Source organism: Leiobunum rupestre, chromosome 2 (assembly GCF_980474605.1).
Source record: "Leiobunum rupestre chromosome 2, qqLeiRupe1.1.hap1, whole genome shotgun sequence".
Taxonomy (NCBI): Eukaryota; Metazoa; Arthropoda; class Arachnida; order Opiliones; family Sclerosomatidae; genus Leiobunum; species Leiobunum rupestre.
This window is the reverse complement of record NC_143385.1, coordinates 35,019,533-35,163,711: the sequence shown is the minus strand read 5'-3', so window position 1 is coordinate 35,163,711 and position 144,179 is coordinate 35,019,533. Positions and strand designations below refer to the sequence as shown.

The window sequence follows — 144,179 nt, the reverse complement described above, 5'->3', positions numbered from 1 at the left end:
GAAAATGAAACCACGAACGTTTTGCGAAACAAAATGTCATCCATAAGGCTTTCTAATTTGGTGATTGTCAAAACCGGAGTCGTCGAAAGAGAGATTTGAATATCTCCGTAGTCATTATCACACCTAAACCGGTCATTCTTATTTAAGAGGAACAATTACTCTAGACGTAATTCCTTTTCATCGTCGACAGCCGCCATCCTGATTAAAATGAAATTGAGCCCCTCACGCGTATCTTCGGCGCCGACGGCCACGAATCCCTCAGAATTGAAACCGACTCATCACCTGCAATTTGCGCTTCGATATTAAATAATGGCCGGTTTCAATCAAAGCGCCCCGAAGTCTTTTTAAACAAACGCATACATTATTCTTCGCTTTCTTAATAACGTGTCATTAGGTTCCCTTGAAATTTGTTTCATCTTTTTAAAATGTATATTTTTGGAATCCGGGTCGATTTCGTGCGACAAATTTCGATTTAGAAATGTTCTTTTTTCGACCTGTTGTCACCTGATGTATCTATTATTGGCAACATTACAAACGCGTCACCTTGCGATTGATTTACCCCCGAGATCGGGTTAATCCATGAACTTTTATTTCTAACAATTACGCGATTGGAGTCGATTAGAGTTCCCGAAATTTAAATATGTGGTTTCCTTAAGTCACCAACAAAATTCTGTTTTCGTTTTTAGTCTTTTTTTAATTGTTTATCAATGGTGTCCAAATTTATAGTATATTCACTCAAGTTCTTGAAAAAAATTACAAAATAGTGAAATTTATATAAAAAATTATTAATTTTAGTGAAAATACAAAAATTCATCATATTCAGTGAAATTGACATACAAAATTAATCCTATTTACATTGTTAGTGAAATTGACATAAAAAATCTATCCTGTTCAGTGAAATTCACATAAAAATTAATCCCGTTCAGTGAAATTTAAATGAAAAATTTATTTTGTTCAGTGAAATTCACATAAAAAAATCCTATTCATTTAAATTGGCATAAAAATTTATCCTATTCAGTGAAATTGTCATAAAAAATTTATCATATATCCAGTTAATGTTATGCTTTTACTTTTTATGTCATATATTAAAAACTTTATATTACTCACGGTTAAAAATACTTATTGCAGCATTTAAATGTTTTAAATAATTGATCAAGTATTAATACTCTATAAATGAATGACTAAATGTCTCTATTAAAATAGCATTCATATGATAATTTTGTTTACTCTTCGTAATGGAACAACCCAAATAACCCTGGTAGCTAGCGCCAGTTCAAAGGTGAAGATTTATCCTTCGAAGAGACCTAATCCAAACATACTACACATACGTGCCTCTTAAGTGTGTTAAGGAAACAAAACCACCAGCATCATTTGAATATTAAAACAACGGGAGATACGAGATTCTTTTCCTCTTTAGCTAGTCTTCCAGCCACATTAAAACCAAAGATGAAGGTGTAGCCGACCTAAAGCGAAAATGTCACAAGAACAAAATACGGTGTTTTTCGGCAATTCGCGATTTTAGTATAATAAGTTTATAGCTATTAAATAAAATATCATTTTAAAAATAACTTGATATCCATTAAACCGACTTCAGTTTAAAATTAACTTGATATTTAGTGCCGTATGATCCATAAGGCAGACCCGACTGAAACATAGGGGCCCACTAACAATTGTAAGAGTAGGGGCCACAACGACTGAAAGACTACCTAGGGGCCTTTTCATGAGTTAATATGGCACTGTTGATATCCAGTAAAGAACAAATTTCCCAATTAGATATATCTTGTATCTACTCTTACAAGTTAAAGCTGTAAAAATGCTGAATTTGTACTGATCAGATGTGATATTTGTTTTCCAGAATTCAGCCCATACTGTGACCCCCATATATATATATATATATATATATATATGAGTATATGTATATTCGGTGCATTTGTTTAATAGGATTAATTCATTTTGAAATAGTTTTCGGCTAACTTAACGTTTATTTCATATTGATTTTAGGATTAGATTAGATCTAAAATTTTAATTCTAAACATTATTAGATCTAGAATTGCAGATTTAATTTAATCCGAAAATCAAACTGAATTAATTAAGCGATAATTCGTCTTAACCTTGAACCGAGAGCAAAAAAATATATTGTCTTGTGCTGACGAATATCAGTTTACTAATTTTTGAAAAGATATTTCTTTAAAAAGATTAATTGTATAGATATAGTTAAAATCTGTACTTAAAGGGTTTTGGCTGTAAGCAAATGTAATTCTTTTGAAAATGAAGAATGGAGTCGAAACAAGCGAGCTACTGTCCCTGATCCTGTCCACCCACGTTGCTCCCACTTAAGCCCCTCTCTGGCAAGCAGAAACTAACGGAGTCTACAGTCGATGCAATCATTTTATCTTATAAATATTCGGCGAATTTAACATTTGTGGCATACCTTTCATCATCATTGATAACTATTTTTATAACTGATTTTTTGAGTGAGTTTTATCTCTAAAATAAATATTTTAAAGGCCAATAAACATGTAAGAATGAAGTCATAAATAAACAGGATATTTTCTCTCAACTTCTATTTAGTTTGCTTCTTATTTGGATTCTGATAAAGATGACGGCAATTTTTAGAATATTTCAGGAGAATTGAAGGATTACAACGTGCTGGTTTTAATAGAAATGTAAAGGTATTCGCTTTTAAAGTGTGTATTAAAAGCTGTTTTATTTAATAAATATTTTTTATAAGAAATGTTACGTTGCTTAAAATAATTTTTTGTTTAATTTTATTTAGGAATAATCCAAATTATAATAAAATAGATTAGATTTGGGGGGAAATGAAGACTCATATTTGCCAACTTGACCTCGGTTTGTCAAATAAGCCAAGTTTTATAAAAATATATATTTTTGGTTTTAACTTAAATTTGTTACGAATAATTCACTTTGGCCAACTTCGCGTCGTTTTTACAAATTAATTTTCGTGGTTTAAAATAATTTTTCGTTAACTTTATTTATGAATAATGGACTATATTAACAGCTCCTACCTTCTTAACGGTAGAAGATTCGATATGCCAACTCTATTGTAATATTTTTCAGATAAAATTTTATTTTTGCCAACTATACATCTCATTTTGCCGACATTTATTTACGGCTAAGGCATCCCAAACTACTTGGTGTTTTACTTGGTATAAAATATTTCTTTGAAATTTAAAAATAAGCATTTTCTTCGCTTGTCCAAGATTAAAGGGTAATATTTTTGTGGCATCCACTGTTAAATATCCTAAAAGCGAGTATGATGCGAGAAACGTTACCACGAATCAACGTTGCGAAATGATTCCGAGGTTGAACTCGTTCGTGGCTTCTGGTTCGTGGCTGATGGGCGCTCCGACCTCTGAAGAGTTATTGGTTTTACGGCCTTCGTCACGATAACGTTGATGACTCCTTTCGCTTCTCGCCAAAGATGAAAATCCGGTTGAGCTGTGTTGACTCGGACGTTGTGGGTGTATTCCCGAATAGCCGCTGCCGCCGGCCGTTGCGCAAACCCCCTATTCTTAGGGTCAATCACGTGCGATATTCCTTTGCTCAGAAGTAACTTATATATCTCCTAAGACAGTAGTATCCAAATGAGATATGAAAATAAACATGATATTGTTGTGGGCAATAGTCTGGATTTTCATCTGAAAAATCTCGGATTTTTACACCGCATAATAATAATAATTATTATTATTATTATTATAGATTAATTTGCCGGATTGTTACATCGCCGTGGCTTGCAGGGCTTGCCACCACCCTCCGACGCATTGTAACCCCGCCACCTTAATTAAAGGCTTTAAAAGTCGCTCGATGACTTAGGCCTAAGGTGGTGCCTTGGGTATTAGCCTAGCTGATTAATATTATATTATATTAATATTATTAGATTATTTGCTATATTTGGTTCATAATTTAAAAAAATTGACAGTTAAATCATTACCACATTATGAACCTAAAGCTCTGAATGTGTTTGCTTGGCTTAAACAGTCGCTAGATGACTTGGGCCCAACTTGGTGCAATGGGTATAAGCCTAGCTGGTTAATATTATTATATATTGTTAATATTATTAGTTCTATCTTAAGAGTTACAAAAGGAAATTAAGAACACGTAAAATTAAAGTTAATCAGGTCGTGTGAAAGTTTACACTTTAGTTTTTATTAAACATAGTAGTGTTGTAAGTCGGAAAAATTTCCGGGAAATGACCGAGGCCTTATTTCCGGAATATTTTCCGTATTTTTCCGAAATTGTTTTTTAAAAATTTCATTCCATTATTAGTCGAGTACATGGTTTGCAAATTTAAATAAAGCGGCATTTTCGCCTAATTTTTTCGAATCTGAAAGTAAACCTAAACTTCAACCTCTAGACTATAGTTTAAACGGATTAACAATGTAACACTATTAATGTTTTGTAGTATGTTTACTGATATTAAACATTTTACATCGATAAAATGTTAAAAACATTAAAAATCCTTAAAAAGTAAATTTTTGTTTCAATTTTTTATATTTCCGATTTGCGGAAAATTTTCTGGAAATTTTTCCGCATTTTATTTTTTCTGTAAAATTAACAACACTGGTAAAGTATTTTTTAAACTTTAGTAAGAAAATTGTGGACAGTAACCATATCAGATTTAGACATAAGGGTGTCCGAAAACTATATTAAGAAGGAGCTGGTAAAGGGTTGGCACGTACAAAGGGATACCAGGGAGTATCGATTCCGCTCTTCCCCAAGAGACACCAGTTCCTTCAGGAAGTAACGAGTACGACAATAAAAATACCAAATATACTAATTAACAATAGGTTACCAACATGCAATTCGTGCTTAGCAATACATAGTTCCAATGAAAAAGCTAACTACTTAGGTAGCCCAAAATGTAACAATGAGTACCAAAATTAAACGATATGTTAAAAACAATAGGTTAAGTCATTGAAAAAACCAACCAAAAACATAACAGATGTCAAAAAAGCAGAGTATATGCACAATATTCCAGAATCAAAATACAAGCAAAAATTAAAGCGAATAAATGAAAGAAAATAATAAACATGCGAGAAATTAATATAGAAACATTATTTAACACATACCCCCACAAAACCCATTATTTCAATGAATAACGCACAGCAATGACTAGTAATATCTTTCTCCAAAAGATCGAAACACCTTGTAATATTTGAATGTCTTCCACAGGAGTACCATCGTCTCTGCGCAGTTTGGGGATTTCGCAACTCAGTACGTATTCAAGTTGAAGTTTTTCTCTGCACTTCAAATGTACAGTACTTAATTGACAAAACATCTTTATCCAGGGACAGTACTGGTTATGCAGTCACCTACTTTCTGGATTTGTTTAATGCGGTGGCCAATGATATAAGTTGCCAATCCGGGTCCAGTGAGGTAGTTCATTCTGCTGACACGACTTTGAATGAACAAGGGGAAGGAAGTCATCTGAGCTCCAGTGCATCTGCTGTCTTTGAGCACGATGGAGAGATGATTTCAACCAACAAAGTAGCAGCATCCACTGGTAAGTTAAAATACATTAGTAACAAATATCTATTGCCATTTGTTCAAGAGAATTACCTGCTGAGATGAAACGATATTGATATCCACTACAAGACTGATTTGAGAACACTTTCCTCAAATCAGTTTCGGGCTGCTTGGCCTTCATCAGTTGTAGGTAGGGAAACTTCCGCTTGAAGCTTAACCCTTTCCTACTTCCAGAGTCAAAGAAACGTACCCTAAAACAAATGCTGGGTAGTGCGATGGACGACTTCGTGGAAGCTGAGAAGCAGATTTGTAGAGATGTTGGCGATATCAAGGATTCGCTTGCTACGCTGGCATCCAACTCGAGCCAGGATTCACCTCAACCTGCTCGCATTTCACAGCAGTTGAAGGAAACTAATGCGCACCTCAAAACACTGGCTGACTGCTCCACGGAAAGAGGTGAAGATTTCAAGAAATTTCTTGAAAATGACACTAGGAAGACAGATGCCTTCTGTCAACTAGTTGCCTCAATTACTGGTGTTCCGGTGCAGCCTCCTCAGCAACCTGCTCCATAAACATTTTTCTGGTTATAAACGCCCGGTGACTTAGGCCTGAACCCAATTGTGTCACTTCACGCAATTGGTGGGATGGGATACCCCGTTATCAAAAACGCGCCATTATTTCTACCTCCGGGGTGGTGTGGAAATGAAGTAACTCAAATGGATTGGACTTTGAAAGGCGGTAAGTTACCCTTGGTCTTGTAATGCACAATTCCACCAGTTGCTGTCTAAGTAGTCTCCCCTGATCCAGGTAGTGATTGCCTTCTTCTGCTCTTTCAACCAATTCTCGTGGCATTACATGTGCAGTCGCAATCCTTCGAACATCAGCATTGACATCGGCTACAGGCGGATAAATTTATTTAACTTAATTGTCTTTGATATCGATTGTGTTTTTTTACCAGGTGCGACTGGATGTTGAACGTTGTTGCTTATGCAATAATTATGTAAATAGCAGCAGGCTGTAATGATACGGCAGGCTTTTTCAGGCTCATAGCACAGATACCCACCGCTCTCATCTAGGCACCTAAATCTGGATTTCAGGACACCATTCAACCGTTCAATGACGTTCCTCCCTTTGAAAAAATGTTATGTAATACCTCGCTTGTGGCGTTTGTTAAATTCAACCTCTTTTGGAGTGTTAGGGTTTAGAAATGGAGTCATAACACAGGGTTGCAAGCCATACCCATTATCACCAAGCAGATATCCCACAGGCATTCTATTATGCACGAAATCACTGAACATACCCGAGTGACGCCAAATAAATGAGTCATGGATGCAGCCTAGCCAACCAGGATTGGTAATTTTCAGATGATTATCGCAGACTATTTGTACATTGATGGAATAATTGTTCTTGTGGTCAAGGTACTCAACAGCATTTTCCTTTGGTGCTTTTATATTGACATGTGTACAGTCCAACGCTCCAAGAACGTGTGGTAACACGCACCTACTCAAGAATGACCTCTGAAAAGGAAACCTTGAAATTTGTGTATTATATGTTCAATAAAATCATTTGCACGTACCTTGGTTTCTTCAGCGTACTCTGGTTGTGTGGGAAATGTACACATGTTCGTCATTTTAGCTATAATGGCTTCAGATACTCTTCCTATTGCCCTACTGACAGATGGTTGGCTCATCCCATTTTCGTAGCTACTTGCTACTACTCGTTGAAACGAACCAGAGCCATAAAACATTAGAGGAGCTAGGACTTCCTGTTCTACAGTTATCACTAACGCGCCTACATACTGCTTGTCCAATTCTAAATGAATCCTTAATATTTCGCACAAGTTATGTACATCGTCTTAGGACATCCGATATTGCGCTAAAAACTCTCTATTCGGCAGTTCGAAAGGATTTCGTCGCTGCCTCCTATAAATTTCATTATCAGCTAAGCCTAATTCCGCAACAGCAGCTATAACAGCAACAGCTCCAGCCAGAGGCATTTTGGGAAATAATTGGAAAAATGGCGGAAAATAGCAAAGACTAAATAAATTTCAAACTTTTGAGTACTGTTGAGAGTCTATGGAAAACATGACGGAAGTTGAGATTTACGTCACTCGACTCTCTCTGATCCCGCTAATCAGGTCTCTTAGTCAAGAGGGGTGAAACGCGGGGGCACGTCACTCGACTTTGGGACGTACAAACATTTTGAATAAAGTAAAACAATGGTAATAAGACCGTTAATTTTGACAAGAAAAGTTTTGACGTGCATAAAGAAAAATGCATTATGAAGCGTGCTAGTTTAACCGTAGAATTAGGCCCAACGAAGATTGTTTTCGTCAAAAACTCGCAAAAACCAACGATAAGGCGCTTATAAAGTGAATGATGAACCTTGTTAACTTTCAGAGAAAGGATTATACTTGGCTTCTTTGGCTAGCCTGGTTAATTTGGTAACCAACCAACCGAAAACATTTTATTCGGCGATACAAAATTCGCAACGAAAGTGCGAGGGAGTAAAAAGATATGATCTTCTGATTGTGGCGGCAATAATCGATTTATAAATGTAAAAGTAAACTGTGTCTGCGAAGCTACATATTTCAAACCAAAAACATTATCAGTACAGCCATAAGTAACATAATAACGATATGTATGACCAGTGGCGTAGCTAGGATTTTGGTTCTGGGGCCTCACCATTGAAAAAAAGTAAAAAATAAAATAATTTGTACGTTCGACCCCCCCCCCCCTTAACTATGCCACTGTGTATGACACTTTATGTTGGTTTAATACTAATTTCCTGTTCGAACCTTTTTTCGACTCTGACTTTATCCCGACTTGGTCCACTTGGACTTGCACTCGAGTTGAGTAGCACGTTATCGTCCTTGGTAATAGCATATGTAACATAGTTACTCATAAGGGTGCCAGAAATAACTTTCCGTCAATGAGACTTTGTTGCAAGGTTATGACGTAATTGACGTCACTTCCCAGTTGATGACGGTTTTATCGTCATCAAAACTAGTTCTGGCGGGGAGGGAAGGAAGTTAAAACCAGTTTTACGCGACGTTAGTCCGTATTTTCTTTGGTGGCTGTGAAACAAGGTGTTTTTTAAATTTTGATTACAGAGATGTTAAACAGAGGTACACTTATGAGTAATTATGTTACCTATGGTAGTCGTATATATCACCTAGATTGCGCAATTGACCGATTTCAAAATTACGTTTTTGCGCGTGACAGTACCTTTACAAAGTGAGGTATAGCAGGAGTATTTACCTGTTTTTATACCCAAACATGACGGCGTATTTTCACGCGCAAAATGAATTTTAGGATACCCCAATAGCTCTGAAAATCATTTCGGTGATAATTTTTCCTAATTGACATACTTATTTTTATTACGTTACTTATGTTACATGTACAGCTAAGTAAATGATCACAGATTAAATAAAAAGCTAAGCCAACGAAATCTTCTAGAATATTCCATGGAGAAAACGGAGTACACTTTTAGAAAATGATCAAAGCAGAAGCTCTTATTAAAAAACCCGAAAGAAAATCCCTTTTACGCGGAAAAGATGAGTCTCTTGGCTTCCAGCAGCCGGACCTCGCTCTGTCTGGTTGAGCGGCGAAACGGATCTCTATTTGTTACTTGTTTTTGGATGCCGTCATTTTACCGAATATTTCAGTGAATCAACGATATTTGCTCACGTTTCCATAAATGTTTAAATAACTCTTTCAAAATAAGATTTTTTTCGCTTGGTGCATTATTAAAACTATTTGGCGACTGAAGTTGTCTTTCTGTAGTCTTTGAATGACCACTTTAATTCTAAATTTCCAGACCAGGAGGAACATTTTTACACTAGAGGGCTTTCGTGCTTTTACATAACAAGTGACACTGAGCGTTCGTCGCGCGCCGTTATTAAATAGAAGTAGAATAGCCCCCTGCAGGAATCCATATCTCTACTTGGAATGCTTAAAGCGGCAGATTTTCGTCTCGATGTGGCTGACGATTTTTTTCACATCACCATATTAACTTAACTAACAACAACGTGAGAGGGAAGCGCGCGCAAAGTAGATTTTTTCTCTCGTGAGCGGGGCTAAAGCCGTCAGAGTTATCTTACCATACGCAATACGGCAAGATAAGCAATCCAAGTAGAGTGATGGATTCCTGCCCCCTAGTATAGTGTGGCACCATCTTCGGCAACAAAAATCTTCTTCATTGGTTACACTTTATATATTTATTTCCAAGAAATAATTAACGATAGGTGATAATATGCAAGAGGAACTATTCGTAGCTAGCTCGTGTATGTGGCCTGTGTTCGTTGTCATGCTAAAGAGTTTAGGTCGGCCATGACATAAAGACGCCCATGGTGGTCACATGATTATTCGCGTCTGCTTTCGTGATTTACCGAGCTATGTCTCGCCCCCCTCAGCTGTCTTCCCCCTAATCTGTCTTCCCCTCAGCTGTCTTCCCCCTCAGCTGTCTCGTCCCCCTCAGCTGTCTTTCCCCTCAGCTGTCTTCCCCCTCAGCTGTCTCATCCCCCTCAGCTGTCTTCCCCAAAATAAAAGGCGTAGTTATCTTTCGTAAAATATGCAGTGTACATATTATCAGTTTAACTTATTTAAAAGAACCTATTTAGAATACCGAGAACGTTCTCGTTGACCATTTCACAGAAGCTACAAGTAGTACCGAGGTCAAATTGAAAAGCGCAATTATAATTGTAACAGTAACGCCACCTGTCGAGGTCTTGTTTCTAAAATAATTCTTGATGCCCTAATTTTTAATCTAGCGATGATATTTCGGTTTATGTTTAATTAAATTAATTAAATTGTTAAATTTAGATTTTATTAAAAGTTAATTATACACATTTTCTCGAAATATAGCATACCGTACAGTCAGAAATACATGAACCGAAATTATCAGCGTCCTATTCCTCTAACACGGGAGGCAAGTTCCCCGTTTTCCCCCACCTTATTGGCCGCGTGCTACCTTCCCCTCCTCGAAAAGAGAACCTCCCCACCTCCGCGGCGAAGGTTTGAATACGCTACCTGGCGACGGCCGAGCGAAACTTTCTCGAAAAACAAATAAATAAATAAAATATGCTGCTGGGGAAAAATTACAAGTGCATCATGTGTCTGTGGATGATAAAATACGCGAAAAAGAAGATTAGTCCATAATTAAAAGGGATAATATAGCTAAATCCTAAACAAATTTGAAGAAATTAAAAAACTTGCTACTAACTCGTACCCAATAGGTCTTCGAGCAAAAATCGCCAAACTCGGATCAAATAGATCTTCGAGTAATAAACTAAATTAAAATTAAGTAAAATAGCCAGAAATTCCAACGGTAGACCGGTTTCGTTCTATTTGGAACTCATCAGTACCGTGCGGGAAATCTGGCTGGCGACTGTCTGTGGAAGAAAGGCTGTCACTATTAGAAGAAACGTCCAAGGAAAGAATAGCTCAAACAAATATCATCGTAATCAGTTTTTATTAATTACGTTAAGAATTATAAACAATAAATATTTGTATTATTTTGTTAAAATAATTGTGCTTGTTTTATTTGAAATATAAAACTGAATAGCAACTTAATCATTATTTTTAATTCTTATTTCTACTAGCTCTTTTATCGTGGTTTATTTCAGTTTCTTCTTCTTCCGTAGCCTTCGGTTACTTTGGTCTTCCCATATTCTTTGCTACTGCAGGCCTAAATATTTTTATCTGGGTTTCATATATCTTAAGTGGCTCCGTTAAGTAATTTGTATATTTTCTATTTCTAATAAAACTAAGTATTTCTCTGTTCTTTCATACATAAATGGTCTGGTAAGAATAGTTAAAAAGGTTTTAATTTATCTACTTTTAGCTGCAGCTACCGCGTTGAACCGCGTTCCACAGTTCCACACGGCTAAGCCTAGGTTTGCAGACCACGTTTCTCACGATTTTCTTCGATGAAATAATTTCTCTTAGCCTCACTAGATGGCGGTCTAGTTACCCGTGGTGCATTCGAAATTGTCTCTGGAGTCGCGGGAGGGGGAAAATTAACAAGGACTCCCTATTTAACCCTCCCCTGTCGCACGGGGAAATTGCCGCCCGAGAAAATTTTGTTCGCTGATAATTTCGGTTCATGTATTTCTGGTACAGTTGAAAACTTTCCATTAATTCAACAAACACTATATAAACAGTGACTTGCAGGTCCTGGATCTCGGAAACGTGCGAGGAATTTTGAGCTTTTTTAAAAATCCTCTTCATTAAGTTGAAGAAGCGTTTTTCGTCATGGAGTTGGAAGTGACGTAAATTGCGTCATATCCCCTGAACAAGGTTTCAAAAAAGAAAATACCTTTATGGCGCACTCATGAGTGTTACGGTGGAGAAGGGGTTAGCACTTTCGCTTCGCAAAAGAAGAAGCCTAGTTCGTTCCCAGCTTGTGGCACTGTGTGAAAACTCGGAACATTTCCTTCTGCTTGGAGTTTGTAAGTTATCTCCCCACTGGCTAAAGGATAACGGTAATAGTTAGTGTAGGTAGCTGTTGGCTCGCGTGGCATGAAGGGCTTCCCACCACCCTCCAAGGCAATTAAACCCGGCCATCTGAATTAATGGCATAAAAAGTTGCTCGATGACTTCGGCCTAGAGTGGTGCCTTGGGTATTAGCCTAGCTGATTATTAATTTATTTTTACGTCACCAGTTCGCCTCTGGTCCTATGCCCGTTCTCGTAGTGAAATTCCGTTTAAAACTACGAATCGAATCTTTTCATATTGGCGGGAGCTTATGCTCCATTCGTCCCCTACTTTTCCATGATTCATTACGCGCGCTATTATTTTGGCAGTCATTTCCCAAACGCGTAGGAGTAAATGATGTTAGCCTAAGCCGTAAATAATAGCCTCATGTGTATAATACAACAGGCCGTTCTAAAGAAACAACTCTAGAGTCGGGTTGCGGGTTTTTCCCTCCCATGTCATCTTGCCAGTAATCCCGTTGGTTCTTAGGCCTTGTCTGTCGAGTCACCTCAAACACGAACGGCGTTGTACGCATGACTGACTTAACCTTCCGCTTTTTATTGTAAATTTGCGCGCATCCTCCAGTTTAAAGTGCAGTTTCCTTTAGAAATATTCGCTGGGAAAATCAGATTTCGTGATTTCCTCCGCGAAGACCGTTATCCCTGTGAAAGACAAATTAATAATTGCCCCATTCTAAAGTATTAACTATTTTGACCTTCCTTGTATGAAATTCACAATGAATTTGGGGTCTCTTCAAATGTACTTTCATTCTCAAATAAAGTAAAATTTATTTATTTATTTCAATTCTTTATGAGAACGAGGGACGTTGGTGAGAATATTCTTTGCAATTCTCTAGTAGTCAATTTCTAATGAGGGGTCCGACATTCGTACCAATCCCATACACTCTAGAGAAAAATGATTTTAGAAATCAGTTCCAAAATCTCAAGATGCATCTAAAAGAAATCAACACGAAAATCGTGCTCAAAATTTGCAAATGAATACCGGACTCCTGGGGTTAATACGTTAGGGTTTAGGGAGCGTGGAGGAGATGGGGGTCATTTGTTTCCGCAAGAAACAGTGTAAAATTGCGATAAAACTGGGTTAAATTTTAGTAGTTCCTTAATACTTAAAATATTTTTACTGTCCGATTTTCTCACTGTGATTCTAGACTACGTTTTGTCTAAAATACTAGTCTTAACTAGTCTTAAATATAAATAATTAAGCAAATTATGTTTTTTTTTTTAAATAACTCCAACGCAATCCAGCACAGATTAACGTATTTACACTAAAAATACGCATTTTGAAAAATCTCACGTGATATTAGGAGGGGAGGGGTGTCGAGCCAAATATCACGACATCTCACGAAGGGGGAGGGGGGTCGAAAAATCGCCTAAACCGCCTCACGTAATTAATGGACGCTCCCTTAATTTAAAAGACAAACCAGTAATATGATCGTTATCATAAGTAACAATGAAATTATTACAACCAGAGATAATTTTCAGAGTTATTACGCAATCGCGGCTTAGCATTAAAAAAAGCTATATATGTATACAATTGGAACTAGGAGCAACAAACACAGCAACTCATCGAAGAAGAACGCAACCCGTCAAAAGTCGTACCTTTTCTTATGTGCAATATTCATTGGCTAAACGCTGTAGTGCCTGCTGCCGTCGGAAGTGGAAAATTCGGAAATTGTCTTCCCCCCCTTTCCGTAAAACGTTCAGCGTAAAGGCTCGTCCAAGGAAATTTGTACACGACAATGTGTTAGCGTGTTTAAAGGCTAGCTGCGTTCTTCTTGCGTGGGGTGCCGTGTTTGTGGCTCCTAGCTTAGAATATCTAAGGAACCATGGCCACTGTGCTGAGACAACGACTCAAGAATCGGGCCTAAGCCACGTCGAATTTCAGACGCAACTCGGCTATTTCAGATTCATTGGCTGGCTGCCGTTGCTAAGAAACCGTACAACGGGAATAAAATGAATATACGAAACATCAATTAGTTCTCACGCATAATGTACTGTACAATTTAACATGTTAAGCCCCATTTTCATGCTCGCTGGTAGCGGGTAAAAATCGTCAAAATCCGCTTCAGCTATACACTTTTTCACTTTCCGCGTCGATCTGTTTCAAACAGATATTTTAGCTTTATTTTCACGCTTGCGAGTGGCGGAAGCGAATTTTGACGATTTTTATCCGCTACCAGCGAGCATGAAAATGGGGCTTTAGTCAAGAAACTGATCTCATTCCGCGTAAAGTCACGGTTTTAGTTGGTTTAAATTCGAGACAAGGCTTAATGTTGACTAGGCGCCGAGTTTGCCTCACCACGTGACGAGCGAAATCTCGACTGTAAACGATGTCCGTTTCTATGTGAATCACAAGGGCTACCACGGTCTTCCTTAGACATTCTAAGAGTATAAATATGTAGTTTCGTGGTACTATAAATACACAAACTTTTAAAGGCCACCAACAGTCTGATTTTTACCCTATCTTTGTTGATTTAAAATATTAATAATGTTTGCACCCATTTAAAATTCTCTAATTTTTATTTCTAATCCGCTTGTCCAGGCCGAAAATACCAAATATTGCCTCTCCCACAAAATTCCAGAAATTTTATTTATAGCTTGTATTTTATAGAGAAAATAACGACCATGCTTAAGCCAAAACATTTCATATTTTATTAGTCTACGAAATATATTTGGCGAAGATACGACTTGTGGGTGCACCCGAAGTCTGGCGATAGTTCTCCGGGTAATGACAGATAAAAACGAGTGTTGATTATCGGAGGAGTGACTGTCCCTTCAACCCAGCTCGACAGAATGACAGTTTCACCAAAAAATAATTTTTGAACATCATTTGCCAATTCCGGAATCATTCGGTAAATCTATAAAATGGAGACACAAGAAGTCTCTCTGGTGTCACGTTTCGAGATTAGACGATTAGGGCTAGTTAATTCACCATTAAACCACAGCATCGAGTTAATAAGAAAACACGCGCACCAAAGTCACGATGGACTGCGAAAAAAAATGGCAAGTTACTAAAAAAAGATAAATTTGACAAAGCTTGTGTTTAACAGAAACATGTTGGGCAAGAACCGAATAGAGCATCAAAAGATCTGAACTTCGACAATGTTTGGTCCCTATGAAATGGTTCAGACTTTAAATTGGACTAAATGATCGCTGTATTCCAACTGTATGTCCATAAGTAAAGATTGCCTGTTATGGTGGCGGAGTGGTTAGCACTTTCCCCAAAGCGATATATTTGGCGTCGAAACTCACCATCGCGCCATTTTTTCATTTTGAAAAAACAAAACCAGAAATAAGGAAAATACTGCGTATAAAGATAATGTTGAACTTGTTTGACTTAGTTTGGCTTGAATACGGATTGTAGTTGTCTTCTTTGGCAAGCCAGGCGAATCTGGTAAGTGACCTGCCGGAAATATTTTACTCAGCGATACTCTTTTCTACACGTAGGAGCCAAGTAAAAAGAGTGGGCAATCGCTAGTGTAACAATTAATTTACTGTAGTTCTACCTGGAATCAATATACACAAGGAATGTCTGAGGAAGACAATGGTGGCCCTGATGATTCTCATAGAAACGGGCGTGGTTTACAGGGGAGGTTGTCGCTCGCGACGTGGTGAGCTCGGCTCAGCTCGGCCTCTAGTCAACATTAAGCCTTGTCTCTCTTAACTTCTGTGCTCTTTTCTAGTCAGCAAACTAGGCGATTTTACGCGGAAGTAGATCAGTTTCACGAAGAACATGACCAATTCTTCTGTAAGAACTAATCGGGGTTTATTTAATTAATTTTATTCTGGTCAGTCTGTTTTCCGAGTGAGTAATGGATCCTAAGACAATCCCAGTGCAGTTTCCTAGTAATTTAGGCTGGTAAACGTTAAATTAAATTAAATTAAATTAAATAAATCGAATCAAATTAAATTAAATAAATTGAATCAAATTAAATTAAATAAATTGAATCAAATTAAATTAAATTAAATAAATCGAATCAAATTAAATTAAATAAATCGAATCAAATTAAATAAAATAAATTGAATCAAATTAAATTAAGTTAAATAAATCGAATCAAATTAAATTAAATTAAATAAATCGAATCAAATTAAATTAAATTAAATAAATCGAATCAAAGTAAATTAAAGAAATCGAATCAAATTAAATTATATTAAATAAATCAAATTAAATAAAATAAATTGAATCAAATTAAATTAAATAAGTCGAATCAAATTAAATTAATAGAATCAAATTAAATAAATCGAATCAAATTAAATTAATCGAATCAGATTAAATTAATCGAATCAAATTAATTTAATCGAATCAAATTAAATTAATCGAATCAAATTAAATAAATCGAATCAAATTAAATAAATCGATCAAATTAAATAAATCGAATCAAATTAAATAAATTGAATCAAAGAAATCGATCCAAATTACATAAATCTATTGAAATAAAATAATTTGATCCAATAAAATAAATTAATTCAAATAAAATAAATTAATTCAAATAAAATCAATTAATTGAAATAAAATAAATTAATTCAAATAAAATAATTTAATTCAAATAAAATAAATTAATTCAAATAAAATAAATTAATTCAAATAAAATAAATTAATTCAAATAAAATAAATTAATTCAAATAAAATAAATTAATTCAAATAAATTTAATTAATTCAAATCAAAAAAATTTAATTAATTCAAATCAAATAAATTGATTCAAATCAAATAAATTGATTCAAATCAAATAAATTGATTCAAATGAAAAATATTGAATGGAATTAAATAAATAGACATAATCAAATAAATCTATCCAAATGAAATAAATCGATACAAATCAAATACATCTGTATATATCAAACCAATCAATTGAATATAAATAAATCGATACAAATAAAGTAAATCAATATAAATAAAACCAATCAATCCAAATCAAATATATGGATAGAAATTTAAAAAAACGTCGATTAAAATAAATTTTTACTTTTTAAAAAAAACCTTCGAAGAGATCAACGTATAGCTCAGGTGAAAAATTAAAGTTTTAGTTTAAAGTAAAACCCTTTTTAGCTCGCTCAGCCGTGCTTAATCATTAGGAGTAAAAGAAAACACAAATGTAACCGTCCGTTTTAAGCTTAGTCTTAAACCTATTACGTTGAAACTGCTGCACCGATAAATATTTTAATAGGGAAATAAATTTTGGGAAGAAAACGGGGGTTATTGAACATTTCGACGATAAACGATCTAATCACGCCTGTTTTTTTTTCCAAAGGTTTTTCCGAAGCCTTTACTTCATCAAGATAAGCTTCATTCATCGGCATCGTCACTTAAAATCTCACCGCTTTACATTTTTAATTCCAAGCATAATCTTAAGGTGCAAGAGCCTCAGAATCTTAACGACTTCAGCTTATGACGAAATACTAACGTCCTTCATAATAATACCAAGAATTTATTTATTTCTACTTAGAGAAAATGGAGGTGGTTATCATCGATTCTATTGATACTCTATTAAAATTGCCAAAGGGAAAAGTTGCAATGGGCTTTAGTTTTCCCATGGCAACCGAAAATGATTTTGACCTCTCCATTTAAAAAAATAGGATTTTCTCGGTTACCCAAATTTTGTAAAAATTTAACAAAAATTGATCAATTTTACCCAAAATCCCTAGTCAAATTCATCTTTTTGGGTAAGTTTTAGGAAATTTCATTTTTTTTTAAAATTTTTTAAGTAAGTAAGTACCCTGTGAAACCGAGATAATCCCATTATTTTTTAAATAGATTTTTTTTTATTTGAGAGATCAAAAACATATTTCGTTGCCATGGGAAAACTAAAGCCCATCGGAATTTTTCCCTTCGGTAATTTTCATACTATCATAAGGTCTACCTAACCCCCGCGTTTCCACAAAATCGGTGATAACCACCTCGGGTAGTCTCCTTGTTAGTCGAATTGACACTCTTCACTAATTTGAAATACGTCCGTCCGTCTTAGAGAACTAATGAGGGGCCGGACTGATTTAATTCTCTGTTAGGGCAACGCTAAAAATCGTCTCTACATCATAATTATCTCTACGTATGCATAAATACACTCTTGGTTAGCTCTACCATAAGTCAATAAGCCGTAGCAGGAATCCATACCTCAACTCGAAATGCTTATCCTGCCCTATCGCGTATGGTAAGATCACTCTGACGGCTTTGGCCCCGCCTAAGAGAGAAAATGTTCTTTGGGCACCCACCCACCCTCCCCTCTCACGTTGTTGTTTGTCAGAGTTAACATAGTGACGTCAAAAACCGTCAGCCACATCGAGAAGAAAATATGCCGCGATAATAATTCCTAGTAGAGGTATGGATTCCTGGCCGTAGTTATTGAAATAAGCGTGTTTTATTCAATGTCTGACGCACGAGCAGTTCAGTGAAACAATGGAATTGTTGGTAGAAGGCTTTACATAAATACATTTTTGGTAATACAGAGAAGTCGACCGGATTAGGCAGTTAGTTGTACCAGAAGTCAATAAGCCGTAGTTATTGAAATAAGTGAGTTTTATTCAATGTCTGACGCACGAGCAGTTCAGTGAAAAGTGACATTTTCTTGCGCTAATTATTGATATTTGTCATCGTGGTGGTTTTACGGTAAAAGTTAAACGATTTGAATGACATGTTGAACGTAACTAGATCTACCGATGGACTGTAGAGCTTTGTTATAGTTTACAACATGCAAGTCTATGTTATCAGAGGGTAGGCCTGGTCTGCTATGAATGACCAGAGGGTATGCTATGAATGAAAAGAGGGTATGCTATGAATGACCAGAGGGTATGCTATGAATGACCAGAGGGTATACTATGAATGACCAGAGGGTATGCTATGAATGACCAGAGGGTATACTATGAATGACCAGAAGGTATACTATGAATGACCAGAGGGTATGCTATGAATGACCAGAGGGTATACTATGAATGACCAGAGGGTATGCTATGAATGACCAGAGGGTATGCTATGAATGACCAGAGGGTATGCTATGAATGACCAGAGGGTATGCTTTGAATGACCAGAGGGTATGCTATGAATGACCAGAGGGTATGCTATGAATGACCAGAGGGTATGCTATGAATGACCAGAGGGTATGCTATGAATGACCAGAGGGTATGCTATGAATGACCAGAAGGTATGCTATGAATGATCAGAGGGTATGCTATGAATGACCAGAGGGTATGCTATGAATGACCAGAGGGTATACTATGAATGACCAGAGGGTATGCTATGAATGACTAGAGGGTATGCTATGAATGACCAGAGGGTATGCTATGAATGATCAGAGGGTATGCTATGAATGATCAGAGGGTATGCTATGAATGATCAGAGGGTATGCTATGAATGATCAGAGGGTATGCTATGAATGACCAGAGGGTATGCTATGAATGACCAGAGGGTATACTATGAATGACCAGAAGGTATGCTATGAATGATCAGAGGGTATGCTATGAATGACCAGAAGGTGTGCTATGAATGATCAGAGGGTATGCTATGAATAAGAAAAGGGTATGCTATGAATGATAAATCACGCGAGAAGTTAGAAAAGTCCACCATGAAAAGGGTAAAAAAAAGCTAAACCCAATACGACTTTTAAGAAATTACAAAACTTAAGAGTTACTCGTACCAATATGTTTTCAGAATAAAATTAAAACGCGGGTGATGTGGAATATCTTTGAAATGGTAAAATGGGGTCCACAAATAATAAAAATTATAAAAAAATACAGTTTTATAAAAAAAAGGTCGTTAGTTTTTAAATTCCTAAAAATTCTACTGAAGTTTATTACAAGAATAGTAGAAATTGAAATTTTATGTACGAATCATCATATGTTGCTGGCTTTAAGAATTTTAAATATTGCCCCTAAATCCATTTAAGTTCCACCAACTGAGCGTTCTGTTAACTTCCCTTCATTTACTTTTGTGTCTTAACGCCTTATGAAACCTCGATATGATGAGTCCCACAGATAATTTTTTTAATTTCTTTACTTTTAATTGCGGCAAAAGATCTGCGTCCGATAAGTATATCCAAAACCGCACCCTCGTGGTCACATATCTGCCGTTAATTTACGTGGATATTTTTTTATTTTAAAAAACCCGTTTTGTTTGAAATGATGAATGCCATTCGAGCACTCTTCTCCAGCAAAGAATCTCTCGTCGACCTTGCTTGCACCCAAAGTTTCTCATTTTTAAAGGAAGTTAGTAAAAGTACCGTCGCATTCATCACGCGATGTCCGACGTAATCTTTTGATCGCCGCTGTAAAAACGTAAATTAAGATCTATAAGAAGCGCTGGTTTTTTAAATATTTTGATGCCTACCCTTTTTTTAACACTTGGCTCAACATGACACTATTTATATTGTGCTTCATTTTGCTTCGGCGAAGGTACAGTGTTGATAATGACACTAAATGTTCATTACTAAGATAATAAATCATTTGTTTTACTGGTTTCGTTTTAAAGCTTAATTTTTAACTTTCGTCTTGTGTGGCACGCCATTTTGAACCAGCCATGACTAGCAACGCCCTAATTTTTAAATAAATTTCGTAATTTTAGGGTTTATGGTGGTATTCCAGCAAAACTAACATTTCAGGTGTCCGAGTTACAATGCGTAGGAGGCAAGCCTTTCATGCCACGCGAGCCAGCAGGCAACAGCTCCCTACAGTTATACTCAACACCTTCTTATTGAAAAGGGGAAAACGAAGAACTCGAGGGTAGTGCTCGGAATTGTTTATTCATTATCCACAAATTTTCCGATTTATTTAAAAACCGTTGGTAAAAAGAATATAATTTTAACTTATTTAATTATGTTTTTACGCAACCAAGCATTTATTTGAATAAAAGTAGCATTTATTTAAATACTTGTTTGTTTTGTTTAAATAATAGGCTTATTCACTTTCGATTATTTAAACATTTTACAATTTTTATTCAACAATTGGTTATTTAAATAAATATTATTTAAATATCGCCGAGCTTATTTTATTCATGGATAAAAATTAATCGAAATCCGAGCACTACTCGAGGGTAAATCCATAAAACCAACAAGAAGAGAAGTTGCAATCTCAATGTGGAAGGCATTGTTCTCAATTTCCACATAGTGCCACCTATGAGTAACAAACACAGCACCCCACACAAGGAGAACGCAACCCGTCAAATGTCGTGCATTTTCTTGGGGAAAATTCGGAAATTAATAGTCTTCCCCCGCTTTCCGTGAAACTTTCAGCGTAAAGGTTTGTCCAATGAAATTTGTACACAACACTGCGTTAGCGTGTTTAAAGGCTAGCTGCATTCTCCTTGTGTTTGTTGCTCCTAGGTGCCACACGCTGGGATCAAACCCGGCTTCTACTGCCGCGAGATGAAAGTGCTAACAACTCTCCACCATTATTTCGTCATAGCTAATTAATTTAGCCAATTGTAACTCCTCGTTATGGGGTGTAGGCTGGTGTCGATGTAATGGCAACCGCAAGTACTTACCTTACTTGTAATTCCTCTGATAATAAGCTTACGCTAACACGTGTCGAGCTAGATGAACAAATGTACTTCAGCTTTCTTAAGGAGTGTTTTCAAAACAAGGAAGGACCTTGAAGAATTCGGAGAACACCGTGTTTGATAGACTCATCGCGAGCAATTTAAAGATAAAGAAATTGAGCTCCGTTCCGTTTGGCTGCGAAGAAACGTGCTCCCAACTCGTGCCCAACTCTGAAATGCGTGAAGGCACTAATTGAGCCCACGAGAACAGCTGGTCTGGAGAATAACACTCCTTCCTACTAATGATTTATCAATTCCTAAAAACCCCTCGTGTATTCAAACCAATTGATTTCTCCCAACAGTATTTAAATGTTTTCCATTTATGCTTTATTTTCTTTTGGTGGGTTGTTTCAATTTTTACCCGACAATGGAGACACACGGTGGTGAAACAAGTGAACCATTACTTCATTTACGTATTAAATTAAAATGACGTTTAAACATAAGTAACATAATAACAATAAGCATGACACTTCCTATTGCTTTAATGCTAATTTTCTAACCGAACCTTTTTTCGTCACTGATACTCTCTTCAAGCTGTGACTTGGTCTCGCGACTTGCCGTTTTGGATGACTACGTTTTGATAAAAATTGAGTCGCGAAGGGCTTTGGCTTTGTTTTGAAGCCCGCGTGCGAATCATGCGTGATAAAAAAACATGAGCTCGTGGCGCCGAGAAATTTTTTTTTAATTTTTATCATTTTAGCTTAATATTGCGCCAATCTATCGGAAACTAGATGTTTCGGCTTAGCGGAAGTCTCGCGTGTTTTAGACACTAGAGGGCTCTGTGCTGAGAAAACATCTTGATTACGCAAAAGCTATGAAAATCAGTTTGGTTGTAAATCTCGTTAATTGTCATACTTATTGTTATTATGTTACTTATGGTTTAAATAACACAAAGAAATGGGATAGAACAGTGATTATCAAATGCGGCTCCATGGAGAGCCAAGGCCCCTTTTAAAATTAAAGGACACGATAGAATTAGTTTTGGGCCAAAAATATAAATTGCGGATAGCTGATTTACTGATTTTTGAACTCAAAAAGCAGATTAGTTTAGAAAATCAGATGTGATCTGTTCATATAACTGAGAAAACGTTGAGAACGAGTTTTCTGTGCCGCGTCAGAGCATGAGAATCAAATACCAATATTAATTTACTAGGCAGAAATGAACGTGCCATACTTTTAAGTTTTGAAATTTTTAATGATTAGGTTTAGCTTCTCTTTTCGGTAAATTTAGTTCGTCGATTTGGTCCGAGTTTCTCGTATTTTACTTATTCTCGAAGACCTATTGTTATTGGTACGAGAAATCCGTAAGTTTTGTCATAACTTGAAATTTCTTTGGTTTAGGGTTTAGTTTTTTGCCCTATTCATTATGTACTTTTCTACCTTTTCGCTTGTTTGTTAGCAGTTTTTGAATTACAATCCATCGGTGGTGCTTATTAATTTTAACATGACATACTTATGTCTATTACGTTACTTATGCCCTTGTTAACATATTCAATTACATTCTGCATTTTAAGTTAAACGGTAATTGTTTGAAAATTTATTCATTGTAGCGAACACGTTGCAAACTAAAGTCTGTTTGGGGTCAGCGTCGAATTTCAAACCAAACCCATTTCTTTTTCATTCAAAAAAGTAGGATTTGGCACAATCGAATCTGATAATAATAATAATAATCAGCTAGGCTATCCATTCATTTGTTCTTTAAATGGTCATTAAAACAGCAGACTAATATAAAGCGTTTTTAACGTGGTCCTTTTTACAATTGTCTGCCTTCGTAGGTAGCTTATTTACATTTTTGGGAGATGTTTAAATTCTTCTGAAAGCTGGACGCCATGGAGGTCTTGACGCGGACACGATGTTGGGCTATTGCCAAAATGAAATGTTCCACCTTCGTGACGAGGGCATTATCGGGCCGTGATGGCGAGTAACGGTAAAAAATGTTAAACACCTGGAACCCTTTATCGAAAAATATTCGCGGACGATTATTGTGTTAAACTAGTTATCGTGATTGATGAAGAAAATTTTACACTGTATAAATTATTTTCGTCTAAGCTGTAAGGTTTTTAATCAATACAATTACAATACTTCGGAAATACGGTCTGCACATGTTCGTAGACTGACGCGGCTGTGTTATCTGAACCATGGCAATAGTTACGATAGACTACCGGCATTTACTTTCAGATATTATCAAATCAGTTGGTATGGCTCAAAATTCAAAAACTGTTATAGTTTAAACCCGAAACTAATATGGATTCTTTGCAAATATATAACAGTTCAGATCGGTTACTTGGGATAATGAATCGGAATGTGGTGTAGTCCTAAAACAAAAAGAACCGGGGCGCTACCTGGGTACGGCCAACTTCGATTTCGCGCGTAATCGAAGTTGACTGTACCGGCCGCTATAAATGTACGTCCAACTTCGATTTTTAGCGTGATAGAAGGCTAAAAGCTGGCCGTATCTAGGTAACTATTTGAAATTGTTATGCTATTTTCCTGCGGCCAAAAATTATAATAAATTCACACACCCTTTATTCGAGAAAAAAATTTACGAATTAGAAGCCAGGCGCGCCCTGGCAAGTTGAAAAAAAGAGGCAGGGTGCGCCCTGGCAAAATGGAAAAACCAAGGCGGGGCGGCGCCCTGCTTTTGAAAATAGCACCGGGGCAACGCCATGCCCCGCCCTGGCCCGACTACACCACTGAATCGGATACAATTTGAGATCAGATTAAGCAGAGCTGAGTAGTGACGAACTGATTATCTTCATGCAGATACCTGAATAATCCGATCAGTTGGTCGTTGGCGTCGCTGATTTAGATAAGTCAAATTTGTAAGAATTCTGACCATTTAAAAATATTTCTTTCGTTCTAATATTTGAACCGGGAACAAGATCGAATGACTTCCTGTTCGTCTCTCAAGATTTGTAATATTGCTTTTGAGGATATTTAGAAAAATAATTCCAAATGGCCGCTCACCAGTACCCAAACAAGACAATTTTAGTTTTAACTTTGCCGATTAGATGAGAGTCAGATCTTTGAACTAGATTATTTAAAAAAAATTATATTTTCTTATGTAGTATTGTCCTGTATAATTGACGTCGTGTACCCGGTTTCACTTTCAATTTGAAAATAGCGGTTTGAAAGTATTACAATATTTGCAGCTTGTAAACGAGGTTCATGTAATTTTTTTTACTTTTTATTGCTATGACCATATCATATCTTTTAAATTGTAGTAGCTTTATTTTTAGGAAATGAACACGTTTGAAAGTTTCGCTCAATTACTTATTAAATATTCTACCCAAAAAAATTCTTTTGATTCTTATTAGACTTGATTTATGTCATTTTACCAAGTGACTAGAAAAAAATATCAGAATAGAATTTTCAAAATCATCACCCAATCCCATAAATCCCTTTTAGAAAATTTCAAAATTCACCAAAAAAGACCACGAAAAATAAAAAATCATCACCCCAGTCACGCGCCAAACGATGCATTATGGGTAAATCGTAAACTGCGTAACTAAAAAATGCAAATAAATAAATATTAACGGCGCTTTTAAATAAACAAGAGAACAAATATTTGAGAACGGCACGTTTGAAATCCATAAAACAGTTCCACAAATTAAGCGTAAGACCCAATTCGGTCGTTTAATTGCGTAGTTACTTTTTAAGTTTTTAGCAATTGCGAAACCCGTCGACTGGTGTGGCACGATTCAGATCCAAGCAGCGCTTTTGTATTCAAAATCAAGTAAAAAGCTTAATTTCTTCGACGAATTGCCACTTTTTCATCAAATATTATGTTCCGATAGATCACGCTCCGTTCAATGCGGAAAATTATATCTCTTTTCGTTTCTAAGAAGCTGACGAAACCGAGAGTGGCGTCATGGCTTGACCCCTTTCCGATTCGTCCTGGTGCCACCGTCGACGCCAGTTTCGGGATCCACAGGCATGTATATATTCTTATTAGATGATGATGCTGTTTGTACCTGATTTCGTACGAGAATCGAATTCGACCTTGTCAAAATGTTTCAAATCGAATCTTCGCCTCGACCCCAGACAACTCACCTAGTTGTTTTACGTGTACGGTTAGTTTGTCTGTCCAAATTACGCGAGGTTTTTTAATCGTTACGTGGTATGTAAAGCAGACTACTACTTTCCACGTTGAGTTTGCGAGTTTTCTCCTTACTGGTTAAAGGTGTGTCTCCCGAGTTCTTCGGTTCCCCTTTCCATAATAACTTGTTGAGGATTAAGGTAATAGTTAGTGTAGGGGGCTGTTGGCTCACGTGGCATGAAGGTCTGGCCACCACCCTCCGACGCATTGTAACCCGGCCACCTGAATTAATCGCCTTAAAAATCGCTCGATGACTTGGGCTTAAGTGGTGCCTTGAGTATTAGCCTAGCTGATTATTATTATTATTATTATTATTATGTGAAATAATTAGACGACAAATATTTGCTAGCTAAAGAGAGCGTGTGACAAGAAAATTACAGAAATTTGAACAAAATCCTTTACAAAAATTACTTGATCCGAAGCCTAATTATGGAAATAGCTCGAATCAAAAATGAAATCGGAATAGAACTTGTTGTTATGTATAGTAATTGAATAAAAATAACATAGTTTTGCGTCAAATTTTTTAGCACAGTCGCAATTTGAACTGTAAATTATTTATTATTATCTTTTTAATCAACTTTTATCCATCATTTTTTTAAAGGAAATTTTACAAAGCTAAGGGGACCTACGTGAATCGACTATTTTTCGAAATATATAAATGGAATAACAACACCAGGTTGAGATACCGTTATTTCACTGCATACAATAGCATGATTTGTGAAAAGTTATCCTATCAATGAGTTAGGTTTCGTACCCATACCTACATATCTTAAATCTGGTCAAAAAACTCAAACCTTCGTCTATTCCTACTCCAAACTTTACAGTTGCATTGCAGATTCAACTAAATCCTTCAGTTAAATGGACATAGAATCACGTGTTTTGATTTCCCACACGGTACTAATGAGCTCTAAATAGGGCGAAACCAGTCTACCGTTGGAAATTCGTTTTGAATCGAAGATCTATTTGGTTCGAGTTTCGCGTCATTTTGTTGTGCCCGAAGTTTTGTAATTTCTTTAAATTTGTTTAAGCTAGGAGTAACAAACACAACACCCCACACAAGGAGAACGCAACCCGTCAAAAGTCGTGGATTTTCTTGTGTACGTTTTTCATTGGCTAGACGCTTTAGCGCCTGCTGCCGTCGGAAGGGGAAAATTCGTAAATTGTCTCCCCCCCCCCGCCCGTAAAACGTTCAGCGTAAAGGCTCGTGATGCTCGTCCAATGAAATTCGTACACAACCTTTCGTGAGCTTGTTTAAAGGCTAGCTGCGTTCTTCTTGTGTATGTTGCTCCTAGGTTTAAGCTTCAGCTTTTTTGCTCCGTAATTTCATTATGGACTTTTCTACCTTTTCGCGTGTTCAGCCATTTTTTGCATTGCAGTCCATCGGTGGTTCTTATTAACAGAACTTTTCAAGTACACTTAAGCCAAGTGACGGAAGGAGAAGAGCTAGATGAAATTCATCTCGAATTCATTACACAATTCTGTGAACCTTTAATAATAACAATAATAATAAAGCTTTATTGATCGGCTGTTACTATCACCCCGCAAGTTAAATTAAAATAAATGTTTATTTTATATTTAAAATATATTTTTAAGATTTATTTTATTTAATGACGTTTGTGGTTTTAAATACAAGTCTATGGAATTTCGTTTACCCTTGCTCTTTTTGCACTGAATGAATTCACATTTATTTGATTATTAAAGTTCATATTTTTAGTTCTGGTGTTATACGCGTGTTTTTCACTCAAAGATTTATCCAAGATGTCCAAAACATAAATTGAACACTCCCCGGGTTAGATTTTGAAGATAAGGATCAAAGTCAGGAATCCATGACTCTTCTTGGAATGCTTATCCTGCCGTATCGCGTATGGTAAGATCACTCTGACGGCTTTGGCCCCGCCTACCAGAGTAAAAATCCCCTCTGCGCGCGCTCCCCTCTCACGTTGTTGTTTGTTAAGTTTACATAGTGACGTCAAAAAAGCCGTCAGCCACATCGAGACGAAAATCTGCCGCGATAAGCATTCCAAGTAGAGGTATGGATTCCTGTCTAGCACTATTATTTTAAAGAGTTTGTTATTTCGATTGTCTCTTCTTTGTTGCATTACCATATAAGATATCTGCGTAGTCAAGTACAGTCTGAAAAAGAGATTTGTATGAGGTAAAATTTTGATGTTGCAATCTCAATACTTGGAATTTCGCTAAGTAACCAGTACTAGAGCATTTTCAATTAGTGTTGCCAGACGTCCCGGGCCTATAATTATGACTTTTCGATAATTTGGAGGGAATTTTTTGGGCAAACTACAATTTTAGGCTTGTATAATAGTACTCTCTTTTTTTGATACTTCATCATTGGCATACTATATAGGGTGTTTTAAAAGGTTATGCAAAAATTTGAAGGAGTTGTAGGGGGTGAGTTGAGACGTAGGCCTCTTTTATTTCCATTTTCCTACGATGAGTTAAAAGAGCGCCAGAGAGCTCCAAAGTGTGGCCTACTAGCCCCGGGAAGTAGGCTGCATCAAGCGCAAAACCAAGCATTAAGGTTTGGGTTCGTGTGATACATGTAGGTAAAAAAGGACTTTGTAAACAAATCGAGGTAACCAGCGTAAAAATGTAAACTTAAACAATGTTTAAAGTCCCTGCTGCTTGATTTTGAGCTTGTTACAGCCTACTTCCAGGGGCTAGTAGGCCACACTTTGAAGCTCTCTGGCGCTCTTTTAACCCATCATAGGAAAATGGGGAAAAAACAATCATACTTCTCAATCACCCCCCTACAACTCCTTAAAATTTTTGCATAACCTTTTAAAACACCCTGTATAGTACTCTTTTTTTTTCGATAATTCTTTAATTGAATCCCGAAACCCAGCGTAACGCATCGTAACCAAGGCTGAGCGCTATAATTAACATAGTCTGTGAGACAAGGGACCTTAAATGCCTAGGTTTTCTTCTGCCTGTCACCCTTTAAAGTTACTTTCCTTCCAAACAAATACCCTTGTGATAGGCCAACAGCCGAACACGTTGGCCTACCACAGGGCCGGATTAACCAATAGGCCGAATAGGCCTGAGCCTACGGCACCAAGCCTACAAGGGGCACCAAGAGGATTCGAAAAAATAAAAGTACAAAACTTTAATCACTTGCTTTTCACAAAATATTTTCCGGACTAATTTTAGTGAATGCGTCCACCCCTATGAACCAAAAACGTTTGATTGTCACATTCTCTGACGGACTGCCGTCTAGCCCCTGACGACATACAAAATCTGGCAGCAAAATGAATTTTCCTTCCATTTCTCAATTATAAATTGAGGGAGCGCTAAGCTCGCTTCGTTCGCTATTGAAAGGAGGGCAACAAAATTAACTTGGGTCTAGGGCCCCATAAAGTCTTAATCTGGCCCTGGCCTACCACCAGGGTATTTGTTTGGAAGGAAAGTAAATTTAAAGGGTGACAGGCAGAAGAAAACCTAGGCCTTTAAGCAGACTATGTTATTAAAGCCTTCATCGTTGGTTTCGGGATTCAAATTTGAATTTCCTGGCGATTCTTTTGGGTACTATAAATTGACTTTGGCGATCTGGCAACGCTGTTTTCGATTGAGCGCGTCGTCTTGTTTTTATTCGCGTTCGAAGTTGCTAAGGTTTAACGAAGTGGAAGAGGAACGAGAATGGTAATATCGGCGTGGGTGGCGAGTGGTTGGCATCCGAATGTGTGGCGTCAGCGACGGTCACTCTGCGCTCGAAGAGCGTTTTGTGTGACTGGCGCGTCGACACGCCGTATTGGTCCCGATTATTGTTTCTTCATAGTTTAACTTCGTGAAGAACCTTTCACAAACATACAGTCTCGTTACATTTTGGCCCAGATCCCCACTTTCCCAACTTAAATCCTCGCTGTCAATACATTACGTCAATATGCAATTTCTCGCTATTAACGAAAATCAGCACATAGTACATTTCTATGAAATTTGAGTCGACCTAAAAATTGTAAATACAGAATTAAGTACTAAAGAACACACGATGCAACTAAAAATCTACTTATTTCTGTATTAAATATTACACATTTAAATATTTAAAAAATCGATAAATATATTTGAATTTTAATAATGGGCTTTGTAAGACATGTTTGACAGACGATGCAAAATGATACTACACTTTCATCTTAGATAAATGACGAAGTAAGTTTATCATTAAATTAAGAAAAAATATTTATTTTGTACGAAATTAAATAGTTTTTAGGCTGCCTATCTAAAAAAAAACATTTTAATTAGGTTTCCCAAAATTTTTTTTACAGAAATACACCAAAAACTATACACAAATACACCCAAAACTATTTCTACTACTACCATTTGTAACTAATCACTCATAAGTATGCCATAAAAGTATTTTCTTGAAAGTTCACGTTTTATGACGTAATTTACGTCACTTCCAACTCAGTGACGAAAAACTCGTCATCAACTTTACAGATAGGAAACGTAAGTTAGTGAAAACGAGCCAAATTTCTCGCGCGTGATTTCGTTTCCATAGTAACCTTTTCAATATCACAATGAGTAAAATAAATTTCCGTTTTTGGGTGTAGGTCTCATTGAAATTTGGTTTATGGAAATGTTACGCAGAGGCACACTTGAATCGTGTGAATTTCGGAAGTAGGGCTTGAAAGTTATGGAAAGGGAGGAGCCACCTGAAATTTTCAAATGATTTTTTGCCCCTTTAAATAGTTATTTCAGTTTCGTTTGCGTCTAACAATTCATTAGCAAGCTGGTCAAAAATGTATAATTTCAAAACCAAATTTAACTCGGAAATATTCGCAATCCGTGATAAATAAAATTGTTGTTAACTAGGTCGTTGTAATTGATCTGTGAATAACAAATAAAACGTTTCATCAAAAAAAGAAATGATTTTTAAGTGTCTAAAAAAATTTGTAAATTGTCTTTTAAGAAATTAAAAAAAATTAGATGAGAAACAGATAAATGTTTTTTTATAGGTATGTAAGGAGAAAAGTCCTGCGCTATTGGCGTGACCAAGCTAAAGGTCATTTTAGCAGACGGAGCCTTTTTTAATCAAATAGTACTCTTGACAACGTGGATTATTACATTAGTAGTCTTGACAACGTAGATTTATTGCAATAGTAGTCTTGACAACGTAAATTTATTGCAATAGTAGTCTTGACAACGTGGATTTATTGCATTAGTAGTCTTGACAACGTGGATTTATTACATTAGTAGTCTTGACAACGTGGATTTATTGCAATAGTAGTCTTGACAACGTAAATTTATTGCAATAGTAGTCTTGACAACGTGGATTTATTGCATTAGTAGTCTTGACAACGTGGATTTATTACATTAGTAGTCTTGACAACGTGGATTTATTACACTAGTAGTCTTGACAACGTGGATTTATTACATTAGTAGTCTTGACAACGTGGATTTATTACATTAGTAGTCTTGACAACGTGGATTTATTGCATTAGTAGTCTTGACAACGTAGATTATTCCATTAGTAGTCTTGACAACGTGGATTTATTCCATAAACTATATCTTGAGAAGTTGAGACAGCCGAATTTCCGGTAGCTCCTCCCCTTTCGTCACGTGACTAGGACATTCCTTCCTACTTCCCGAAACACGTAATTCCGTAACCCCACCCTCAAAATTCAAACTATTCTGTGCCCCTTTAACTGGAAAGTTTAGTAAGTGAACGACTTATTTAAATTTCAAAATAGAAACCGACATTTTCTTTAACGAATAACCTACGCGCAGCGCCATTAAGCGGAAGACGCAAAAACTACAATAGGCCTTGGTTTCTATCACGGCAATAGCAACGTCTCCAATGTTGTACAAGGGCATTCTTGCCTTTGATATAACAATGTAAAAACGTGGTAATTAATTAGAAATCCAGCAAAAGGTCTTTAACCCGCGTATGAGAAATGAAGTAGAAGAAAAACATCCTTTGTATTTAAGACTAATACTCGAGCCACGACAAGCTAAGATAGGAAAGCCATTAGATAAAGAGGATCAATAAGAGGGGGCTCGACTTATAAAGTTTAACCACTTTTTTGCCATCCATTTTTTTCGCATGTCGCATTCGTCTTTCTTTTGTACATTAGGGAGAGTTCGAATCAGAAGAAATGAACGAGAAAAAACATTCGCGTTAATATAAAAAATGAAGAATAAAAGAAGAAAATGGGAATGGCATTCTGTTATAAATTCTCGGTTAAAGATCAACTTTTGGCGCGCATCCGAGAAAAGACGTTACCCTTTCTCCGACGGCTCAAGTGCCAAGGCTTAGCGCCGCTGTTTCTCGGCGGAGAACATAGGGACAGCAGATATAGCCAGTAGTCAATGGGAATGAACTGCTTCTTAGGACGGCGCCCTCATAGACGGTGCCAGAATTATACTCCAATAAAGGCCCAAGGGACACATTTGATACATTTCGTTTTGTCGCTAGGTTTTCGTTGACACCATTGCCAAGGGTGGAGGGATCTACAAAATGACTGTCAGGTGGTAATTGTCTGTTCTAGGAGTATAAAGCCCTCTATCTAGTGGGGTTAGAGGTTAATCTTAATTAAAATTTCAGAACTATTTAAAAGAGTTGTTAACGGCTCGCTTGTACATACAATTAAAATAAAAATAAAAGAGGTTCCACTATTGTACTATTAGAAATATTTATTTACAAACACTACAGCCGTTTCGAGACGACAATCGCGTCTCTTCGTCAGGTGTATACTAAAACAGTCTTAGAAATCGCAGCGACAAACAATATTTTTTAAACTTTAAACAAACCCGACAACAAATTACGTATTGAAAAAATATATAGAGAGGCACTCGATCAATGTAGATGTCTAAAAAACAGATTTATATGGTATTATTTGATGGTGTAAGGGGCCATCTTCCCGATTAATTAGTAGATTGTTGTTTTTTAACTTAATTATTTCTATTGATTCCCTTAGGTTGAGTTTAATACGATTTTTTAGGCTTCTCATAAGCTCGACCTCCTCTGATTTTATGTCGTGGCCGGGTTCGGACCTATGTTCAGCTAATGCGGATTTGTAAAGTCTTTTATGTTTTATGTCCGCTTCATGTTCTTTTACCCGAATTATTAAATTTCTTTGTGTTTGTCCTATGTATGCCTTTTCACACGTACATTTTATTTTATAAATGACAGGCTTTTCCAGGGTTTCAATTTTATCTTTTCGTGGCGCCATAATTTGGCTAATTTTTTTGATAGACTTGAAGACTGGCACAAAACCGTTGTTTCCGAATAAATGTAGATAGCTTATAGCGTATACCTCCCAACGACAGTTCTTTACACATTGCTGCAGGAAGTGATATTGGAATTTCTTACTACTTTCTAGACTGTGGTGCCACCCGTGAGTAATGACGGAAACTTGACCTTCCTTTAAGCGCCAGACTACATCTTACCATTTTGCCAACTTGTTACTTTCGCCCGTAACACGATTCGTGTTTGCACAAAGAAACCGGAACGCGAAATGGCGTCAATTGATTCAACGAAATAGCGAGAGCGAGAAACCCCTTTAACAAATGAGTGCTAAAGTGACTTTGACCCGCTTAAAATGTCTATCTCATTGAAATATTTATCCTTCCTATTCGTAACAGCGCCGCCACAAGTTCAAAAATGAAAGGAGTGGCTCAGCCTTTTGCTTCTACTTCCTGAAGACGATGTTCAATGGCTGCTGCTGCGGATTCACTTCGAGATTAAAGGATTTCAAAGCGAAAGATTCAGTCTGCCCACTGCGCGTCAAATTCCGAATGAAAAATTATTCTGGACAATTCTTTAAGCAAATCGTTTTCCGTTCGTGGTAAGCATTAATAAGTACAAAATCGTAAAAGGTTTTAGAAAATACTAGATTTGGAAATTTTGATTGTTTTCATTTGTTTGCCGGCATGGCACCACTTTCTTCGTTTAAATTGAAGTACGATTCAGGAGATTGAGTGTCTTAAGCCGATACGTGAAAAACGTCACCGGCGTGTTCTTTATTAGCGCCGGAAGACGTTAGTTCTAAGGGACCAAAGAGATACCAAGCTTATTTGATTGTGTTAAAGGGAATAAAACCTGTAAAGCAATCTTAACGGAAGACCCCTTCAATTTTTCAAATTTCCCTGCACAGTGGCGCCAAACATTTTTAAAGCCAAAGGCAAGAGCGGCCAGAACTGCAAACGTTGGTGTTCCACAACAAATACCTGAGTTTACATTCCCTTTAAGGAGGAAGGATCTTACTGATAGAGCATGATCTGAGTTGGGAGCAACAAAATAAAATTACATTGGTATACCAAAAGTAATATAATACCAATAAATTTGACAATTAGCCAAAAATTATCGTCGAACTGATTTTCAACGTTATGTTTACCACAGAGCTTCCCAGTGTCGAAATATTCCTAAGACGAAATATACCACTAACAAGAACGATAGTATACTACTCACAAGGAGACGACCCGAGGTGATAATCACCGATTTTGTTCAAACTCGGGTATAGTGTACACCTCCATGTACCTTAAAAAACCTGGAAGGGAAAAGTTGCGACGGGCTTTCGTTTTGCCATGGCAACCGAAAACGTTTTTGACATCATGATTTGGGATTTTTCCATTCAAAATAACATGGGAATCTGAAGGATTTTAAGGGTCCCCCCAACTGACCAAATTGCATTTAAACTTGATTAAATTAAATTTTTAAAATCAATGTAAATTTTTTTTAACGTTTTTGAAATTTTAAATTTTTTTTTTCATTTTTTAAAAGGTCTCACAAAGGGGGGGGGGGGACCCTTAAAATCCTTCAGATTCCCATGTTATTTTCAATGGAAATAATTGTAAATCATGTTGTCAAAAACGTTTTCGGTTGCCATGGCAAAACTAAAGCCCGTCACAACTTTTCCCATGCCGGTTTTTCAAGTTACATAGAGGTGTACATTATACCCGACTTTGAACAAAATCGGTGATTATCACCTCGGGTCGTCCTTGTCAGTTCTGTTGACCTGGTCAAGGATGTCGCTGTTAATAAAGGATAGGTCAAAAAATTAGCCTTGAAACCATAGGAAGGATCATACTTATGTTAATAATTTTTTACGCCAAACCAATGGTAAAATGGAGGGTTTATCAGGGCTAGTCCGAAGATTGCTTTGGTAGTTTCCATTGTTTTAATTTTCATTATTTATTTTTAAACGATCTTGGAACATAGCCATTCTTCCTATACTCAGTTGCGGGTTAAGGGAGCTGTTGGCTCGTGTGGTATGAAGGGCTTGCCACCACCCTCCTACGCAATATAGTTCGGCCACCTGAATTAAAGGCATTAAATGTCGCTTGGGTGGTGCGTTGGGTATTATCCTAGCTGAAAGGCAAAATATCTAGTACATTTGGCGGAAAGGTACTAGCACGAATTTCCGGTAAATCGGCGGCGGGAATTTCGAATTTCGCCTATTTTTTGTTAAATTGCTTAAGTCTCCTGCGCGTGTTATATTAATCCGTTTTAGAAATGTCTATTGCGTATATTTCAAAGTAATCAAAAAATATTTAATGTAGATTATTATTTTTAAGCTCAATTATAGCGTATTTTTAGTATAATGCTTCTAAACAAACATCAAATCGCGTTTATGTACGTCAGCGTAATAATCTCGGCATTACCCGTTCTATACTTACCTTGGACTCGCCAAACGGAATTTATTTAGCTATGCCTCAGTTGTACTAAAAATAAATTATTACAACAGTTTTTAAAAATCATCTATGTTAATTAATTAATAATCACTTTGAAATATAACGAAATAGAGGGTATTTTCAAAAATTATATAGAAATTGAACCATAAACAGGCCAAATTCGAAATTCCCGCCGTCGATTTATCGGAAATTCGGTATGAGAAAGTGAAAGCGTATACTTGAAAACATACAAATAGAGTGGGCTCGTTTGAAAAAGAAAAGCTGGTCATACGAGGAAATAGTTTTTTCGGGCACTGTAAGAAAACCTATTTTAAGCATGATAAAATTAGCGAATAAGTAGATTAGTCCATTGTGAGAAGGGATAATAAAGCTAAAACCTAAACAAATTTGAAGAAATTTAAAAACTTACAAATAGCTCGTACCGATACGTCTTCGAGCAAACCAAAAGACGCGAAACTCGGACCAAGTAGATCTTCGAGTGAAAAATTAAATAAAATTAAATAAAATAGCCAGAAATTCCAACGTCCTATTTGGGACTCATCAGTACCGTGCGGGAAATCTGGCTGGCGACTATAACACCGAATAGAGAAACTAAGCCTAAATATTAAAATTTTCAAAACGAGTTGCGTAGCAACGGAAAGACGAATTGGGGGAGAATGCAGTCCATAAGTGGTTTCTTCTAACTATTTTAAGCATAATTGATATTTTTATTCAATCGAAACCAAAATAAAAACCAAACAAACACGAAAAAATTACAGGTGGGGTTCAATATTTTTAGCTAATTGTCATCTCCTTGATATTGTGTTACTTATGATACGTATTTATTATATTATAAAATTAACTTATTTGATGGTGCAGTTATTAATTCCATTTCTCTTTTATCCCAGCTAAATATTCAGGTGTACTAAATTATATCAGAAGTATGTCCTTTACGAGATAAGTATACATTTTGTAAAAATGCAACATAGCATTATTCACTTTGTCTAGGTGAAATATAAAAAATACTCTACCTAGGTATCATTATTAATTTATTAATCATATTATCGCCCAGTAAAAATTTTTAAATGTCGATTGAAACAATCAGCGAAGGTACGTATTTCATGAATTGTTATTTCGGAATAAAAGTATAAAAGTACACTCTAAAAAAATTTGGTCAAGAGTTTATTTTTGTCCCAGATTGAACATCCTAAATGGTTTATAAGGGTGTTATATTTCACCATAAAAAGGTGTAAAAATTACATTTACCAGAAAGGACTTAGCATATTACCTTTAAGGGTGTTTATTGCAACTCTTCTGGGTGCTTCAGTATACCGATTTGGGTGCTACACTACTCCCTTTAAAGTGCTACGCTATTCTCTTTAGAGTGCTATGGTGCTACACTACTCCCTTTAAAGTGCTACGCTATTCTCTTTAGAGTGCTATGGTGCTACACTACTCCCTTTAAAGTGCTACGCTATTCTCTTTAGAGTGCTATGGTGCTACACTACTCCCTTTAAAGTCCTACGCTATTCTCTTTAGAGCGCTATGGTGCTGCAATACTCCCTTTAAAGAGCTACGCTATTCTATTTAGAGTACTAGGGTGCTTCACTACTCCTTTTAAAGTGCTACGCTATTCTCTTTAGAGTGCTATGGTGCTGCAATACTCCCTTTAAAGAGCTAAGCTATTCTATTTAGAGTACTAGGGTGCTTCACTACTCCTTTTAAAGTGCTACGCTATTCTCTTTAGAGTGCTAGGGTGCTACACTACTCCCTTTAAAGTTCTACGCTATTCTCTTTAGAGTGCTAGGGTGCTACACTACTCCCTTTAAAGTGTTACGCTATTTTCTTTAGAGTGCTATGGTGCTTCACTACTCCTTTTAAAGTGCTACGCTATTCTCTTTAGAGTGCTAGGGTGCTACACTACTCCCTTTAAAGTGCTACGCTATTCTCTTTAGAGTGCTAGGGTGCTACACTACTCCCTTTAAAATGCTACGCTATTCTCTTTAGAGTGCTAGGGTGCTACACTACTCCCTATAAAATGCTACGCTATTCTCTTTAGAGTACTAGGGTGCTTCACTACTCCTTTTAAAGTGCTACGCTATTCTCTTTAGAGTGCTAGGGTGCTACACTACTCCCTTTAAAGTTCTACGCTATTCTCTTTAGAGTGCTAGGGTGCTACACTACTCCCTTTAAAGTGTTACGCTATTTTCTTTAGAGTGCTATGGTGCTTCACTACTCCTTTTAAAGTGCTACGCTATTCTCTTTAGAGTGCTAGGGTGCTACACTACTCCCTTTAAAGTGCTACGCTATTCTCTTTAGAGTGCTAGGGTGCTACACTACTCCCTATAAAATGCTACGCTATTCTCTTTAGAGTGCTAGGGTGCTGCACTACTCCCTTTAAAGAGTTACGCTATTCTCTTTAGAGTGCTAGGGTGCTACACTACTCCCTTTAAAGAGTTACGCTATTCTCATTAGAGTGCTATGGTGCTTCACTACTCCTTTTAAAGTGCTACGCTATTCTCTTTAGAGTGCTAGGGTGCTACACTACTCCCTTTAAAGTGCTACGCTATTATCTTTAGAGTGCTAGGGTGCTACACTACTCCCTTTAAAGTGCTACGCTACTCCCTTTAAAGTGCTACGCTATTCTCTTTAGAGTGCTAGGGTGCTACACTACTCCCTTTAAAGTGCTACGCTATTATCTTTAGAGTGATAGGGTGCTACGCTATTATCTTTAGAGTGATAGGGTGCTACACTACTCCCTTTAAAGTGTTACGCTATTCTCTTTAGAGTGCTAGGGTGCTACACTACTCCCTTTAAAGTGCTACGCTATTCTCTTTAGAGTGCTAGGGTGCTACACTACTCCCTTTAAAGTGCTACGCTATTCTCTTTAGAGTGCTAGGGTGCTACACTACTCCCTTTAAAGAGCTAAGCTATTCTATTTAGAGTACTAGGGTGCTTCACTACTCCCTTTAAAGTGCTACGCTATTATCTTTAGAGTGCTAGGGTGCTACACTACTCCCTTTAAAGTGCTACGCTACTCCCTTTAAAGTGCTACGCTATTCTCTTTAGAGTGCTAGGGTGCTACACTACTCCCTTTAAAGTGCTACGCTATTATCTTTAGAGTGCTAGGGTGCTACACTACTCCCTTTAAAGTGTTACGCTATTCTCTTTAGAGTGCTAGGGTGCTACACTACTCCCTTTAAAGTGCTACGCTATTCTCTTTAGAGTGCTAGGGTGCTACACTACTCCCTTTAAAGTGCTACGCTATTCTCTTTAGAGTGCTAGGGTGCTACACTACTCCCTTTAAAGTGCTACGCTATTATCTTTCGAGTGCTAGGGTGCTACACTACTCCCTTTAAAGTGCTACGCTATTATCTTTAGAGTGATAGGGTGCTACACTACTCCCTTTAAAGTGTTACGCTATTCTCTTTAGAGTGCTAGGGTGCTACACTACTCCCTTTAAAGTGCTACGCTATTCTCTTTAGAGTGCTAGGGTGCTAAACTACTCCCTTTAAAGTGCTACGCTATTCTCTTTAGAGTGCTAGGGTGCTACACAACTCCCTTTAAAATGCTGCGCTATTCTCTTTAGAGTACTAGGGTGCTTCACTACTCCTTTTAAAGTGCTACGCTATTCTCTTTAGAGTGCTAGGGTGCTACACTACTCCCTTTAAAGTGCTACGCTATTCTCTTTAGAGTGCTATGGTGCTGCAATACTCCCTTTAAAGAGCTAAGCTATTCTATTTAGAGTACTAGGGTGCTTCACTACTCCTTTTAAAGTGCTACGCTATTCTCTTTAGAGTGCTAGGGTGCTACACTACTCCCTTTAAAGTTCTACGCTATTCTCTTTAGAGTGCTAGGGTGCTACACTACTCCCTTTAAAGTGTTACGCTATTTTCTTTAGAGTGCTATGGTGCTTCACTACTCCTTTTAAAGTGCTACGCTATTCTCTTTAGAGTGCTAGGGTGCTACACTACTCCCTTTAAAGTGCTACGCTATTCTCTTTAGAGTGCTAGGGTGCTACACTACTCCCTTTAAAATGCTACGCTATTCTCTTTAGAGTGCTAGGGTGCTACACTACTCCCTATAAAATGCTACGCTATTCTCTTTAGAGTACTAGGGTGCTTCACTACTCCTTTTAAAGTGCTACGCTATTCTCTTTAGAGTGCTAGGGTGCTACACTACTCCCTTTAAAGTTCTACGCTATTCTCTTTAGAGTGCTAGGGTGCTACACTACTCCCTTTAAAGTGTTACGCTATTTTCTTTAGAGTGCTATGGTGCTTCACTACTCCTTTTAAAGTGCTACGCTATTCTCTTTAGAGTGCTAGGGTGCTACACTACTCCCTTTAAAGTGCTACGCTATTATCTTTAGAGTGCTAGGGTGCTACACTACTCCCTTTAAAATGCTACGCTATTATCTTTAGAGTGCTAGGGTGCTACACTACTCCCTTTAAAGTGCTACGCTACTCTCTTTAGAGTGCTAGGGTGCTACACTACTCCCTTTAAAGTGCTACGCTATTCTCTTTAGAGTGCTAGGGTGCTACACTACTCCCTTTAAAGTGCTACGCTATTATCTTTAGAGTGATAGGGTGCTACACTACTCCCTTTAAAGTGTTACGCTATTCTCTTTAGAGTGCTAGGGTGCTACACTACTTCCTTTAAAGTGCTACGCTATTCTCTTTAGAGTGCTAGGGTGCTACACTACTCCCTTTAAAGTGCTACGCTATTCTCTTTAGAGTGCTAGGGTGCTACACTACTCCCTTTAAAGTGCTACGCTATTATCTTTAGAGTGCTAGGGTGCTACACTACTCCCTTTAAAGTGCTACGCTATTATCTTTAGAGTGATAGGGTGCTACACTACTCCCTTTAAAGTGTTACGCTATTCTCTTTAGAGTGCTAGGGTGCTACACTACTCCCTTTAAAGTGCTACGCTATTATCTTTAGAGTGCTAGGGTGCTGCACTACTCCCTTTTAAGTTCTTCGCTATTCTCTTTAGAGTGCTAGGGTGCTAAACTACTCCCTTTGAAGTGCTACTTTACTCACTTAAGAGTGCTACAACACTCTCTTTAGGGTAGTACAACACTTACTTTTGAATAGAATATATAAATATACACCTATTTACCGTGTTGTATAGTACCCTTTATAATTCTTTCAGGGTATTAAATCTGGGACAAGAAAACCCCTTAAGGGTTTATAGTGAAATTTTGTCTTAAAGTGTAAGGTTTACGGAATTTATATAAACCCTTTCCACGCCAATTTCTTTTCAGTGTACGAACAGAGAATGAAAGCATAAAATGAAATTAGACCTAACGGGAATTTGGCGTGAAAATTAAGGTTCTACCCAAAACCTTTGTGACCACATTTGAGTCGCCGGCACAGTGGATTGGTCAAAAAATAAACTTACGAATTCGTAGATGAACGACGTTTGCTGATACTAATGTTGCTTGGTTTAACGATTCGTATCATTCGTTTGTCGAGTCGTTAATTTTACGCATTTGGTATACTCGTACACTGTTTTTCCTTGAATTGTTTTTGGTTCAACCAGTTTATATTTCGTCGTGAATTCTGCACTAAATTAGAGACAATCCAGAATGTGAACACAACGTAAAAGAACTAATAAACATTTTATTTGATATTGAGGGTTCATTATTGAATCGATACCCATAGCTACCGTGTCGAACTTGATTTCAACACATATATGTATGTTGAAATCAATATATATATATATATATATATATATATATATATCCATGTAGACCATTTAAATGAAACATAAACACATGACACAGATTTTGTTCGGCATGAGTAGAACCACGGTTCTATTACTTCACTGAAAGATGTAAAATGTAAAAATTACACTACGTTGGAATATTTCCTATGGCGTATTTGTAAGTGTTATTCACGACCATAGAACAGTGTTTAGCAAATAGCGGGTCTTATTCAGTATTGAATTGAGTAACTTTCTTAATTTGTATTATTTATGGAATTTTTGTGAGGGCAATTTGGCGTGGACCAATATATTGATTGTACCCCCGCTTCAAATCTAGGGTCGCACATTGTACCCTCCTATTCCGCGCCACCGACAGCCATTTTAGGGTCTGACTCAAACTATTCGCCGCCACAGAATCGGAGTAACTCTTCTTCGCCGTACTCCAAAATCAAAGAAAAGTACCCACCTAAGGAACTTGGGGTCAGAGATAAGTGACAATTCCAAGTGGTAAGAAATTCGCAAATAACATACAACGTGCCACTGAGCGCCGTTATTAAAAAGAGGCTGGAAAGACCAATAGTGCTACGTAGCGCCATCTTCAGTGTAGTCGGAGTAAAAATCTGTCATTAATAAAATTTTAAAGAAAGTGTGCAATTATACTTAAAACATCGATTAAAAATTAAAACCAAACAAAAACGAATAAGAAACTTTAATTATTTTTACTATTAAGTACACTTGGCACAAATTAAAAAGCGCTAAAAATTATAATAATAAATTTGGAAAAAAAAATTGAATCAAGAAATCCCGTCACAGTCTAGAGATTAGCGACAAACCCAATCGCTAAAATTACACAAATCAATAAAAAATATAAATATTTTGTCACAGTTTCAGTTGTCCACATTGAAATGAAATCTCAATGAATCCACCCATCGCATTCATCGTCTGAAAGGTGGTTAACAAACTATTCTGACAACACCGAAGTTGAATCTTAATGAATGACTTAGTATAAATAAACTTTTATTTATCAAAAGAATGAATGAGCTAAATGTCAGCTAGCTTAAGTCCATTTTTGGAGCACCCAAAATGGATCCAGGAAATTTGTCGAAAAAAACACGCTTCAAAATAATTGCACTTAAGCAATATCAGAAGTTTATTATAAGTAAAGGTTTAAAGCGAATAACCCGTGAAGCATTGGGAGATGGATGGTAGCATAATCAAAGCTACCAGTACGAAAGTTCGTTATCTCTACCGTAATATACCATTCAAATAACAACAAAGCCACCTAACTTCAGATTAAAAGATGTCGCTACTGCAATTTAAAGCGTACATAATTAAAAACTAAGTCTAGGCACCACTAACAAGTCGGTCAAAAATATAAAATTTAAAGAAATCAAAACAATCAATAATGATTCCATCACAGTGTTTGGTTTCTTTCGAACCTACGAAGCTACCACAATATTAATAATAATAATAATCATAATCATAATAATAATATAAATAAAATCAAAGTCAACGTGAAACGAATGACACCTTTTTATTTAACTTTTTAGTTATCTCTTGCATAAAGCCCTATGATTATTCAACGTCTGAAATATAGCCTTAAAGAAACCACGTTAAAATCACTTTTATTTGGTGTACACAGCACATTTGGTACGAAAGTAATAATTGATTGTAAAAACTGCAACTGTTTCCAATACAACGTTTAAACACTTGAAAAAAGGTTTTTGTTTTGTGATTTTTGAAGATTTTTTTCAATTTAAACTTTGGAAAAAATTAGGTTTACTTAAAAACCATTTAATCTGTGTGGGTATAAGTAGGAATCTAGTTTTGCTTTTAAGTTAAATGTAAGGTGGAAAATTGCCTATTTACAAATAAAAGCGGAATTGATGAAACAAACAAAAATATGGTTATCATTAAACATTTTTTTCTTAAATTGTTTTTTTAAGGTACATTGTATTTTTGTCATCTATACATACAAATATTATTTTTTCAATACAACCGAAAAATATTTAAAACCCTGGAGCGTTTATTTTATTTCCTTTAAAAATATAAGGTTTGTGAAAATATGCCTCCACAGATAATCTACGCCATAAGGGTGAAATCTTACAATTTTTTTATCTTCTTCAATATCCCCCACACTTACTAGACTCGTTTCAAAAAAATATTATTTAAAAAAAATATTATTTAAAAAAAAAATAATCCTAAAATGAAATTTTCGAAACCTCCTAACAATGAAAATGTCCCCTACGCAAATTATACCGTGTAGGAACCAGAGGGTCCAAATTCTTAACTCTCACAACCGAAAGAAAATTAACCAAAGGTCAAAACCTACTTTTGTTTAAAATGATTCAATGAATTTACAAAGTGCAAAAAAAATTAACGGTTTCGAAATATTAACATTTTCACCCGATGTCTATTTAAAGGTTTACATAAATTTGATTATAACACTTTTCGTCATTAACAATCGTGTACCAAAATAGCGGTAGTTGTTGCCGTCGAAAACGTTCAGTTTCGTCGTGGCCTGATGTCCACTGATGTAGTCAGATATTGCGCTGTGTTCCGTTTCACCTGATACGCGCCCACCGCAGGAATTCGTCCAGGCTTCGCGTGGGCACGTTATGCGTCATCGCTTTCACGCGCAAGTTGCGGTCGTCGGTTATGAGTACTACTTCTCTCGTGATGTGAATTGGTTCATCTACCAAAAAAAACACGCTTTTAACAGGGTTAGCACAATTTTTCAGATTCAAATTCCCCGACTTTGCCCTATTTTGAGACAAAATTTGGACACTTATAAATTTCATCAAAATATTTATATTTACTAACAATTGCATGACTCTCCCGTGAATTTTAGAATATTTTGAAATGCTCTAAATTTTCACTCAATCTGAAAACCCATTTTGGAAATTTCCAAATTTTAGACAACACCAGAAGCTCAAACTTCTGGATTGTCGTCTGTTAAGTCAACGCTTTTTCATTTATGGGCTGCTTGTGAGGTCATGTCATTGCTAACATAATCTATATTTTCATGAAGAGGTATAGGGTTACTCATTTCATGACAACTAAATTGGTTACATACGTAATAAAGTTAAATCATTAATAAGAAAAACTAAGTGATCTAAATTTGTTGACTTTAGTTCACAATTTCTAAATTCATAATTTCTCTAATTTCACAGATTTTTACTAAAAATTGATAATTTTCCCAATTTTACCAAAAATTTAAAATTTCCCAGTTTTACCAAAATTAAAAAATTTACCGACTTTACTAAAAATTGGTACTTTTCCCAATTTTACCAAAAATAAGAAATTTCCCCGATTTAACTAAAAACGGGAAGGTACCGGATTTGTTTTTAACAAAACGGGAATTCTAATGATTATTTACTACAAAATGGGAATTTCCTTGATTTTTCTATCTACAATCTAATTCCCTGATATTTCCAAGGTCTGCATGAACGCTGTTATTGCGTGACGTTATTTGTGAACGGCCCCTAAGACCGCTTCTTATGAGAATCTTTTCCAATTAAGTCCAAAGATCTGCATACTACAGATTAACTACAATAATAAATGTGTTTTACCGAAGGCATAACGGGAAAAGAGAAGAACTAGAAAAGAGTAAATGTCTCCGTCGCGAGCCCGGCTTTAGGCTAGTCTCAATGCGAATGTTACTTACCGGGGGTTTTAGGCATGTAAGCCGAAGCCTTGTCATTGTTGCAATAATGAAGGCAGCACGACAGGATCAGATCGTCGTTGGTTCCCTGCGGGCGAAAAGGTTATTAATACACATTCATTCTATCCGACCTCTTCGGTTCAAATTTGCGAATCCGCAACCACTCGGTTCAAATCAACGAATCTACGATATTACAATTTCCGTCTAAAATCTACGAGATTACAATTTCCGCTTAAAATCTACGAGATTACAATTTCCGCTTAAAACCTACGAGATTACAATTTCCGCTTAAAATCGACGAGATTACAATTTCCGCTTAAAATCGACGAGATTACAATTTCCGCTTAAAATCGACGAGATTACAATTTCCGCTTAAAATCGACGAGATTTCCCAAACTACGCGAGAAATTTCCAAGCCGCTAATAATTCTCAAGTCACTAAAAATTTATTTCCAAACTACGACCAATTCCCAAACTACGATAAATCAATAACCAGGCCACGACAAATTAATTCAGAAACTACGACGAATTAATTCCAAAACTACGACGAATTAATTCCCAAACTACGACGAATTAATTCCCAAACTACGACGAATTAATTCCGAAACTACGACTAATTAATTCCGAAACTACGACGAATTAATTCCCAAACTACGACGAATTAATTCCCAAGCCAGGATAAATTAATATCATATTTTTCAAATTGCCAGTTATCTCTATTTGTATACCCCCGTGCAGCAACAATGTCCTTATAGTTCGACACCTCGAACGATGTGATCGACGCTGTATAATAGTAATAATTTCAGAATGAATGGAATGTTCGCCAACAAACGGTGACTCGGGAAAGGCTGAAGAGTGGCCATGAAGTCGGGATGAGTCACAGCGAAAGGAGACCTATTTATAACTGTTTTAGTATTTTAAGGGTGAACTTCATTAATCAGTTGGATGGGACGGTAAAGAAAAAACACCGAGAATTTCATTACTCGGATTGTGGCCTGCAGGCTACCAACCTCAATGATGAAGAACCAAAGGTTGGCCAGGTAGTGGGAAACACGTTCTCGAAGACAACATTTGATACATTTTGCTTGTAAAAAATGCACTATTAAGATGGACAATTTGTTAAAATATGAAGTTAAACCAAATTCTACAATAATTCAAAGACTACATAAAGCTAAGAGTAGTTCAAAATTGTATCCAAAATTGAACAGATACCAATTCTACTTGGATCGAAAATTACAAAATGTGTTATATATGATCCAATCACAATCTATCAAATTCAATATAAAACTACTGGTAGAGGTCGGGGATGGTTAACTTGTATTCAATAGATAAAGCTCTCAAAATTATTCGTATAACTTTTTGATCAAGTAATTTATATTTCTGTATTATCCGATTAATTTTTTGATAAATTTGTAAAATTAATCGGAAAAACGACGTTTTTTTCGATAAAAAGCTAAAATTTTACGAGTAATACATGTTTTTTAATCATTTTCCGAAATATTAACCGGTAAATTTCTTTGTTTACATTTTTTCCCTAAAAAAATAAATTTAATCATGGATAATAATTAACCGTCAACGACCTCTAACAACTGGGTTTTAGTTGGATGAAAATTCGGATTAAGTAAGGGTCTACTACCTTCGGTGCAAGAATAACAAGATAATTACAAATTTTTAGTGTTGTGAAAAAATAAAATACGTTTTCATTCCATGATTAGTCCAATTTATTGTTTTCAAATTTAAAAAAGTGGAATTTTCGCCTCATTTGTTCGAATCTAAAAGTAAAACTAAACCTCCAGACTAGCTTTAAACTGATTAACAGTGTAACACCATTAATGTTTTGTTGTATGTTTACGTTTTTTAGACATTTTACATCGATAAAAAGTTAAAATAATTAAAAATCCTTAAAAAGTAATTTTTGTTTAAATTTTTATTTTTCCGATTATAAGTAGTATACGACAATAATTATATAATTAAAAGTTGAACGATCAAAATATCAGTATCCAACAAGGACGCTTAAAGGAACTATAAACCTCTTTGACAGCTAAAAAATTATCGATCTAGTTATGTAGTTCACACGTACGCCACGGTCGAACTTGGCACTGTATCGCTTTCGGCGGCTAAATGTGGTTAAGACTAAAGTTTATTGAAAAGTAACGCTTATGAAATCGGGTACTTACATTCTTAAAACGGCGAAATAATGACTAATTATTAAATCAGTAGTATACGACAATAATTAGATAATTTGGAAATTTGAGATGAGAAACAGGTAAACCGGTTTTCATTCTACCAACAAAAACAGATTAAAACTACAACCCTGTTTAGATGGATGAAACTATATTATGAAAAATACCTTCATAAACCTTATGGAGGTATTTAAGTCCCGCAAATCAATTAATACTCAACTCTAGCTGACATTGTTTAGACTTTGACAGAATGATTTAAGACATCTCAACTGAAAAAATGCCTCAAATTCTGGATACAAAAACACTGTTGAGAATTGAAGCAACTTTCCCTCGCTGGAAAAACCCATTTAGATTAATTCAAAACAATCCTAGTGACAGAAAGCAAAATAACAGTTATTCTTTGGAAAATAGTAGCTTCTTTTAGTTTACAACATTCTTTTTAATAAGATTTCTTTTTAGTTTAATTTATGCCCTTTTAAGGTTATTTTTGTTATCTCTTAAATATAATATGGACGCACCCGTCAATTGTTTTAAAATCAAGAATCCACGTACGATATCATATAAAAATTACTTTCTGATATTATTTTATTTAAATTTATTTGATAAAAAATTCACAGGATTCAATTTAAAAGCTAATCAATCCGAGTTCCTCAACTCATTATAACTTTTAAGATCATGAAATGAAAAAATCAATGTACGATACAGGGTTGGTTGATTTAATTTAACTTGTGTAAATTATGATTAAAACCAAGATTTAAATAAAGTGATTTTAAAAAAATCATTGACTTAAATCATGATTAAAATTAAGATTTAAATAATATTTAAAAAATCATTGATTAAAATTAAGATTTAAATAATATTTAAAAAAGCATTGATTAAAATTAAGATTTAAATAATATTTAAAAAATCATTGATTTAAATCATGATTAAAACTAAGATTTAAATAAGGTCATTTTAAAAATCATGATAAAAATTAAGACTTAAATAAAGTGATTTAAAAAATCATTGATTTAAATCACACAATTTATTTCTATGAAGGAATAACTAATATCAAAAATAGGTTCTCAAAAAATTAAATACATAAAAAATCCAAGCACTAAAATATTAAATAGTAATTAAATTTATTTAAGATTTCATTTAATTCAAGATTAGCTAACTGACGAAAATAAAATATCTGTTAATTATACAGGAAAAGAGCCATTATTTATATAAAAATATATAAATTCAAATAAAAAAGATTGATTTGATTTTTAATAAAAAAATAGGCAACCCTGGTACGATATTAAAGGGAATTTACATTCCAATATAGGCCTAATTATATCAAATAAATTTGGCAAAATAAACTTGAAACGATTGAATTTGAAAGCTAAATCAGCCTGAATTTCTCAACTCATTATCACTTTAAAAGAAATTGAAAACTACAAAATAAATATGATCGTTTTAATTGCTTTATCTTCCACACAAAAAAATATGATCCCGAATAATCCAGTCAATAAAAAGTGAAAAATAAACTTAGCCCGAGGGCCATTTTCGGTTTTCGCGAAGAAGAAAATAAAAATGAAAAGATGGGGGATTATTTGGAGATGGCCAGAGGCAGCATCTATGGAGGCAGACTAGGCCGAAGGGGTTAACGCGCCCTTCTGCGCTAATAGAGGAAACGAAGACAGTAAGGAAGGTTAAGGTTGCCGAGCACTTCCTTGGCGCCACGACAGGTAATTGCGGAATGTCGACGACGCCGTTGCCAGCTCCTGTCGCTAAACCGCTTTATTTGCTTTAAATGAGGTTTTTTTAAACACTTCTTTACTTTACTTTTAATCTATTTTTCGCTTTTGTTTAACCGTGCATACATATTACAAAATATGAAATTTTTAAGCGAATTAAAGGAAAAACCATAAGCCAAAATAAGGATTCTTATCGAAAAACCGTGCATAAAATAAAGTTAAATATAGGATAAAGAAGGGTACACGACGAAATTATATATTATATAAGAAGGGTTATATACTTCATGAGAAAACATAAGGGGTGAATAGGAAGGTATTGAAATATAGGAAATGTGGTCACCTTGTAAATTATTTAGAAATATAATCATTTCGGTAAGAAAATGTACAAATATTTTGGAATAATTTTTAGTTAATTAAAAAAAAACATTATTAAAAAAACCAACGTTTTTCTTTTAATAATTTGTTGGTTTAAACCAGTGTGGTTTAAGCGGGCCAACCCTGGTTACAAGCAGGAAAAATTGCATTTCAAAGCTTAAAAAATAATTGGAATTATATTTTAAAGAAGTTTACAGTAAAAATGTCTTAGTTTACACTGAACTTACAATGTTAGAGTTAATTATTCCAAATAAAATTAACAGACTATTCTAATGTTAATCAGAGTTGACCATTCCTATATGCATATATATTTGCGTTATATAGCCCAAATCTGGAATTTCTGGGTTTGACCACTTTTGGACAGATTGTCCACTAAATTCACTTTTGTCCCGGCCGGAATATCCCACTAGTTTCCACAATATTGTCCACCTGGGAACACTAGTTCGTTGCGGCAGAGTTATTTCACTAAAATGGGGTTGCTCGGACTTGCTTCAATATCTTAGGTTTACTTTTTCTAGCTAATACACACTATCGAACATGGTCTCTATTTGTCCCAGTAACGTAATACTTCCCTCACACCTCACACCCGCGCTAACTGACCTTTTCAACCCAATACCAAACCAGCTTTAGCTTATTCGATTGAAACACAGAATTAACGTTAAATACGTTTAATTTTAGAGCCAAATTTGTTTAAATTGCTCGATTCAGTAGCTCCAATTATAAATAAAACCTATTATAAAACTATTTTTATTCGGCGCCTATTTATACTCAGCGACTATTTATACTCGGTGCCTATTTATACTCGGTGCCTATTTATACTCGGTGCCTATTTATACTCGGCGCCTATTTATACTCGGCGCCTATTTATACTCGGCGCCTATTTATACTCGGCGCCTATTTATACTCGGCGCCTATTTATACTCGGCGCCTATTTATACTCGGCGCCTATTTATACTCGGTGCCTATTTATACTCGGCGCCTATTTATACTCGGCGCCTATTTATACTCGGCGCCTATTTATACTCGGCGCCTATTTATACTCGGCGCCTATTTATACTCGGCGCCTATTTATACTCGGCGCCTATTTATACTCGGCGCCTATTTATACTCGGCGCCTATTTATACTCGGCGCCTATTTATACTCGGCGCCTATTTATACTCGGCGCCTATTTATACTCGGCGACTATTTTAACTCGGCGACTATTTTTACTCGGCGACTATTTTTACTCGGCGACTATTTTTACTCGGCGATTATTTTAACTCGGCGACTATTTTTACTCGGCGACTATTTTAACTCGGCGACTATTTTTACTCGGCGACTATTTTTACTCGGCGACTATTTTTACTCGGCGATTATTTTAACTCGGCGACTATTTTAACTCGGCGACTATTTTAACTCGGCGACTATTTTAACTCGGCGACTATTTTAACTCGGCGACTATTTTAACTCGGCGACTATTTTAACTCGGCGACTATTTTAACTCGGCGACTATTTTAACTCGGCGACTATTTTAACTCGGCGACTATTTTAACTCGGCGACTATTTTAACTCGGCGACTATTTTAACTCGGCGACTATTTTAACTCGGCGACTATTTTAACTCGGCGACTATTTTAACTCGGCGACTATTTTAACTCGGCGACTATTTTAACTCGGCGACTATTTTAACTCGGCGACTATTTTAACTCGGCGATTTTTTTTACTCGGCGACTATTTTTACTCGGCGACTATTTTAACTCGGCGACTATTTTAACTCGGCGACTATTTTTACTCGGCGACTATTTTAACTCGGCGACTATTTTTACTCGGCGACTATTTTAACTCGGCGACTATTTTAACTCGGCGACTATTTTAACTCGGCGACTATTTTAACTCGGCGACTATTTTTACTCGGCGACTATTTTAACTCGGCGACTATTTTTACTCGGCGACTATTTTAACTCGGCGACTATTTTAACTCGGCGACTATTTAACTCGGCGACTATTTATACTCGGCGACTATTTATACTCGGCGACTATTTGTACTCGGCGACTATTTTTACTCGGCGACTATTTTTACTCGGCGACTATTTTAACTCGGCGACTATTTTTACTCGGCGACTATTTTAACTCCGTGACTATTTTAACTCGGCGACTATTTTAACTCGGCGACTTTTTTTACTCGGCGACTATTTTTACTCGGCGACTATTTTTACTCGGCGACTATTTTTACTCGGCGACTATTTTAACTCGGCGACTATTTTAACTCGGCGACTATTTAACTCGGCGACTATTTAACTCGGCGACTATTTGTACTCGGCGACTATTTTTACTCGGCGACTATTTTAACTCGGCGACTATTTTAACTCGGCGACTATTTTAACTCGGCGACTATTTTAACTCGGCGACTATTTTAACTCGGCGACTATTTTAACTCGGCGACTATTTTAACTCGGCGACTATTTTTACTCGGCGACTATTTTTACTCGGCGACTATTTTTACTCGGCGACTATTTTTACTCGGCGACTATTTTAACTCGGCGACTATTTTAACTCGGCGACTATTTTAACTCGGCGACTATTTTAACTCGGCGACTATTTTTACTCGGCGACTATTTTTACTCGGCGACTATTTTTACTCGGCGACTATTTTTACTCGGCGACTATTTTTACTCGGCGACTATTTTTACTCGGCGACTATTTAACTCGGCGACTATTTATACTCGGCGACTATTTATACTCGGCGACTATTTATACTCGGCGACTATTTATACTCGGCGACTATTTATACTCGGCGACTATTTATACTCGGCGACTATTTTTACTCGGCGACTATTTTTACTCGGCGACTATTTTTACTCGGCGACTATTTTTACTCGGCGACTATTTTTACTCGGCGACTATTTTTACTCGGCGACTATTTTAACTCGGCGACTATTTTAACTCGGCGACTATTTTAACTCGGCGACTATTTTAACTCGGCGACTATTTTAACTCGGCGACTATTTTAACTCGGCGACTATTTTAACTCGGCGACTATTTTAACTCGGCGACTATTTTAACTCGGCGACTATTTTAACTCGGCGATTTTTTTAACTCGGCGATTTTTTTAACTCGGCGACTATTTTTACTCGGCGACTATTTTTACTCGGCGACTATTTTAACTCGGCGACTATTTTTACTCGGCGACTATTTTAACTCGGCGACTATTTTTACTCGGCGACTATTTTAACTCGGCGACTATTTTAACTCGGCGACTATTTTTACTCGGCGACTATTTTAACTCGGCGACTATTTTAACTCGGCGACTATTTTTACTCGGCGACTATTTTAACTCGGCGACTATTTTTACTCGGCGACTATTTTAACTCGGCGACTATTTTTACTCGGCGACTATTTTTACTCGGCGACTATTTTAACTCGGCGACTATTTTAACTCGGCGACTATTTTAACTCGGCGACTATTTTAACTCGGCGACTATTTAAACTCGGCGACTATTTTAACTCGGCGACTATTTAAACTCGGCGACTATTTTAACTCGGCGACTATTTTAACTCGGCGACTATTTTAACTCGGCGACTATTTTAACTCGGCGACTATTTTAACTCGGCGACTATTTTAACTCGGCGACTATTTTAACTCGGCGACTATTTTAACTCGGCGACTATTTTAACTCGGCGACTATTTTAACTCGGCGACTATTTTAACTCGGCGATTTTTTTTACTCGGCGACTATTTTTACTCGGCGACTATTTTAACTCGGCGACTATTTTAACTCGGCGACTATTTTTACTCGGCGACTATTTTTACTCGGCGACTATTTTAACTCGGCGACTATTTTAACTCGGCGACTATTTTAACTCGGCGACTATTTTAACTCGGCGACTATTTTAACTCGGCGACTATTTTAACTCGGCGACTATTTTAACTCGGCGACTATTTTAACTCGGCGACTATTTTAACTCGGCGACTATTTTAACTCGGCGACTATTTTAACTCGGCGACTATTTTAACTCGGCGACTATTTTAACTCGGCGACTATTTTTACTCGGCGACTATTTTAACTCGGCGACTATTTTAACTCGGCGACTATTTAACTCGGCGACTATTTATACTCGGCGACTATTTGTACTCGGCGACTATTTTTACTCGGCGACTATTTTTACTCGGCGACTATTTTAACTCGGCGACTATTTTTACTCGGCGACTATTTTTACTCGGCGACTATTTTAACTCCGTGACTATTTTAACTCGGCGACTATTTTAACTCGGCGACTTTTTTTACTCGGCGACTATTTTTACTCGGCGACTATTTTTACTCGGCGACTATTTTAACTCGGCGACTATTTTAACTCGGCGACTATTTAACTCGGCGACTATTTAACTCGGCGACTATTTGTACTCGGCGACTATTTTTACTCGGCGACTATTTTTACTCGGCGACTATTTTAACTCGGCGACTATTTTAACTCGGCGACTATTTTAACTCGGCGACTATTTTAACTCGGCGACTATTTTAACTCGGCGACTATTTTAACTCGGCGACTATTTTTACTCGGCGACTATTTTTACTCGGCGACTATTTTTACTCGGCGACTATTTTTACTCGGCGACTATTTTAACTCGGCGACTATTTTAACTCGGCGACTATTTTAACTCGGCGACTTTTTTTACTCGGCGACTATTTTTACTCGGCGACTATTTTTACTCGGCGACTATTTTAACTCGGCGACTATTTTAACTCGGCGACTATTTTAACTCGGCGACTATTTAACTCGGCGACTATTTAACTCGGCGACTATTTTAACTCGGCGACTATTTTAACTCGGCGACTATTTTAACTCGGCGACTATTTTAACTCGGCGATTTTTTTAACTCGGCGATTTTTTTAACTCGGCGACTATTTTTACTCGGCGACTATTTTTACTCGGCGACTATTTTAACTCGGCGATTTTTTTTACTCGGCGACTATTTTTACTCGGCGACTATTTTAACTCGGCGACTATTTTAACTCGGCGACTATTTTTACTCGGCGACTATTTTAACTCGGCGACTATTTTAACTCGGCGACTATTTTAACTCGGCGACTATTTTAACTCGGCGACTATTTTAACTCGGCGACTATTTAAACTCGGCGACTATTTTAACTCGGCGACTATTTTAACTCGGCGACTATTTTAACTCGGCGACTATTTTAACTCGGCGACTATTTTAACTCGGCGACTATTTTAACTCGGCGACTATTTTAACTCGGCGACTATTTTAACTCGGCGACTATTTTAACTCGGCGACTATTTTAACTCGGCGACTATTTTTACTCGGCGACTATTTTAACTCGGCGACTATTTTAACTCGGCGACTATTTTAACTCGGCGACTATTTTAACTCGGCGACTATTTTAACTCGGCGACTATTTTAACTCGGCGATTTTTTTTACTCGGCGACTATTTTTACTCGGCGACTATTTTAACTCGGCGACTATTTTAACTCGGCGACTATTTTTACTCGGCGACTATTTTAACTCGGCGACTATTTTAACTCGGCGACTATTTTAACTCGGCGACTATTTTAACTCGGCGACTATTTTAACTCGGCGACTATTTTAACTCGGCGACTATTTTAACTCGGCGACTATTTTAACTCGGCGACTATTTTAACTCGGCGACTATTTTAACTCGGCGACTATTTTAACTCGGCGACTATTTTAACTCGGCGACTATTTTAACTCGGCGACTATTTTAACTCGGCGACTATTTTAACTCGGCGATTTTTTTTACTCGGCGACTATTTTTACTCGGCGACTATTTTAACTCGGCGACTATTTTAACTCGGCGACTATTTTTACTCGGCGACTATTTTAACTCGGCGACTATTTTTACTCGGCGACTATTTTAACTCGGCGACTATTTTAACTCGGCGACTATTTTAACTCGGCGACTATTTTAACTCGGCGACTATTTTTACTCGGCGACTATTTTAACTCGGCGACTATTTTTACTCGGCGACTATTTTAACTCGGCGACTATTTTAACTCGGCGACTATTTAACTCGGCGACTATTTATACTCGGCGACTATTTGTACTCGGCGACTATTTTTACTCGGCGACTATTTTTACTCGGCGACTATTTTAACTCGGCGACTATTTTTACTCGGCGACTATTTTTACTCGGCGACTATTTTAACTCCGTGACTATTTTAACTCGGCGACTATTTTAACTCGGCGACTTTTTTTACTCGGCGACTATTTTTACTCGGCGACTATTTTTACTCGGCGACTATTTTAACTCGGCGACTATTTTAACTCGGCGACTATTTAACTCGGCGACTATTTAACTCGGCGACTATTTGTACTCGGCGACTATTTTTACTCGGCGACTATTTTTACTCGGCGACTATTTTAACTCGGCGACTATTTTAACTCGGCGACTATTTTAACTCGGCGACTATTTTAACTCGGCGACTATTTTAACTCGGCGACTATTTTAACTCGGCGACTATTTTTACTCGGCGACTATTTTTACTCGGCGACTATTTTTACTCGGCGACTATTTTTACTCGGCGACTATTTTAACTCGGCGACTATTTTAACTCGGCGACTATTTTAACTCGGCGACTATTTTAACTCGGCGACTATTTTTACTCGGCGACTATTTTTACTCGGCGACTATTTTTACTCGGCGACTATTTTTACTCGGCGACTATTTTTACTCGGCGACTATTTTTACTCGGCGACTATTTTTACTCGGCGACTATTTAACTCGGCGACTATTTATACTCGGCGACTATTTATACTCGGCGACTATTTATACTCGGCGACTATTTATACTCGGCGACTATTTATACTCGGCGACTATTTATACTCGGCGACTATTTATACTCGGCGACTATTTTTACTCGGCGACTATTTTTACTCGGCGACTATTTTTACTCGGCGACTATTTTTACTCGGCGACTATTTTTACTCGGCGACTATTTTAACTCGGCGACTATTTTAACTCGGCGACTATTTTAACTCGGCGACTATTTTAACTCGGCGACTATTTTAACTCGGCGACTATTTTAACTCGGCGACTATTTTAACTCGGCGACTATTTTAACTCGGCGACTATTTTAACTCGGCGATTTTTTTAACTCGGCGACTATTTTTACTCGGCGACTATTTTTACTCGGCGACTATTTTAACTCGGCGACTATTTTTACTCGGCGACTATTTTAACTCGGCGACTATTTTTACTCGGCGACTATTTTAACTCGGCGACTATTTTAACTCGGCGACTATTTTTACTCGGCGACTATTTTAACTCGGCGACTATTTTAACTCGGCGACTATTTTTACTCGGCGACTATTTTAACTCGGCGACTATTTTTACTCGGCGACTATTTTAACTCGGCGACTATTTTTACTCGGCGACTATTTTTACTCGGCGACTATTTTAACTCGGCGACTATTTTAACTCGGCGACTATTTTAACTCGGCGACTATTTTAACTCGGCGACTATTTTAACTCGGCGACTATTTTAACTCGGCGACTATTTTAACTCGGCGACTATTTTAACTCGGCGACTATTTTAACTCGGCGACTATTTTAACTCGGCGACTATTTTAACTCGGCGACTATTTTAACTCGGCGACTATTTTAACTCGGCGACTATTTTAACTCGGCGACTATTTTAACTCGGCGACTATTTTAACTCGGCGACTATTTTAACTCGGCGACTATTTTAACTCGGCGACTATTTTAACTCGGCGACTATTTTAACTCGGCGACTATTTTAACTCGGCGACTATTTTAACTCGGCGACTATTTTAACTCGGCGATTTTTTTTACTCGGCGACTATTTTTACTCGGCGACTATTTTAACTCGGCGACTATTTTAACTCGGCGACTATTTTTACTCGGCGACTATTTTAACTCGGCGACTATTTTAACTCGGCGACTATTTTTACTAGGCGACTATTTTAACTCGGCGACTATTTTTACTCGGCGACTATTTTAACTCGGCGACTATTTTTACTCGGCGACTATTTTAACTCGGCGACTATTTTTACTCGGCGACTATTTTAACTCGGCGACTATTTTTACTCGGCGACTATTTTTACTCGGCGACTATTTTAACTCGGCGACTATTTTAACTCGGCGACTATTTTAACTCGGCGACTATTTGTACTCGGCGACTATTTTTACTCGGCGACTATTTTTACTCGGCGACTATTTTTACTCGGCGACTATTTTTACTCGGCGACTATTTTTACTCGGCGACTATTTTAACTCGGCGACTATTTTTACTCGGCGACTATTTTTACTCGGCGACTATTTTAACTCCGCGACTATTTTAACTCGGCGACTATTTTAACTCGGCGACTATTTTAACTCGGCGACTTTTTTTACTCGGCGACTATTTTTACTCGGCGACTATTTTTACTCGGCGACTATTTTAACTCGGCGACTATTTTAACTCGGCGACTATTTTAACTCGGCGACTATTTAACTCGGCGACTATTTAACTCGGCGACTATTTTTACTCGGCGACTATTTTTACTCGGCGACTATTTTAACTCGGCGACTATTTTAACTCGGCGACTATTTTAACTCGGCGACTATTTTAACTCGGCGACTATTTTAACTCGGCGACTATTTTAACTCGGCGACTATTTTAACTCGGCGACTATTTTAACTCGGCGACTATTTTAACTCGGCGACTATTTTAACTCGGCGACTATTTTAACTCGGCGACTATTTTAACTCGGCGACTATTTTAACTCGGCGACTATTTTTACTCGGCGACTATTTTTACTCGGCGACTATTTTTACTCGGCGACTATTTTAACTCGGCGACTATTTTTACTCGGCGACTATTTTTACTCGGCGACTATTTTTACTCGGCGACTATTTTTACTCGGCGACTATTTTTACTCGGCGACTATTTTTACTCGGCGACTATTTATACTCGGCGACTATTTATACTCGGCGACTATTTATACTCGGCGACTATTTATACTCGGCGACTATTTATACTCGGCGACTATTTTTACTCGGCGACTATTTTTACTCGGCGACTATTTTTACTCGGCGACTATTTTTACTCGGCGACTATTTTTACTCGGCGACTATTTTAACTCGGCGACTATTTTTACTCGGCGACTATTTTAACTCGGCGACTATTTTAACTCGGCGACTATTTTTACTCGGCGACTATTTTAACTCGGCGACTATTTTAACTCGGCGACTATTTTTACTCGGCGACTATTTTTACTCGGCGACTATTTTAACTCGGCGACTATTTTTACTCGGCGACTATTTTAACTCGGCGACTATTTTTACTCGGCGACTATTTTTACTCGGCGACTATTTTTACTCGGCGACTATTTTTACTCGGCGACTATTTTAACTCGGCGACTATTTTAACTCGGCGACTATTTTAACTCGGCGACTATTTTAACTCGGCGACTATTTTAACTCGGCGACTATTTTAACTCGGCGACTATTTTAACTCGGCGACTATTTTAACTCGGCGACTATTTTAACTCGGCGACTATTTTAACTCGGCGACTATTTTAACTCGGCGACTATTTTAACTCGGCGACTATTTTAACTCGGCGACTATTTTAACTCGGCGACTATTTTAACTCGGCGACTATTTTAACTCGGCGACTATTTTAACTCGGCGACTATTTTAACTCGGCGACTATTTTAACTCGGCGACTATTTTAACTCGGCGACTATTTTAACTCGGCGACTATTTTAACTCGGCGACTATTTTAACTCGGCGACTATTTTAACTCGGCGACTATTTTAACTCGGCGACTATTTTTACTCGGCGACTATTTTTACTCGGCGACTATTTTTACTCGGCGACTATTTTTACTCGGCGACTATTTTTACTCGGCGACTACTTTATTCAGTGCCTTCGCGCATGCGCGTAGAGGGAGGAAAGAAAAAGAGAGCGGCATTTATTGAATTCCCTACAATAAGTGTTCATAAAATTCAAGGATTATTGAACGCTCTCAATAAAATGAAACTTAAGGCAGTTCAATAACATTAAGATTTTTTAAAAATCGAAATTAGCTCTCTTTGGGCTAATTTGTAAAAACGAGGGTCGTTTCGTCGAAAGGGAAAAACAGGTTGGCAGCCTCGTCCGTCAACTCGGCTTCGAAACGAAAGCAAATATAATAATGTCTGGAATTAAGAAAGTGCTAAATGGAGACAACTTTGTCCCAGCTTGGTCGGGCCGGCGTTGGATTCATTATTGGAGGAGGCAACCATCACGCGCGTCTTCGCCTTCATTGCATTCCGTCCTCGGCGGCTCCAGGTGGACGACGACCACCGTCTCCGGGTCGATGTTATTCTTGTTTGTCGCCCGAAAACCGGAAGAGCGTGTCCTCTTAATGCGAGTTGTTGAGAGCGCGACTTAATTAGACCGTTTATGGTTTAATTAAGCGCGTTTAGAAAAGAAAATCTGCAGCCCGAGGGCCCTAGGTGTCAGTAAATGCGGAACGAACCACGCGCGCCGTTACGAAGTGGATACCGTAGGGCTGATAGTGGCGACCTCTACAGTTGTTCTCACTTTATATTACGAAAGTGGTTTCAATAAATGGTTTAATGAATTTATTAACGTGAAATGTTTGTTCTCGTAGTAGCAATATTGTACCCAAACGAGTCTAGGTGACGCTGCGGCGCCAGGAATTTGGGAGATGTAGGCTAATATTTTTCTTAGAAGTGGTCCCCATTTTCAACCTTTACAGAGCTCGTAAAATGGTCTCGTTTAGGGTCCCACAAAGTAACATGGATAGGCTCTTCGGGGGCCCCGTTTAAATTGTTTTCTGTGCCTCCAAGCAAGGCCCCTTTGCTGACTAGGTAATATAGGCATTTGACTATGGCCCGAAGTCTAATGTGGGGTGGCGGATTGGTTACAGGAGGAGCCGGGTTCGATTCCAGCTCATTCTGCGTTAAGTTTGCAACTTCTCTCCCACTGGTTTAAGGGGTTTTTCACCTGAGTTCTTCGGTTTCCCCTTTCCATAAAAACGTGTAGAGGTTAACGGTAATAGTAAGTGTAGGGAGCTGTTGACTCGCGTGACATGCAGGGCTTGCCACCACCCTCCTACGCATTGTAACCCGGCTACCTGAATTAATGGATTTAATAGTCGCTCGATGACTTAGGCCTAATGTGGTGCCCTGGTTATTAACCCAGCTGATTATTTATTTATTACCTATCTAGTTTCATATTTAATACATTTAAATTTAGATACAACAGAGATTAAATAGGCGCTGGAATCTAGGAGCAACAAACACAACACCCCACACAAGGAGAACGCAACCCGTCAAAACTTCAAAAGTCGTGGATTTTCTTGTGTACGTTTTTCATTGGCTAGACGCTTTAGTGCCTGCTGCCGACGGAAGGGGAAAATTCTGAAATTGTCTCCCCCCCCCGTCGTAAAACGTTCAGCGTAAAGGCTCGTGACGCTCGTCCAATGAAATTCGTACACAACCCTTCGTTAGCGTGTTTAAAGGCTAGCTGCGTTCTCCTTGTGTTTGTTGCTCCTAGCTGGCATAAATTCTTCGTGTCTTGTTCAACTTGTTAAAACGTCGCACGCACTCCTGGATATTTTAGCGTAAGAGTCTCGCGCATTTGTTTTTAATTTTTGAGGAGCTCCGCGAAATAGCTCGAGCCCGTTGACGCTAAAATATCAAGACGCGCGTGGAACTTTTTAACAAGTTGAATAAGACAGAATTTATGCAAGCTAGGAGCAACAAACACAACACCCCACGTTTTGAAAGCGATTCTAAGCGAACCGACTTGGACGAGTTGCTTCCCGAACCAACACGAAGCGATTTTAGGGGTAAGTGTGAACCTGGCTTTAGATTCATGGGTGTTCTATAACGGACGCGACAACAAGCGAGTTTCGATATCAGCTCTGCCATCTATCGGCTTTAAAAAGTAACCATTAGGATAGCCCTTTAGTGCCTACCTTTTTCTCTCCGATGTCTTCGCTTCGAATACTGATGGAATCCAGGAGGTTCCCTTTGCTGGTGATGGCTTTCAGCTTGAATTCTCTGGAGCCGAAGGAGTCTTCCAAGTAGGCCACCGCGTCCTTAGCTGCTCCGCTCACCTGATCACCGGAAAAGATAAAAAATATTTTAATTTAATAAAAATTAAAGTCACACTGAATTAGCATATAATCATTTTTTTAATCTTCGCATATAATTTTGGTACTTTAAAAGAATACTAAAATTTTAGTCACTTCGCGACCGAAACGAGTCTAGACTCTAGATGGCGTAACGGTTCTAGCATTTCCGAGGTAGCGCCTATGACCTAGCGTCTGCTACAGACCAATTAAAAAGGCGTAAGAACGTTTTTTTTCTTAAATAAACTTATCAAAATATAAGCAAACGATGCAAAAATTATATTAAAATGCAAGTATCATTTTTAAAATTCCCTGACCTTTCGACTAATTTTTAAAATTCCCCGACTTTTCGACTAATTTTTAAAATTCCCCGACTTTTCGACTAATTTTTAAAATTCCCCGACTTTTCGACTAATTTTTAAAATTCCCCGACTTTTCGACTAATTTTTAAAATTCCCCGACTTTTCGACTAATTTTTAAAATTCCCCGACTTTTCGACTAATTTTTAAAATTCCCCGACTTTTCGACTAATTTTTAAAATTCCCCGACTTTTCGACTAATTTTTAAAATTCCCCGACTTTTCGACTAATTTTTAAAATTCCCCGACTTTTCGACTAATTTTTAAAATTCCCCGACTTTTCGACTAATTTTTAAAATTCCCCGACTTTTCGACTAATTTTTAAAATTCCCCGACTTTTCGACTAATTTTTAAAATTCCCAACTTTTGGACTAATTTTTAAAATTCCCCGACTTTTGGACTAATTTTTAAAATTCCCCGACTTTTGGACTAATTTTTAAAATTCCCCGACTTTTGGACTAATTTTTAAAAATTCCCCGACTTTTTCAGGATTTCTGTTACAGTGGAAACCCTGTAAAAGTCCCCACTACACGTTTTGCAGAAGTGGCTTAGCCTCTTTAATATTAGTTTAGACTAAATACATATTTTATGACTACAAAAAAAAAGCTGGTTAAAAATGGATTATTTGAATTAATTTATATTTTCGAAATTGAATTTAAAAATTTTAAGTAGTAAAAAAAGACGTAACATTCATAACAACATCCGCTTCAATGCTAAATCAAATATTACAAGCCTGTTTTTAAAGAATAAGTAACCAAAGGTGACTGGACTCTTCATTTTTATAACTATAACACATGCTACTTTATTTGACAAATTGATTAATAATTTGCGTGCAGCCGAAAAACTAAAATTGAAATCTTAATCCCGGTTCAAACAACTACTGGCAAATCTATTTCCCTGATATTTTCCGGTTTTTCCAAGCGCATAAACACCCAGTGTTTTACGCTAACCTCAATATAAACTTAGGTTTTATCTTATTATATCACAAAAACTTACAAAACCTCAAAAATTATCAGAAACACTTACACAGGGTATATTCCCGTTGGAAAGAATCCTATTGGGTCGAATTCCCAATGGATCGAATCAAAAAAATATACTTTCCCAATTGATCGAATTCTAATTTTGCAATCCCATTGGGTCGAATCCAATTTATTCGAAAATTCAAATCTGTTTATTTCGTTAGGTTAAGTTGGGTTAGGTTAGGTAAGGTTAGGTTAGGTTAGGTTAGGTTAGGCTTCATGCTTTCACTTGTGAGCAAACAAAATGTCGGTCGAATGGGATTCGGTTGAATGAGAATCGACCCAATGGGACAAAAGCCTTACCCAGTGTAACTTGAATTGGTTTCGTATTATTATACGAGAATTAATAAAGGCAAATTTTCCTGACTTTTCTGTCGACTATCTAATTCCCCGGTATTTACCGGTTTTCCAGGTCTGTGTGACCCCTACTATTTATATTAAGTTATTACTTGTAATTAAGTTTGTTCTGAATTAGATATTATATTATAGCACATTTTTATAAATACATTGTACCATAAGTAACATAACAAAGATAACTATGGCACTTCATATTTTTTTAGTTAATTTTCTAACCAAACTGCCGCCCCGGCTAGGACTAAATAGTATATTATCGTTCTTGGTAGTTAGATCCGGTTAAAGCCGGCTGGCTGGTTCTTGACAACCCTGCTGCTAATCCAAACCAGTAGCGTAACCAGGATTTTGGTACATAGCCCCCCCCCCTGGCTACGCCACTGATCTATATCTAGATTGTGAACTAACTCAAATTAATTGTTTTTAATAAATTATTTGATTTAATTCAGACAACCTTTAAAACCAAAAACGGGTCATTAAGCTTTAACTCTAAGGCGATTATTGCCTACCTGTCGCGCCCTCATCTGTTGGTGCTCGTAGGAGTTGTGTCCGGCGGCTGGACTCGACGTGTTCTGGTGGAACCCGCAGGAGGAATTCGGCCGTTCGCCCAGCGTCAAACCGTCCAGCTCGTTTATAACTGCGCAAAATGGAAAAAATCACATATTTCAGACGAATTAAAATTCAATTAATGCTTTTAGGCGAGGGGTCGGACATTTACCAAAATCCCGTACACTTTGTCTAAAATCGCAAAATCTTTCAACTCTCTCTAATCTCTATGGCAACATTGAAATCCCAAAATCACTTCAAAAAGTAATGATAAAATCGCCAAAATCTCTACGAAATCCCAAAATCCCGTACAAAATATAATGGCAAGTGTCCGACCCCTCGCTTTTAGGTATTTGAAGCAATTGAAATTAATTAAAAAAAAATGTGTCAACCAGAGTGAAATAATATCAATAATTATATAAAAATATTTCATATATAATTTAATATCGTATATATCACATAATAATACAATATATATCATATATAATTTAATACAATACATATATATCATATATAATTTAATACAATAAATATATATCATATATAATTTAATACAATAAATATATATCATATATAATTTAATACAATAAATATATATCATATATAATTTAATACAATAAATATATATCATATATAATTTAATACAATAAATATATATCATATATAATTTAATACAATAAATATATATATATATAATTTAAATTAATATAATATACTATAATATAATATAACATAACATTTTTGAAGTACATAATTTAACGTAATCTATATTTAATATAAATTACTTAACGTAATATATATTTAATATAAATTACTTAACGTAATATATATTTAATATAAATTACTTAACGTAATATATATTTAATATAAATTACTTAACGTAATATATTTTTAATATACCAAAATTAACGTAATATATTTAATACATAACAAATAACGTAATATATTTAATACATAACAAATAACGTAATATATATTTAATATAGGCTATTATCTAATATATATTTAATATAGAATATTATCTAATATATATTTAATATAGAATATTATCTAATATATATTTAATATTTAATATTATCTAATATATATTTAATATTGAATATTATCTAATATATATTTAATATATATATAAAATATATTAAATATGATTTAAATTTAAGAATGAAAAAGTAGGAAGATATTGAGAAAGTATTTCATTCATATTGGTTTACGGTTTAAAATATTTCATCGCGAGTAAATTATCATAAATTAGAAACATCGCAGACATGCGGAGTTCGGATGGAAAAGGAATACGTAATTTGTGGAAGGGTCATTCCCTCTACCGGCAGACAGCGAACAAAAAATCATAACGAATAAATAAATGTAAGTTTCATTTCCTCGACGAGATCGCGTTGAAAGAATTAAAAGGGAAATTAAAAATGATCGTCTATTGAGCAGCGAGGCTAATTTGCAGACGAGGAATTTGTAGGCGCGGGAAAGCCTTGCCGAGTCCGAGGCAGACGAACAGGCCTCTACTCCAACAAGTTGAGCCAGATTTATTTGATTTAAAACGGATTTTTATAGATTATTTTGATTACAAAAATTTATTTATTTGATTAAAAACGGATTATAATTTATTATTTTGATTACCAAAAATTGATTTATTTGATTTAAAACGGATTTTTATTGATTATTTTGATTACAAAAATTGATTTATTTGATTTAAAACGGATTTTTATAGATTATTTTGATTACAAAAAATTATTTATTTGATAAAAAACGGATTATAATTTATTATTTTGATTACCAAAAATTGATTTTTTTGATTTAAAACGGATTTTCATTGATTATTTTGATTACAAAAATTGATTTATTTGATTTAAAACGGATTTTTATTGATTATTTTGATTACAAACTGATTTTTATTATCAGGATTACAAAAATTGATTTTTTTGATTTAAAACGGATTTTCATTGATTATCTTGATCACCAAAATTGATTTATTTGATTTAAAACAGATTTTTATTGATTATCTTGATCACCAAAATTGATCTATTTGATTTAAAACGGATTTTTTTATTATTTGGATTTTATTTATTTTAAACGTTTTATGAAAAATTTATCATTAATTTTAGTGGAACGTTAGTGTAAGCTTAACTTTACTATTTAAAAACCCGTTTTATACATATATTTCTTGACAAAAATTGATTTTATTAGTGTATATTAAAATAATTTTAATTGCTATTTAAAAACCAAATTTAATATACTTCGCTCTTCATTGACTGTTTTGTATTAGCGCGATGGATCGATAGGAAAAATGTGAGAAATCGGTGGAAAAGATAGGAAAAATGTGAGAAATCCGTAGAAACAATAGGAAAAAGTGAGAAATCCGTGGAAACAATTGGGAAAATGCGAGAAATCGGTGGAAACAATTGAAAAAAATGTGAGAAATCGGTGGAAACAATTGAAAAAAATGTGAGAAATCGGTGGAAACAATTGAAAAAATGTGAGAAATCGGTGGAAACAATTGAAAAAATGTGAGAAATCGGTGGAAACAATTGAAAAATGTGAGAAATCGGTGGAAACAATTGAAAAAATGTGAAAATTTGGTGGAACCAATAGGAAAAAAGTGAGAAATCCGTGGAAACAATTGGGAAAACGCAAAAAATCCGTGGAAACAACAGGAAAAAAGTGAGAAATCCGTGGAAAAATTGGAAAAATCTGAGAAATCGGTGGAAACAATTGAAAAATGTGAGAAATCGGAAGGAAAAAATTGGGAACATGCGAGAAATCCGTGGAAACAATAGGAAAAAAAGTGTGAAATCCGCGGAAACAATTGGAAAAATGTGAGAAATCTGTGGAAACAATAGGAAAAAAGTGAGAAATCCGCGGACACAATAGGAAAAAAGTGAGAAATCGGTGGAAACAATTGGAAAAATGTGAAAATTTGGTGGAACCAATAGGAAAAAAGTGAGAAATCCGCGGACACAATAGGAAAAATGTGAGAAATCCGTGGAAAAAATAGGAAAAAAGTGAGAAATCCGTGGAAACAATTGGAAAATTGTGAGAAATAGGTGGAAACAAAAGGAAAATTGTGAGAAATAGGTGGAAACAATTGGGAAAATGCAAGAAATAACCAAACCATTGAGAAAAACTGGTGAAGAACCCAAAAAATGTAAGAAATCAACAGAAATGCCAACCGGGAATGACTTTCTATATTTCTCTATACGACCACGTAAGCTCCAACGCCATATCGCCGTCGATACGAGATACACCCGGGTGACAACGCAGTACGACGAATATATTCAGAATCGAGCGGGATTTGGGAAGCTAACCCCCGTCTGGAGAAAATACCGGTGGCTGAATGCATTTAGTCAAATTCGGAGAAATTAGAAATTCCATAAAACATATCCCATATGTCAGCGGCGCTGAAGGGAGACGCTGAAGGGGTCTCAAGGAGACCAACCAAAAACATTGGGGGGAACCGGGCGTGCGGCAGACGTCGTAAATTTTCATTTTAAATGAAATGGAAACCGAGTCTGGAGACACGCGTCCGTGGACCACCTCGAGTCCTCGTAAAGATCCCGGGTCAACAGGCCTTCCAATTTTGAAAGGCGGAGCACAGTGGACCACCTTGTTACGCGCGCCGCTAGAAATTGCTCATCACCCAAAGCCACGTTATCCCGGATGAACAGACATTTTCTCAACGAGCTGGGAATTTTAGATTTTTCACACTTTTCGGTAACCAGGGCCCCCACTCAAATCTTCAATTTTTTTATAGGAAAAATAGGATTATTTTTCTAAAAATATAGGACTTTATAGGACTATTTTTACAAAATTATAGGATTTTATAGGTCTATATATGCTATTTAATTAACTAACTTAATGCATTTAAAAACAAATATACATTAGAGAAATAAGTCTTTGATTTTCACTTAAAAAATTGAAACTATTTAACCATTTTATCACAAAAATATACAAGTAGCTAACCATGTTAACAATAACAAAAGTATAGACTAGAATGACTTGGTATAGGAATTTATTCTATAGCTAAATCTAGCAATTTAACTGAGTGGCTGGATTTGAAATTGGGAAAATATCCAAATTATAGGATTTTATAGGACTTTTGAGGGATTTTGCTAAAAATATAGGATGTTATAGGACATTTTTGAAAATATAGGATTTTATAGGAATTATAGGACCTCAGGGGGCCCTGGGTAACTGACAATTGTGAGAGCGAAGGTCAAACAAGTCGAGATACGTTACTTACGAGGAGACTACCCGAGGTGTTGAAACTAGGTGGGTATGTAGACCTTATGGTAACATGAAATTTCACCAAGGGAAAAGTTGCAATGGGCATTAGTTTTGCCATGGCAACCGAAAATGTTTTTTACATTAAATTGACTCATAACTGAATTTTTTGTATTGTTTTAGCCTTTTTTTAAGTACAAGGTTCATACTAGTGTTGTAAGTCGGAAAATTTTACGGAAATGACCGAGGCCTTATTTCCGGGAAAATGTTTCGTATTTTTCCGAAAAAAACAAAGGTTTCATTTTCTCATTAGTATAATATATAGTTTGCGAAATTAAATAAAGCGGCATTTTCACCTCATTTTTCAAACCTAAAAGTAAAACTATACCTCTAGACTAGTTTAAACTGATTAACCATGTAACACTATTTTAATGTTTCGTTACTTTTGTAGTATGTTCACTGTTATTAGACATTTTATATCGATTAAAAGTTAAAGAAATTAAAAACCCTTAAAAAGTAATTTATGTTTCATTTTCTTGTTTGGTTTAATTTCCGTCGCTTTTCGCGGAGAAGAGATAAACAGAATAGGCTCGCCAGGCAGTGAACCCCGTCTCGAGCTGACCTTGCCGGTGGCCACCACGGAAGAGACGCGCGCGCGACAAGTCGGGCTAGACCCGAAATTCACTTGGCAGAGTTAAAGACAATTTAATGAAACTCACCCAATTATCACGCTATAAATTTAATATAAATATTTTGAATGTATGTATTCGTAGTTAGGGATATTGACCAGACTTCGTACAAAATTTCCGGAATTAAATTCCCTGACACTTCCAGGTTTTCCCTGACAAAATTGACAAATGAGTCAAAATGTTTCCCCCCTGACTTATTTAGGGTCGAAATGTATTCCCCTGGACTTATTTTGGGTCAAAATGTTTCCCCCCTGACTTATTTTGGGTCAAATTGCCCCCCCCCCCGACTTATTTTGGGTCAAAATGTTTTCCCCCTGACTTATTTCATGCCAATTTTTTTATTTTTTTTCACCATTAATTTAGTAAAGGTTTCCAATTCGCAATCGAATATAATTCCCTGACATTTCCCTGTTTTATAGATTAATTTTTAAAATTCCCTGACTTTTAGACCCATATTCAAATTCCCTGACTTTTCCCGGAATTCCAGGTTATGTGGCAGCCTTGTAGAAAATTTTATTTAAATGAAGGAAAACATAACTATAATTGTGATGAAGTTTGAGAAATACTTAAACAGTGAAATGTTTTTTTAAGAATTACCTAGTGGCAACTCGATTTTCAGGGTGCAAGATAACCACAATTAAAACTAAGATTTACAAAGTAGTTCACTTCATGATTGTCATTTGAACTAAATTGGATCTATATTATCATATAAAAGGTTAATTAAGTCAAATATTTGTATTATTTGTGCAAAAAGGTAGATACATTTTATATAAGAAAACTTATTGATGTAAATTTGAACTCATTACGGTAAACTTTCTGAACCCTCATAAATTTATCTGATTTTTAGTAAAAAATGGTTCCATGATATTTCAAGGTTTTCAAGGTCTGTATGAACCTTGTATCCATTTGTAATCCGGCCATCTGAATTATAAACATTAACAGGGTATATTTTTACATAAATTATCCTCTATTTTCCTGTAATTTCAACATAATTTATAATCTATTTTTCTGTGATTTCAACAAATTATCCTCATTTTCCTGTAATTTCAACATAATTTATCACCTATTTTTCTGTAATTTCAACATCAATTATCCTACGTTTTATATTAAATTATGAAGTATATAATACGTAATTTAAATCAATGATTTAAAAAAAACTTGATTTAAATCGCCGCACTAGGGAAGGCTGGAGGGGCGTGGTTTTGCAAGCGGAAATCACGAGGCGTAGATGCTGCCTACATTTTCTCTCTTAGCTCGAATACATTTTCTTGAGAAAGTGAAACAAGTTCAAACTCTAAACTTAAGCTTCGATGGTAGTTTTAGAGGAACTTAATCTCGGCTTAGAATCTGTTGGCGATTAAGAGGCCCCAATCCATCCGGGATTAGCAATTTTCAATTTGACGTGGTTGGGCCCGTTTTCCCCATTATGTACTCATCCATTTTCCGCCTCATAGCCGGCTTATGCCCGCGTTTGCAAACACCTCGAGGGTGAACAGTCTATTAAGTAGCGTGGCCTACTTGTTTTAAATTCTACAATTAAAGAGATAGTGTCAGAATTTTCTACGTATATGAAGTTTTTTCATCAATTATTGAAAAATATAGTGAAGAAAAATATAGTTATAAAACATTTGGTATAAATATAAATATTCACGATTAATTTCAAATTTTATCACATACTGTCTACGTCATAGATAGGTTGATGTTTATTGGTTGCTACTAGAGCGAGCTGGAGATAGAATTTTTAGGGGATTACAGGAGGAATTTTTACTCCCATCGCTTTCGCACGCTTTAAGACCCTCATTCGATGGAAAGTAATGGATAGATAAGCCCCTTTTGTTGTTATTATTACTGCAGGAAGGAACTGCACAATTCACCGTGGCGCCCACGGTCTTCGGTGCTTTCGGTGGCATCTTTCCGTAGAATATAAATATTGTTATAATGACTACGTATAAGAAATTATGATATAATTTATAAATACCTTGTTATCGATTTTTCCTTCAATTTCTACTTTGAAAATAATATTTTTACACGTAGCCTTCTCGTGAAGTCGTGATTCGAGAATCTCGAACCGCGTAGTCCGCGAGAAGAAAGTCAAAAAACGCGCTTACAAATCCTCTACGCGATAGTAGAAAAAGACTACTGGAAATTCCCCGCCGCTCGAGCCCGCCGAAATCTACCAAACTCATGACGTCAACAATCTGTAAAGTTTTAACGCGGCTATTGAAATACCATTATTTTACATTAAATTATAAAACTAAATACTAATTGAAAGTGCTAATATGTATATATATTCGGATTCAGGACTTAAAAATCTATCATAACGTGTAAGCCAAAGAACAAAATTTTAAATTATTCTGAGTTGGCACTATCTCTTTAATTCGTTCTTAGGCTTTGACTGCACTAATTCCAGACATAAATAAAAATAAGTTGGACAGGGGTAGCGACTTTATTGCGCTGCATTTGTCCTGTTCGATTTTGCGTTAGATCTAAATAATATAGGATAATTTAGGTTGAAATTACAGGAAAACGTTGGATAATTTGTTGAAATTACAGGATAATATAGGAAAATTTATGTTGAAATTACAGGAAAAAAGAGGATAATTTAAGTTGAAAGTACAGGAAAAAAAAGAGGATAATTTAAGTTGAAAGTACAGGAAAATGGAGGATAATTTAAGTTGAAATTACAGGAAAATGGAGGATAATTTAAGTTGAAATTACAGGAAAATAGAGGATAATTTAAGTTGAAATTACAGGAAAATAAAGGATAATTTAAGTTGAAATTACAGGAAAATGGAGGATAATTTAAGTTGAAATTACAGGAAAATAAAGGATAATTTAAGTTGAAATTACAGGAAAATAGAGAATAATTTAGGTTGAAATTACAGGAAAATAGACAAAAATTTAAGTTGAAATTACAGGAAAATAGCGAATAATTTAATTTGAAATTACAGGAAAATAGAGGATAATATATGTTGAAATTATACAAAAACGTAGGATAATTTGTTGAAATTACAGGAAAATATGTATTATTTTTTAAATAATTTACAGTGGAAAAAACGTGAAGCGATAACAGACTTTTTTGCAATCGCTTTTTAACTTTGTAGTTTTGGATCGAAATATATCTCCAAACACGTAATTGCCACGAGTAAAGTACAAAACATTTACCAAAAATAGTAAAATATTGAAATTATAGAAAGTTATAGAAAGACATAGCAAATATCTGGAAAGTGATAAAATATAGGAAGTCTGGTCCCCTTGACATTGACCTATCGATTTCTGTATCATCTAACGTTTTAACATGAACAGTTGAACAGGGTTCGTACAAAATTTCCGGAATGAAATTTCCAGGTTTTCACTGACCACGTTGTGAAATTTTCCTCGACCATTTTTGTAGAATAAATGAATGGTTTGAATTAAATTTTTTGACATATCGTTAAAATATTTATTTGTCTGGTTTTTTGGGGTCATTTTAAAATTCCTTGACTTTTCCTGGTTTTCCCGGTCGTGTACGAACCCTGTTGAAGTTACGGAGGCGGACATCGTCCAAGATAGGTGAAATAAGAACGCACAAATCTCGAGGGATAGTGTGTTTAAATCCGACAGAGGCTACGCCCAGCAAATGTTGAATGAAATAATCTACTTTATTAGGCTTACCTCGAAAAAATACGAAATCTCATAACAATAAAAAAAAGTTATACAGGGTGTTTCAAAAGGTTGCGCGAAAATTTTAAGAGAGTTATAAGGGGTGAGTTGAGAAGTATGCCTGTTTTTTCCCATTTTGCTACGATGAGTTAAAAGAGCACCAGAGCGCTTCAAAGTGTGGCTAGCCCTTGGAAGTAGGCTGCAAAATGCGCCAAACCAAGCAACAGGGACTTTAAATACTGTTTAAGTTTACCTTTTTAACGCGGGTTACCTCAATTTGTTTACAAAGTCCTTTTTTACCTATCACACGAACCCAAACCTTAATGTTCGAATTTCCCTGCTGCTTGGTTTGGCGCTTGTTGCAGTCTACTTCCAGGGGCTAGTAGGCCACACTTTGAAACTCTCTGGCGCTCTTTTAACTCATCGTAGGAAAACTCACCCCCCCCCTTACAACTCCTTCAAATTTCTGCATTACCTTTTGAAACACCCTGTATAAACAGGGCGATCTACGACCTTGAAAACTTATCTCGTCCTTCAAAAATGACCATCTTTTAAATTAGAAGTTTGCGCACCCCTGATCTATAGTTACACTAAATAAATCGCCGATTCGTAGAACTGCAAAACAAAGACGACTAAAACTAGTAGTAGGGCCACAGACTTATTATAAAATCCAGTAAAGACTTAATATATAAGGAAACCGCGACTGTCTGCAAGGCGGCAGTACCAGAAGGGCGGGAACGCGAAATTGATGGTCCGGATTAGTCAGCTCACACCCACGGCCACTTTCCCATCCCAGCCAGATCTAATCTCGGCCAGGGAATCCCACGCTACGAGATGGAAAGTTGAGGGCAGATAGAGACCCTGTCAGTCAATGGGTTAGTATGTGTCTGGCGCACCGGGGATGACAAGATTTGGCGAGAAAACAAAATCGAATGTCTTCCTTACGAAGCCGCCAAAGAAACTAAATACAGCATCGGCAATTGCATTCTCACCAATTGAACAGTTGCATCTTCGGCAAGATAATACACTGTTGCCACAGTTTTTTCAAATTCAAATTCCCTAACTTTTCCAGGTTTTCCCTAGCCATTATTTGAGATTTACCTTGACATAGTACGCAAACATTTACATTTGTTAACCAAGATTTTACTGAAGATTTCCATTTACAACCATTTTCCAGGTTTTCCCTGACTTATATCATGACAAATATAAGCAAAAAGTTGTAAAAACCCCTCTTTGAACTTTGAAGCCACGAGGATAGACAAAAAACCAATACCCGACGAGTTTAAAGAGCAGCTTATTCGAATAACCGGGTACTCGAATTTGCCATTTTTGGTACTCGGTAATCGACGAGTATTCTCAGAATATTTTTTCGAGTACTCGACCTCAAAAAGACGAATTACTTATTCCAGTACTCAACCTCAAAAAAGGCTGAGTACTCGATGTTCGAGTCCTAAGTCCTTTTCCTTGTCAACTATATAGAATTAAAATTAATTTAATAATTATAAGTAATTAATATTAATTTTATATTAATATTATTTCTGTAACTTTTTCCTTAAAAGAAAACCATGTTTATAAACAACAGATCATTGCCAAAAAAAAATTGTTTCTACGATGGACAGCGTTGAAATCTTTAATGATAAGAAAATGCAGCCATTCGTATGCGGATAAACACGAGACTAGCCTACAATACTGAGTTATAGTGTTACGCGAAAACGAATAATATTGATTTTCGTGCACAAAGTGAAATAACAAGATGTTAAAAATGACGTCCATAAAAAATTACTTAAGCGTCGAAGATTTGGTGTTTATCCGCACGTGGAAGTCGATGCACCATCAAGGCCATTGGCGAGAGGCTCGGGGGAGAGCTTTTGTGTCCGCGAAACTGACAGAGATACAAAGATGGACATTTTTGGGAAATCAAATCTCTACTCGCAAAGCCGCTCATGGTCGCCTGACCCATTTTTCGTTCACCCTCGTCTCAAGTAACGTCTCTCTCATAGGCACTCTAATCAAACGCGTTTATTGATAGCTCATCTATTGCTCAATTTGCTCAACATCGAACTGAGTAACGCTAAGGCTCTCTCAATTGCCATAAATCAACGAAAAAGCGTGATTTTATGGTCTAGGCTAATTTTCATTAGCTCATGACGTTAAACCGACGCTCCGTCCCCTTTCGGGCTGCATGTTGATATTAAGTATCGAGCGCCATCTCTTGAACGGAATACGAAAAATGATTTAGAAGTATTATTATATTAATTATTATAAATAAAAATAAATTTTATAACAATTTTAATTACATTTCAATCATTTTTATATACCATATAAATTTACTCATCAATGATTAGTACTAATAGTAATAATAATAATCAGCTAGGCTAATACCCTAGGAACCACCTTAGGCCCAAGTCATCAAGCGACTTTTGAAGCCATTAATTCAGGTGGCCGGGTTACAATGCGTAGGAGGGTGGTGGCAAGCCCTTCATGCCACGCGAGCCAACAGCTCCCTACACTTACTATTACCGTTAACCTCTACAAGTATTTTATAGGAAGAGAAAACCCCTTTAACCAGTGGGGAGAGAGCTAGCAAACTCAAAGCAGAAGGAGGGGTTCCGAGTTTTCACTCAGTACCACAAGGTAAGTTCGAACCCGGCTCCTCCTGCTGCGAGGCGAAAGCGTTAACCACTTCGCCACCCCACTACTCGGATCCATAATATATTAATAAATAACCCATTTTAGATAAACATTCATGTGGCATCCAAAAGTATATTTAGAAAAAGTGGGAAATTCAAAAAAAATATAAAATTCCGATATCGTTCGATAGATGGCGCCTTCTTAGTCTTACAAAAATTATTAAATAAATTTGGAAATCTTTGCCGGTTCTTCATTAATTAAATCGGTTATTGCGCCTATTTTCCTCTCACTTATTTGAAAGTTGCGGCTCATTTAGGCTCCCAAGATTCCAGCCTTCTCCAAAACGAGTCGAGCGTGTCCATCGCGGTCGAGATAGTGAAAAACCCCTTCTTGCCTCGGAGAATATTCGTATCGGAAATAGCAAAATGTAAACGCACCGGGTTGTGTGGGAAACAAGAGATTTCTGTGCATATTGAATAATAAATATCCCCTTATCAGAGGAATCCCACACACGACTAACTCTCGGACACTATCGAAAGACGTTGACACAAATACAAGAAACGCTATTAATAATTCACTAGGGGCGAAATTCATTGAGACACGCAGCTAGAGCATTAATTTAAACCACCAGACCATCTGTTTCGAATTAGACTATTTAAGCCAATCAAACAGGATTGCCAGGCGCCCGTAAAACAATTAATTCGGGCCCGTGCCCCGGTATAACCATAAATAATAATAATAATAATAATAATAATAATAATCAGCTAGGCTAATACCCAAGGCACCACCTAAGGCCTCAGTCATCAAGCGACTTTAAAAGCCATTCATTCAGGTGGCCGGGTTACAACGCGTAGGAGGGTGGCGGCAAACCCTGCAAGCCACGCGAGCCAACAGCTATAATATACCTACACACTAGCTATTACCGTTAACCTGAACAAGTTTTTATGGAAGGGTGAACCGAAGAGCTCGGGGAAACCCCTTAAGCCAGTGGGGAGAAAGAACTTACAAACTCAACGCAGAAGGAGTTGTTCGGAGTTTTTAACCCAATACCACCAGCTGGGATCGAACCCGGCTCCTCTTGCTGCGAGGCGAAAGTGCTAGCCAATCCGCAACCCCACGGGTAAAACCGTAACTCCTGGGCCCCAAGAGAACCTTAATTACTTTGATCGCGATTAGCTCAGACAAGCTCGAGAGAAAAGCACCACAATTTATCCCTTCGACAGGGCCCCCACTCAAAAAAAAAAGGATTGCATTTCTAAAAATATAGGACTTTATAGGACTATTGTTTCAAAATTTAAGGATTTTATAGGACTATATATGCTATTTTATTTACTAACTTTATGCATTTAAAAACAAAATCTATATTTAGTTAAATCTTTGATTTTCACTTAAAAATATAGAAACAATTTAACCATTTTATCACAAAAATATACCAGTAGCTAACCATATTAACAATAACAAAAGTATAGAATAGAATAGAATGACTTTGAATAGGAATTTATCCTATAGCTAATTCTAACAATTTCACTGACATTATGAGTGGCGGGATTTGAAATGAGCAAAATATCAAAATTAAAGAATTTCATAGGACTTTTTGGGGATTTGGCTAAAAATATAGGATTTTAAAGAATTTTTTTTAAAAATATATGATTTTATAGGAGTTATAGGCCCTCTGGGGGCCCTGCCGTCGATCGTAAGGCCCGAGAACGAGACTAATAATCAGTCTCAACATAGATCATAAATAAATGGCATTATCGGTTGAGCTTCAAAATCATAAGAGCGCAATGTTTCCATAACCATTAATTTGGCGATCCAGTGAACGCGGGAAAACAAAGTTGATTGATAGCCGAAAACAACAACAGACCAGGAATTAATTAAATCCAATGGAGAGAGCCCGATTTATGGCCTATTAAATTGGAAAATCGTAAAAAAGGATTTACGATGTTAATATAACAATTCAAAATGCAGAAGACATTGAGTATCCAAGATTTTTAACGAGGACTACGAGTCTACGACCTCCAGAGAGTCGCCGTTCAATTTAAACGATTCTTCACTCGAAATTCTGCGTATTTATTAGTTAAACATAAATCGATTACACACTATAAATATAGATAAAATGTAATTAAATTGTATATTATATTATATATATACATATATATATAACATGTAATATATATGATATGATTATGATATGATATATATATATATATATATTACAATATATTATATTATTAAAAAGTTTTATTTGATACGATTACAGCTGAATTTTTCCTATTTGATCAAAAATATTTGGTCCAAACAAAATTGGATTTAAGCCGGATGTATTTTGATTAAAGTTGGTTCAAAATTTAGGCATTCAATCGAGTACTATAAATACTACTTTTTTTCGAAAATGGTGCGTACCGCTGGTAAATTATGGTACAATAATATTCGAACTCAATAAAATCATTCAAAAATAGGAATATATAATAAAATAAAAAAAAACAATATCCCTGCTCTGTCCGTACCCTACTGGTGCAAGTTCTAATTGTTGTGGTGCAAGGTGGTGAAAATGGGTGCAATTCGTTCATAGGTCTATGGTTTAATTTTTTAGGATAAAGGAGAAGATACTCCTGTAAAATCTTAGTGTTATTAAAATTTTTCATTTCACGTGTTTAACGTCAGTATTCCACAAAAAATTCAATTTTACCGCTTGTTGCAGCCTACTACCAGACGCTAGTAACATTATTATAGTCTGTTATTTTTTTTTGTAATAATTAATTCCAACATTGTAAGTTCAGTGTAAACTAATGCATTTTTACTATAAAATTTAATTCCAAGTACTTTTTTTAGCTTGGAAATGCAATTTTCCACAATTTGCCAATTTCCCACAATTTTCCAATTTCCCGCTATTTGCCACTATCTCCCAATTTTCCACAATTTCCCAATTTCCCACTATCTCCCAATTTTCCACAATTTGCCAATTTCCCAATTTCCCACAATTTGCCAATTTCCCACTATCTCCCAATTTTCCACAATTTGCCAATTTCCCAATTTCCCACAATTTGCCAATTTCCCACAATTTGCCACTATCTCCCACAATTTTCCAATTTCCCACAATTTGCCAATTTTCCACAATTTGCCAATTTGCCACAATTTGCCAATTTGCCACAATTTGCCAATTTCCCACTATTTGCCAATTTCCCACTATTTGCCAATTTTCCACAATTTGCCAATTTTCCACAATTTGCCACTATCTCCCGATTTTCCACTATTTGTCAATTTCCCAATTTTCCGCAATCTGCCAATTTTCCACTATTTGGAAATTTCCCACAATTTGCCACTGGCCTGGACCTTTCTCCAAAATAGTGACTTTTAAGAAACACTGCTTTTTAATGCCCTGGAATAATTATCCCGCATTTGAAACTTCCGCTATAAGGGACTACATTCACGAGAGATACGGCGAGTTAAGGGTGAAATTAAAAATTAAATTTCGACGATACGAATCCGTTTCAGAAATGCTGATTATAGAATTCCCACGGACCAGGGGGGATTTTGGCACTGGGAGGCAATGGCTACGGGACCCGGTCATCGAACCAACTCCGGTGGTGGGTGTGCGAGGACGTCTCGGCGACCCGAGAGAGCGGTTTGTCAGTTGCAAACACCGCGACAAATCTGTTTGATACGTTTAATCTTCCACTCGTATCAACGACAAACGCTCCTCTCTTTCCATTTAAGCAAAAAGATTATTTTTCATTGACAAGTCGTTAAAGCTGAGAATTGTAACCGTACACTTAAATGCGACTTGGTATGGTATTAATACAGGATTCGTACAAAATTTCCGAAATTAAAGTCCCTGACATTTCCAGGTTTTACCTGACCAAATTGACCAATATTCCCTGACCATTTTTTTAGAATAAATGAATGGATTGAGATTAAAATCTTGAAATTAATTGTCCGATTTTTTGGAACCATTTTCAAATTCCTTGACTTTCCCAGGTTTTCCAGGTCGTGTACGAACCCTGTTAATAGCAATAGCGCCAGAAAGGTTACCAACTCAGTTTCGTCATTGTTACCCCATTTCGCTGAAAACGTACTTTTCCGAAAATTTTAAGTATCTATGACAAATTCCATGTAAGAATTAAATAACCAATAAAATAATGAAAATTCTATAAATTAAATTCATTTCAAATTATAAAAGTCCTATAAAATAATAAAATTTATATATAAAACCAAGAATGTATTTATTTATACTCAGGGAGAATGAATATGTCGAGATTATTTTTAGCGTTTCTCCAATTCCACCCGTTGGGGGGGCCGGTATGCTCCTCCGCTTTAGTAAAATCAAATAATACTGCAATCTCATTGGTTCTTAAAATTGCGAAGTGGCAAGAGTTCAGAAATGATCAGTACTAACTAAAAATATAATACGTAGATTGTAAGACGAAAATCGCCAAGAACAACTAAAATGGGAAAATGACTAACTTCTTCGGCTTCAATTTCAAATATTTAATATGGGCTACCGAGAATCCGTTCCATTGCGCCGAATCCCATTCGACCGAACCCCATCCGAGGGGCAGGTCACTTCCATTTTGGGTGCGTCTTAATCATAGTAAAATGATTAAATCAAGGTAATCAAGATTAAAACATCTAATCAAGATTAGAAAATCTAATCACGATTTAAACGAGATTTAATCATTCTAATCATGATCTAATCTCTTTAATTAGATTTAATCATTTTAATTAGATTTAATCATTTTAATTAGATTTAATCATTTTAATTAGATTTAATCATTTTAATTAGATTTAATCTTTTTAATTAGATTTAACCATTTTAATTAGATTTAATCATATTAAATCTCGATTTAATCAATATAATCGGTCGAATAGAGAATTTATCATTAAAATCAAAACTAAAGTACGATTTAATCATAATCACGATATAATTTTTTAATCAGGATTTAATCATTTTAATCAGATTTAAACATTATAATCATGATTAAACGTGATTTAATCAACTTAATCGTGATTAAATTGAATTTAATCAAAATAATAACGATTAAATCGGATTTAATCTTTTGAGGGGTACGTCGTTAATAAAGGAAGTGACCTGCCCCTCGACCCAATCCCATTCGACCGAAAAACCCGCACTTCTCCGGGTTTAGGATTCGGTCTAATGGGATTGTTCCATTCGACCGAAAAACCCGCACTTCTCCGGGTTTAGGATTCGGTTTTATCCAATTCGGCATCTGTCAGAACAGCATGCAGTGTTACCTAACCTAACAGACTTAAAAATATATTAAAACGCTTCCATAAAAATCAAAAGGAGTAGAAATGAAGTTTTTTTTTTGGCGGTTGCTCAATTGTGAATATTGCGTCGGTCGATTAGAAAAATACAAAACTCGCCTTTGGGCTAATTTCATCAAAAACATTGGCGGAATTCGGTCTAATGGGATTCGGCGCAATGGGAAGATACCGCTACCGAGGTTATGATAAAAGCTTTCAATTGAAAAATCACCAAATATAATCTACAGGGTGTTTCAAAAGGTTAAGCAAAAATTTTAAGGAGAGCTTCGAAGTGTGGCCTACTAGCCCCTGGAAGTAGGCTGCAACCAGCAGCAGGGACTTTAAATACTGTTTAAGTTTACTTTTTTACGCTGGTTACCTCGATTTTTTTACAAAGTCCTTTTTTACCTATCACACGAAACCAAACCTTAATGTTCGCATTTCCCTGCTGCTTGGTTTGGCGCTTGTTGCAGTCTACTTCCAGGGGCTAGTAGGCCACACTTTGAAGCTCTCTGGCGCTCTTTTAACTCATCGTAGGAAAATGGGGGAAAAATGGCATACTTCCCAACTCAACCCCCGCAACTTGCATCACCTTTTGAAACACTCTTAATACCGACGGCGGCTACACTGTACGTGATCTTAGTACTTCCAAATCCTTAGAGATTGTATGTAAAAAACGAAGAGTCCCTTCCGGCGAAGCCGCGAGGTTTAAATCGGTGTTATAGAGATAAGAAAAATTAGGCATATTGCAAATAATAATATTAAATACATTTCGCGCATGAATAGGGCGTGCGAGGATGAGAGATAAGTTTGACGTTTCCATTTCTAAGACGGCTTAAATAATTATCTATAGCCTCCTTCGATTAGCAGCAAGGATAGTCAAAGAAACACCCGCTAGGTGGTACAGCGTCGCGATAAAGCAGCTTTGACCAAACTAAAAGAACCCGCAGTGTTACCATTACCTTATACTAACGTACAGAATCGTTTGAAGTTTGAGCGTGGAATTCTTACCGTCTAAATTTGTTCCAATGTACGAAAACATAATTTGTAAGAAATTTGGGATTAATAAATTTAGAGCTTGAAAATTATCAACGAACAAACCGAGATATTTCCACATTTCTAGAGAAAAAATATTGAGACCTTGTTTCACACGGAACATACCAGGGGTTCGTACCAAATTTCCGGAATTAAATTCCCTGACATTTCCAGGTTTTACCAGACCAAATTGACAAATTTTCCCTGACCATTTTTGTAGGATAAATGAATGGTTTGAGGTAAAATTATTGAAAATAATTTCTTTGCCTCATTTTTGCGGTCATTTTCAAATTCCCTTACTTTTTGGGTCCATTTTCAAATTCCCTTCCTTTTTGTAATCATTTTCAAATTCCCGGACTTTTCCCTGACCTTTTCAAAATCTTTTAAAATCCCCTGATTTTTCCCTGACCTTTTGAAAATCTTTTAAAATTCCCTGATTTTTCTCTAACCTTTTGAAAATCTTTTAAAATTCCCTGACTTTACCCTGACCTTTTGAAAATCTTTTAAAATTCCCTCAATTTCCCTGATATTTTGGAATCATTTTAAAATTCCCCGATTTTTCCAGGTCGTGTACGAACCCTGCATACAATAGCTAGTAACTGGATCAAAAGAACCAAAAAAAGCATTCTATTCCGGGGCTATTGAAAATTGTTACTATGGAAACAAAGTCTCGAGGTCGCGAAGCACGAACTAAACTAGAGATTGTCCAAGCCACAAAGCAATTATGCACGTCTTCCATATATGTTCCACTAACTTCAGTTTTCATTCTATAAAGTTGCTGACGCGTTTTTCGTCACGGAGTTGGAAGTGACGTAATTTACCTCATATCAAGGTTTCATTAAAGAAAATACTAGGGCTGTGCGAGTATCGAGTACTCGGCCTTTTTTGAGGTCGAGTACCCGATTACTCGAATAAAAGCTGCTCTCTAAACTCGTCGAGTATTTGTTGCGAATTTTCAACTGCGTTACTTCTAAATTTTGTCCAAATTTATCCCAATTTGCTTAAAAAATTGGGTTTACATAACAACTAAACATTGATTGCGCCATAGTTCTGAAAATAAGTTGTCATACTTATTGACATAATGTTACTTATGCTATACTAATACAGAGATCGGTCTTGTAACGAAGCAGTAAAATATTTCTACATTTTAACGTTAAATTAATTTTACCAAAATTGAAAGAGTCTGAGACAACCAACCGTAAGCGCGGTTATTTGGAGGCGCCTCTGCCATCTAGCGGGATTCCATCGAACTAGAGAACGAACGTTCCCCGTTCAACTTCTCTCCCAATTTCAGCGTAATTAAAACACTTCAAAATCTAGTGTTGTCTCAAAATAATGTTGTATTAGCGCCAATTTTGTAATACCACCGTAACCCATACGAAACATATTAAACAAGTTTGAATTAAAACTTGGTTAGATAAACATTTTAATCGCGTTTTATCAAAACTTACGTAATTTAATACCAAAAGAATCTTGTAATGGTAAATTTTCAACTACTAACTTAACGCGAGTTAATTTATATATAGACACAAAATCTCGGAAATTTTATTTATTCATTGAGAGTTTACCGCCATCTATTGAATATAAATCGCAAAAAATTTATAGTTTAAATTTTTGAAATTCAAAAACCGCGAGAAAATTGATAGCAACGCCATCTATTATATTTTGATAGTAAAAACATTTATCTGCAAAAGTGTGCCCAGCTTTGCACAAGATACCAGCATTTGATCTTACGCAATACTTACAATTTAATTACAACGCGATACCATGTTTTGAAACCACGAGAAATGAAGATTTAATCCCAAGTTTGATCGCGTGGAAAATTTATATATTTAGATTTAATCAAAAAAAGATACCAAGATTTTATACCACGGTATATTGTATTTAATCCGAATGAGATACCAAGATTTGGTATCATGAGTAATTGAGATATAATCCCAACGAGATAGCAAACTATGATTCCAACAAGATACGAATATTAGACCTAAGGGGAAATTTAGATGTAATTCCGACCAAACCGTGATTTTATTTTACCCAATATGGGAATCTTTTCAGCTGAAAACAAAACTTCGTGTTTTTGTTAAAAGAAACACTTGTTGCATACCCTACAGGTGAAAAGTTTCCATAATTTAAACCAGCACTAAATAAACAGTAACTTGCAGATCCTGGCTCTCGGAAATATTACTTCTTGGCGATTTCAAATTTCAGGGCCACCACTCAAATCTTCAATTTATAATAGGAAAAATAGGATTATATTTATAAAAATTATAGGATTTTCTGGGACTATTTCCTCAAAACTAAATTTTGCTAAAAATATACGATTTTATAGGGAATTTTGCTATAAATATAAGATGTTATAGGGAATTTTGCTAAAAATATAGGATGTTATAGGGAATTTTGCTAAAAATATAGGATGTTATAGGGAATTTTGCTAAAAATATAGGATGTTATAGGGAATTGTGCAAAAAATATACGATTTTATAGGGAACTTTGCTAAAAATATAGGTTGTTATAGGGAATTTTGCTAAAAATATACGATTTTATAGGGAATTTTGCTAAAAATATAGGATGTTATAGGGAATTTTGCTAAAAATAAAGGATGTTTTAGGGAATTTTGCTAAAAATATAGGATGTTGTAGGGAATTTTGCTAAAAATATAGAATATTATAGGGAATTTTGCTAAAAATATAGGATGTTATAGGGAATTTTGCTAAAAATATAGGATGTTATAGGGAATTGTGCAAAAAATATAGGATGTTATAGGGAATTTTGCTAAAAATATAGGATGTTATAGGGAATTGTGCTAAAAACATAGGATGTTATAGGGAATTTTGCTGAAAATATAGGATGTTATAGGAAATTTTGCTGAAAATATAGGATGTTATAGGAAATTTTGCTAAAAATATAGGATGCTATAGGAAATTTTGCTGAAAATATAGGATGTTATAGGGAATTTTGCTAAAAATATACGATTTTATAGGGAATTTTGCTAATATAGGATGTTATAGGGAATTTTGCTAAAAATATACGATTTTATAGGGAATTTTGCTAAAAATATAGGATGTTATAGGGAATTTTGCTAAAAATATAGGAAGTTATAAGGAATTTTGCTAAAAATATACGATTTTATAGGGAATTTTGCTAAAAATATAGGATGTTATAGGGAATTGTGCTAAAAACATAGGATGTTATAGGGAATTTTGCTGAAAATATAGGATGTTATAGGAAATTTTGCTGAAAATATAGGATGTTATAGGAAATTTTGCTGAAAATATAGGACGTTATAGGAAATTTTGCTGAAAATATAGGATGTTATAGGGAATTTTGCTAAAAATATAGGATGTTATAGAGAATTGTGCTAAAAATATAGGATGCTATAGGAAATTTTGCTGAAAATATAGGATGTTATAGGAAATTTTTCTGAAAATATAGGATGTTATAGGAAATTTTGCTTAAAATATAGGATGTTATAGGAAATTTTGCTTAAAATATAGGATGTTATAGGGGATTTTGCTTAAAATATAGAATGTTATAAGGAATTTTTGGAAATATACGATTTTATAGGAATTATAGAACCTCTGCGGGCCCTGAAATTTGATTAAATCTGTCGGCCAAGGTCGAAAACAGGAATAAAAAAACAACGAATTTGTCGTAGACATTCGAATTGCTACGTCTCTATCAGTCGCTAAAAACGTCTATTGGACCAACGGTTAATTGAAGATTTTTCCGGGTAAATAGAGTCAACGCGCGGAGGTCAAAAGTACGATTAGTACTTGTAAACTCAACGCCAAACATTAGACAGAGGTCATCGACGAAAGGATTTAAAGCCGCTGTAAGAGTCGTTTAGGAAAACATTTAACCCTCGGTGGTCGTGACGACCATCGCCTCTTTGCTAGGAGAATGGAGCTTATGACGTTATCGTGTCTCCACGGTGAAACGAAGGTTCAACGGTTAAACTAAATCAACGACAGCGTATTCCAACTCTATTAGATATCTAACTATTAGACAGACGAGAGCGCGTGGAGAATCGTTAAACTTTGTAAATAACCCCCGAATAGGACCGGACCGGGTCAGACGGTCGCGGGTCTTGGATATAATAAAGGCCATTCTGTTTTCAATTCATTATGTTGTTAATGTTGCGGTGAAAAATTCTCCGAACCTAGCCATACATTGGAGAAAAACAAATTACTATATGAAAACATAGTGTAGTCATCCTATTGTGGAATAATTTACCCTAAATTTTCTTAAGCCCAATCTCATAAACTCTCTTTATGGTATTTTATTACGATACGCACGTCAGCTTCATCATGTACCATAGAATACTGGAATGGTAAGTGTCGAGTAACATAGAATACTGGAATGGTAAGTGTCGAGTACCATAGAATACTGGAATGGTAAGTGTCGAGTACCATGGAATACTGGAATGGTAAGTGTCGAGTAGCATAGAATACTGGAATGGTAAGTGTCGAGTAGCATAGTATACTGGAATGGTAAGTGTCGAGTAGCATAGAATACTGGAATGGTAAGTACCATGAAAGATCGACTTCAGGTGTTACAGAAGGTCAACCTCTAGCACCTGGTGTCCCATGAAAGGGATTGACAATGTAGGTATCGAATGTCACAGAACGTAAAATACCTTCAACCTCAAACGCCTTGTGTCCCATAAAAGGGATTAACAACGTGGGTATCGAAGGTCATAGAAGGTAAAATATTTTCAACCTCAAACGCCTCATGTCGCTTAAAATGTTTCGACCAAATTGGTATCAATTGTCAAAGTAAACACCTCACGTCCGGCACCATGACCAATTATCTTAGATACAGTCTCAGAGACAAATATGTAGATACGAAAATCGAAGGCAAAAACCATTAAACATCCCCAATACAAAAGAGACAAGTTCATACCGAGCGAACAAGTATTCAAATTTGTGAGTCTAAGAAATATCAAAGCGGACATACCGCCTTCTATCGTGCTAATAAAACACAAGTTCTCTCTCCCAAGTCCGTGGGTAAAGGATATATACGAGACAACAAGATTACTGGTATGGCAGTGTCGAAGTTGTTGACCCTTCGCGTCTTTCTCTCCTTTTCGCGGACTATTAAAAGCGAGAGCCAAGAATCTCTATCAAGCTCGAACGAGGAATGAATTTGCTCGGTGGCGCCACTTGTTCGTCGTCTCAGTGGCTGGTGGCCCCTTTCGAGGCGGCGGACCATCGAGGCGCCGCACGCCGCCGTTCCCCAAACTGACAAACTTTCGAGGAAGGAAGCAAAAAAATAAATACTTTCAACTCGATACAGGGTGTCCATCAAATCACTAACCGGAGATACCTTCATTACAAATTTGTTTACGCTACGACACTGGACACTAACCAGGAGACTACCTACCCGTGGTTGCTATCACCGATAATCGGGGGTTAGGTAGACCTCATGGAAGTATGAAAATTCCCAAAGGGAAAAGATCAGAAGTAAATGAACCGAAGTTATCGAAATAGCGCTCAGAATCGGAGGGCGTTTTCCTTATGAAAATGATGAGAAAATCGAGTCCAATAAAAGCTAATTTCCACCCCCGTCTTTTGACGCGATAAATTGCACTTGGGAATTGTGGGTATAGCTATTTCTGTGTATAAAAAATAGTTTCATAAAAACCAAAACGGTTTTTTTTCGGCCTAGGAGCGCGCAAAATTTCAAATTTGGCGTCAAAATGTAACTTCATAAGGAAAACGCCTTTCACATGGGGATTATAGCAGTCTGATAACTTCGGTTCATTTACTTCTGGAAAAGATGCAATGGGCTTTAGTTTTCCCATGACAACCGCAAATGTTTTTGACCTCGCAAAATGAAAAACTCTATTTAAAAAAGCATGGGATTTTCTCGGTTTCACACTTAAGTACCTGTGAAAATTCTGTGAAAATTCTTTAAAAATAACATTTTTCAAAACTTACTCAAAATGATAAATTTGACCTAATTTGGGTAAATTTTAGTATAATTTCCATAAATTACACGAATAAAGTAATATTGAGATAATTTTAAGTTAAATTAGTTAAATATGTCAAAATTGAGTCGGCCTTGATATCGCAAATATCGATTTCGATATATCGGTAAATAAGGCGGAAAAAATCGGAATAGTTTTAAACTCGCCATATCGGTTAAAATACCTATATTGATATTGGTTTAATTCCTAAAATGGAGATTTTTGTTTTGAAAGGTCAAAAACATTTTCGGTTGCCATGGGAAAACTAAAGCCCATTGCAACTTTTCCCTTTGTCAATTTTCATACTACCATAAGGTCTACCGAACCCACGAGTTTCAACAAAATCGGTGATAACCTCCACGGGTAGGTTGTCTCCTGGTTAGTTCCCGCGGGGAGTCAATTCAACGATTCAATTTCGGATGACCTTGAACCATGTCCCCAAGGTCATGGAAAATCTATCTTCAATATTAAACAATTTTAATTTTTGTATTATCCAAAAGGTGTTTCTATAAAAGTCAGGAAATTTTAAAATGATTCCAAAAAAGTAAGGGAATTTTAAAAGGACCCCAAAAAAACAGGCAAATAATTTTTTTAAAGATTTATTAAAAATACATATTAAATATTTTTCAAGATTTTTTTCTCAACCCATTCATTTGTTCTACAAAAATGGTCAGAGAAAATTTGGCAAATGGGTCAGAAAAAACCTAACATTTCCGGAAATTTTGTACGAATAAAGCTTTTACCGGTATGCCCCGGCTCCAGCGTTGCCATACGTACTATAATTACGGTACAAATACCATAATTTTGCATCATATTATAAATGCACTATTTTTTTTGAGTACGTACTGTATAGTACCAAAATGTACCATATTTCCAACCTATTGTACTATAATGGTACTATTTTTATATTTACATAATTTCTACTCCTAAAATAAAAAGTATTTCTAATTAACTATACATAAAATCGTCACCTGAAAGCAAAAACCACATAAATTCATACTAATTAAAAGTATAGTTAAAGTTACGTAGTTTTTGTTTTCAGGTGACGTGCTAGTTATTCCGATTTCTATGGTCGATACTGATTACATCAACTCCACGAAAACAGTTATCCGCATGTTTTGCGACAAACACTTTAAATTAAAAAATAATTAATACTATTTTATATTGGTACGACAATTTCTATTATTATTATTAATTTTTTCCCCTTGGTAGAATAATTCGGTCAGAATAATCTGGCAACGCTGCCCGGCTCTTTGAATTATTATTTTATCCAAATCGCTGAACTAGTTTTATTTATGAGTAACGTGATGTTTTAAGTCACCCCGTGCAGTTCCAAAATAGACGCATTCACATATTGCCTACAGTTAATATGCAAAAAGGGGCGAAATCCACCCGAGGTACCTTCCCATTTAATAATGTTTGACGTAGATGGCGACACTATAAAGTTTATGAAAAATAAACTTTTTAAAAAAATTCTTAATTAATTATTAAATTATAGTACTTTAAATTATTATTAAAAATATATAATTTTGTAATTTAAATGAACAATTAATTTTAACCGTAGTTAACAATCTCCGCCATAGATGGCACTATAATACAATTTTAAACTATCCAATCAGGGAAGATAATTTTTAATTTTTAATCTCGACAAAACCGTTCTCCACTAAAAACTGAAAACTTTCAACCAATCGTTGAAAAATAAATTTATGTCGTCATGTTGCTAACAGAGCGCCATCTGCTAACAAATAACGCTATCACCTCGTTACCTCGGATGAATTTTAACCCTTTAAAGTCGTCTTTGCCCGTTAAAAATTGTAAATCGGTCAATAGCGATTTCCGAGTTCACTTCCAGCGGACCGTGTATTTCTCGAGCACCCTGTACGCCCAAAAAAATAGAATAAAACCCGGGGGAAGCCAAATTCAACAATTCCATTTTTTTGCAGCATCCCAGATCTCTTTTTCGGTAGATTATTTTGTAGGGGTTTTGGCGAGAACGAACATGGCTTGTCAAACACGTATAGTTAGGATTTATAGCTTCTTTAGGGATTCTTCGGGCGAAGTCTAATTCGGGGTTTCTTTTACCGGCCGATACGATTCTTCGCACGATTTCTTTCGCGTTTCGAAAACGAAACAAAGCGTTCTCTTATTCAGACGCCATTTTTTGAAGCGAGAAGGCTTAATAAGTCTACGATCAGACAGATTAAAGGTATCGGAGATGTATTCGAACTACGCCACGTAGCGAGGGGTCGGACAATTTTGGTATTTTGAAAGTGAATGCAAAAATCAGACTGACTAAGATTTCGGGGGTACGGTTCCGAGATATCGGGGGTACGGTTTCGAGATTTCGGGGGCACGGTTCCGAGATATCGGGGGCACGGTTTCGAGATTTCGGGGGCACGGTTTCGAGATTTCGGGGGCACGGTTCCGAGATTTCGGGGGCACGGTTTCGAGATTTCGGGGGCACGGTTCCGAGATTTCGGGGGCACGGTTTCGAGATTTCGGGGGCACGGTTCCGAGATTTCGGGGGCACGGTTCCGAGATTTCGGGGGTACGATTTTGGGGTTTCGGGGGTACGATTTTGGGGTTTTCAATTTCATTTCCAGATTTATAAAGTATTTTTTCTCTAGGAGTATGCGGGATTTGACGAATGTCGGATCCCACGGGACGTAGCTACTATGCGTAGATTTGTTCGTGGGTGTGACCTATTTTAGTTGCCACGGTAACGAGTTACGTTAGCCATGACATTATGACCCCAGCCTATAGTTCAATGGTAATCCAGGTTCGAATTCTGGTCTTTTTTCCGGAAAAAGCTAAATCCGCAATCAGTGACATAATCACTTCAGTGCACTTAAAGGAACAGGCTTGTACACCGATTAAAATATGAAGAAGAATTTCGAAACACTATCACGACGAAAACAGGCTTCAGACCAGATTGAAGTCAAGAAAGGGTTTAGTTAAATGGCCATCGAGGGACAATAGGTGTCGGTTCAATTACCAATCGAAAGAAACCAATGACCTTACCTTTTCCGGAAGGCAACGACGAAAACAAACATTTATAATACCAGATACGAAACACCACCTGCCACTAACAAGGAAACTACCGGAGGTGGTTATCACCGATTTTGTTGAAACTCGGGGGTTAGGTAGACCTTATGGTAGTATGAAAATTCGCAAAGGGAAAAGTTGCAATGGGCTTTAGTTTTCCTATGGCAACCCAAAATGTTTTTGACCTCTCCATTTAAAAAAGCATGGGATTTTCTAGGTTACCCAAATTTTGTAAAAATTTAACCAAAATTTATCAATTTTAGCCAAAATCATTGATCAATTTTACCCAAAATAGGTCAAATTAATCTTTTTGGGTATGTTTTGAAAATAAAATTTTTTTTTAAGTGTGAAACTGAGAAAATCCCACGCTTTTTTAAATGGGGATTTTTTGTTTTGAGAGATCAAAAACATTTTCGGTTGCCATGGGAAAACTAAAGCCCATTGCAACTTTTCCCTTTGGCGATTTTCATACTACCATAAGGTCTACCGAACCCACGAGTTTCAACAAAATCGGTGATAACCACCTCGGGTAGTCTCCTTGTAAGAGCAACGAAACAGGAGGGATTTCTTAGCCTTCGCGAGCGGTAACAGGTTGGACGTAAAATACCCATCGAGTAGTTATTGAATATAACATAACGTACGAGTGGGCAATGGCGGGCAAGAAGCGATGTTGGGGGTGAGTAAATGGATGAGCGCAGCGAAGTGACAGCGTTGAAATGGATGGCCATCTCTTTGTTGCTCTTCTATTTATCGGGATAAATTCTACGTCGGTCCAAGAGAAAATTTCTATTGCCACGCGTCAAATAAAGAATTCGTTTCAATCAAGAGATTCCCAATTCCCGAGCACAGTTATGACCACGCTGTTGAAATAATTTCACGGTATTGCAGTTTTCACATGTTTGCAGTTTTTTAGATTCAAATTCTCTGAATTACCAGGTTTTCCCTAGTCATTTCCCCCACTTATTGGATGAAAACCTTTTGAAAATTTTAACCTATATTTAAGCAAAGATTTTCCATTTACAACCATTTTCTAATTTTTTCCTTATTTCCGTGCAATTTCCATCGTATTTTATGTCACGATTTGGCAATTTGTAGGAGCTATTTTCAACCTAGACATTTCCCAATCTTTTATTAAAATATTCCCTGAAATTTCCCAATCTTTTATAAAAAAAAATTCCCTGAAAATTCCCGGATTTTTAGACACTTTTTAATTCCCTGACTTTTCCAGAAATTGTAAGTTTCCCAGGTACTACGGCAACACTGTTTCAAGTGGTAACCGCATTCGGGCAGGTTTCTCAGGGTTGACACAATATTTTTAGGCAAATACATTGACACCTTTTAGGACCAAAATTGGGCGCCTTTACCTTAATCAGAAGTTAAATAATTTAATTTACGCTTATATTTTAGTACAAAGGTGAAAATAAAGTAATTTATAAGAAGGCATTAAAAATATAGGAAGACTGGTCACCCTGTAAGCATAAAATGAATGCAACTTTTACTTATTTCATGACGAATGAGCTCCATTAAAACCAGTTCGGTAACATATTTTATACACTCTTTTATATCCTTATTTGTGAGAGCTGCCATTTTATTACAGGTTTGATTTCAAACAGTGCATGCAAGGCCGCTACACGCAGTCAAGTGCACGCGACGTCTCGAGCTGAGGAGCACGCCTTACTATTTTGAATTAGGGCTGTAATGAAATGGCCGACTTCGTAAAAGATTGTATAGAAAGGCCTATAATCATACAAACATTTTATAGCCTAGTAAAGGTATTTGAAGCTTTACTTCTTTTGTAGATAATATTAATTTATTTTAATGCGAAAATTTATTCTTAGCCAATTGTTGCCACATTTTGAAACTGGCATTTGGTAACGATTTCAAAGAATCATAGGTTATTTGATAACTTTAATTTATCTCTGTTAGTTGCACTTTAGAAAGCCTAAACGACAGAAAAACCTTTATGAAGTTGTGGAAAGTGCACTTACCGATGAGCGGCACCACGACATTGCAGGTGTTCGACTTGAGCAAGAGATCTAGTTGGTCGAGGTGGTCGATGAAACAGTTGGTGTCCGGAATAAGGTACTTGGGCGTCACCTGGATCTCCATTGGTCTCTTCGTCCGATGGTCTCTGAGTACTTGCTGACAAAGACAAAAATATCGCAACGTCAGAACTTAGGTCCACCACATTTCACTATCTCATGGTACCCTGAATGTGGTTTTCGACGGTTACGGTCGCCAAAACCACTTTCATTAATTGAATTAATTTAATAATTAGGTATACCCGCTATACAGGGTGTTTGAAAAGGTTAAGCAAAAATTTTAAATAATTGTAGGGGGTGAGTTGAGAAGTATGCCTGTTTTTTCCCCATTTTCCTACGATGAGTTAAAAGAGCGCCAGAGAGCTTCAAAGTGTGGCCTACTAGCCTATGGAAGTAGGCTGCGACCAGCACCAGGGCTTTAAACACTGTTTAAGTTTACTTTTTTACGCTGGTTACCTCGATTTGTTTACAAAGTCCTTTTTTACCTATCACACGAACCTAAACCTGAATGTTCGCAATTCCCTGCTGCTTGGTTTTATACTTGTTGCAGCCTACTTCCAGGGGCTAGTAGGCCACACTTTCAAGATCTCTGGCATTCTTTTAACCCATCCTAGGAAAATGGGTAAAAAACAGGCATACTTCTCAACTCACCCCTACAACCCCTTAAATTTTTTGCATAACCCTTTGAAGCACCCTGTATACAAGATACTACACTTTGGATCTTAGCTAAAAGACCGAGTTTCTCAATTCTTTAGGCATACACACGAAAAAAAGCTTAAATTATTGCATTCTTTTGAAAAGCCTTCTTCTATAAACACTAGGGCGTATAATAAAAGGCAAATTATTATGAATTCAACGTATAATTGGATAATATGGTCATTAACCAGTTAGTTATATTGGGTACGGTGCTATGCGTGGAGACAGTTATGGCAACGTTCTATTTTCATGTTGCTTTTTCTTTGTTACTCCATCAGGGTTCGTACAAAATTTCCGGTATTAAATTCCCTGACATTTCCAGGTTTTCCCTGACTAAATTGCCAAATTTCCCTGACCATTTTTATAGAATAAATTTATGTTTTGAGGTAAAATCTTGAAAAATTGTTAATTATGTATTTTTAATACATTTTTAAAAAATTTATTGGCCGGATTTGTTTTTGGGGTCATTTTAAAATTCCCTTACTATTTTGGACCATTATAAATTTCCCTGACTATTCCCTGACCATTGGGAATCATTTTCAAATTCCCTGACTTTTCCCTGACCTTTTGGAAACATTTTAAAATTCCCTGACTTTTCCAGGTTTTCCAGGTCGTGTACGAACCCGGTCCATGGTTCTTTTGAACAATAAATGTTGAATTGTTATTTAAGTATATAAAAAAAATCCAAATAGTAAAATAATCACCGCCAAATTTGCATAAGAAGATATACTACAATTATATGAATACCGGGTACTCCAGCTAGTTTTATATAAAAATCATTCATTTATGAAATAAATATTTCTAATATTACGGTAAATTATAAACACCGAATATTCATTTTCTATATCGTTCACCTTCTATAGCTATCAAAATGACAGCAATAATTTTACACGCATCGCAAAGAACTTGGGGCAAAGGTTTTTATAAGACAGAGTGAATTCGGCGATTTTCGAGATCCAGGAAATGAAAGGATATACAAATTTATCTTCACTCGGATGAATATGGAAAAATTGAGTACATCGGAAGTAGCAATTGATGGGGAATCTTTAAATGCAGTCATAATAAATCAGGAGCGCTCCAGTGAAGCCGTCATGGCCACCAGGGATTAGTTTGTCAAGACACATACCATCAACCAAATTGAATGAGTATTACACGCAGTTATCTCGGATATCGGAAATAAGCGAGAGCACTTGTGGGTGGCCCCGAGAGCCAAAGTGAAATCAAATCAAATGGATTCAAAGATTTATGGATCAACTTCGCCATAAACTCGCGGATAACTTTAAAAGGTGTCAATGTACCGAACTATCAGTAAAGACACGAACATCCAGATTTTATGTACTCGCCAAAGATATTTCACTCTCAGGGCTCCCAGCGATTTTTTGTTAAATATTATAGGAACTATAGGAAATTTCATAGAAAATATAGGAATTTATAGGAACATTTTTAGCCAAAAAATAGGAATTTATATGAATATTTTAGCTAAAAATAGGATTTCATAGGAGTATATTGAAATTATAGGAATTCATAGGAGTATATTGAAATTATAGGAATTCATAGGAACTCTGGGAGCCCAACCGTTGATGTTTTCGGGAACACCAGACTTAAGTCAGAGCTACGCTCTATTTAGAAGGCAAATTTTTCCCAAACGTTAAGGCTGTTTTCTAATACATTATTTTTAAAATTATAGGAATTTCTGGATATAGCTATAGAGAAACTAGACAATTTCGAAAAAAATAGGAATTTATAAGAACAATTTTGAGAAAATAGGAAATTATAATAGCATATTGAAATTATAGGAATTTATAGGAATTATAGGAACCCTGCATTCTTTAGATTCAAGTAAACAACTATTAAATCAAGTAAACAACTATTAAATCAAGTAAACAAATTGAAATTATTGTAAATTCAACCGATTTTAGTTTCATATTTTTCTGGAAAGATTATTAATGTTTGTTTTCGATTTTAAATATTTATTTTGAGGGATTTTGTGGATTTCGATCATGGCTTTTGAGTTTTCTTTATTTCAACTAATTTGTAAACATTTTATACATCTCAAATCTTCAATATTTTTATAGGAAAAACAGGAATTTATTTCTAAAAATATAGGACTTTATAGGACTATTTTGTCAAAATTATAGGATTTGCTTTTTCATTTACTAACTATGCATTTAAAAACAAAATCTATATTTAATTAAATAAATCTTTGATTTTAACTTAAAAAATAGAAATTATTTAACCATTTTATCACAAACATATACTAGTAGGTAACCACGTTAACAATAACAAAAGTATAGACTAGAATGACTTTGTATAGGAATTTATCCTTTTGCTAAATCTAGCAATTTAACTGAGTGGCGGGATTTGAAAGGGGCAAAATATTAAAATCATAGGACTTTTTGGGGATTTTGCTAAAAATATAGGATGTTATAGGACATTTTTGAAAATGTAGGATTTCATAGGAATTATTAAACCTCTGGGGGCCCTGACATATTTATCATTGCACATTTTATTGCTCAATGGTATGTATAGTTAATGTAAAATCAAAATTAAAATTTGGCTGAATTGAATTTAATAAGTATTGTTAATGGTTTTGATTTGAATTTTCATTGCAAAAGCCACTACTTTAATAGGTTATTCAAATCAACGATTTGTTAAAAAAAACATTCGACTTTTTACCATGATACTGATTTCCGTAAAATTTTTATGATCTTTAACTAATCTAAAATAGTTATAAAATTATTAATTTTACTCGTGATTTTAAGGTGTATTTATGAAAATTAAGTTGAAGGATCGTCCTTTTTTTAATTATTTTCTTGGTTTCACATATTAATATTTTCCATATTTACCAGGGAAAGGCTTTGAAAATTTTACAGGAAAAATAGGAATTTTAAAAGCGAATTATAGGAAAATATAGGAAATAAAATAGGCGAATTATAAGAAACTAAATAGGAAAATATGGGAAAAATAATAAGGTAATTATTGCATATCGGTATACTTTCACACGAACCACCTATAATATTGGTAATTTTTGGTACAATGCTTGCTTGCATTATTGGATAACTTAGCGGATTTACAAAGCACGCACATTTCAAGATTTTCTTCGAAAGTGGCAGTGTAACTAGATGTTCTATGACACGCACAAAATAAGTTCTTTCATTTTCAGAAGGCATTAAAAATATAGGAAAAAAGGTGAAAATAAAGGAATTTATAGGAAGGCTTTAAAAATATAGGAAAATAGGTTAAAATAAAGGAATTTATAGGAAGGTATTAAAATATAGGAAAATAGGTGATAATAAAGGAATTTATAGGAAGGTATTAAAATATAGGAAAATAGGTGAAAATAAAGGAATTTATAGGAAGGCATTAAAAATATAGGAAAATAGGTGAAAATAAAGTCTGGTCATGGTCACAATATTCGAAAAAAAATGGTATTTTTTAAACACTGCATATTCCCTGACATTTCCACGTTTCCAATTTATGTACGAGCCCTGGATATATGTTATATAAAGTTATAAACGTTTCGATTATCAAAAATACACCACGTCTTCGTCATGTCGAATGAAAATCGATATTTAAATTTCGAAGAAACCTCTAAAACAATTTCCGACGAAAATAGTTGATGGTGGGAGTAGCTAGGCAGGAACGCTAGCAAGAGGCCATTGTACGCCAACCTCTTGTTTACAAGCACCGACTGCGGGCAGAATAGCGTGGCGTCCTTGGAAAGGTTGAAGACCGACCTTGCCTCTTTCTCTCTCCGATAATAGATTATTTTCCCCGGCAATTCCAATTCGTGACACCAGGGTCACTCGTCCTAGAGGCCAATTACGAGATCATTTCCTTCCAAGCAGCCTCGAGAAAGAGTTGGCGACACTGGAATGCGCCTCCGTTGTTTCACGGAGCCGCCAGGGGCCCAGGGCCCTCGGGCCCTGTTGCCTTCGAAGATTATCTTCGGTCACGCCCCTCTTTTATACTCTTCATTCTATCACACCAATATCACAAGCCATGCTCAAAGCAAAAACTTCGTAAGTTTCAAAAATTGATTATTTCAGAAATAATACGAAATAATGGAAAACTTAGTTCCAAGTACTCAAATTATTTCCCCGATATTTTTATAAACTGTTTTATAAACAAATTAATTCCTATGTATTTAAACAAATTAATTCCTTGGCTATTTTGAATCATAGCCCCGCCACATGTTTTCCACTTTTTAGTTGCACCTTACCAACGTACTTATCAAGAGGAACCTAATGGTGCAAAAATTATTAGCCGCAAATAATTAATTTTAAGTTATACTAATTTTAAAGATGTACGAACCGAACGGTTCGGCGAAGAGAGCTCGCCGTCGCGCCGTTTTTGCATTTTCGGAAATCGGCCTTTCTTTATTTGTTGGGAGTGGTAATGGCGCCAGCAGGACCACACTATACGCGAAATATGCTGCTGGAGTAGACGTGGGGTCTAAGGATTAAAATGACAGTGACCGAAACAAAGATTTTATTAAAGGATTAAAATGACGATGGGCTACTATACAGATAGCAAAGAAACATTTCACAAATCGTATTCATTTTCCGCTAACCAGGCCCGATACCGGGTCTTCGCGTAGTTCCGCAAGTTCGGAAGAGTCTAAGGCTATTTTTAACAATAGGTACTTTTGGTTTTTCTTTATTTTTTAAGGTGTATTATTTGTCAAGGATTACAGTTATCCAAAAAGTTTTAACCGCAATTTATTATTTAAAAAGATATGATAAATATAAAATTGTTACTTGCCAGCAATTTTTACCTCTTAAAATACGACATATTTTGATATTTTCTCGGGAAATACGAGATTTTTGTACGTGTTGAATGACGAATAACATTTAACGGCAAGATATTACTAAATTTTTAAGAAGTGTCCAAACCGAAAATAATTTTTTTACGGCGAATTCAAATCGATCGATACTAGGTACGATTTCACTGGGAACTATGTCCGTAGGTTGGGTAAATATATGCATCCAGGAGGAGGGAAAACTCCTTCGTGTGGTTATTTCGACATAGTTTGCATCCCTACGTCATCAATGACGCAGTTCCAAGTATAGATATAAGAACCAAGAATAAATATTTAATTTGAGCAAGAATGAACGGTTCTTTGCCGCCATTTTGAAGGTGTAGATTTCTTAGTAAAACGGGAGGGTTAACAGTTTCAATCGTCTATTTGCGGATTTTAATTATTTTCACGTTAAAAATGGTTATCTGCCTGGTTAAAAATGGTTCGAGTAGTTCAATTACCAATGGAGAGCGAAAATTGTTTATTTTATTCGATAGTGAAGGTAATTGTAAAAAGGATGACCGCAAAGGCCTAACTTTGATAAGCTTTGTTAACTTCTTTTCGTAGATATTTCTGTCGTAATTTGATATTTTATTTAAATAACCCGGCCTTAGAATCTTATCTGGCTTTGTTTAGGGCCCATTTAAAATTTTAAAGCATAAATCTAATACGTTTTGTAGCTTTGACGAGATTACCAACAAAATGGCTACCTATTTAGTAGCTACGCGCGAAATGGTTTGAATTTTTGATCGCCCTCCCAGTTTCCTTGGAGACCATAGGCCCCTCCCTTCGGTGCAAACTATGAATAAATGGTGTGTGAACAAATTGATTCCCTGATATTTCCGTAAATTATTTTGTAAACCAACTTAATTCCCTGATATTTAATTTAATTATTTTCTAAACATCCTTAATTCCAGGTATTTCATTAAATTGTATTGTCAACATCCTAAATCCACTGATATTTCTTTGAATTTTGTAAAGAACATTATTTCCCTGATATTTCCGTAAATTGATTTGTAAACAATCTAATCTCCTGATATTGCCTTGAATTTTATTGTAAACCATCTCGTACCCTGATTTTGCCTTGAATTGTTTTGTAAACCATCTCAAACCCTGATATTTTCCTTGAATTGTTTTGTAACAACATTATTTCCCTGATATTTCCATAAATTGATTTGTAAACAATCTAATCTCCTGATATTGCCTTGAATTGTTCTGTAAACCATCTCAAACCCTGATATTTTCCTTGAATTTTCTTTGTAAACCACATTACTTCCCTGATATTTCCATAAATTGATTTGTAAACCATCTAATTTCCTTATATTGCCTTGAATTATTTTGTAAACCATCTCGTACCGTGATATTTCCTTTACCTTTTCTGAAAACCACCTACTTCCCTGATCTGGCGTTAAGAAAATCTAGGTAATCTTTAAAAGAAAACGATTATTTACAAAACAAATCGTTAGAAACGGCAATAGAGGTACAACGTTCTAAAATGCCGATTGGTGCTTTGAAAATATATTTAATACAGGATTGGCTGATTTAAATCAACTTGATTTTAATCACGATTTAAATCAATTTTATATAGCATTTTTGAAAAAGAAAAAACTTCGCCAATTGCTATAATTTAGGTTTAAATATAATCTTTCTTGTACTTCCCCCTAATGTTGCATTGGAATCTACCAGTGGCTGGGGATTGTGCCGATTTTTTTTGTAAAGTAACAAATTAGGTTTTAAAAAATAAAAACTTTTATATGATTATTAGCTTAAATTTAATAAATTCATTATACATATTAGTCTATAAAAATTAAAACATTTGTTTTAGGTAAAATTATGATACTAAATTATATAAATCCTTGAAATTTTAATTAAAATCAAATAATTAAAAAAAATCAATACAAATCCGATTTAAATAAAAAAATCAAATTATTTGATTTTCTTAAATCAAAAAATTGCCAACCATGATTTAATACCCACCACCCCATATCTCAGTAAAGTCCAAAATAGGGCACTTATCACCTTATTGCTTTAAATCGTAAGAAATTGGTATGTTGACTTTCCTCATCACCGTATTCGCAGCACCCGCCGCTTATTTTAGAAATTTTGATTAATTTTCTTCCGATTTCTCGTATATAACAGAAGCGGCGAGCCAGAGGATATCGCGTACTAGATGGCGCTGCGATTCGCGGTAATTTATTAATCCGGAGGAGTGGCCATAATGCCGCCGAGAAAGACGGATCGAATTCCAACGACCGATCTCGGCACATTTGGAACTTCCAGGGCTTAATAGTTTCCCCGACGACTGGCTCATGTTTCGGTGCTAACGACACGGAAGGAGCATTAGTCCAAGTTGAACACACACAATAACTTCAATAAGACGGATCGGACCAATTCAGAATTTCGAGACGTCACGTCGAAATTAATAACATCTATAGAGTAGGGTCATTCTCGACCTCAAAAAAGACCGAGTACTCGATGATGTTCGAGTACTTGTGCAGCCCTAATAGGTTCCCTAAAACTGATAACTTCCAACGCCATTGAATAAAAAAATAATTTTAAATTTTGAAGACTATTTTTGACACAAATCTTCAATTTTTTTATAGGAAAAATATAGGACTTATAGGACTATTTACAAAATTATATGATTTTATACCACTATATATGTTATTTAATTTACTAACTAAATACATTTAAAAACAAAATCTATATTTAGAGAAATAAATCTTGGATTTTCACTTAAAAAATAGAAACAATTTAACAATTTTATCACAAAAATATACCAGTAGCTAACCATGTTAACAATAACAAAAGTATAGACTAGAATGACTTGGTATAGGAATTTATCCTATTGCTAAATCTAGCAATTTAACTGACAAGGAGACTACCCGAGGTGTAACACGCCGATTTTGATCAAACTCGGGGGTTTGGTAGACCTTCATGTAACTTGAAAAACCCTGAAGGGAAATGTCTCCATAGGCAACCAAAAATGTTTTTGACAACACAAAATAGAAATTTTGCCATTGAAAATAACATGGGAATCTGATAAATTTTTTGAAAATGCTAAAAATAGAAAATATAAATATAAAAATAATGAAAAAAAATCGAATTTGATTAAAATTTTTAATTTTAAAATTGGTCAGATTCCCATGTTATATTCAGTAGGAAAATTTCCATTTTGTGTCGTTAAAACATTTTTGGTTGCCATGGCAAAACGGTTGCCTATGGAGACATTTCCCTTCAGGGTTTTTCAAGTTACATGAAGGTCTACCAAACATCCGAGTTGGATCAAAATCGGTGTGTTACACCTCGGGTAGTTTCCTTGTGAGTGGCTGGATTTGAAATGAGCAAAATATCAAAATTATAGGATGTTATAGGACATTTTAGAAAATATAGGATTTTATAGGAATTATAGGACCCCTGATAGCACCTCGAACAGAGCCCCACCATAACCGCGTCAGTCGGGCTCAACGTGTCAAAAGATGAATTGCCCAACGCCACACATTTAATTACAAGGCCTATTCCAGAAACGGAATTTTAACAAATTATCCAAATAATAAATAACTCCCCTCCGCCGAGTGGCGCTTCGGTTGTCAGAGAAATGTGGGGCCCCAAGTGTTTAATTCTTTTGGCTAAAATATTTTACGAAACCCTCCCTGTAAATTTACAGATTATCGCCAACGGCTTCGAAAGTAAGCGTATTAATAATAAAATTGGACGTCGTTAACGGGGCCACATAATAGCGGTGACTATTCGCCTTCCAAACGGAGACATCCAGATTAATTACTAACTGTGCCCACAAATTCCCCGTCTTCAAAGCGAAATCAACGCGACTCCAACGAGGAAGATTTGTTATTTATTTACTCCGACTATACCATTAGGGAGCTTTTCCTAAAATATTTATTTATAATAATTTCTTATTTATAAACGCCCGACGCGGGCACGCTGGTTGTGTTCCCCGATTTTCCTAAAAAAAACGGAAATTTCTCTGAATTTTCTGTCGACAATCGATTTCTAGTTTTCCAGGTCTGTATCAAATATGATTGCCAAATTAAATCCTAAATTGGACCGATCCAGCTTCGACTTTGATCGAAATTGCACTCAATTTTTGATTCAATTACCATGGACGAAATTCAACTTTATTCCGATTTGATCTAAATTATTTTATTCACACAGAATTCCGAGGGGTAAGACACACAAGAACGCAGGTGCACATTAGCTATTGGAACTCTTATGAACTCCCCTGAACTCTAGAGAACTCCGGCGAACTCCCGATAACTCTCAAGAACTCTCAACAACTCCAGCGAACTCTCAAGAACTCTAAAATTAACTCTCAACAACTCCAGCGAGCTCTCAAGAACTCTAAAATTAACTCTCTAGAACTCCGGCGAACTCTTAAGAGCTCTCAAGAACTCCCACGAACTCTCAAGAACTCCCACGAACTCTACAGAACTCACCAATGAACTCTCTAGAACTCCCGCGAACTCTCCAATTAACTTTCTGGAACTCACCCGTTAGCTCTCTGGAACTCACCCGTTAGCTTTCTGGAACTCACCCGTTAGCTCTCTGGAACTCACCCGTTAGCTCTCTGGAACTCACCCGTTAGCTCACTGGAACTCACCCGTGAGCTCTCGTCAACTCACCCGTGAGCTCTCGTCAACTCACCCGTGAGCTCTCGTCAACTCACCCGTGAGCTCTCGTCAACTCTACAGAGTTCGAACTCCCGGTGTACACAAAAATCATAAGTGTCTTACCACTCGCAGAATTCTCGAACTAAACTCTTTAAGATGAAAATTTGCGAAAACTGCGCTTTGGGTACTTGCTACATTTTTGCTTCGAGTCGACGAATCATAGTTTAAAAATGTCGAGAATGTTTCGCGTGTCGCCCTGGAGATGGCGTAATAAACAGTGTGCGTGATAAAAATGTAAAGAGCGTGACCGGCACCAGAATGGCGCTCGCAGGCATCCATTTTTAGATATTGACAATGCAATAACGTCAAATGGGAGACCGTGAATGTAACCGCCTATAAGCCGATTACGAGCGCATTTCCAATCTTTGTTAACGTGCGAGCGAACTGTATCCAAGTGCTGCTTAAATGTCCGACTGAATATGGTTATTAAGAGAGACGCTGATGGTGTGAAATGAAAACACGCTGACGTCAACCTATAAAGATCACTCGAGGCTTTCTCGTGAAATTGCGGAGTAATAACCACTCTAACGACGACTCTAAAAATGTGTTTATATGACCGAAAAATGCTAAAACCAAAATAAAAAAGGCTAAAACCAAAATAAAAAATGCTAAAACCAAAATAAAAAATGCTAAAACCAAAATGAAAAATGCTAAAACCAAAATGAAAAATGCTAAAACCAAAATGAAAAATACTAAAACCAAAATGAAAAATACTAAAACCAAAATGAAAAATACTAAAACCAAAATGAAATATGCTAAAACCAAAATGAAAAATGCTAAAACCAAAATGAAAAATGTTAAAACCAAAATGAAAAATGCTAAAGCCAAAATGAAAAATGTTAAAACTAAAATGAAAAATGTTAAAACCAAAATGAAATATGCTAAAACCAAAATGAAAAATGTTAAAACCAAAATGAAAAATGCTAAAACGTCACCTAGTTTAAATTTGGAACAGATACAATTCCACCTATCGAAACTTAGAATTAACTACGCATACTTTATAACAATTGCCACAAATTTCTTGAAAAAAAAACAAACGGATAGGTTCTGAAATTCGACCAATTGACCAAAACTCCCGTTTCAAAATTCGGACTAATTCCCTTTGATAATTTTGAAGATTGAGATTCGAACTAACTATACCAATAATACCATCACCTTATTCTCAAACTTCTTCCAGATTTCACGTCAGTGTTCCGAAGTGGTAAATGTCAGGGGTTAAATTATGTGGCAAAAAGTGGTAAATACCGACGCATTGTAACCTGGCCACCTGAATTAAAAGGCTTTAAAAGTCGCTCGATGACTTAGGCCTATATTAGCCTAGCTGATTATTATAATACTTTTACTGGCTAATATGGCAATAATAAATTTTAATAAAAATAAATAAACATACCAAAGAAAAATATATTTGTGCTATTTTAGACAAATATACTGGATTAGTTGCCAGGTTTTGGGCTAGAAACTCAATAGCCCAATCTAGTTATTTCTTTTGGCTATTTTTCAACGATTTTTCCTGAGTTTGAATTCGTGTGCTATATATCTTTAAGGTGTTTTTAATGGTTCTTTTGTGAAAAATTGAAACATTATCTCACATATAAGTGATGCTACATATTTGAAAGATATTATTTACATCATTTAAATGCATTTACTGATTATTAGTCACTATTTCCCATATTTGCCACTGACATGAACTTTATTCTAAAAAAGTGACAATTAGGTAACACTTGTTTCACGTTCACAAGCCCAAATATTTTAACTCAGAAGACATAACACGGTCTAATGAGAGCCCGAGTTCAGTTCGCGAGTGTAAGCATTTCGAATTAAAATGAAGTATTTTTCCCTGACTGCAATCTAGCCATTTTTAACCTATATTTTATCCAACATTTTCTATGTGTAACAAAAATTACATTCTCTTAGGTACTTCTCCTCTACTTATTTACTAGTCCTCAAAATTCCTCATTTTGTCCCCGACTTTTAGACCAATTTCCAAATTCCCGATTTTTCAATAATTTTAGGCCAATATTCAAATTCCAGATTTTTTACTGATTTTTTAGCCCATTTCTAAATTCCCGATTTTCCCCGGACTTTTAGACAAATTTTAAAATTCCCTGATTTTGCCCTGACTTCAAGACCCATTTCAAAACTCCCTGAGTTTTCCCTGACTATTAGGTCAGATTTCAAATTCCCTGAGTTTTCACCGCCTATTAGGTCAGTTTTCTAATTCCCTGAGTTTTCCCTGGCTTTTAGACCCATTTTAAATTTCCCAATTTTGCTGTGATTTTAGACGCATTTTCAAATTCTCCGATTTTCCTGACTTCTTTTCCCCTTTTAAAAATTCCCCAATTTTCCCTGGCTTCTATACCCATTTTAAAATTCTCCAATTTTCCTGTGACTTACATTATAGGCCCATTTTAAATCTCTGATTTTCCCCTAACTTCCAGATAAATTTTCAAATTCCGTGACAACAAAATGGGTCTTCTATTTCTAGCAATGATGTTTAGTGCACCAAAATGGCGAGGAGTAACGACCCCGTCCAAGTTTCCAAAAGTGACGAGCGCCCATCCGAGTACTGGAATATTTCGAAACACGAAAACAACAAACAAACCGGGAAACCAGTCACGAGCCCTTTGTCACTGGCTTCTCTGAAATACTGTGGCTTGATTAGAAAAGGGGATTTCTATCACGGTTGCCAGCTGGTCGGTTTTCTCGCCCGATTGGGCTCCTTTTCAGAAAGGCTTGGGCGGGAAGCGCAAAAATTCACCATTCAGTAAAGATTACTCAAATATTACACCACAATTCTGCTAAAACCAAAAATTATACTTGTTTTGGTTTTGTTATTGTTTATTTATAGTAATTATTAGACCGTAAACTTGCGTTTCTATACATTTTCCCACTATTTCAAGGGATGCACCGATATATCGGCCTATTTTTCTAATATCGGTATCGCCAAATATCGGCTTAAGCGAAGCCGATATTGGCCGATACCGATATCAGTAAAATACTTTCAGAAAAACATTTAAAAATAAGAAAATTATCCATTAACTAAGTAATGATAATATTTTTTTTAATTGGCCGTGCCACGTACGCCAGACTTCAGAAGCTAGATCATAACTTTTTTTAGACCGGGGGTTACGAGTGTAAATAAATAAAAAAAGTTCGATATTCGATTTGTGATAGAAAATGTGTATCACGTAAAATGGAAAGAATCATATTCGGATATGCTCTTGCAAACTTTGATCATGAAAAATTACAATAAAATGGTATGACAGTCTACTGAACGGCCTTTTACGATGATTTTATCATATACACTATTGTAATGATAGATAACTTTGTTAATATCGGCCGATACATCGTCCGATTTTACCGCCGATACATCGTCCGATTTTACCGCCGATACATCGTCCGATTTTACCGCCGATACATCGTCCGATTTTACCGCCGATACATCGTCCGATTTTACCGCCGATACATCGTCCGATTTTACCGTCGATACATCGTCCGGTATTACCGTCGATACATCGTCCGATTTTACCGCCGATACATCGTCCGGTATTACCGTCGATACATCGTCCGGTATTACCGCCGATACATCGTCCGGTATTACCGCCGATACATCGTCCGGTATTACCGCCGATACATCGTCCGGTATTACCGCCGATACATCGTCCGGTATTACCGCCGATACATCGTCCGGTATTACCGCCGATACATCGTCCGGTATTACCGCCGATACATCGTCCGGTATTACCGCCGATACATCGTCCGATATTACCGCCGATACATCGTCCGATATTACCGCCGATACATCGTCCGATATTTGAGCCGATACATCGTCCGGTATTTGAGCCGATACATCGTCCGGTATTTGAGCCGATACATCGTCCGGTATTTGAGCCGATACATCGTCCGGTATTTGAGCCGATACATCGTCCGGTATTACCGCCGATACATCGTCCGGTATTACCGCCGATACATCGTCCGGTATTACCGCCGATACATCGTCCGGTATTACCGCCGATACATCGTCCGGTATTACCACCGATATTTCAGCCGATACATCGTCCGATATTTCAGCCGATACATCGTCCGGTATTTGAGCCGATACATCGTCCGGTATTTGAGCCGATACATCGTCCGGTATTACCGCCGATACATCGTCCGGTATTACCGCCGATACATCGTCCGGTATTACCGCCGATACATCGTCCGGTATTACCGCCGATACATCGTCCGGTATTACCGCCGATACATCGTCCGGTATTTCAGCCGATACATCGTCCGGTATTTGAGCCGATACATCGTCCGGTATTACCGCCGATACATTGTCCGGTATTACCGCCGATACATTGTCCGGTATTACCGCTGATACAACGTCCGATATATTGTACAATATTATCGGCCCCGAATAGCCGACATATCGGCTTTACCCATATCGGTCCATCCCTATCTATTTCGTGAAAAACATTCTTGACGGTGGCCGATTTTTGGCTAGTTTAATTTCCGTTTGGGCTGCATGACGTCACTTATATCAGGTAACTCTGGGTTTCTTCATTTTGAAAAATCACCTGGCTCAAAAGACAGGGACGGAGACAGGCTCGGAATCCAGACCCCGGAGCGAAACGATGAAATGACACTAATGGATTATACCAAAGAAACAACTTAATCCACGGAGATTGATTATTGATTTCATAGTCTGACCGGCAACACCAGGAGTGGAGTAATAGACGAGGTTAAGCGAACATACGCCAACGTCTGCAACAACTGACTTAGTCAACACGGTCAAGTTAACTAGGCCTTACCTGCCGAGATGCACTAAGGAAGACAATACGTTGCCGGTCATAGCGTGAAGTGTTTAACCTCTCCAATGATGGACAGGGTAGCGAAGGGCTGCCAGATAAGTTTACCACGTTACCTTTTAACCTTTCCAATTCAATTTTCATTTAACGTTAAAATTTCAGAAGCGTCACGAAAGACTTGTCGATTACACTTAAAGCTAAGTCGGCAATCACTAGCTTTAAAGTGGGTTTGTACAATTACAACAACTGGTGAATTTTAATGTTATTCCTTAAATTTGATTACCTAAAATTAAAATTCATTACTTTCAAATTTGTTTGTTTATCTGAAATTTAAATGCATTACTTTCAAATTTCATTGTTTATCTAAAATTTAAATGCATTACTTTCAAATTTAATTGTTTATCTAAAATTGAAATGCATTACTTTAAAATTTGATTGTTTATCTGAAATTTAAATGCATTACTTTAAAATTTGATTGTTTATCTAAAATTAAAATTAATTACTTTAAAATTCGATTGTTTATCTAAAATTGAAATGCATTACTTTCAAATTTGATTGTTTATCTGAAATTTAAATGCATTACTTTCAAATTTGATTGCTTATCTGAAATTTAAATGCATTACTTTCAAATTTGATTGTTTATCTGAAATTTAAATGCATTACTTTCAAATTTGATTGCTTATCTGAAATTTAAATGCATTACTTTCAAATTTGATTGTTTATCTGAAATTTAAATTCATTACTTTCAAATTCGATTGTTTATCTAAAATTGAAACGCATTACTTTCAAATTTGATTGTACATCTAAAATTTAAATGCATTACTTTAAAATTTGATTGTACATCTAAAATTTAAATGCATTACTTTAACATTTGATTGTTTATCTGAAATTTAAATGCACTACTTTAAAATTTTATGGATTACCTTAATTGTTTCTAATTTCATTATTGCATAATAAACTTCTATAAACTTACAATAAACTTAAATTATTTATTATTATTATAGTTTACATACCCAATACTAGGACCTATTAACTCAACAGATCTCCAATAGTTTGTCTCTTGCCCCAGATTTTTCATTTACCAAATTTCCGTGATTTGTTTTCCTTGACCGTCTAAAACCATTTCACTTGATTCTTTTACTAGTTTTAAAATTCCCTAACTTTTCCATGATACTGTGACCACCACAACATGGGGAAACCCGTCACCTTGTCACATTTACCCACAGCATTCAAATCGGGAGAGAGAGAGACTATACAATTCCTAGTAGCAGCTATAAGTTCCAGCGAAATCTCGTACAGTAATCTTTTTACACGTATCTCAATCAAAGAATTTAGACCCCAGGAATGGAAAGAAAAACCGTTAATGTCTCGGTTTCGAGTTGACGGAGAGCTTCCGGCTAGGCGAATCAATAGAACCGGAAATAAGCCTGTCAACCTAGGTTTGCCTTTGGAGGCTAGGGACAAGCAAATTATACTAGGTGGAGCTGCAGTTTCCATTCCTGGGGTCTAAATTCTTTGTCTCAATTAAAGAAAAGAGCTGTCGATTCGGAAAAGGTTTAAAATATTCAGCTAAGCTAATAACCAAGGCACGCACTACCTTAAAGGGCAACGCAAGTGGCCATGCAGGGGGGCGCTTGGTTTGTAACTATGTTTTCTTCTACAAGTACTACGTTGGTTTTCCAAGGAGGATTTTATACAGCGCGAAAACCTCATTCTCTTTGGTGGCGCAATTAAGAAAATTCTTAATCCAAGGCCTCCCGTCTTCTTTAACAATTTCCCTATCATTATACCCCCGACATAATATTTATCTTTGTTTTATTACATTTCTTTTGTACAAAGGATCAGATTGGTCGGTAAGCTCGGAAACTTCACTTTCCTCGGCCATTTTCGTGACTAAAGAATGCATGGATTTTGCATAAGAACCGCGAGAGGCGCATTTATACAAAATAAATTCGGCAAATATGGTTCTGCTTCTATTACAGATGGAAAGGCTATGGCATATAGTGCACGCGCAGTCGTTCTTTTTATCTATAAGATAATTTACCCCCGCGTTGCCCTTTAAGCCCAAGTGACTTTAAATCAGAATTGTGCAGGCAAGCACTTCATGCCACGCGAGCCCACCGCTCCCTACACTTACAAGGAGACGACCTGAGGTGATAATCACCGATTTTGTTCAAAGTCGGGTATAATGTACACCTACATGTAACTTGAAAAACTCTAAAGGGAAATGTAGCTACGGGCTTTCGTTTTGCCATGGCAACCGAAAACGTTTTTGACAACATGATTTGGAATTATTTCCATTGAATATAACATGGGAAACCTTAAAAAAAATTTAATTGATTTTAAAAATTTAATTTAATCAAGTTTAAATGCAATTTGGTCAGTTGGGGGACCCTTAAAATCCTTCAGATTCCCATGTTATTTCCAATGGAAATAATTCCAAATCATGTTGTCAAAAACGTTTTGCCATGGCAAAACGAAAGCCCGTCGCAACTTTTCCCTTGTAGGTTTTTTAAGGTACATGGAGGTGTACACTATACCCGAGTTTGAAGCAAATCGGTGATTATGGTCTCGGGTCGTCTCCTTGTTAGTATTAGCGTTAATCTCAACCATGTTTTGGTAGACACGGCAGCGGTTCCGCGGTTCACAGTTTGGGAAACACTGCTGTACGGTATCCCAAACCCAGGCCCGTAGCCAGAAAAATTTCGTTAAGGGGGCAGTAGCTTTTTGTGAGGGGGGCACATATTTTCCGTTACCTAATTTCGAAAATTAACATAAGTGGTGAAATGTTTTTGGTCTTCAACAAAAAATCCTTGCTTTCTGAAGCAGACCGTTCTACAGCTTGTATTTTATTAAGAAATAGTTACCTATAAATAACGATCTAAACCTTAGACAAAGACAAGTGGTCGAAACGGAAAATTTCTACGAATAGAAGTTTAAAAAACTAATAAAGATGAAGGGTTAGAGAATATTCTTTGAGGGGGAATGGATTAAATTGAGGGGGCAGGTCGGAGGGCCTGCCCAAACCGGACATTCACCTAGTAGAGGGTACGTCCAAATATAAGAATTTTACAAAATTGGAATGTCAAAAGGTTCTCTGTCCCAAAATTTCCAAGAATTAAATTGTCTCAGCTAGAAGCAACAAACGCAAGGAGAACGCAGCTAGCCTTTAAACACGCTAATGTAGTGTTGTGTACTAATTTCACTGGACGAACCTTTAAGCTGAACGTTTTACGGGCGGGGGGAAGACAATTTCCGAATTTTCACCTTCCGACGGTAGCAGGCGCTAAAGCGTCTCACCAATGAAAATTGTACGCAAGAAATAACTTTTGACGGGTCGCGTTCTCCTTGTGTGAGGTGCTTGCCCCTAGATTTCAGTAAGTACTAATTTTATCATTTTACCTATTCTTATCATAATTTGTAAAACCGTAAAAATAGATTTTGATGCTCAAAAAGTCTGTGTAATTATAATTCGCTACTCTCACAAGTCAGTTTGTACAGATTCAGAGTAAATTTCACCGTTGATATCTTGCTCAATATATAACTAACAAGGAGACTTACCTGAGGTGTAAATCACCGATTTGTTTTAAACTCGGGAATTAAGTAGTCTTTTCTGTAACTTAAAAAACTCTAACGGGAATAGTTTCTACTGGCTTTAGTTTTGCTATGGCAACCGAAAACGTGCTATGGCAACCGAAAACGTTTTTGACAACTAACATAGAACGTTTCTATGTATAAATTAGCATGGGAAAATCGAAGATTCCTTATGAAACCTAGGAGCAACAAACACAGCACCCCACACAAGGAGAACGCAGCCCTTCAAAAGTCGTGTATTTTCTTGTGTACAATTATCATTGGTGAGACGCTTTAGCGCCTGCTGCCGTCGGAAGGGGAAAATTCGGAAATGGTCTTCCCCCCGCCCGTAAAACGTTCCGCGTAAAGGTTCGTCCAATGAAATTTGTACACAACACTGCGTTAGCGTATTTAAAGGCTAGCTGCGTTCTCCTTGTGTTTGTTGCTCCTAGATGAAACATTTAAAATTTTCAAAGATAACTCAACGAAAGGTGGTTAAATTTGGGTACATATAATTAAATTGGTACGTTTATGTAAAATGGGTAAATTCAAGCGAATTTGGAAAAATTGGCTAAATTTTAATAAATTGATAAAATTTGAGTGTATTGTCTATTTTCCCTTGTTAATTTACATGGGAAATATTCTATGTTAGTTGTCAAAAACGTTTTCGGTTGCCATGGCAAAACTAAAGCCCGTAGCTACATTTCCCTATAGAGTTTTTTTAAGTTACATGAAAGTCTACTCAACTCCCGAGTTTAAACCAAATCGGGTAGTCTACTTGTAAGTTTTAATCATGCTCTTCTCTAAATTGTTTGTAATTTACGGCCCATTGAGACTCCGACGTGCTCTAAAATGAGCCGAGCGCGCCCACCACTGCTACGACCAATGATTTCGTGCTAAAACGCCACAAGCGACTACGGGGAAAATCCCAATTTATAGGGGCAAGGTTCAGTGTCTCGCCAACAATGAATGCTGTTGGCATTCTCTACCATAAACACGCGATCAATCGTGTTTCTAAAAGTTTCCCACACTTTTAATTTCTTTTGATAGATTCTTTTTAGCTATTTAAAGAAATGGAATCCATAGGCGGGCATGACGAAAATAGATAATCATTAACCTTTAACCTTTAAGATAGCCGTGACGAAATTACCCGCGTATACGGTATTAAAATTTTATTAGTAGTTTCCGTTCAGTTGGTTACTGAACACTTGATCGTCATCTTAAAAAAAGTAATATAAAAAACGTCTACGATTCGTGGTTGTTAAATGTCAAGAAGACTAAATTAAAAAAAATATTCGGGTGGGGATTATTTGAAATTTATGTGGGACAGACCGCGTGTGAGATAAGAACGAAAGGGGAAAGGCAGGTAAATTTTATAAAAAGACGGGGCTAGCTGGTGGAGGTTTTAGTTTGGCCTGCGAATAAAATAATATATTAAAAGATAAATTTTAACGAATTTCAACTTTCTCGAATCAATATTAACGTTTGTATAAGGTCTTTATGACTGACTTATGATATGATATAAAACGTCTAATGATTTTTACAAACTTCAATTAGAAGAAACTTCACTTATTCTAAAATTCTTTAATTCTTAAATTCCTTTAATCCCCCACCATGGGCGCCTGCAGGGGTTGATAATGAGCTATGAATGTGCTAATAGAGATATTTCACGTCGTCTGCTTTCCCTAGCTTTGGCAGTGTAATGGTCGCCATTTTGAGCGGGTTTCTCAATACAAAAAGCATTGGTGACGTAGTCCCCTATACAAGTGGTAGAGCTCTATAAAGGGTGGAAGATTACCCCCCCCCTCTGAAAAATGCCTGCTGGTGCCCATGACCTAGTCCCTAATTTCTATTAGGCCCTTAGTCTTTTCGTCAATTCTATTAGACCGCCCTTAGTCTTGGCGTCAATTCTATTAGGCCCTTAGTCTTGGCGTCAATTTTATTTCAATTATTTGGTCCTTATTCTTGGCGTAAATTCTATTTGGCCTTATTCATGGCGGCAATTATATTGGGTCCTTATTCTTGGCGTCAATTCTATTGGGCCCTTACTCTTGGCGTCAATTCTATTGGGCCCTTACTCTTGGCGTCAATTCTATTGGGCCCTTACTCTTGGCGTCAATTCTATTGGGCCCTTACTCTTGGCGTCAATTCTATTGGGCCCTTACTCTTGGCGTCAATTCTATTGGGCCCTTACTTTTGGCGGCAATTATATTTGGCCCTTACTCTTGGCGTCAATTCTATTTGGCCCTTATTCTTGGCGGCAATTATATTTGGCCCTTATTCTTGGCGTAAATTCTATTTGGCCCTTATTCTTGGCGTAAATTCTATTTCGCCCTTATTCTTGGCAGCAATTCTATTTGGCCCTTATTCTTGGCGGCAATTATATTTGGCCCTTATTCTTGGCGTCAATTCTATTGGGCCCTTACTCTTGGCGTCAATTCTATTGGGCCCTTACTCTTGGCGTCAATTCTATTGGGCCCTTACTCTTGGCGGCAATTATATTTGGCCCTTATTCTTGCCGTCAATTCTATTTGGCCCTTATTCTTGCCGTCAATTCTATTTGGCCCTTATTCTTGCCGTCAATTCTATTTGGCCCTTATTCTTGCCGTCAATTCTATTGGGCCCTTACTCTTGGCGTCAATTCTATTGGGCCCTTACTCTTGGCGTCAATTCTATTGGGCCCTTACTCTTGGCGTCAATTCTATTGGGCCCTTACTCTTGGCGTCAATTATATTTGGCCCTTACTTTTGGCGGCAATTATATTTGGCCCTTATTCTTGCCGTCAATTCTATTTGGCCCTTATTCTTGGCGGCAATTATATTTGGCCCTTATTCTTGGCGTAAATTCTATTTGGCCCTTATTCTTGGCGTAAATTCTATTTCGCCCTTATTCTTGGCAGCAATTCTATTTGGCCCTTATTCTTGGCGGCAATTATATTTGGCCCTTATTCTTGGCGTCAATTCTATTGGGCCCTTACTCTTGGCGTCAATTCTATTGGGCCCTTACTCTTGGCGTCAATTCTATTGGGCCCTTACTCTTGGCGGCAATTATATTTGGCCCTTATTCTTGCCGTCAATTCTATTTGGCCCTTATTCTTGCCGTCAATTCTATTTGGCCCTTATTCTTGCCGTCAATTCTATTTGGCCCTTATTCTTGCCGTCAATTCTATTTGGCCCTTATTCTTGCCGTCAATTCTATTGGGCCCTTACTCTTGGCGTCAATTCTATTGGGCCCTTACTCTTGGCGTCAATTCTATTGGGCCCTTACTCTTGGCGTCAATTCTATTGGGCCCTTACTCTTGGCGTCAATTCTATTGAGCCCTTACTCTTGGCGTCAATTCTATTGGGCCCTTACTCTTGGCGTCAATTCTATTGGGCCCTTACTCTTGGCGTCAATTCTATTGGGCCCTTACTCTTGGCGTCAATTCTATTGGGCCCTTACTCTTGGCGTCAATTCTATTGGGCCCTTACTCTTGGCGTCAATTCTATTGGGCCCTTACTCTTGGCGTCAATTCTATTGGACCCTTACTCTTGGCGTCAATTCTATTGGGGCCTTACTCTTGGCGGCAATTATATTTGGCCCTTATTCTTGCCGTCAATTCTATTTGGCCCTTATTCTTGGCGTCAATTCTATTTGGCCCTTATTCTTGGCGTCAATTCTATTTGGCCTTATTCATGGCGGCAATTATATTTGGCCCTTATTCTTGCCGTCAATTCTATTGGGCCCTTACTCTTGCCGTCAATTCTATTGGGCCCTTACTCTTGGCGTCAATTCTATTGGGCCCTTACTCTTGGCGTCAATTCTATTGGGCCCTTACTCTTGGCGGCAATTATATTTGGCCCTTATTCTTGGCGTAAATTCTATTGGGGACCTAATTCTTGGCGTCAATTCTATTGGGCCCTTACTCTTGGCGTCAATTCTATTGGGCCCTTACTCTTGGCGTCAATTCTATTGGGCCCTTACTCTTGGCGTCAATTCTATTGGGCCCTTACTCTTGGCGTCAATTCTATTGGGCCCTTACTCTTGCCGTCAATTCTATTTGGCCCTTATTCTTGCCGTCAATTCTATTTGGCCCTTACTCTTGCCGTCAATTCTATTGGGCCCTTACTCTTGGCGTCAATTCTATTGGGCCCTTACTCTTGGCGTCAATTTTATTGGGCCCTTACTCTTGGCGTCAATTCTATTGGACCCTTACTCTTGGCGTCAATTCTATTGAGGCCTTACTCTTGGCGGCAATTATATTTGGCCCTTATTCTTGCCGTCAATTCTATTTGGCCCTTATTCTTGGCGTCAATTCTATTTGGCCCTTATTCTTGGCGTCAATTCTATTTGGCCTTATTCATGGCGGCAATTATAGTTGGCCCTTATTCTTGCCGTCAATTCTATTTGGTCCTTATTCTTGCCGTCAATTCTATTTGGTCATTATTCTTGCCGTCAATTCTATTTGGTCATTATTCTTGGCGTCAATTCTATTGGGCCCTTACTCTTGGCGTCAATTCTATTGGGCCCTTACTCTTGGCGTCAATTCTATTGGGCCCTTACTCTTGGCGTCAATTCTATTGGGCCCTTACTCTTGGCGTCAATTTTATTGGGCCCTTACTCTTGGCGTCAATTCTATTGGGCCCTTACTCTTGGCGTCAATTCTATTGGGCCCTTACTCTTGGCGTCAATTCTATTGGGCCCTTACTCTTGGCGTCAATTCTATTGGGCCCTTACTCTTGGCGTCAATTCTATTGGGCCCTTATTCTTGGCGTAAATTCTATTTGGCCCTTATTCTTGCCGTCAATTCTATTGGGCCCTTACTCTTGGCGTCAATTCTATTGGGCCCTTACTCTTGGCGTCAATTCTATTGGGCCCTTACTCTTGGCGTCAATTCTATTGGGCCCTTACTCTTGGCGTCAATTATATTTGGCCCTTACTCTTGGCGGCAATTATATTTGGCCCTTATTCTTGCCGTCAATTCTATTTGGCCCTTATTCTTGGCGGCAATTATATTTGGCCCTTATTCTTGGCGTAAATTCTATTTGGCCCTTATTCTTGGCGTAAATTCTATTTCGCCCTTATTCTTGGCAGCAATTCTATTTGGCCCTTATTCTTGGCGGCAATTATATTTGGCCCTTATTCTTGGCGTCAATTCTATTGGGCCCTTACTCTTGGCGTCAATTCTATTGGGCCCTTACTCTTGGCGTCAATTCTATTGGGCCCTTACTCTTGGCGTCAATTCTATTGGGCCCTTACTCTTGGCGGCAATTATATTTGGCCCTTATTCTTGCCGTCAATTCTATTTGGCCCTTATTCTTGCCGTCAATTCTATTTGGCCCTTATTCTTGCCGTCAATTCTATTTGGCCCTTATTCTTGCCGTCAATTCTATTTGGCCCTTATTCTTGCCGTCAATTCTATTGGGCCCTTACTCTTGGCGTCAATTCTATTGGGCCCTTACTCTTGGCGTCAATTCTATTGGGCCCTTACTCTTGGCGTCAATTCTATTGGGCCCTTACTCTTGGCGTCAATTCTATTGAGCCCTTACTCTTGGCGTCAATTCTATTGGGCCCTTACTCTTGGCGTCAATTCTATTGGGCCCTTACTCTTGGCGTCAATTCTATTGGGCCCTTACTCTTGGCGTCAATTCTATTGGGCCCTTACTCTTGGCGTCAATTCTATTGGGCCCTTACTCTTGGCGTCAATTCTATTGGGCCCTTACTCTTGGCGTCAATTCTATTGGGCCCTTACTCTTGGCGTCAATTCTATTGGACCCTTACTCTTGGCGTCAATTCTATTGGGGCCTTACTCTTGGCGGCAATTATATTTGGCCCTTATTCTTGCCGTCAATTCTATTTGGCCCTTATTCTTGGCGTCAATTCTATTTGGCCCTTATTCTTGGCGTCAATTCTATTTGGCCTTATTCATGGCGGCAATTATATTTGGCCCTTATTCTTGCCGTCAATTCTATTGGGCCCTTACTCTTGCCGTCAATTCTATTGGGCCCTTACTCTTGGCGTCAATTCTATTGGGCCCTTACTCTTGGCGTCAATTCTATTGGGCCCTTACTCTTGGCGGCAATTATATTTGGCCCTTATTCTTGGCGTAAATTCTATTGGGCCCTTATTCTTGGCGTCAATTCTATTGGGCCCTTACTCTTGGCGTCAATTCTATTGGGCCCTTACTCTTGGCGTCAATTCTATTGGGCCCTTACTCTTGGCGTCAATTCTATTGGGCCCTTACTCTTGGCGTCAATTCTATTGGGCCCTTACTCTTGCCGTCAATTCTATTTGGCCCTTATTCTTGCCGTCAATTCTATTTGGCCCTTACTCTTGCCGTCAATTCTATTGGGCCCTTACTCTTGGCGTCAATTCTATTGGGCCCTTACTCTTGGCGTCAATTTTATTGGGCCCTTACTCTTGGCGTCAATTCTATTGGACCCTTACTCTTGGCGTCAATTCTATTGAGGCCTTACTCTTGGCGGCAATTATATTTGGCCCTTATTCTTGCCGTCAATTCTATTTGGCCCTTATTCTTGGCGTCAATTCTATTTGGCCCTTATTCTTGGCGTCAATTCTATTTGGCCTTATTCATGGCGGCAATTATAGTTGGCCCTTATTCTTGCCGTCAATTCTATTTGGTCCTTATTCTTGCCGTCAATTCTATTTGGTCATTATTCTTGCCGTCAATTCTATTTGGTCATTATTCTTGGCGTCAATTCTATTGGGCCCTTACTCTTGGCGTCAATTCTATTGGGCCCTTACTCTTGGCGTCAATTCTATTGGGCCCTTACTCTTGGCGTCAATTCTATTGGGCCCTTACTCTTGGCGTCAATTTTATTGGGCCCTTACTCTTGGCGTCAATTCTATTGGGCCCTTACTCTTGGCGTCAATTCTATTGGGCCCTTACTCTTGGCGTCAATTCTATTGGGCCCTTACTCTTGGCGTCAATTCTATTGGGCCCTTACTCTTGGCGTCAATTCTATTGGGCCCTTATTCTTGGCGTAAATTCTATTTGGCCTTATTCATGGCGGCAATTCTATTTGGCCTTATTCATGGCGGCAATTCTATTTGGCCTTATTCATGGCGGCAATTCTATTTGGCCCTTATTCTTGCCGTCAATTCTATTTGGTCCTTATTCTTGCCGTCAATTCTATTTGGTCATTATTCTTGGCGTCAATTCTATTGGGCCCTTACTCTTGGCGTCAATTCTATTGAGCCCTTGCTCTTGGCGTCAATTCTATTGGGCCCTTACTCTTGGCGTCAATTCTATTGGGCCCTTACTCTTGGCGTCAATTCTATTGGGCCCTTACTCTTGGCGTCAATTCTATTGAGCCCTTACTCTTGGCGTCAATTCTATTGAGCCCTTACTCTTGGCGTCAATTCTATTGGGCCCTTACTCTTGGCGTCAATTCTATTGGGCCCTTACTCTTGGCGTCAATTCTATTGGGCCCTTACTCTTGGCGTCAATTCTATTGGGCCCTTACTCTTGGCGTCAATTCTATTGGGCCCTTACTCTTGGCGTCAATTCTATTGGGCCCTTACTCTTTGCGTCAATTCTATTGGGCCCTTACTCTTGGCGTCAATTCTATTGGGCCCTTACTCTTGGTGTCAATTCTATTGGGGCCTTACTCTTGGCGGCAATTATATTTGGCCCTTATTATTGCCGTCAATTCTATTTGGCCCTTATTCTTGGCGGCAATTCTATTTGGCCTTATTCATGGCGGCAATTATATTTGGTCCTTATTCTTGCCGTCAATTCTATTTGGTCCTTATTCTTGGCGTCAATTCTATTGGGCCCTTACTCTTGGCGTCAATTCTATTGGGCCCTTACTCTTGGCGTCAATTCTATTGGGCCCTTACTCTTGGCGTCAATTCTATTGGGCCCTTACTCTTGGCGTCAATTCTATTGGGCCCTTACTCTTGGCGTCAATTCTATTGGGCCCTTACTCTTGGCGTAAATTATATTTGGCCCTTATTCTTGGCGTAAATTATATTTGGCCCTTATTCTTGGCGTAAATTCTATTGGGCCCTTACTCTTGGCGTCAATTCTATTGGGCCCTTACTCTTGGCGTCAATTCTATTGGGCCCTTACTCTTGGCGTCAATTCTATTGGGCCCTTACTCTTGGCGTCAATTCTATTGGGCCCTTACTCTTGGCGTCAATTCTATTGGGCCCTTACTCTTGGCGTCAATTCTATTGGGCACTTACTCTTGGCGTCAATTCTATTGGGGCCTTACTCTTGGCGGCAATTATATTTGGCCCTTATTCTTGCCGTCAATTCTATTTGACCCTTATTCTTGGCGGCAATTCTATTTGGCCTTATTCATGGCGGCAATTATATTTGGTCCTTATTCTTGCCGTCAATTCTATTGGGCCCTTACTCTTGGCGTCAATTCTATTGGGCCCTTACTCTTGGCGTCAATTCTATTGGGCCCTTACTCTTGGCGTCAATTCTATTGGGCCCTTACTCTTGGCGTCAATTCTATTGGGCCCTTACTCTTGGCGTCAATTCTATTGGGCCCTTACTCTTGGCGTCAATTCTATTGGGCCCTTACTCTTGGCGTCAATTCTATTGGGCCCTTATTCTTGGCGTAAATTATATTTGGCCCTTATTATTGGCGTAAATTCTATTGGGCCCTTATTCTTGGCGTAAATTCTATTGGGCCCTTATTCTTGGCGTAAATTCTATTTGGCCCTTATTCTTGGCGTAAATTCTATTGGGGCCTTACTCTTGGCGTCAATTCTATTGGGCCCTTACTCTTGGCGTCAATTCTATTGGGCCCTTACTCTTGGCGTCAATTCTATTGGGCCCTTACTCTTGGCGTCAATTCTATTGGGCCCTTACTCTTGGCGTCAATTCTATTGGGCCCTTACTCTTGGCGTCAATTATATTGGGCCCTTACTCTTGGCGTCAATTATATTGGGCCCTTACTCTTGGCGTCAATTATATTGTGCCCTTACTCTTGGCGTCAATTCTATTGGGCCCTTACTCTTGGCGTCAATTCTATTGGGCCCTTACTCTTGGCGGCAATTCTATTGGGCCCTTATTCTTGGCGTAAATTCTATTTGGCCTTATTCATGGCGGCAATTATATTTGGCCCTTATTCTTGCCGTCAATTCTATTTGGTCCTTACTCTTGGCGTCAATTCTATTTGGTCCTTACTCTTGGCGTCAATTCTATTGAGCCCTTACTCTTGGCGTCAATTCTATTGAGCCCTTACTCTTGGCGTCAATTCTATTGAGCCCTTACTCTTGGCGTCAATTCTATTGGGCCCTTACTCTTGGCGTCAATTCTATTGGGCCCCTATTCTTGGCGTCAATTCCATTGGGCCCCTATTCTTGGCGTCAATGCTATTTGGCCCTTATTCTTGGCGTCAATCCTATTTGGCCCTTATTCTTGGCGTCAATTCTATTTGGTCCTTATTTTGGCCTCAATTCCATTTGGCCCTTATTCTTGACGTCAATTCTATTAAGCCCTTATTCTTAACGTAAATTTTATAAGACCTTTATTCTTTGCATAATTTCTAATAGGTCCATATTCTCTGGGTCAATTCAATTAGGCCCTTGTTCTTTACGTAAATTCAATTAGACACTTATTCTTTAAATAAATTCTATTAGACGCTTAATTATCATTATTAATATTATTATTATTCTTTACGTAAATTCTATTATGCACTTACTTTTTACGTTTTATAAAAATGTTCGATTCCTTGAATAGAAATTAAGAAACTCCATTTTGACTAATCAAGGACATAATGTGACAAAGCCCACCTGTACTCACACATTAGGCAAAAGTTTCTAGCATTAACTTGGTATTAAAAATTACAAGTACCTGAATTTGAGCTTTCCTCCTGTCATCCCTTTCCTTGTTCCTCTTTAACGCTTCCTGCCGATGCCAGAGTTTACCAATGTCATCAAGAGGGGCCTTGGTAATGTCTTCATCTTCATCATCTGGTAGATCTTCAATTTCATCATCTTCATCTGACTACAACCAAAATTTAATTATGATTATCGGCATTGTAGACTATTGTTTTTTTAAATAAAACGATGTATAGAGAAATATAAAAAACATGAAGAAAAATAAGCTTTGATATTAAAACCTTGCAGTAATTGAGACGATAGGCCTACCAGGTGAATAAAAAACTTAAGACAAATGAAGTTCAGTTTTCATCCACATTATTGAAGTTTCTTACTTAGCATTTTATATTGCAGGTGAGTTAAGACTTTCTCCTCATACAATTCTGGTACATAAAAAAAAGCTTTTGTAGATCGTAAAGCATAGTTTTCAATGTGACAGATAAAGTTAAATGGGGTTAAGTTAAAATTACTGTTTCTTCTCCAGTTTTCCATTTTTGTTCAAAATTACTTGAGAAATAGGCCACCAAATAAACCATTTTGAACATCACTATACCTGCTATTTCATTTAAAGCAAGTTGCGGCTCTAGTGTAGTACCTGGAGAGTTTGATAGAGACAGCACCTTCACTAATGTAGTATAAGATGCGCTTTGTTTATATTTCCAAGGCTTATAATATAGGTGACTAAATAATTTGTGCATATTTACAATGGGGAAAGCGTATAGTCACTATTAGAATATTAGTATCTTGAATTTAACAAGTTCACTGTATTATGACCAAGGCTTAACATAAAATCTAAATCAAATAATAAACATCCTTTTGATTGAAAGAAAGTAAGTTAAAACATTAAAAGGTTACACTCCTACATTATGTTTATAAAAACAAATTGTAATAGATAAAGCATTTTAAATTTACAAGTAAATTACTTAACCAGAAAACTGAGAAATTGTCAGAGCTTGTTAGGTGATAAAATTTAAAATATTTCACGCTGCAGCTCCAATTGGAGGTGAAACTTTACAGTCTTTTTGGTGTAACATGGAAAAGGTTTAATCATAAGTCTATAATATTGATCCATAAGTTTGTAACTTTGGGGAATATTTTACTGAGAGCTAATCACGGAGTGATGTCATCACAAGAAGAAAATCTCCCCCTAACGATGCGCTGTCAAAGGCTGCATGTGACACTGGAGCGAGGACGCAAAATGGCAACGAAGTCTGTAATGCAGTCTGTCTTGTGAATAGCTCTCACAAAAACCTTTGCATGTAAAAATAGGTAGTGCCACACTTATGTTACAATATTATAGACTTATGGTTTTATTGGAAGCCATTAAAGAATGGCAAAAATTAACTAGAAATAATACTCTAGTTGAATCCACTTCCCCATACATGTTCTTTAGAGATTTACTATTGAACATTACATTCAAAACACACCAAAAGTCCAAAGAAAAAAGTTACCGAATTGTAGGTGGTGTTGGGACCAGATGATTCTGTGTTGTCTTCAGAATGGCTTGTGATGAGAGATACGTAACTAGTCCTTTGTACATCAAACTTCAAGTATGGAGGACTGATTCCGCAGAGATAGTCACCAAAAAACAATAACCTTATTACACGGAGCCATGTTCTAGCTCGTTCCTAAAGGTAGGTAAAAAATATATTAGATAAAATAAACTAAACATGTTCGTGGAACATTATTAAACATAACTATTTTATAATTTTCCATATTACTAAAACACTCAAAAATTAAACGAAATTAAATATTCTTGTAAGGCTATTATTAGCTAGTTATAGTAACAACCCTCATTAAAAAAATTAACTTTGGCTTACTAAATCCAGTTATATGTCCTTAGCTTACAGATAATTATAAGCATTTCCAAACAAAGTTGGCCAATAACGAAAATTCAAACAAACATGTGAATGTGTTTTCTAATTCTAATTTAAGTGTAGATATACGGTTAGCACGAAGAGCCAATTTTTCATATAAGCTTGGATTATAGAGATTCCATTTTCTTGTGTACGAATTTTGACCCCCCCCAAACTAAACTTGTTGATTTCTTGAGGAGTGACAGTGTGGACAGATTGACAGACGGCTCGGACTGTTTTTAATAGAATATTGATAATGAGAATCACTCAATCTGTCAGAGCTGTCAAGCAAGTTGTCAGAGATGTCCATCAGTTATCACTCGTCAAAAAAATAAGTATGAGAGGAGTGGAAATTAAATGTTCTAGATCTTTAAGCCATTGTGATTTAATATTCCACTACACACGTGATTTAATATTAAATCAGTTCTTTACCTTGTCCAATGGTGGTTGCCCAAAATAAGGATTTTGCGGAGCACCTAGTAGAGGAACAAAGCAAGCCAAACTAACATCTTCTGGTAACGTTACTGGTTCATAACCTTTAATTAAAGAATTACAGATTAAAATTGCACCAAATATAAACAAGAGCCAAAACGAACCATTTGGCCTATGATGAAATAGGTTTTGGATTTAAAGTTAGTTTTCATAATCACTTTTCACATTTCACAATAATTATACCATATCAAAAAGTTCTAATGCGTTTGAGCTAATTTGCTGCCTTTTCAATTAATTTTTTATAAATATTTAGCGTTGTTTGCACAAAATTTTAAATTAATCTAATTTTGGGTTCAGTAGAATGATTACACCTCAATAAAAGAGCACAAAATTTCATAAAAGCATTTTCAAAATTATTTGACACTTTTATTAAGTATTTATGTTACCACTGACTTTAGAGCAGGCGAAGCATATCATTGCTTCACTCTAAAAGAAAATAATTTCTTTTAGAAAATACTTTTCTTCTAAATCGTTCACCCATGTGTAAATGATTAGAGCAAATCTTTCGCCTTTTCTAACAACTCCTGACGACCCTTACCAAAAAATAAGCTGGATTATTAGTTGATATTGAGTTGGTTTTAAGGAGACTCAAGTTGTCAGCATATTTCAAGTTTCTATTAAAGGGGTAATAAGTTGTTTTTCAGTTGGTAGGAAAATGCTGCTTTTGCTAAGTTTATAATTAGTTGGTTTTTAGTAGTCAGGAAATTACATAATATTTTTAAGTTGGTTTTTAGATGTTTCCCTAGTAGGATTTAAGTTGGTTTTAAGTAGTTAAATGTAAATGTTTATTCTGGTTTAGTTGGAAATAAGTTGATTAATAAAGAGGATTTAAGTTATTTTTAAGTAGGCATTTGTCCCAAATACAAACTGAAAACCAAGTTGAAATACAAGTTGTCCTAAGTGGTTTTTAGCCAACTTATTTTTTGGTAAGTGGAGCAATATAGGGTGGTTCCAAACTCAAAAGTAACACACTTAGCAACGCAATTATAAAACAAATGTGGCATATTTTGAAATAATAGTTTCAGGCCATTAAAAAAACATTAGACCATAAAATTTTATAAGATTACTGTACAAACAATGCAATGATATTAAAAGTATATAATTTATCCCTTAAAAATATTATTTCTTAGTTCAAAGAGTTCACATTTTGTTTTAAACATATATTTTAGCTACTATACCACTTCATAAACTTAATCTTTCAAACTATGGGAAAGGTAAGCTGCAACTGAGGTTTATTATTGCAATTACTAGTACTTAATAGGTACAAAATATTTCTTGTGTATTATCCAATATATACGTGGCATTATACCTTCAAGTTTGGTGGACTTTAGCTCAATTCCACAGTCTTTCATCCGGCCCAATTCATTGAGCAAATTCGCATATAATGTCCAAATATCACCCTTGCACCTTCAGAAATAGAGATTTTTTAAATAAGGAAAAATAATTACCAACATATCAAAAATGCAGTTCAATTAGTTTACCCTGTTCGGAGATCACCAAGAGTAGGAGGAGGAGACCATAAATTCCTTTGACAAGACATCCAGTCTGTGAATATTTTAACAGTCGGCAGAAGTTGAGCGAGATCATAACTTGTTAGTTGAGCTGGGTAGTTAGGGCTGGCGAGGTGCTCCTTCAAAAGGTAGATACTTCTTTCTATCACAATCGCCATCATAGCCAAGCTCACTTGTAAGGCTTGCTCTTGTAAAAGTGGTCTTTCCGCAGAATCCATGGGTGGACCACCTATTAACCATCAAAATTAGTTAGATCTCTATTAATGAAAACCCAACACCAAAAATGTTATAGATCTGGCGGCAGAAAATGTCTTAGCTGCCTTCAAATGTCTAGGTAGATTAAAAAGTGGGATTGGATTTCTTGATTATCCAACAGCATCCAACCCTAAACAGAGAACGTTATTTGATTCAATGGCATTTAATTGTTTAGCAGTCTTGGTTAAGAAATCCAGAAATTGATCAGTTAAACATAGCACCACTCAGACATTTGATGGAAGTTATATAGATCAGCCTGCAATGTTGGAACACCAAGCGTTTGATACTTGGGAATAATAGTAAAAACAATAATAATCTGAATGTATAAGCTGCCAGTCTAGATCAATAGAAACGCGTAGTATTTTTTACGTACCCTTTGATGAAGCGTTAGCGACAGAAAACATATTTATGGCAAGTAACTGAAGAAGTCTAACAGATGCTAAAGGAGCTGGAGTACATTGAAGTAAATTTCTAAACTCTTGAAGCATCTGATTTGCTGTCTCTGTAAGGTTTTCCATGCTAGAAAATCAGTTAAAAAATTACTATTTTGGAAAAATTCAAATTTTTTATGATTGGCTTACAAAGAAGAGTTTTTTTAGCTATTAAAGACATTAAAAGGCATAAGTTATTAAAATGCCATAAGTTCTACAGAATTGATTCATATAGAGAAATTGGACAGAAAAGAGAAACAACAAAACAGGGGTTTGCGGAACAGTGCTCAAAATGGACTTATTCACGAACTGCACGGAGCGCATTTCCTTTCAAAGCTTCTGATTATTCTGCAACTGGAACTGTGCAATAAAAAATAATCTTTAAGAAACGGAACAGCGTTCCAGTACATTTTAAGCACTGTTGGGGAATATTAGGCTCTACATCTATAAAAATCTAGTTATATTAAAATCCAAAAACCACAAAGATTGAAATTTTTGTTTTTAATTAAAAATCAGTTTTAAGTAAACTTGAAGTATAATTGATACAAGAAGAACATTTATATAAACTAATGACCTATAGAGTACATATCATATTGATAGCATTAAGCCTTTAATCCACCAGAAACGTGAAAACTTCTTGAAATATTCATGGTAAAATATTAAAAATTAATTAATTTGAAACAGAGAAACACACATGGATTTAAAAATAACATTATTTTTGTGTAAATGGACCAAAACCACATAGGCACAATGCTTCCAACTCAAAGTTTAATTAATTAATAAATTAATCAGTAATTTGACATTCAGGACAAAATCTTAGTCACTATATTCAATTGTTGGTCATTTCATGTGAATTTTAAATCCATGCGTGTCTCCCTGTACCAAATTTTTTCATTATTTAATTTGATAATTTTAAATTTTAAACCGACCACATCGTTGGAGGTGGTTATTACTTTAACCGCCCTTAATGGAACACCGGTAGGCCTCTGAACATTTAGCCATTTATTCAGTATCAGTCTTGCCTTTAAGGGCCACAGAATCGTTTAAATTTTAGCATTAATTCGAGCTTGAAAAATGACAAATTATCCTTAGTTGGATCTGCTATCACGAGTTACAGAAGAAGAGCAGCTACTTGAAATTTGAGAATTTTTTCAAATAATTTTGTGGCCCTTTACACTTTTAAGTGCAGCAATTCTTCCATTGCCTCTCCCAGTTCCTTATGCACTCATGTAAATTATAATTGAACACTGACCCAACTTTAGTGAAGAGTTTTCCATGAACATGAAGAAAACTTAGAACAAACCTCTTGTTCAGCTAAAATAAAGAAAATAAGTTTAAATGATAAAATATTTTCACAAGGAACAACTCATGAACTCCATCAGAGAATATTTCATTGTTATAAAATAATTTGAGTTTTCTTTTAATCCATTTAGTTCTTTAGTTTAAGATTATCCCCAGAATTCTAGAAAGAGTTTGTTAAAACTGATATTTTAACAAGAGACCTTAAAGCTCTACCACAGTATCACTTCAGAACTATTTGAGTTTGCAAGTTCTCTCCCCACCGGTTTACGGGGTTTTCCCCCTGAGCTCATTGTTTCCCCTTCCATAAAAGCTTGTTGAGGTTAACAGTAATAGTTAGTGTACAGAGCTGTTGGCTTGCCACCCCCTTCCTACGCATTGTAACCCGGCCACCTGAATTAATGGCTTTAAAAGTCGCTTGATGACTTAGGCCTAAGGTGGTGCCTAGGGTATTAGCCTAGCTGATTATTATTTTATTAAAAACCAATTGTTGCAGAAAAAATAAGGGGTTGGCTAATGGATGTTTAGCCCATTAGAGTAAAGAAAGAGGCCTGAGCTATAATGAGTTTTTTCATCAAGGATAACACAGTACATTTTTTCATGAACAATTTTATCGTCAACTTTTAAAAAGTTTTAAAATGGAAAAATTGTTTAAAACATTTTTCTGTTAAGAAACTACTAGTATTCATTAACCTTCGAATGATTACTCAAGGTGTTGAGAAATCTTTATATATTTAAAATAATCACTATCATAAGTAGGATAAAACTTCAATGAAACCTCGTTTCACATCCAACAAAGACTAGTAGGGTTAAAACACTTATATTCCATAGACTATTTCAAAATGTTTGAAAAAATATGTAATTTTCCTTAAAATTTTACTTACAATAACATTATTACACCCACAAAGTTAGTAATTGTACGAAAGCTTACTATGGTCCGAAATATGAGAGGCATAGAATATATTTATGCAATATAATGAACTTTGTTCAGTAGGCCACCCTTACCAAAAAATAAGTTGGATTTCAGTTTGTATTTAGTTTTTATACACATTATTAGTTGATATTGAGTTGGTATTAAGGAGGCTCAAGTTGTCAGCATATTTCAAGTTTCTATTAAAGGGGTAATAAGTTGTTATTCAGTTGGTAGGAAAATGCTGCTTTTGCTAAGTTTATAATTAGTTGGTTTTTAGTAGTCAGGAAATTACATAATATTTTTAAGTTGGTTTTTAGATCGTATAAGTTAAAAAAAATTTTATTTACCATGGTTTAAAATATTAATTTAATAGTTGTTTAAAGCATGACTGATACTTCATGGTATTCTTGATTTTATTAAAAACAGTTAAAATTTACATGTTTCCGAAGCTTTCGGGTTCGAGACCAATCGTCAAGCGGTATTTTGAAAACTGAATAATAAGCTTCGGAAACATGTAAATTTTAACTGTTTTTAATAAAATCAAGAATACCATGAAGTATCAGTCATGCTTTAAACAACTATTAAATTGGTTTTTAGATGTTTCCATAGTAGGATTTAAGTTGGTTTTAAGTAGTTAAATGTAAATGTTGATTCTGGTTTAGTTGGAAATAAGTAGATTAATAAAGAGGATTTAAGTTATTTTTAAGTAGGCATTTGTCCCAAATACAAACTGAAAACCAAGTTGAAATACAAGTTGTCCTAAGTGGTTTTTAGCCAACTTATTTTTTGGTAAGGGCAATGTTATCAGTGCCGGATTAAGGACTAGGCCTAGGCTTATGGGCCCCCACCACTGATGAAATCAATGGATTTTTCTTCGAACTGGCACATTACAATTAAAATATTTTTTAAACGAATAAGTTGAAATTGAGGTCTCAAATTAAAATAGCAAATGACCTAAATTCCATGTCTTTTGAGTGTTTGTGAGTATTTAGAAGAAAATAAATGAAACATTGTACAAAGTAAAAAGAGAAATCTAACCTCAACTGTGGAGATTTCATTATCTGAGTTTTCATTTGTTGAAGGCTCTTCGGACTTGGAATGTATCATGCCAGGTGGGTGACACCAGACTTCAATCCTGTCATTATTTTTATTCCTCCACCCTTTGTTTTTAAGTTTACTAGACTTCTCATCCGCTGATTTCTCATCCAATTTCTTCTTTTCTAGAACCACATACTGAAAGAAAACCAATGTTATAATACATTAAACTTCATAAAATTATGAACATCCAAATTATAAATATCCTATCCACGAAAAAGAAACTGTCAATTAAAAAATTAATTTTATTTTATTCTAGTCCCATTTGGGTGAAGTGAACTACAGCGGCCTCATTGAATTTTATATTCATTTTGGTTGCGACTGATAGACCTTGTCACGTAGATGCCGAGGGAATTTTTTATTTTGGCTGTAAATGATTATTTAATTTTTTAATTTAATTTTAAAAATTTTAAATTTTTGTGCATTTTCACATGTTTTGTTGTATTTATTTCCGTCATGTGTTCGCCGACACCACAGTTTCAGTATCCTAATAATTTCCACGTGATATTCCGGTAGTTTATAAAATCAATTTAAGTTTTTGTTCATTTTCTAGGTTGCAACGGGAGGTTGCAGCTCCTTATGTTTTCACATATATTTGTAAGATTTAAAATTTGTGCGTTCGCGCCGAAATTTCACCTTCCGCCAGATGGCGAAAATTTATCTTTTTTAGCGCGAACCGAGTGGAGTCGCATTTTGTTTTTTAAATTTTTTCAGTGTGAAGGTTGAAACGTGGCGACGAGTGTAAAGATTTCTGGATAGTTTTCAGCTGAATATATTTTCACCAATTATTAAAACTAGTAATGGATATTTATTGTCTCAATCATTAAAACTCTATATTGTCATGGAAAGGTGTTGGGAAAAGGTATGAGTTTAAGAATTATGATTAAAAATACAGAGGGGCGATAGGCCTATGTGAGTGGGAAATTTGTAATCGGATAGAACAAGACAAGGGTTAGTCAAGGTACTGTCCGGTTACAAGATGTTTTGTATTTTTGGGCCACAAACGCTTATTTCAGGTTTTAATTTAATTGAAAAGCTTGCACTTTTTTGGGCCTTTTCACGTTTTTGGTTGTTGTTGATAATTTAAAATTAAATACTTGATGCGTAAGGCTTGGTACTGAGCTCTAGGTAGCGTTATAGATAGCCCATCGCTTTTTTTAGTATGGGGTTGGGGAGGCGCAGCTCGCCCCCAGCGCTTGAGCGAAGTGAGTGCGCGGCGCCGTCAGGCGAAAATACGGGGAATTTTAAGTATTCTTCAAACCTGTTCTCATTTTGTTACTATTTAAGTTGATACGATTTCACTAATTACGATGCCACTAGGTACGATTACAGAGGCCCACCATCAATGCTCAGAATGGGGTTGGTGCGCGCCTCAAAAGTGGTGTCGGCGGATACACAACAGAACTATTTTTGAGAAAAACGTTACTTATCCACTAAAATTACTACTTTTTAAAATTAAGTTAATTAAAAAATTATCATTTGCGGCCCAAAAAAATCACTTCGTAATCTACGTGTCAAGTGCTACATTCTCCGCCAAAAAAAAACAAAAAATACATGAGGCCGCATAAGTTCAATTTTGCCTCTCATTTTAATTTTTTACTAGTGTTTGTTGTTTCCCTAGCAATTTCAGATTGTTATTCAACCAAAAAAAACGTAAAATCTAATTTAATAAAATTCAAACAATTATGCATACTATCAAAAGTAAATTAATTAGTAAACTATCTAAAATAACAATTTTCATGCTTATCGCCTAGATTAGCCACAATGTTAACTGAATCATTTGATACATTGAGAAATCGGATATTGCCTGTTTCATGCAGTTTAGAAAAAACAAGCTTTCATTGAGAAAACCGTTACCAAAAAATAAGTTGGATTTCAGTTTGTATTTAGTTTGTATACACATTATTAGTTGATATTGAGTTGGTATTAAGTAGGCTCAAGTTGTCAGCATATTTCAAGTTACTATTAAAGGGGTAATAAGTTGTTATTCAGTTGGTAGGAAAATACTGCTTTTGCTAAGTTTATAATTAGTTGGTTTTTAGTTGTCAGGAAATTACATAATATTTTTAAGTTGGGTTTTAGATGTTTCCCTAGTAGGATTTAAGTTGCTTTTAAGTAGTTAAATGTAAATGTTGATTCTGGTTTAGTTGGAAACAAGTTGATTAATAAAGAGGATTTAAGTTATTTTTAAGTAGGCATTTGTCCCAAATACAAACTGAAAACCAAGTTAAAATACAAGTTGTCCTAAGTGGTTTTTAGCCAACTTATTTTTTGGTAAGGGAAAAAGACTTCAGCTTGTCAAATATTACTCATTGATTATCTACATTCGAAGTGTAAATTTTAGTTCTATTAGAATATACTTTGACACTAAATAGCAAAACTTACCTTTTTTCTAGCTTCATCAAAAAGGCCAAGCAAGCTTTCTCTAGCACTGAGGAATGGGTTACTTGCTGCTAAACTTCGCATATAATAATAGACAGCATCAAGCTTTCGTCGCTGAAATAAAAGGTGTCTTAACATTAGCTGACCAACTTAATAAAGATGGGTCCATTATTGGAGCTAATTTTAAAAATGGGTGCTTGCTCGTAGCGTTTTAGCTAAGCACAACCTTGAAACGGCCGCCATGACATTAATTTAAATTAACATACCACAAGAAAATACACCAAAATATCCTGCGATTTGATCACGTGACTGCTATGGGCTTCTTAATGTCATGGCCGATTTATAACCGTTACAGTAGCAACAAACACAAGTCACACCAACGCGCGAGCTTTGAATAAAAAAGAGCTTTAAAAATTTGCTATAATTACCACAATAGTTGAAAAAAATGTAAAGCAAAAGAAATAAAATTTATCCCTATACAGCCATGAACATAGAATGAGCTATTACTTCACAGACTAATACCCTCGGCAGTAGATGACGATTTTTTTTATAGTAAAAATTAAATCACGTTTACTGCGTCTCTAGTTGTAGAAACAACAGAACCTAGTGGCAAGACTAAACTCACACATTTCTAGCAAAGAAAAATAGGCCTAGCTACTGGGACACATAATACCAGAAAATGTTTAAATTTGGATTAAATGAATGACAAAAAAATATATTATTCACAAACAAGAGAAAAGTGAAACATTTCAATACTGTAGATTAGGCCACGGTGTAGTATGGCTAGACAGATTGGAAAAGGAGTCGTGATATAAAATTTTACCAAAAGTAGGAATTTGATGAAACACAATTTATATCTTACTTAACACCATTATTAAATTCATTTATATTTAGTTTGTAAGGGACTAATTTAGCTAAGGCAAATAATTTAACAAAATTATTATAAATCAAAACCCTTTTAATATTTCTCACAACTTTCCTGGTCTAAAATAGTTATTTAACAAAATTAAAACATTATTAATTTTAATTTGCGTGCACAGTACCGGTAGGTTTAGTAAAATAATTATTTTAGAATAACGATACTTTTGTTAAATAACTACTTTTAATTTATGTATGTATATAGAATGGTCTGGAGTGTTGTTTTTAGGGGGGGGAGTGATGTAAGGCCTAATTTGGCCAGAGGCCACATTCCCCAGGCAGAGAGTCGGCCTGATTGAGGGGAGATGGAAATGGAAGGTATGCAGAAGAGCAGATTAAGTTCCCCGGTTCAGGAAGGCCTCCTCTATATACAACACTCAGACCAGGAAAGTTGTGAGAAATATTAAAAGGGTTTTGATTTATAATAAATTTGTTAAATTATTTGCCTAAGTTTAAAAGATGTTCGAAAAATCTTTTATAAACCAAAATTTTGAACACTTTTGAGAGGAAAAACAAAATCCGGCCAACGTTTTCTATACTTATAAAATACTTTGGATCTTTTAAATGAACTTTTTTTAACCATCAAAAATAAGTAAAAACATTAGTGATTTTGGCTGCTTCGAAAATAATTACTATGAAATAAATTCAATTTCAACTGATTCTCAATAAAACTAAGTATATACCAATAAAAAACCAACCAGGTAACTTAAAACTAAATCATTCAGAGTAAATCTTACCGCGCAAATTGCAAGTATAGCCAGTTGATTATATGGTCGCCCATTCTTTGGTGCTATCTGTTGAGCTTTCATATACCAGCTAAAATTGTTAAAAAAAATTGTTTTACGACTAAAGGTAAAAATAGTAGTTGAGAATTTAAATTAACTGAAAAAATGTAGATGTTTCACCTGCGTGCTTTGCCATAGTTTGAAGTATTTGTCGCTTGCTCTCGGTATCTGGCCAGATCACCAAGACAAATGAACAGTTTCTGGGTGCTAATAAGAATAATTTTCACAGAATCTAATGGAAGTGGTCGTGAAACAGCATCGGTGTCTAAATATTGAGAGAAATTGATTCCAAACGTTTCTTGCTGCTTCTCCAAGAGACTTTCGTAAAACACTGTTCCCTGTAAAACCACAATATTTTATATTGACTAACAGATAAATTCTAAAAAAAAAACATTTTCTTAAAATAATAAGTAAAAAAAATGCCGCTACATTTCGCACATAATGTCCACACAGCAGGGTTGGCTGGTTTAAGTCACACTGGTATTTTTTTAATTTTGCTACAATTTACTCTAAATTATTCCCATTTATTTGTACATTTCCTTACGAAACAATACGAAACTAAAAGAAAAACGTCTTCTTTATTCTAAATATTTGTACATAATTTTATTATTACTATTATTAATAGTAATATAAACGAATATTTTAAATAAAAAACCCAGTTTATACCAAAAAAATTCTTAATTGGTTTTTTTTTTTTTCAAAATCTCTATGCTGACCCGAGTAGGAAATTAGACCAATACATTACATTGCTAAGCAGATTGTAGTGCTACAGTCTGTGTTTGTATCACGTTTTGTCCTTGACCTCATAAACCATCTGAACCCCAGCAAGAATGTATTTATTTCCACTTGACCCAGGGTTTGAAAAGACACAGGTTTTTTTCAAAAAGCCCAACCCAGTGGGTTTTCTCATTTGGGTTGGTTTTTAATATTAGTATACTATTTCCATATTTATATTAGACGATATGGCGAAAAACTTTAAACAAAGAAATTAAAAATGTCTTATGCCGAGCTAAATAGAGAATATTTTCATCGATCGGCCACGTTTGGTCAAAACTAAGAAACCGACTTGGATAAGAAAAAGCAGAAAAGCTTATATAAGTACAGATACTGCAAAGCTGAACAAAGGGACTGGTAAAAGTACCAAGTAATAAGTTTCAAGTTAACAAGCCAGTTAACTTTTAGTACGGGTAAAAGAGGGTAGCTCAGCGGCAAAATTCGTCCCAACTTGCAATGTGGCCTAAAAATTCCATTTTGGTGTCTACTTTGAGAATCCGATGAGTCCGCAGTGATGCGGGGTGGACAACACAGTTTTTGGGGGGGAAAGGGGGCAGGAGCGGGCAGTTGCCCCAAAATTTGCTTTCGCCGAATTGGGCCGTGTTTGGTGTTGTTCCCAGTGGTAAATTTCACCCTGAGTCAAATGCGACCAACCACAAGCCCGTAGGATGAACCGTGTTCGAGTTATGGCCGAATTTGTACTGAATCACATGCTTTTTCCTCTAATATGAAAAACCAAAGCCCAAATGTTAAATTTAGCAATCGAGTCAAGCTGGGTATCGTTTCTGTAGTATGTTTTGACGCTGAGTCGAACCGCGGATCGCTGGGACTTATAGTTTCGGAGTTATGACCAAAAGTACACTAAATAAAGTGTTTTTTTCGAAAATTTCATTAAATTTTGAAAAGCTATATCAACCATTTGGCTAGGAACAATCATACTTTTGGATCTTACGTATTATTCTGTGCCAAATTGAATGAGACCAACCGCAATTCCGTAGGATTATTCGTTTCCGAGTTATAACGAAATATGTGCGAACCATAAATGGTGTTTTTTCCAAAATGATCTACTACTAAGTGCTGAATAGAATGAGACCAGCCGTAGCGCCGTGGAACGAATAGATAACGAGTGATGAAGGAATATACATTAGATAATTGACAGGGCTTGTATGGTGGGAGGAAAGACAGTTCCTTCCACCACTTGAAAGTGTAAAGGGTTCTAGTCGATGGAAAATGTAGCTGACTAATGTAAGGGGTATTGCTTTAAGGGAATGTGTATTGATTAATAAATACATACCTCTTCAACTAAATTATTTATCGCCTTATTGAATTCTTCTTGTCGACTAGGATGTAAATCTTTTAGTTTTCTATACGCTTCGATTACTTGATGAAAAGCTGATTTCCACAGAGCACTTTCAACATTTTTATCAGCACAAAATCTCGGATCTGCTAAAATTATATTTTCATACCGCAATTGAATCTTCCATCTGTCAAAAGGTTATGTTATTAAACTTCGGAAAATTATTCAATTTCAGTACAGATTTAATTTATGTGTTCAAATAAATTAATAAATTTAAAAATAAAGGTAATATACTACCCTTACCGAAAAATAAGTTGGATTTCAGTTTTTATTTAGTTTGTATACACATTATTAGTTGATATTGAGTTGGTATTAAGTAGGCTCAAGTTGTCAGCATATTTCAAGTTACTATTAAAGGGGTAATAAGTTGTTATTCAGTTGGTAGGAAAATACGGCTTTGCTAAGTTTATAATTAGTTGGTTTTTAGTAGTCAGGAAATTACATAATATTTTTAAGTTGGTTTTTAGATGTTTCCCTAGTAGGATTTAAGTTGCTTTTAAGTAGTTAAATATAAATGTTGATTCTGGTTTAGTTGGAAATAAGTTGATTAATAAAGAGGATTTAAGTTATTTTTAAGTAGGCATTTGTCCCAAATACAAACTGAAAACCAAGTTGAAATACAAGTTGTCCTAAGTGGTTTTTAGCCAACTTATTTTTTGGTAAGGGTAGCTATCTATTTTAGCAAAAGGCTTTATTGAAAAGGTAAAATTAATGACCACCATTCTTAAAAAAACAGTTGTAGTTCGTGTTGGCAGACTATTCTATTAAAGTAACTTTAAAGGTAAAATGACCTACTTTCTATCAAACAATAAGACTAAAATTAAACAAATAGTTCATTTTTCATTGATTAAACTGAATTTCAATTAATTTAAAACCTTGAGCAAAAGTAGATTTCACCATTGGTTCTAAGAATATCCATGGTAAATACTACTAAATAATAAATTTGAAACAGAAACACACATTAAATAACCCAAAATATAATGTATAAGATTTTGACCCAAACGTCGAAGCGCCAGTTAATCGCTTTGACGAAGACCTTTGACTCAAAAGCTTAGTAATTAACTATATTATTTTGGGTCATTTCAATAAACCCAAAGAGCGTTTAAAAAACCAAGTCTTGAGTTGATCAGCAAACAATAAGCAGTTTGTGCATGAAGGCAAATTTAGAGTAACATTTTTAAATAAAATTACTAATTAGCTCTTTCAAATATGTTATAAATTACAGAAATATAATAGTAAAACTTAAAACATTTAATTTTCCGTTATCTATATTGTCTGCAACACTAGCGACAACTTGTTTTTACTGGTTCAAATGGCATTTTACCCCTAGCATGTTAAATCATAATTATGGAATGTGATACACTCCTCAATAAAACCTTTAGTTTAAGCATGAATGTATTAATTTCAACCACCAGTATCGAACTGCATTAGGTAGTCTAGCGTCAGTTGCGAGGATGGCAGGGGCTAAGTTATAATGATGTTGGTCACACGCCGCCGCTCAAAGATTGAAGAGCAATGTTTTGAATCTTGACTAGCTTTCATTACCAAGGCTTAGCGCGAAATTTAGTTTCTAAAATTTCAATACATCTTTTTGATTGATGTAAGGTAAGAATATTAATAAAAAATTCCTAAAATAATTTACGATTATCTAGTAATTTAGTTAAAGTACAGGTATTTTTCTAAATCACGAGTTATTTTCTTCGCCAGTTAAATGGCGCAATCCCAGAATCATTTTGTGGATAGAGTCAACAACAAACGCTTGGCTTAAGTGATTACGTGAAATATAATTCTATATTCATGGTTGAAATCAATACATTCAGGGTTTAAGGTAATAATAAATGTGTCTAATATATTTCAAAAAATATCTAGTACTGTTACAACAAACTAAAATCAAAAAACAACTCTACCTGCATCTTCCAAGACCCTTTTGATCCACATTATCAAGACCCTTAGAAAGATATGTATTCAATTCCCTTTCAAGTAATCCAATATCACATAAATTCTTCTCAACTATTGGCTTCACCCTGAAACATAAAAATTATCACATACAAACTCTAATTTAGGTAGTCCTACTTTAAAAAGGAAAACCAAAAAATCATTTAGAAGTTATTTAAAATGTTAAAACTACTCATAGAAATTACAAAGCAATAAGAAGTGCCAAAAATAGAAAACACCACAGGAGGAAGCGATCAATATTGAAACCCTTTGGGAGTGAAAGAATTACTAGGTTATATTCCCTTTAAGCTTCAGCTTCAGTTTTTAGTCTACTAGATTTTCATACAACCAAAAGTAGCATAAGACCCAAAAGTATGTCAGAACGGTTTAGTAGATAATGAGAGTTTGTCGCAAAATAAAAAAGGGAAATGAAGGGGGGGTCGGTAAATACGTCATCAAAATCGAGGTACACCAGCGCCGCCGAGTGAGGCGTTTTAGAACGTATGTCTACGGGCGAGTAAATCAAACAGAGACTATAGACTAAATATAATTTTGCTAATACTATTCCAACTAGTAGGTTTATGTAGTCTATAGTGTGACTAGGTCTCACTAGAAATTTTAAAAGGGGCGAAGGTACAGCTGACACACTTTTGGGTCTTATACTACAACCAACACTTTATAACAGCAAGGAGCAAAAAATTGATTATGAAGAAAAATAATCAGTTACAGAACCTTACATTACATATAACCAAAACTGTTAGGACAAGAAATTTGTATTAGTAAAATTTTAAAAGGGGCGAAGGTACAGCTGACACACTTTTGGGTCTTATACTACAACCAACACTTTATAACAGCAAGGAGCAAAAAATTGATTATGAAGAAAAATAATCAGTTACAGAACCTTACATTACATATAACCAAAACTGTTAGGACAAGAAATTTGTATTAGTAAAATCTTACCGTTTATTTGAATTATCTGATGGATGAAGAGCTTCAGAATAAGGCTGAGGAAACATTCCATTTTGAGGCGGGGGAAGCTGGGGATTAGGAGGAATCTGTCCATTGAGAATCATGGGCCCATAAATTGGAGGTTGATGAATCATGTAAGGATAAGTTGTACTTGGTGGCTTAATGGCAGTGTGAGAGGGTTGTACTTGCTGCAAAACATATTGCTCCCGATCACTGTAATCTAACCTACGATTCTGATGCATCCCCGGAGACACAGACTTAGGATAGACATTACCCGTCATCAAATTACGAGGTACAATTGGTTGATGATAAGACTGCACTGCATTGGCATGCACTGATCGATTATTTAATGGTTGCGATGGATCAAAAAGAGTTTTGTAGTGGGGTGGCTCTGAATTTCTAGAATAGTGCATATTTGGTAATGGGTTTGAAGGGGAAGGCGCTTCTCTTCCAACACCACTGCTTTCCCAATTAACTTTCAGAATTCCTTTCTCACTTTTAGAAGGAAAACTTGTATCTTCACCTTGATTAAATTGTTTATTAAGACCTTCTTTGTTACGTTGAAAACGTGGTGGAGGATTTTGCTGAAATTCACTCGGAACACGGTCAGTACGCAAAGAAACATTGGAAGTGCTGGCACACTCTGAAATACTGCTCGATTCGGATAAATGTCGATGAAATCTATTTGGTGCTGATCCGTAGTCAAGCTTCTTCGTAGATAAATGACGTTTATCCTCACTGCTAGCATTAGCAATGGCAGCATTTCTTAAATTTTCCTCTTTGGTAACTTCGTGATTCCAATCGAGAATTTTGTGGCTAGATTCAAAAATTAGAGTAGGTCGAGGACCCTCTCTATCGTAGACATCAGACGATAATGGCATGGATGGGGGCACTTTCTTAGAAACAATTTCTGTTGTCAGCTGCCTAATATCTGAGGAATTTAAATTTGCAATCTGTGAACGACCGCGGCCCCTGCCCTTAGGAGAACTGAAAGGTAAAATAGAAGTCACTGATGCAGGGCTTTCATCTCTTCTTGCATTCAAGCCCTGAGGATTAACAATAGACGATACTCTCGTCTTTGATTGATTATCATGAGCATTTTCTGCTCTTTTAAACTCTATGGATTGCTTAGAATCAGAGTAAACATGAGCAAACCTTTGCTTATCAATCTCAATTTTATCATTGGTGAGAGCTTTATCAGTCGGATTATTTTCGCTGCCAGTAGACACTTGTTGCAACACACTAGGCCTGTCTCTAGATTTCCGCGGTTTTCTGCCTTTACCAGAATGATGGTTATCTCTTAAATCCGACTTTGCAATGTTTCGAGGCAAATTATTAGAACTACTCTTATCAGAGACAGTTGCGCTGTTGGTATTGCAATTAGCACTACTACATTCGCTATACTTCAAATGGGTAGCATTCTTTGAACCTAAATTTAACACATTTCCATTAAATACATCTTGAGATCGTTTTTCCTCTTTGTTAAACTTAGTGCACTCACCAAGACTGTTTGCAGATTTATTTTTCTGAGCAGTTCGATCGTGAACCTCATTTCGTTTGTTTTGACTCTGCTTCGGTTGATGCCTTTTATTTTTTTCAGCCATATTACTACTGTTGTCAAGATACTTTCTATTAATTTTTTCCGAATCACTGTAAGCTTCCAGAGGCGATCTACTTCGGCTAAGGGAACAGTTTTTGATATCTTCCTCTTCGGATGCATCCGGTGAAGGGCACTGAGCGGCAATCTTTGGTTTGGGGATATATTTAGGTTGATCAGGTCTTTTGTTCTTCGACAACTTTTTGGAGTTTGAAGACCCTTTATCGACACTTTTTCTTCGGGTCGTAGGTTTGGATGCGTGAGGAATGTTCATGTCTTTGATTACTGATACTGACGTATCTGCGTTATCACTTATATTTATATCTAGGCTATGTACATTAGTAGACCAATTACATTTATCAATATTTTCTTCACCATCAGGGGCTCTTTCTTCATCAGAGACATTCGCTTTAGGGCTATGTCTATGAAGCAAACCCATGCCAGGTCGATAAATTGGAAGAGATGGTCTTTTCGGGTCCTTTGAATTCAAATTCTCAGTAACATTTAGTTTCTCATTCAATAGAGCATTGTCTAACACAAGTCCATTTGATACAATGCCTGCAAAAATAAATATACTTTTAGATAATTAAACCAAATCTACAATTTAAAATATTCATAAACATTTTTGTATCTATCACAAAAATTATAAAGACTTAGTGTATTATAAATTTAAAGACTGAATACAGAGGTCTGCCAAAGATGATACACAACGTAACTTCCCATAATCTGCTAGAAATAAATTTCTTTAGCACACTATTTCGAATAAAATAATTTATCATCAACTTTCGTCATCAAGCAGCGAAAATCCAGTTTTACTGAATTCTTCTTACATTGACCAACTAATAAGGAATGTCCCGTTTGAGCAGATACTACATCTAATTATTGAGAAATAAAAGAAATGTAATCTTTTTTTTTTCAGCATCTTAATCACAAATTTGACTTATTCTTAGACATGCCTTGAATATTAGACATAGAATATAACAATTCGAGTTTTGCATAACTATAACTTTTGAATATAGAACCAAATAGTGAGATAAAATAAAGCATGATTCAGCGAATTTAAAAAAATTCTGATACAAAAACATTGTGATTAACACTTCCATAATAAATATTCACCAACAACAATAACCAGGCATGCACAAGGAATAAGATAATAGCATTGTATTATTTTTATCTCTATATATTAAATTTATAATATAGTGCATGATGGTTTGACGACTAATATTTTATGAACTGGAGCATCATCAAAATAATTAAATGGATAATATGAAATGCCAAAAGTAGATAATTTCAAAAATTAAAAATATCAAATGGTGTCGGGGACAAAGATACTTTTGCAAGTCACACTGTCTGCATTCAATAATTTGGAAGAGGATAAGGGGGCCATTACATTAATGATAGCCAATTCCTAACAATTCACAATCAATTTCAAACTTCACCTTGGGTGACACTGAATTCAATAAGATCTTAGTGGTTTAGTTCTGAATGGCGTGGGACAGGTGTAAAGTATTCACTAATTGGAACGGTCTTTTCGGATAGAAGGTTGAAATTCAGACATAATGACGCCACCTTGTCAAGTTCCTCCCCTTCAATAAGACTAAATGTCTGTATCTATAATTTTCATGAAACTGGTAGGTTTATACGACTTATGATCTAAAGTAGAACATTCAAAGTTAGAGATCAGATATTTCAAACTAAGCCTTGTACGACTACAAAAACAAACGGTTGCACAATAAAAAGCAAGCGTTAGATTTTTGAAACTTACCTTTTTCAACTGATTTTCTTTGCCCAGAATTACAGTTCAAATTTGATACCTTTAAAAGTGTCATTGACTTTTGTGCCATAGTATTTTAATAATAATTAATTCATGATTTTTACAAAATACTCCAGTAAAAAAATACAAATTTCAAAATAAAAAGTTATTAAATATAATTCAATTCTAGATGGCGCGTTTTATTACATTTAGGTAACGATTGAGCAAGACATAAGAGAACAAATTGACATAAAATACTGTTGGTGTCACTTGTAAGACCTTAAACACCACTGATAACAAACCAAAAAAAAAACTCTTTTATTAAAAGAGTGCAACAAACGGAAATTTACCTCTTTTCTATAAAATACGGGAGGTCATGTGACAATGTTTAAATACGTCACTTAGGTGTCACAGTAGCTCTTGAAGGTAGAATGCAGGATGCGTGTATTCATGAGACGCTTCAGAATTTGAAAACTCGCGTGCAAGTACTAAAGCACTTAAATAACTGCGATGCGCTAGTGAAGCAATTAAAACATTTTAAACTTCAATTTTTTTATTGTTTTATTTTAAAGAAACACCAATTAACTTAGTTTTCAGGTAAATTTGTACTACAAAGAATTATTATTAAATTTGGAACAAAAGATCAGGCTAACACCATCGCGCAAAACCTTCTGTAAACACTGTACATATAACCAGATAGCTTATGTAACATAATTACTCATAAGTATGCCATTAGCTCTATTTCTTCACTAAAGGTTTGTTTCACAGATATTGCGTCATCCGTACCCTACGTAATATTTGACGTCATCCAATCTCAAATGCCGATAATGCCGTGGTATAATTAGCTCTACGTCTGATAAACCGACGGCCATTATTTTAGTAAACAAACCGGTTTGAGCTAAAATGAACTACAATATAGTGTCAAGTTCTGTTAATGTAATTAATTTGCAAATTAATGAAGTTCTCGGAGACTCACGTTCTAAAATAAATTTGCATTGTCAAATAAAAGAAGCAGGTTTATTGGAAAAAATAGTTGAAATTCAGGTTGAGCTTTTCTGGCGCATCTACAAGGTTGGAGTCTTTGCAGATTCTTTTGAGCCTAGGCCCAACTCTTCTAGGCTTGATATTTGTTTTAATAACGCTGGTGGATTATCCCACTTCGACGACTTGAAAAGTACCTGTTGTAACCCTTCAGGTTCACTTTCCCCCGCATACTTACATTTTTTTTTATTTTTCTGTGTTTTATTTACTTTTGTTATTACATTCCCCCCCCCCCCGCACTCTGACTACCGATTCTCAAAGCCCCGAATCAGACCAATCTGGTCTTGAACATTTAAAGTTCAAGTTTTAATACATAATAATAACCCCCACGAGTTAGAAATGATTAAAATTAATTTAAACTTAAGAACTTAAATAATTTATGACTGGTACATAGGAATCCCGTATAATTTACATAGCTCATAGGATCTGGTCTAACCTACCCTTAAATATAAAAATTAAGTTAATCAATTAAACCGTCAGTGGCGTATCCAGGATTTTTTTCGAGGTAGGCTAGAATATTAAAAGTGGGCCCCCAACTACATATTATTCTAAAAACTATATATTAAATTTATAAAATTGTTGAATGTGCTAAGTGAGACAAATTAAGTTATTTATTTAAAAAAATTCAAAAATAAAAAGCGGTTCTTCTGTTCTGTTTAGAAAACTCATCGACAACTTTCATGGGATTATCTTTCAAAATATTGGTTAGATCTCTATTAAGAGATAACAAAGATAAGTTTGAAAGACGATTTTCTCGCATTGTCGTTCGTGTGTTTGTTTTTATTCTGTTAAGGGTGCTAAAACTCCTCTCGCATGCCGCGCTGGAAACCGGGATACACTGAATTACATTAAAATACTTCACAATCTCTGGATAGCCATCCTTGATGTAAAAAATACTCTTGTGGAAGTCTTCAGTTGATAGAACGTTTTCGGTTGTCATAAGGCGTTTAACACCACTTATATTTCCTGACATAACACTCGCACCATCATAACTTTGAGAAACGCAGTTGTTAATGCGAAGTCCACTTTCTTCAACAAATTTAATTATACCAGAAGAAATTGATTTGGCGTCAAATGAGTGTTGGTCTAAAAATCCAATGAACCTTTCTTTAACGGCCCCATTAGCAGTGTATCTGACTCATAGACTCAATTGCTCTAATCCACCTTTATCTCTCGACTCGTCCGCAATTACAGAATAATCAATTTCTGATTTTATCATTTTTTGAATTATATTACCACTCAAAGAAATTCATTCATTCTGAATTATACAACTAGTGTACTTATTGGGCATTTTATCTAATTTATTTTTTAAATCAGGGCACATCTTCTTAACCATCTCTAAAATTTCGATAAAGTTACCTCTGTTGTCCGAATCACTCATTTCCCTATGTCCCCGAAAAGCAATATCTTGCTGAGCGCAAAGAATAACAATTTTAACCAACATCGCTTTCTCTTTGATTATCGATTTTCGTCGCGACTGATCCGTTATTTTTACTCTGACGGTACATTTGAAACTTTTCGTATGCAAACATGTGGGGTGATTTATCTGAGCTTAAGTGTTTTTTAAATCTCATGTCTGTATTTTTCCAGTCTGAATAACCGTTAGTCAAAGAATTCTTAGTAGTAGAAAAATGACGACAGCAAAAGCAATACGCCTTGTTGTTTTCAACCGAATATTCTAGCATTGGAAATTTATCATACCAATTTAAATTGAAACTTCTTTTTTGCCCATTAAAGTCGGTTAGTGGAAATGTTTTTAATTTAGGCTGAACTGGGTCATCGTCTTTACTAAAGCTAATACCTTTAACAGGTTTTATTGTTGGTATCCGTGCTTTGTCTATATATTCATCTTTTGCTGATTTGTCGTTACGCAATAAAACAGTAAATGCTAATCGACTGTCAAGAATTGAATTCGCCAAGTTAATCTCACCAATAGTATTTGCCCTTTTATGAATTATTTCTTCGTGTTTTGGTTCGGAGTCGTTTGAAATACATTGACCCTCAACCAATTCTCCTTGCCCACTTGGTTCTATAGCTTTTTCTTGGGCTTCAATAATTTCACTGGTTTTAATTTTGAAAAACTTTCGAAGTGTATCCTTTTGAGAATCAATTTGTTCTAATATCCTCTTCTTTCGCTTTTCGGCTCCTGAAGCGTGAGTGTTATTAAATCTTTTCATATTTAATCTCCACACTAAAACTAACCATTCAAATGAACTTTATAAGAGCGGGCTGAGCGGCTTTAAAAAATAAAAAAATTTCCCCAACCACGAAAAATGATTAACCAGAGCAAATAGTTGAAAAGCCCGTAGTGGCCCTAGGAGAAGTCAGAGCTTAAACCCTATAAAGGACCGCCTTAAAAGGTAACTTTTAATAGCCTTGAAATCAGTGGCAGCGCCAGGAATTTTAGCGAGGGTAGGCAAACCAAATAAATGGGCCCCCGACCCGGTATCCCCCTTTTCTCAACGAAATGCTTCAATAAAATAAAGTAGTGATGTACAGGCCCGTACACGGGGGGCGCCAGGGGATGCTCAGCGCCCCCAAATGAGTAATTGAGCATCCCCAATCCGACTAACCCAAAAAAAATCGATTGCTCAATTACCGAAAGATATGATCTAAAATATTTGTA

The 144,179-nt window shown here is 36.1% G+C and overlaps 1 protein-coding gene across 2 annotated transcripts; it reads right to left on the bottom strand.

Annotated features, from left to right (window-relative positions):
* Nucleotides 1-41,671: 41,671 nt before the first annotated feature.
* Nucleotides 41,672-140,657, bottom strand: LOC149957433 (telomerase-binding protein EST1A-like). Of its 2 annotated transcripts, XM_090165559.1 has the most exons (21): nucleotides 140,525-140,657; nucleotides 138,664-139,317; nucleotides 137,154-138,591; nucleotides 136,166-136,282; nucleotides 134,196-134,385; nucleotides 132,248-132,465; nucleotides 132,080-132,158; nucleotides 130,428-130,538; nucleotides 127,986-128,180; nucleotides 125,988-126,049; nucleotides 124,678-124,823; nucleotides 124,020-124,278; nucleotides 123,848-123,945; nucleotides 122,479-122,582; nucleotides 121,642-121,818; nucleotides 120,165-120,317; nucleotides 91,746-91,899; nucleotides 63,216-63,343; nucleotides 60,823-60,963; nucleotides 44,599-44,683; nucleotides 41,672-43,626 (listed from the first exon to the last, which is right to left on the bottom strand). In XM_090165559.1, exons 1-21 carry the CDS (start codon nucleotides 140,601-140,603, stop codon nucleotides 43,496-43,498), a joined length of 4,719 nt encoding a protein of 1,572 aa, XP_090021685.1. In that variant the 5' UTR covers nucleotides 140,604-140,657; the 3' UTR covers nucleotides 41,672-43,495. The 2 variants fall into 2 exon arrangements, with proteins under 2 accessions (XP_090021685.1, XP_090021684.1); XM_090165558.1 differs by having other exon boundaries at nucleotides 137,154-139,317.
* Nucleotides 140,658-144,179: the final 3,522 nt, after the last annotated feature.

Coding starts and splice junctions, on each gene's coding strand:
- LOC149957433 (XM_090165558.1), bottom strand. CDS start 140,603: ATGGCACAAAAGTCAATGACACTTTTAAAGGTATCAAATTTGAACTGT. Junction 132,466..134,195: donor TAAATAATTTAGTTGAAGAG/GTATGTATTTAT, acceptor GTGGTTTTACAG/GGAACAGTGTTTTACGAAAG. Junction 132,159..132,247: donor AACTATGGCAAAGCACGCAG/GTGAAACATCTA, acceptor TAACAATTTTAG/CTGGTATATGAAAGCTCAAC.